Consider the following 123,896-nt stretch of genomic DNA (forward strand, 5'->3'; position numbering starts at 1 on the left):
GCATTTTTTTTTATATACTGCACACTTATAACTGAGTCAAATGAACAAGTCATGTGTCCATTGACTCTGATATGGCACACATTTGGAATATATTTGGCTACCATTCATTCCTGTAGTATCTTGTCATAACATCCAGATTTGGTGACAGATTAGAAAAAAAAAAGTATCTCTCTTTAGCGTCAGTCAACTGCCAAAAGCTGTAGAGTTGGCAAGTATGCGTTGTGCAGCATGACAATATAAATTGTATGTTCTGCAGAATATAAACACCAAAGAGAATGCATCAGATATGGTTCAAATGTGATGCATTTACTTGACGGTGTATGTAATATTTATAAAACACCTAAATAGATCCTTGTCATTTGATTGGTTGTTTGGTGTTGATCATTTGTCTTTACTATAATGTCATCAGTCATTAAATTGTGGCTCCATTAACCATACAATCTTCAATCTATGGAATTTGCTCCATTGCATGTGTGCCGAGAGCACGGCACACCTTGGTACATAAAACGCTTGCCTTAGCAGTGTGCATGCATTCAAGCGTAATTAACGGACAGAGCTCCAGCATATACATGTAGTGCTAAGTACTCTCTCGATCTGAAAGCTCACACATTTCTCTCATTGTTTCTAAATTCATCAAACATTGACAAGGATCTATTTGTAGGTGTTTTATGAAACAAATAATAAACATTCATACAATGAAAGAATATTTCATTCAGTGAAAGATGAAATAATAATTATTGATCCATTCCATTTTCCTCTTTCACCTCATTAGATATTCTGTCCATTGCACTCATAGACATTCATTTAAATTTGTATGATATATTCATATTTATATAAAAAACATGGAAAAAATTGAATGATAATTTTACATAATGTTATGCTATAATACTAATTTGAAAGACTGTAAAAGCCATAACATAGCACTAGAAAGGGCTCAAAATGCCATCTGTCGGTGATTGGAATTTGCTAGCATTATATCAGAAAGCTGTACCGAGAAACTTGACTGTGTGGCTGATGATGCGATCTGCCATGATGATTTGTTGTGTAGTCTTTTTTTGTCCCCGCCGGACGAGTTCGAGCAGGGGACTATGAAACGGGCTCCGTACGTGTGTGTGTCCGTGTGTGTGTCCGTGTGTCCGTGTGTGCGTCCGTGTGTGATCAAAATCTTCAATTTGCTACTTCTCTGTCATTTATGAGCCGATTTTGATTCTGTTTGCTTTATATGATAGCACTACGTGGGAGCTTTGAAATTTCTACACAGAATTTCAGTTGTGACCTTTGACCTTGACCTTTGACCTATATTGTACATTTTGCTACAAAATGCTACTCCTTCGCCATTTCTAACCCGATTTCGATTCCGTTTGCTTTATGTGATGGCACTAGTTGAGGGCTTCAAAATTTCTACACAGAATTTTGACCTTTGACTTCTTTGACCTTTGACCTTGATTTTTTTACCTGTATTGTACATTTTGCTACAAAATGCTACTCCTTCGCCATTTCTAACCCGATTTCGATTCCGTTTGCTTTATGTGATGGCACTGGGTGAGGGCTTCAAAACTTCTACACAGAATTTTGACCTTTGACTTCTTTGACTGTTGACCTTGATTTTTGACCTATATTGTAAATTGGCTACAAAATGCTACTCCTTCGCCATTTCTAACCCGATTTCGATTCCGTTTGCTTTATGTGATGGCACTAGGTGAGGGCTTCAAAACTTCTACACAGAATTTGACCTTTGACTTCTTTGACCTTGATTTTTTACCTATATTGTACATTTTGCTACTAAATGCTACTTCCAGCGGGGACATATATTACGCAACGCGTAATTTCTACTTTTCCTTGTTTTTCATGCTAAGAGTTTGTTTTTTATTGTTACTCAATTAAAATTGCATTTGTGTTAATTCACATATTTCTTATTGATATGTGTATATTTAAAGGTATTAGCCCACATTTGCAAACCCACGAAAATCAAAACTGCATAAAACAGGTCCAATATGACTTCAGTTATAACAGTAACATACCTCACCTGTTGCTCTTTGTCTATACCATTCGATAAAAGAGAGAAAATCATCGTTTTAAAATCAATTTTCAAACCGGGTCATCCCGACCCAAAATCGATTTACGAGCGCGGGCTAGCTACGTCCATGTAACGTACACATGTATCGCATGCATGTAGTAAGTACGTGGACCGGAGCTAGCGAGCGTTATACGCGTGCATACGGTGCATTTTCATTATGAAATTTTTATGAAAGTAATGGACTAATTGGAACGAAATTTTGCACAGGTGTTACTGCAATCATACCCAAACTCCATGCTAACTATGAGACCAATTGCTGTAGGTTTACAAATGTGGGCTAATACCTTTAAGAGCAAAACTTGAAACTTCTGCTGCCATTAAAGAACCATGCTTTTCATTTTAAGGGCAGTTGAACATGAGGAATTAGGGTGATTCACATGTTAGAGAGTGTTTTGAACTCTGTCATTACTGTTAGCAACCCGTTTTACAACATGCCAGTTGTATCTGTGTTGATTGTCCTGAATGGGTTTTTAAATATAAAATAGAGGCATTGTACAGCCCAGTTTAACAGGATGTCAGGATATCAGTTAATTGGTGTGCAACAGTTATTTATGTAGAGCAATTCAATTCATTAATTGATGCTTTGAGCTCTTATTAGAACTTTTATTGCTTTGAAAAGCTTAACATCAGTTAGAGTGCTTATTACTCTGTATGCCATTGGTCTTGCCATATGTTTTAGTTCTTGTTTATTTCATGTTTGTTTGTTTTTTCACTGAGCAGCATATTATAAGTTTGATACCAAGTTCATCATTTGATGGCCAGCACTAAATTGATGATCTTCATGACAAAATAAAACAAAACAAAACAAAACAAAAACACACAAATGAAAAGAAAGAAACAAATGTTGTGGCTAATATTGTATTCAGTAATGCAAACCCCAGTATTCATTTATACCCTTATTCCACAGAGATTTTTTTTCCATCGGTCACTCGCTGGAAGCAAAGTAATTTGAATCTGACTTCATGTTGATTGACTATTACGTTCAGTGTCAGACATGTAGTGTGTGATCCTCATCGGACTATCTTGCCTCATAGGATCACAACTCGACATGTCTAGCGCTTACCTGGTTGTCGACCGAAACAAGTCTGATTCATCAAACTGCGATCCAGCACACATTCTGATACAGAAAACTTCGCTTCTGACGAGTGATCTCTGTGGAATAGGGGTATTAGCTAGCCTTGAACCATTGTGTAAAGAGTGACAAAACAAAACTTTTATTTTTTTTTTTGTTGCAAATGCTTCATCTTCATTTTTGGATATGATGCAGAGGAGAAAGAGAAATTGCATCATTTCCATCTACATGTAGTGTGTTGGGGATTTTTTGTATTCTTTAACATTTGTACATTATCTATTTTTTTCCCCAAAGTGTGAGGGGATAAGCAGATGGCTCAGGCTGCTGGGCACAGTGTCCGCCAGTCTAAATCCACTCTCACGCACTTGATAGACAGACACTTTGGCATTCCATCATTATAAGTTAAATTGGCAATTTGTATATGTAGTCACTTCATGTCACATTAAAAGGTATCCTAAGCATATATGTGTACACTTCATTCAGTACTTTTCCTGTCGAGCTATAGGTGTCCATGTGTCTGCTCCATATAGCAGAACAGATTGGACACACTGGGGGCCGAAAAAAAAAAGGAATTATAGAAAGAGTGAAAAATAGAGCCCCCTTTTTGTGTACTGAAACAGATTGACACTGGCCTTGATTTTTAGTGAATTGAGGAGCGGTGGTGTAGATAGGTTTGGAGGTGCAACTACAAGTCCCAGGTATGGAATGTGAGATGGCATAGGCTAAAGCCAATGCATGCCCTCAAATTAGTAGTTTAGTAGTGACTTTTCAGTTCTGTAACCCACAACTCATGTGTTTGATTTACGATTGCTTGTATACTCACATTAATAGTCACTTTAATTTGAGTACAAGTGTGTTTTAGTGTCGATGTACATTATACTTGATGATGATAGTGACAATAGCTCGTGAATAATGGCAGTATATGCCTTATGAGGGTGCTCATTGTGCTTGATCAAGAATGTCTGAATTTCAATTGTTCAGGCAAAATATGATATTGAGAAAATTAATTTCCATTGTCACATGTCACATATTAGGTACTATTGCTGTGAAAGCATATCTGGGAAGAAGTCAGTCTTCCGGTAATTACGTCTTGTATAATAGTACAATGTATGACTTGTATATATACAGCTCTTTAAAAAGATTGTTTTATTCTTTGTGAAGATATTTAAGAATATGTGTGGTTACTGTAACTGTATATCAATGAAATATTCAAAATAATAAATATTTTGAAATGAATGATATGATACGCAGTGTAGGTTGTCCCAATCATGAACGCAGCTGATTTTTATGCCTCCGCAACGAAGTGGCCGGAGGCATTATGTTTTCGGGTCGTCCGTCCGTCCGTCCGTCCGTCCGTCCGTACGTCCGTACGTCCGTCCGTCCGTCCCGTTTTGTTTTTGTCGATATCTCAAGAACCGTGTGGTTTTACATCAAACTTGGTATTATGAGGGTATATCCTTGGGGGATAATACTTTGTGTGGATTTTAGGGTCACAGAGTCAAAGGTCAAAGGTCACAGGTTATTTTGTGAAAAAAAATTGAAATTTCATGTTTTTCTCCATATCTCGCAAATGGTTCAAGGTATCTTCATGGAACTTAGTATATATGCTTGTACTGATGGGCAGTGATTATCTAGGGAAGTTGGGGTCGTGGGTCAAAGGTCAGGGGGTCAAAGGTCAAGGTCAACTCCTCAAAATATCACTACTTTCCTTAGAATGCAATATGCCTGAAGGTTTTTTTTTTTTAAACTTGATGTATGGCATGTATTACCCAATATATATTTTTGGGGAAGTTTCTTGCCAAAAGGTCAAAGGTCAAAAGGTCAAAGGTCAAGTGAAAGTGCTAAATTGCACTTTTTCCTCCATATCTCGAAAGTAACTCCAGGTATCATCATGAAACTTACATATTTATGCATGTTCAACCTAACAGTGATTCTCTTTGGAACTGTGAGGTCAAAGGTCAAAGGCCAGGTTTAGATAATGCTATTTTCCCATTTGATACTGAAATTATACTTTTCCTCAATACCTTGAAAATTACTCAATGCATAAACTTATAAAAGGGTCAAAAGTCAAGTAAAAATCATCAGTTCCCCAAATACCTGCACTCTGACATTTTAATCATTCATCCAATTGAACCTAGTTCTAGGAAAGTGAACATTCAGCACATTTGTGTCAAACCTGTCCTTTTAATATTTTGCCAATTGTGTGAAACTGTCATCACACATTGTCAAGACATTGTACTATAGACCTATTAGGAGAACCATGCATTATGGCGGAGGCATATCAGTAGCCGTAGCGATATGTCTAGTTTTTTTTTAAGACACACATGTTTTGTAATCGACAATTGAATGTGAGAATGCTAGTTTGTCAATGAAATAATATTCGATGTGCCAGTAATAGTTTCTATTGCTGGCTCATATTTCTTTTGCATTTGTAAAATAAACTATTACATCTTAACCATGCACGGGCCTGGATTACATTTATTCATGAGTTTGATACGAGTAATGTAGTTCTAGTCACAGTTATCGTACATTGGATCCACAGTACTGTTGTATGCGTGTGTTCGTAATATAAATATATATAAATAATATATATAAAACTCCATGAGAGACGTAATTTTCATATTGAACTACTGTTGTAAATCAATACATTCTTGGACTCTGAGCAGAAACCTACTGCTGTTATTCATTACTAGTATGCGGTATATAGAAAAGATGATGAAGTAGGGAAGTAATGCATTTCAGTCAAACTGCTCTTTATTCAGACCAAATTTTCGACGCATACATTCCTCAGGGTCGACATGAACCCTCATGTCAACCCTGAGGAAGACGTATGTGTGCGTCAAGAATTTTGGTCTGAATAAATAGCACTGTCTAAAATGTATTACTACCCTACTTCATCTTTTCTGTACTGGTACCGACATGCGAACTACAAACATATATACACTGTATATACATACACATGTACATATATATATATATATATATATATATATATATATATATATATATATATATATACATATATATATATATATTATACACTGTATACATACATATATGTATATGTATATATATATTATACACTGTATACATACATATATGTATATGTATATATATATTATACACTGTATACATGTACATACATGTATGTATATATATATATATATATATATATATATATATATATATATATATATAATATGTATGTAGATAAATGCAACTTGTCATTGTTGTCTTTAAAATTCATGTGAAAAGAAAATGGAAAGAAGAAAAGTTTCCCTTTACTACCAACCAGCAATGCACTCTTCATCACTATCAATTATGAAATAGTAACCCTCCAAAGTTTGATTACCTTGTTTTTCTTTAGTTTTTTGTTTGGGGGGGGGGGGGGGGGGTAAACACTGTATACATATTTGAGTGTACACACTGTTTGCACGTGTATCCAGAAATGGGGCCAATAACTCCTGCTCAATGCTTGATAACGGCATGGATTTCAGCCGCGAAAAGTGTTACCAGATTTGCCACTATTCTTCACAGCCAAACTTGGTCTTTACTTAAGGGCCATGCAAAGTTGGACGAACAATTTCTCTCTCATTCCAAATTCTTTCTTTTTTTTGAGCATGATTAAATCCATCCCAAAATACAAGTACAGTTTAGATACCCCTATGTTAGATATAGTATTTTCATGAATATGTGGTGGTGTGGAAATTAAAATCATATTTATGCCTGAATTGAACATTCATCGTAACTGATGTAGTGTATCAATACATGTTTCAGTTTCTCATTTTGGACAAAACTGCTGTAAAGACTTGTGCAAAAAATTATAGTGAAATAATTCTTCCCAATCAGTATAAACATCTTGTATGATTGCCTGACTTTAAGACCCCATTGTGGTGTTTCTTTTTCTCTTGTCATTGTAGATGTGTTTGACTGTATCTAATTACTTTTGAAATCCAGGACCCTGCTGCATAAACACTCTGAACATTGAAAAAAAAAAAATCGAACATAAGTCGGGTAGGTTCCTCTGCAAAAGTGGATATTTCTGCGCAAGTAATTTCTTTTATGCTCAGCCAGGTAAGATGAATTTATGGGTGTTTTGAACTCCATGGAATCAGGACATCAACTACCAAAACATATGTCATGCAAAAATATTCACATGCTTTTATTTTTCCGCTAGTATCTTATTGTGCGAAATGCATGAAAATATTCACATTTACAGCATCAGTCAGTTACCACTGAGTTTTTAGACTTTTTAGATTTTATTTACTGATTTTATTCAATCTCAACTTTATGCAACAGGGACCAGTTTGAATGTATTGACTATGACTATATATTTGGCAAGCCTTAGGCAAGCTTCAAGTCAACTTTCAAAATTTTAAAATCATAAATCACTCAAAATTTGCGCAAACATATGTTACAGATTGATATATGCTCACATTTAAATACTGAAGTACACCAGTTATATTCCAGTTCGATAGTTTGTAAGAACTCAAGAGGGCTTTAAAAACCCCGAGTATTGGGATTCATGGGTGGTCCAATTCATTTGCTGCCTTTTGGGGTACTATACAAGCCCACAAGTGGCAGCAGTCAGTGAATACAAATTGTACATGCATCAGAGTGTACACTCGTCGCTCCTGGTCAACTCCAGTCAGGATTCTGTGGCTATGTGTGTGCTTACATTGAGATCAGTGATAAAGCTGTACACAGTTTATTACGGGGATTCTCGGATATATCCAAGCAGGGCCAGCCTTCCTGCTCCATGGATCCCCACGCCACAGGGTTTCAAACATTACACCACATTACACACTGATGACAAACCAAAGTAAAAGAGCAATAAGAGTTACAAAGTAACATGGTTTTATTTCACATCAGCCACATAAGTCACACAGTGCATTAAAAACAAATGTGTACATATTCAGAAACAAAAAACCCTAAACCCCAAACCCAAAATTTAAAAAAAAAAAATACCCCCACCAAATTAAGTAAGCTACTCTATTGAAAGATGAGTGCTATCAACCAAATGTGCACATCCACTTGATTCTAAGAAAACAAAAGAAAGGTCTGGAAAAACTTGAATCTGCTTTTCTGATCTGTTTCTCCTTCAGCTTGAGAGATCAACATTGTGTAAATTATCAACCTATGAGATATCTACACTTATGAAACTTCCTGAAATATTTCTTGGTATTGTAGTACAATATATTCAAAGTCCCAGAGTTTAGAGATTTGTTTAAGGTCTTATTCTGTCCTTGTTAAATCCAATTTTACTGTTACAGTTAGGTTGGTTGCCTCTAAATATCAAGAATACAAAGATACTCAATTAAAAGTGACACATTAACATATAAAACACATTGATGAACAAAATAGTTGTTAAAATAGCGACAGTCATAACCTAAGAATTCAGTTATCCATTCAATTTTCCCTTGATATGGAATGTTTGTTAGTTTGTTGTTTTTTAAGTCTGTTTCCTTTTTCCACTGTTTTTATAGTGATATTTGACTCACACCAACAAGCTTCATCTATAACTATGTGCTCACATTTTAGACTCCGTTCTTTTCAGGACAAAATAATTTTCCTCTGAAGAGAGGCAGAAAATATTTCAGCTTATAACTTTGAAACAAAATGCAAACATTACAATAAAAATGAATGAAAACAATACAATCAAATTGTGCAACATCATAATTTGTCAAGATGTTTGACTCACACCTGATACTGTACATAAAATCACAAAATCTGTACTATGATCATATTATAATGTCATTGCTTGTACAAATTTTGACTGTGAATAGAAATACTTACATTTGAGAAATATTGAATAATGTGTCTTTTGAGACTAGAAACATGACATGAAATGACTGAAATATCTCTGATCAGAGTGACAAAAAAAAAAGTAGAATCATAGGGGATTAAAAGAAGTGCCAAGAATGTTGAACAATTCAAATCTCAAACGACTGAATTAAAAAGAAAAGATTATTTTCCCTGTGATAATCTCAATTACAGTTTGCTAAGAAAATTCATATAAATGTTTTCTTTCTACAAAATTAAATACTGTATGCATCAATATCATTATACAATTTTCAATGAAAAAAAAAAGATTAAAAGAAAGTTATTTGTCTTCCTAGGTAATACTCAAACAAAAAGTTATGGTTGAAGATGACAATATCATTGTGACAAATGGGAGTCCCATTGTAGTGAAAAGGATTACACAAAATTTCATTAGAAAAAGAAGATTCTTCCAGGCTTGACTATCTTGCAATGATGAGGTTCCCGAGTAGTCTATGATACCTGAACTCCACATGATCACATTCTCAATACCTTGTCAAAAAATGTAAACCTGGTAGATTGTAAATTTCACGAGGTTGTTTTTGTTTTAATTCAATCAAATTTGACTAAATTTATGCATGTATTCGAGGAGCTGACAAACTATAAACGCATAAGACAGTAAAATTTTCCATTACAGAATGGCCTCCTCACTACAACTTCGTTTAAAGACCAGAAACATGTTATCGCACCAGGGCCCTGCTTTATCAAAAGATAAAATTGATTGTAAACTCCCTTACCACACAGGCTACCATACACTTATGATAAAAATCAGCTATATAATCAATTATAACTCTTCACAAAACTAGGCCTAGGAACAGCTGTAGCATTGATGGCCTTACAGACTGCTCACACACATGTTGAAATGCACTCTGTCATTTGTCATTTGCACACACACTCACAGAAAATAAAAGCCACACATCAACTTTTAAGTAAAACTGACATGTGTATCAGAGTTTGTGACCATATCTGTGAATACTCTCTGGGCTGGTAACACTAAAATATGGCTAATCTAAAATTTTTATCTGTTTTTTTTTTTTTGTACTTCATTCACTGATGAAAGAAGTCTTTTTCAAGTTTCTTCATTCAAGACGCAAAGGAAGGCAAGAGGGATCTGTTACAAATTCTTTTCATCCGACTACACAAAGAGATACTACAAAGAGTGAGAGAGAAAATGCAACACATCCTCATATTTGAGCTCTGGACAAATGACCATCCACAGACATTTCAAATATCATGTAATGGTAGAAATAAATATAGCCGTAGATATACAATGAAGATTTGGGCATACAGTGATGAACTAAAATTACTGCCATACGAATAATAACAATAAATAATGACAAGTGATTTTAAGTATGAGTGAATTTCATTGTTACCCATACTTTACAAATTACCAGTTTGAAATGCCCGTGTATTTCCGTAGTGTCCAGATATACAGTGTGTTGCTGATCTCTTGGGATGAAAAGTGAATGATATGCTTAACAAGGCATGGTTAGGGATTGCACATTACCACTTTGGAGGACAGTTTCCCTCCTTGTCATGCACACTAGACACAAATTTACACCGCCGCTGTATAGAAAAATACTGTTTCAGGCAAGGATTGTTGGTGGCCAGATAATGTACTGCTGAATTCCTCCCTTCTGTTTTTATTAACTGACATCTTTATCAAATTGGTTTACTTTGTCTTTTATGTCAATATCATATGTATGTGTAAATGATACTCAATTTTACTTTATTATTTTATAATAATTTAATCCTGTTTATATTATGGACAACTAGAGTATGTGGATAAAGTGTAAGCACAGAAAATGTTCAATCTCTGTAATAATTTGTAATCTTTGTAATAATTCACATTATTCTCCAACTTCAGAGCAATCATCTCCTAAAGAGGATAAATCATACACAACTTATCATGAAGTCAAAATCTAAAGTCTGCTTCTGCCCATTTTCAGCCAGCTTACATATTTAAATTACCTCCATCAGTAGCAGTGCTTTTATCTTTCAACTCTTTTTTTTTTTGCTTTTGATTTGCAGTGTTACAGATAGATTCCTAATTATATAATTTGTCATGTAAATCATCTCATAACATTTACCCATACACATATGTTAAAGCAGACCCTGTTTCCCGCAATAATTAGTCACTCATAAGCACACCTAAGAAACTTAGAAACAGAAAGCATACAAGCATATAGGGAGAAAATAAACAAAGGGAAGTCACACTCACGTCAAACAAGCTTTTACTGTTCTGCAACAGGAGTTGCGACCACTCATTCAATCAAGTGAAAGGAAAAAAAAGATTCTACATTCTCATACTCCAGGATGGCCGCTTGAATCACATTGTGGAATTGCATCGTAGTGAATTACCATAGTACAATGTCTAATATGCTTTTCCGTTATGCTGTACAATGTACATCACATCTCTAAATATTTCTCTCATTTACCTTTCAAGTTTAAAGTGGATTTCAACACCTTTCTTCAGCTGACTGTGGTGAGGAGATAATATCAGATTAGATAGAATGGCTCAAGTTTCATCAAAATTGGAAACTGTCACACTTTCACCTAACACAGAAACATTAGACAAAGTGATTATGTCTTTATCTCACAAGCCTACCATTGTCATACATATCAAACATAGAAAAAAAAATATATATATGTAATCAAAAATGTGTTTTTGCTTGATAATACAGACACACTAACTTCAATACATCCTCTAAGAATTATTGTAGCAAAGTCATAAGATTAAGACTGTTCCATTCCAGGATACATCCTACTCTCTGTGATTTATGGCTGGAAAAAAAAATACTCTTAGTAGCAACGATCAATTTATAATTCAATGAAAAAATTTGCAGCACAATTACAAATGTATATCATCATTTCAAGCAATTTAAGTATACAAGTATGTTTGCGACTGATATCAGGGATTTCTAAAGTCTTTGGGGAAACTTTAACATTTCATAACTGTCTTAATTCAGATCCAATTTTGATGAAACTTCACCATTCTGTTCAGTGTCTGAGTACACTCCACCTACAAAAGCTGACTTACATGTGCGTGTACATCTTTTAGCTGTCTTTAATGCGAGGGAACACTTGTGAATACAGTTTGCTGTGTCTTTACAAGGCATCAAACATTTCATCAGAAACCAACTGTGCACGTGCAAGAGCTGATCAGTTTCTATTACTAAATATCAGCCATCACTGTGAAAAATAAGCTGCTTTATCGACTGGAGGAAAGATGGACATTTGCCCCGTTCTGTTTGCCTGAAAAAAAAACTTCCTAAAATAACATGGATGTACAGGTGGTTACCCCATTATCATATTTCCATTCATTACATGTATCACAATGCTTATCACTTTTTTCAAAGAGATTCCTGATCTTTCATTTTATTCATTCTATCATCAGACTTTCATCTCATGCAAGAAGCACCTGAAAGGAAGAACCTCCGAGAAAAGAAAATGAATATTTTGATAAAATCAAAGTTAACATTGGAGACATGGCAGCAAAGTTTACTTCACTTAAACTTTGTGTTTCTTTAAAGATTAAAAAAAGCCAAAAAGTACACCATTGACGTACACGTAAGGACTGAGCAATAAAATAGGTTAGCAACCAACAGTTTGACCTCCAATATTTACATCTTATAACTGCTATAAAAATACATTGTTATAACCACACACACATGCATACACACCCACCGACACACACACATAAAGACCATTCATGTAACAGCCTCCACAGTGATCTTTTCTTTTTTTCAGTCTCACATACCAATACCAATTTTGGCGATGTTATTATGATACTCAGGAACATATATTGTTTGGTTGTTTTGGGGCTTGCTTTTTTTTTTTATTTAATTTTTTTTTTTTTTTTTTTGGGGGGGGGGGGAGGTTGGAAGGGAGGGGGTTCCAGTCAAGAAGAAACTAGAATTGTATAATTTCAGACATCAGTCTTTGGTGACCAAATTCAGCCTTTTTTTCTTCATTATCTTCTTTTTCAAAGATGAAATTTGTTATACTTAAAAGCTATCTTAAAGCTCTCATAAAGGCAAGGAACACTTGACAAAAAGAGACGACTCTGCATAGATTCCTGACACCATTGTTCTCCGTCCAGTCCATTTCTAGCACCTCTAGTCCCAAACCTTCTCACTCTGAACTACAAATCCACATCTATGTACTCAGCCTCAACCCCCATCAATCCTTTATAAGAAACCATATGGGAGATACGTACACACTTTGTAGACCGATATCAGATCACTCCTCTTAGATAAACCCTGCATGATGCTATTTCAGAACAAATACAGTGAGAAGAATGACACATTATAATTAATGTGATAATTCACATCAGCCATTTCATCAACTTGTCGCCTTAAAGTCCCATTATAGAATGAAGCATTAATACACAAACATTTCACCATGACCATGGATACCAGAATACCCTAGGCCATGCATGGAAGGCATTGCACACATTCTCCAAGAAGTCACATGATCAGGTAGACATATATCACCTGACAATTGCAGGTTGTCTTCCTCAAGACTACACAGAATAATGCACACTGAATACCTGCCTACCATTTTGCAGAGAATACCATACACATGCAGGGTATTGATAAATCATTTTGTTTTCTCAGTATGAGTTTGAATACAGCCAGCTTTTTTGTGCAACCTTGTAAAATAATGTAGGATACATTCAAGACTGATTTTATCTAACATAAATATGGTACAGTGTATGAGCAAACTATAAAATGAATGAAATCTACAAGCACAAAATGGCAGGTTCGGCATCTCTGCACACGGCATTCAGTGACTCAGTTGCAGCATCTTGGAAATCACTGTTGCGTAATTCCTTGTATGGTTTGCGAAACTTTCACTGAATATTTGTGATTTCAGTGCGTAGACTTTTACTGAATCGTGGTGTGAAAACTATCAAGCATTTATAGTAATTCCTAACCGTTTTGTAAAATCAAGGTGTCACATACTTATAGAAAAACTCCAGAAACATACATGGAATATACCATTTCTCACTCGAAATATTTCATTGTACTATTTAAGAATACAGTCAAACAATGCTGGTACATGAGGTGTGAACACAGCCCATTGTTAAACCTATGGGGCATTCACATAGAAAGTTTAATGGTGTGCTTCAGCGGCAGAAGGGCGGGTGTAGTGGAAAAGCGAAGTGGCGTCAAGACTTCCGACATGATCCAAGGCTTCTGCAAAGAGCTTGACAACCTGTAACGTTGAAAGAGAATGAAGATACTCAGGTATAAATTTTGCCCTACTCTCTTGTGCGCATGCAAACTATGTTGAAGTCAATGTTGGTAAACTCAGGGCAGTTACTAATCAATTTCAGTACAAGGTGAATGTGGGTATTACCTATTTTTCCCTGCATGTGTACTGCTTTATGTACAAGACAAGCTCAGCACTAGCAGGGGTCTGGTGGCCCAGGGCTACCAAAAACTGACGTCAGGCCATCAAAAGAAAAATCTGATGGCTAAATCAGGCAGTTAAATACAAAATGAATTTCGTTCTCCTCTAAATTATGCCAGGTGTTGATTTTAAATAATTTTGTATTTCAATTAAAATGTGACAAATCAAAACCACCTGGATGCTATTTTACTTGACATTTGAAACAATGCTTACAACTCTACCCACTTTTGATTAAAGTAGCTTTTTTTGTGTGAAAAATGATTGTTTGTTTTTATTTATGCTATTAATAAATCTTAGAATGCGATAGTGCCCTTCTGGTTCTCAGCTGATGATTTCATACCCTCTAGAGAAATGCTAATAATGAAGAGTTAAAATTAATCAAGAAAGAACAAAAAGAAATAAAATACAGCAGCAAAACAAGATATCAAGTTTATAGGACTTTAAAGGGGAATAAAACCCAAGAGTCTGTGCTTAAATATGTAATTTGAGGTTAATGCAGCAATATTAGTAGAACATATCGGGGAAATTCAGGGAAAATTGGAGAATTAATTCAAGTTTTATGAATTTTTACATTCTGGTGCAGCTATCACTGGACTACACCACCTTGTGATGTCAGGTACATATACAATGTACAGAGTATAATAATGTAAAGGAAAAATTAAGTACAAAAGGAAATTAAACATATTTCTACTTTGCTAGCATAATGAATGAGCGCTTGACTTTGCTCTTTCAAAGAGCAGGGGGAATGCTATTACCCAAAGCATATGTAAGTAAAAAGGAAAGGAAGTGTGCACTTTTCATTTTACAAAAAAGGAAATTTTGAGGAATTTTCCTCATATTCTTTTTATACCTTCTCTTTCAATGATGACTGCACAGAAACTTTAAAACTTCATAACTTTTTACAGATGGTTCAATCTTCCTCAAACTTTACTGATGTGTTCTACTAATATTGCTACATTCACGCAATCCATTCACTCAATCCTTATGTATATTTGGGTTTCATTCCCTTTTTAAAGGTTAAAATGAGTCATTTCTCTTTCAATGTACTACCTAATGTCTTGATCGAGTTTCCCCACCACCACCATCATCAACATTATGCCTTTGCCATGTAGTTACAATTTGGAAAGCAAACACCGTTGAAAAATAGCATACCCCATGAATTAGAAATGGCGCCCTCTACTGCCATACTTCACAGATGAGAAAAGCAGAATGCTATGCTTGTTAAACTTAAGATGGCCTAGCTCTCAATCAGAAACCATACCTCAAAGTTTGTCATGAGGGGCACGGCGGAGTCGATGGCAGCTCTGCGGATCAGGTAGTTATCCTTCACATACTTTGTGTTGTGATTTGGCAGGTTGATCACTAGATCAATATCGCCCTCGTAGATCAGTCTGGGAAAGGAAAGTGTTTTGAGAGGGATAGATACAAGCAAAGACATGAAATATATGTGTACAACTGTATATACAGCAAGAAAGAAGAAGATGGGATACTTCCAAGTCTAATAAGAATTTGAATTGAAGCCTCAGTCTTTTCGATCCATGGCTTTAATTAATTTCAAATTGTTTCTCTCACAGTTAACAATATGGTTTGCCAAAACCAATATAGTTTTATGGGTCCCCCCCCCCCCCTGCATAAAAACACACAAATGAACAAAGAAATAGACACACATTGACTTACAATGTACACGCACAAACACAAAAGACTGCTATGTGAGGCATAATTTCCCAGGCAGGAAAAAATAATAAGTAACAAGCAGGCACAGAGATACAACTTTGTTATCTGGAGTCTGCAGCCTGCTAGATGCAGTGAATCACTATTGCTGATGGATGACAAATTAGGAGGCCACTGACCACAATAGACAGGTGACCATTATGTGCAAGATCTCTGACATATACATGTACTTTCTCTCTTACTAAAGTTGTAGAGCCAATGTGAAGTCCCTATTAAAGACAGGATAAACTTTATTTGCGAACCTGAAATACATACATCAATTTGCACTAACACAATGAAAATCAAATTTTCAGTGCAGTTTCCAACCCCAAGCATATTCAATGGGAGATTCTCCCGCTATGTTCCCCTGGCAACTAAACTAGAGACTCTGATCGCCGAATTATGTGCAGAACATCATGGGTTCACAGCACACAATATCATGAGTTTGAAGCATAACATGCTTTGCAGTTAGGGCCCAGGGCCACTTCCGAGAGACCTGGAAGCTCTAGAGTTATAGACGGACTCTGGTGCTTTCTCAGCCTTCAGTTTGAACACTGTATGTGACAAAACTACAGCTGGGAAGGAGAGTTAAGCTAGATTTTATGCAGAAGAAGACAAATCCATGGAAGATATTGAAGTTTCTTGAAAAAATTGGACATCAACATTTTCAGGTGATTTTCATACATGAAAACAGCAAAATGTGTACAGACTTGTGAAAAAAAATCTGAAATCAGATTTAAATCTACAGAATATCATGCCTGCGACATCTTGAGCAGAGGGCACACAGCTCTAGCTGGAGAAATTTAACCTCGTGAGGGAGAGTGGAAAATTTGTAAAAATGGCATCAAAACAGAAGAGCTCCCACCAAAAGTGAAGAGTTGGGGCCTCTGCCACTGTACAGTTGTACTTGCTGCTGTTTGTGAGGCACCAAGACAAAAAATAGAAATAAAAAAATAAATAAATAAATAGGTGGGGGTACTCCAATGTCTATGCCTGTCTGTGCCTAGGTCATTTGTTCACAGTCCCACACCAGACTTACTTGGTGGCCATTGGAGCATCGCTCTCCTCATGCAAATCCACCAGGGGCCAGCCGACAGTTGTTGCCGGGATGTTGTGAGCATTGAGGTACTCGGCAGTTGCTTCTGTTGCATACAACTGGATGATGAAAGATGGCGTACATGTGGAATAAGACAGGACATTTATAGATTAATAACATACAATAGTGGATGACATTTGCTAAAATAACAGAATACAACTGTTTAAATTTGGCAGCCATTTTTAACCACCTAATTCTTTTTGCAAACTTTGGGAATGGTTTAACCCTAATCAGGCTGAGCTCTTTGGCTATGCTATAAGGCAAGGAGGAGGCAGATTCCGCCAAACTCACAAGGTCTTCTCGCGTTGCAGAATCATTGCATGAAAGGTTAAAGGGGAGCAGATTCCCCCCCCCCCCTTGTAATCATGAAAAATACGCCCATGCATACAACTGTACTATGTCTTACAGCATGAGCTCTTAAAAATATGAAACGGTGATACACATCATATGTCTAGCCATATTGAGCCAGGTATCCTGTGCAAAAATATACCTAAAGAAGTTTACAGACACATGCTAAAGCTCAGATTCACCACAATAATTTAACTTTGAGAAATTACTGATGCATGAGTCGGTTTTACTAATCGCATGATGGGGCAAGCAAGAATGTCAACAAATGTTATTACTAGGGAGATCACTGAAAAATACTCTGACAATTCTGGTAACCAGCCGATCAGACTGCCAAGATTCCGAAGGAAAAAAAAAATGAAAACAAACAAGCAAACAAAATATGACTGCCCAGTTCAAAACCACAAAAAGGAAACCAATATTAGTTTACACTTTTCTATGCAGTTTGAAAGAGCAAGCTCTACGCTTTGAAATGATATAAAAATTGTTAAAATTGGACCATCCTGGCATTTAAAAAAACAAAAAATAATTGAAATAATAAAGAGAGAGGAGGTGCAGTTTCAGAGAAAAGGGAGAAAAGGGAATTTAACGATTATGGTCACTCAGAAGTGCTGTGCAGTCAGTTTTCCACCACTGAAACGAGGAATGTTCGCGTGCTTTCTAATTTTGCAAATTTCGCGAGCGCCAAGATTCGCGAAATTAAAATGCATGCGAAATTTTTTGTCTGCACTTTATGCATTGAACGCCAGTGGCAATTTGCAAAAATTTCATGCCACGAAAAAGGCCGTCGGCTCCAATTCGCTAAAATTTCGTGACGCGAATATATCATGTTTTACAGTAGATGTCCCAAAATATATAGTCCAGAAAAACTGCTGGAAAAACATACCTCATTCCAGTCAGTTTCCTTCTGTTTGCATTTCAAAAATACACTAGTTACAATTTTGTTTTAAGATGCCAAATTTTGACAGTAGGTAGAGAAAAATTACTCTGCCAAGTAAGACAAAATTAATAGATTTGGGTCAGACAAACTTAAGAAATTTGAGTCAGTCAACTCAAATGACACAGTTTGGTCAATTAAAAAGAATCCTAATCTGTGGCTTTTTGTGAATTTTGAGCTGGGTGGTCACACATGACCACAGAGGTCTCATCCAGGACTTGCTGACTCACATCGTATCCCATCTGGTGAAAGCGCATGGCGGTCGGGAGGAACTCTGCCTGGAAGGTCTTTTGGATGCCAATCATAACACCCTTCTTTGGGATCTTGAACCCAGTGGAGAGGAGGGCCTTGAGGAAAGCCGTCTGGACGTTGGGTCCGAAGCACGCCACCTGTTGACAAAAAAAAGGCATTTTATTCAGGCACTAAGCCAGAATGTTTTCCCCATGGCAATGATTGAAATGCTAACACAGATTGATATTGTGTGTTGTTTCTCGCGTCTTCACCAGTGTACCTTCAACCTCCAGCTCACTGCCGCCCCTATACTGTCACTATATGCATTCCTTATACTGTCCTTACATTGTATGTTGCTTCTCTCCTTTTGCTCTTCTCTTTCTAAAGTCTTCTTTACAACAAACAACAGGCCTTTTAAGGACTGCATACACTGGGTGCTACTGCAAACCTCTTTCCCTCTAGTCTCATATTGTGGAAAATTATGGTTGAAAAATAGATGCTACAAGTATGTGCTTGTAAAAGGGGGGCAATCTGTGACCTGATTTACCTTTAAAGTCAGTTGATACCATACACAGCAGTATTAGAATAAATCACGATTCAGTAAATACTGCATTGCTACATTGAAACTTATCCTAAGATTTCTCTGATTGTGACAGTATGATTCTAAAAACTATTGTACGCTGGAGTGTTTCATTACTCATTTGAACATTATCACACAGCTAAGACAGCAAAGTTCAACAATTTCTGAAACTGTGCCACCACATCATTCAAGGATTTCCTTTCAAGTGTCGGCATGTCTTCCTAATCCAGAATATCAATGAGACCCCTACCCCTCTTTCTATGAGAAGATAATGAACATAGAGATTTAATGAAAAACTGAAAGCCAGAAATTACTTTCCTGATCAATTCATGACAATGCATCCAGTAATAAAAACTTCTTATCTATTCATAGCAGTCACTGAGAGACTTTTGAATAACAGCATCATTATTGATTGATATCATATTGCATCAAACATAATTGAATGATTTCCAATAAATATCGAATTATCGGGGGAAAATAGAAATATAAAATGTCTGACTCACTTCTCCGGTTGAGGCCATTTCACACCTGAGCAAAGGGTCTGCATCCCTCAACCTTGGCCAGGAGAACATGGGCGCCTGGAAAAGTAATCAACATGTATGGAGAAAATGAAAATATCATCACACTGATATCTCCCTTCAGCATGATAAATAGATGTATATTTGTACCTGGTATCAAACGTCTCCCCTATCTAAATACTTTTACACATTAAAGCCCTTCTTGTTGGCAAACACTCAACAAAATAACGTGAAAGTACAACTACTTACAAATGTACAGTAATGCCAGAAACCTTGAGAAACACTTTGTATATAAATTGCTCCCTCTGAGTACGTAAAGCACAATTTTGCACCATGTTTTTTACTCTAATAAATTGAGTAAAAGCAGATGAACAGAAAGACTGAAGTTTCATCAAAATCAGATGCAAAACAAGACATATACAGAATTTTACATGGTACATTTTTACCAAACAGTGTACTATATCCTCCCCGAGGTGACAAGACCTCATATCACAGAATAATTACTTTTCAGAGCAAGAAACAAACAAAAAAAAATTACAATAATAATTTTTGCACCATTAAAAAAAAAAAATCATAAGCTAATATTACAGGTGCATAAACACACACAAGCACACGCATACACACAATCAAAGCCACCCATTTGCACACATAAATAACTTGCATTGACACCATATGTATATACACACACAAAAAAAAAAACACACACACACACACAAATCACGTACAAGCTGCATGGACACATTTGAACAATGACTGCGATCATGTTCAAACTTATATCACTTTCTATTCCCCTATCTCCTTAGATGTCTGGATACTTGTGGTTAGACGCCCATATCATACACCGTATAATATATATTAAATATCATTTCCCCTGATGAGGTCTCCTTCAAGTTTAAATAGCTGATCAACCATTAAAATATAAAAGTCTCCTGCATATTTCTTTCTCGTTAGTTGTAACTCTATCACTCCCCTGCTTTTGTTTTCCTTTAAAGATTATATGACATGAAGTGTTTCACTAATGATTTGATTTACATGATGCTGTGGGATAATGCTTTGTAATATTCCTTCTTCATTTACATATCAAACACTGTACATTGTATCTTTCCATGTTTGCTTGTTGGAAAGGATGCAAAAATCACATCAAATCAAATCAAATCTTGTCCACTACTTTGTACACATACAAATATGCAAAAAAAAAAATGAAAGTCATGATTGAGGTCTTTAATCTAGCAACTACAACCCTTTCACTCAAGAAAATAATTTTTGCTGCGTTTTGGCAACACAACCAAAATTTGATGCAAGGAATGAACCCCAGAAAAGTGTTTGTCAACTGAAGTCATGTGAGGTCATGACATCAAGCTATATTCATTTGTTTTTTTAGATGCCATAACTACATATAAGGATTTCCTGTCAGATATACAACTTTACAATCTCATTACTTTTTATTTCAAATTTACAAGTTGTAGGTCCAGTTTTTAAGAAATTCTATTATTTCAATTGTTTGATTTTCACTTGATCTATTGATGCACAGTTGGATAGGTGGTGTTACACTTCAAACCAGAAAAATCTTCCCTTCATCATGTGATTATACTTGCATACTTGAAAAAGGAGTTTGAAAGTAATAAGTGTATGCAAATCTGTACGACTGATCTATTAAAGACTGAAAGAAGATTACTTTAACTATAAGTCTGCGAGTCATACCTTGATTCCCACATAACCCTTGGGAACGAAGGGGTTCTCCAGGGTCGGTAGGAGACTGGGGTCGATGTGCTCCCCAATCATGATCTTGGTCGCCACGTTGATGAAGTCGCAGTTGATCGTCTTGGAGACGAAGGGGAACGACCGCGAGGCGCGCAGATTGCACTCGATGACCTAAGATTGGTTTAATGGTAAAGTGAATGATTCACCATTGCTTTAAAGGTCCTGTTTACCTTTGGGAACATTGACTTAAAAGATTTTCAAGATATGACATTCAATGCATATGTGTAGGTCTGTCGTACCACAAAACATCCTAGATCCTATCATATAAGATTTTTGCAATCAAGCTTAAAATATATGGAGATATAGGTATCTGTATTCTTCTCAATAGACCATAACTGTAAACAGTTTAGTCTGGAAACATTTTTAAGATAACTAATGCTAACATTTTGTATATTCAACAGTACTTAAAATCAATTTTACCAGTTCAAAATTTTACGATGGTTGTTTCTTATCCCTAACTCACATTTTCAAAATATTTTGAAGCACTAATGCTGGGATTTTGTTCCATCTACAAATGGTAAATAATGCCTTAAAAAAGATGACTGGCGAGGGAGAAAACACATTCTGGGACCTGAACACTAGTGTTAGTCCTGGCATCGAACTTGAAATTACCCAATATCATGTTTTGAAAGGGATGGTATAGTTTTGGTCAAGATGGGGCTTCAATATTTTTGTGTGAGAAACGTATAAAATATGAAAAAGCATTCTAGTTCTAAAAGGAAATCAAAGTTTATTTGATGAAAATCGGTTTTGAAATGGCTGAGATGATATCCCAAGACAAAGTGGTCCTCATAAAAGATAGGACCTAAGGTTATTGGGACCACTTTATTTTCGGATATCTTGGCCATGTCAAAATGGATTTTCATCAAATAAACTTCGAATCTCTCTTAGAACCATATGCTCTACCAAATTTCATACGTGGTTTCTCATTATCTTACAAAAAAAAAAAAAAGTTAAAAAGCTGGAGTCCCATCTCAACTGAAACTATACCATTGAGGGAAGTCATAAACAGTCATAAATGGATACCACAGTCATTTCAAAATGGATTTTCATCAAATAAACTTTGAATTTCTCTTAGAACTGTACGCTCTACCATATTTCATAAGAGGTTTCTCATTATCTTACAAAAAAGCTGGAGTCCCATCTCAACTGAAACTTTACCATCGAGGGAAGTCATAAATTCTAAGATGTAGTGAAGCTACTTACAATCTCTCACAAATCGTACAAGTACTTCAAACCTCAAGGTCACAATATTCTGTATACCCTGTATCTAAGACATTCTCGATGGCCAAAGTCACCATATGTAACATTTCACGAGTTTATAGTTAACATTACTTTGAGACTCTATACCTAGACTTCATATTTCCATGAAAACCATTCTCATACATTCGCTCTGTTACCACCAAGCCCAAAGTATGCACATCACAGCTGTTGTGCCGCATAATACACAATGGGTATCTCATATTCTATCATGCCATGTTTCCCACATCAAATCACACTTCCTTTAATAGTTACCTGTTGTAAATATCCTGTTACAGTTTCATTTTCATCATTTTTAAACAATGTGTAGCAATCAGCAACCCTGAAAACAACATTGGCCGATCAGTTAGTATCATTTTCCATTTGTTTCCATGAATAGGCTTAAGTTCCGTAATAGGAGAATAGCACCCTGGATGCCCAGCCCACAGGGACATAAAACAAATGTTCAACTCATACCTGCTACAAAGCAAATGCTTGTTTTGTGATGTTTTTTGTTGTTACTGTTTTTGTATCACACAATTGTGACAGAAAGCAGCACTGCCGCTAAACTGCTCACAATTTCACATCAATAAATTGGAACACACATCTCAAAGTACCCTGTCAATACACTTTCTAAGTCATACAAGCACAAAATCATAACTTACCAGACCGGTCAAACACAGATAAACTTTCGGAAATTTAAGATCTTCTCACATGAATGTGATAAAGCGGGTATTGCGCTGTTGAGATGCATACAGCCTATCCATGTTCTCATGACTATCTGTTAATTTGGGGAGTGACTGTAAATATGAATTAACCCTAATTAGGCCAGGCTTTTTTGGCCTTCATGCTAAAAATGGAAGGAGCAGATTCAAATTTAGTGAGCACTTATGAAAGAAAACCAGGAGAGCACAAATACTGAGTAGACCAAAGTTTCTGAAATATGAATTGAAAATGTTTACATCAAAAATGTTCCAATAAGAGTACACTACAGAATTCATCTAGACCTATATCTCCACACTAAAAGGAAAAATCATTACCTCCCACTTGTATTTACAGAATAGTGAAATATCTACATTCTGGTGTCATATTCCATGTGGCCCCTAGTCTCAAGGAATATACATGACTATAATTGACAACATCAACCCATTTTAATATGTAGACAAACTGTATATACATTTATCTTTTAGTGATCGTGAATTCTGTAATCTCATTGGTCAATCAACCACTTAATATATCCTGTATTACGTGGATATGACGTCATGATACTGTATTACACAGCCAGCTGCGCGTGTACCAAAGACGCTTATAGGAAAGTGCGCGCTAATCCTGTACATAACAAATGGACAGCGCGCGGTCCTCAAGCGTATTGCGCACATAACCTGAGACCACTAGACGCTTGCTAAACAACAGCAACTTATACATCTATCTGGCTACTGCACTGCAGTATCTTATGGCGTGTACTTGTATACAAATGATGCACAGGATAGAGTGTGTTAGTGTAGGCGTGGTGCACTCGAGGGTATTTACAATTGTGAAACATGCACGAGGCGAAGCCGAGTGCATGTTGCACTACATTGTAAATACCCGAGAGTGAGCTAAGCCTCCACTAACGCCACGAAATAATCCTGTGCATCATTTGTTTTATAAAATGGGTCGAAAATTCGAAAACTAACATCATTTTTCAGCGTTTTTCACGTACCTTTGTGGGTCAAGACGTCCGAAGATGTTCGTCCCAAACATTTACGCACGTCGCACTCGCGGAAGTCCCGCACATACAGTATAAGTATAATGGGGGGGTTGGGTTTCCGGACACTTAAGTTCCCGCAAGAAAACTTACTTATTTTACATAGAATATGCACCCTTAACCTTAAAGACTTGATATACTTAGTAGACTCCTCATATAGGCCTACTAGACAACATACTCTGAAAACGGCGTGAGAATTAACCTGCTAAATCGTTGGATTTGCTCTTCAAAGTGACTCCATGTACGCGTCCGGTCCCATAACGCTTGGTCTACTGTACTGTACAAAGTGTACGTATAGTAGAGTATACGTACGTACGCCACACATGTTATGCACAAGGGAAGACAGGCCGGCCGGCCGGCCGGCACCCGAACTAGAAGTTGTTTACAGGATTGACAGCGCGTATGCATGCAATTCATCAAAGGAGCCGCCGCGCGCACAGACGATCGGCAATCTACCATAGGATTACAGGCAGTGCAATTGTACTGAAGTAAAGGAAGGAGGTGTGTCTCATTTCAGCGCTTCCTATTGGCTACATTCTTGAACCCATTTTATAATACGTATTTGTATGCGCGCATCCCATGCAGTAATCAGCTCGCGAGACGTAGGCCTAAGTCAACATGGTCATGGCTGACAGCCGGCGATTTCAACATCATTCACAAGGGGAGATCAGCGAGAAGAAGGTTAGCACTTACACTAAAAGATAAAATCATTCATTACCCCCTGCTTGTTCTTACGAAATACGGGAAATATCTACGGTCTGGTGCCATATTCCATTCGGCCTTCGGCCTCATGGAATATGGCACCAGACCGTAGATATTTGCCCATATTTCGTGAACAAGCAGGGGATAACTAATAGTATCTAGGTAATTACAGTACACCACTGTAAAAGTATCACGCATTTCATGTAACCCGAAGCTATCACAAAAATAAAAGCATGTGAATATTTCTGCTTGAAAAATGTACCACTTTAAAATGTTACGATTCCATGGAATTAAAAACTCACAAAATACATCTTACAATGCCCTGTGCAAAAAAATACTCGCAAGAATATATCCACTTTTACAGTAAGTTAATAGGTAACCAATAGTCTGTTAGTCAGTCCCACCTTGATGTCATTGTGCCGGGCCAAGAACTGGATGTTGAAAGGTCCTGAAATCTGGAATCGCTGAGCAATCTTGGCTGTCATCTCTCTCACCTGAATGAAAATGAAAATTAAAAAAAACGATGTACCACCTGTATGATTAGAAAAACACTCAAGAGAGTGCAGACCTCCACCAAGCAGCTCATTTCACACTCATGTATGCATGCTGAAAATCGCCCAATTTTCCAATGATAGAGAAGCCTAGTCTTTACATCAGCTTCCTGCTGCGCAGTGCCTTGAGCGGAGAACGCGCTTTTGTGCGCGTACACAAATCTTAAATACTAGTACGCCAAACTTGAACTCCCAAGTTCACTGACCCTATTTGCCAAAAGACAAACAATCCTCAAAAATTCTTTAAAAGCCCTGGGTCACAAACAAATATTATAATCATCTGTTCCTGGTGTCATTATCAACTTTCCCTGTATAAAATTTCATCAAAATCCGTTTATGACTTTTTGAGTTATTTTGCCAACAGAAAAAGACATACAAACAAACACCACCAAAAGCTAAACCTCTCAAGAAAGAAGATATATATAGAGAGGGTAAGGCTACATTTATCTAACTCAAGAGAGAATCACATTTCAAAACATGGTTTGAATGGCGTTCACGTACATGGGTGATTCTAGGGGTACCGCATTCATATAACAATCATATAATCGCAATTTGAGTGTTGTCACGGTACAGCTGCTTTGCACCATTCGACCTGGGAAGTAGAGGTCAACTGCGCATTACCAAACATGCCTTCATCATGCATGCACAAACAATGGGTAGAAGACACAGATAGGGCATACTTTTTCTCAGTAACAGGAAACAGCTGGAAGTTGACCTTGGCGGCTTGGAGACATAATCACGTTTCAAAACAGCATTTTGTTTATCTACTTGCACACGGTGATCATGGTCTAAAAACTGTTCTAAATCGTCCTTTGAATGGCTTTAAAAGTGTGTTTATCTATCGCCTGAAAATACCTCAAATCCCTTTCGGATCATGTTTCTGCCTCAGAATATTTTTAGATAAACTCACAAGTAGACACATAGAAAGATGATAGCAGTGAGAGACTCATAAGACAGAGAGATAGAGACAGAGAATGAGAGATAGAGAAAGAAAAAGAGAGATAGAGAGAGAGAGAGAGAGACAGACAGAGATAGAGATAGAGAAAGAGAGGGAGAAGGAGAGAGAGGGAGAGAAAGACTCTGACTCCACCCACCTTCTGTTGCTGCTGATCGGTGAGTGTCTGTGGGGGCAGGATGAGGGTGGCATCTCCAGAGTGAACACCGGCATTCTCCACGTGCTCTGTCACTGCATGGCAAACCACCTGTCAAAAGAGTTCATCCCAGGAATGTAGTGTTTTTCAATGTAAGGTCATTGACATTTTGACCTTTGCCCTTGTCTGATTTACCTAATATTCGAACTTAACTGGCATCTTTAGGTGTTGCACCTGTGGTGTGAGTTTTATGGTCATAGCTCAAAGCTGTGGAAAGCTATTTAGTACATCACAATATATGGCGGTTAAATCAGGAAAGGTTCATTGACATTTGACCTTTGACCTTGTCAGAATTCACCAATATTTGACCTTGACTGGAATCTTCACATGATGTACCTGTGGTGTGACTTTGGTAGTCATAGCTCAAAGCTGTGGAAAGCTATTGAGAGTACACCACAATACTATGTGCAAAGCGCTTATAACTTATGGAAAGTTCATCGACCACTTGACCATAGACCTCGTCAGAATTCACCAATATTCACCCTTGACCGGCATCTTTAGATTACGTACCTGTGGTGTGAGTTTGGTGGTCACAGCTCAAATCTGTGGAAAGTTATTGTCAGTAAATCACAATACTTTGAGTACCGTGCTTACTAGAAAAAGTTCATCAACCCTTTAACCTTTGACCTTATAGAACATTACCCATAGTTGAACTTGACCAGTATTTTTAGGTTAGTACATGTGGTGTAAGTTACATAAGTTGTTATAGCTCAAAGCTGTGGAAAGTTAGCGAGAGTACACAAAATTGCCAACTGCCGTGAAGTGACGCCTATATATATTGTATGTATCACTTCCACTACTCCACCGAGAAAAAATGGCAAGAAATTACATTGTAAATCTGAAACATACCAACACACATACACATACACACACATCTCTGTAAATTGCAATGCTGACGCATGAATTGATGCGTTCCGGAAATTTCGTAAAAGAGAATCTGGTGGACATGTCATCACCACTGACCTTGCCATTTCTGGCCACGGCGTCCATCTCAACCTCCCTGGCCCCCTGGATGAACTTTGTGATGACCACCGGGTGCTCCCTGGACACGAGGGTTGCCTCCTCCAGGAATCGGCGCAACTCCTCTGGACCGTATGCCACATTCATCGCGGAACCACTGCATATGGGCAGATAATGGTTTGAATAACGAGTAATTATTCTGTTTGAAGTAAGTTGACTATGTGGATATCAAGGAGAAACTGATTACTAGTATTGCAAACAAAATGAAGAACATATGATCTACTTCTTGCAACTGATTGACAGATGCCTCATTTTTCAGTGATTTTGTAGCTGTGATTTAAAAACAAAAATATTGGGCATACATTCTCGGGTTGGACATGCATACTTTGGACCAGCTGGAGTAGGACTGCCCATGTGTTTTTTTGTTTTTTTTTCGAATCATGGCTGCTAAGTACTACAACAATGAATAATCGGTGCTTATCTATGTTGATGATGGGCAATGTCAATCAGTTACAATAAAAAACAACTCCACAAAAGAAATATGAATAAGGTACACTACATTGTACATTTTTGCAAATATCATATGCAAATGACATGTATATGGATGAAATTCAGTCCCTTTTTTATATCTGAGGCTAAGGAGTCATAAGGGCAATGTTTGTCTTGACATAGCTTTGATTGACTCCTTAAAGGGATAATTCAGTATTGGTGGATATGAGAATTGGGCTTTTAACTTTTTGCGAGATACCAAGAAAAAACTTATGATATAGTACAGAACATACCATTTTAAGAAGAATTCAAAGTTTATTTGATGAAAATCAGGTTTGGAATGACTGAAACATCAAGAAACAAAGTAAAACAAAGCGATCGTAATAAAGTGTGGGTTCGACTCTTTATTAGAATAACTTTTTTTTTTGATATCGCAGCCATTTCAAAACCAATTGTTATCAAATAAATGTTGCATTCCTCATAGAATTACTTGCTCTTTCACATTTCATAAGAGGTTTCTCATTATCTCACCCCCCAAAAAAATGTTTGAAACCTGAAATTAGGTCTCAACCAAAACTATACTATCCCTTTAAATAGGAAGTCATGGTAAAGCCGGAATCCATCTGCCTTTCCTGAATACCTAAAAAAAAAAAAAAAAAAAAAAAAAGCGGTTCCCACCACAATACCGCTCTTTCCTGCACATTTGTAGCCACTGCATATACTGTTACTAAAAGTGAATAAAGTTTTGCAAAGCATGCAAAGGAAAGTGAAAGGAGCAAGTGAAGGAAATTGCCTGCCTTTACTTAATCCTTTGAGGACAAATTGATTTAGCTTCAGACACCATAGACACCAACCCATCAACGGGTTAAGAACCGACCCAGAATACTGAAAAAAAAAAAAAATGACAGTAACATGAGTACATGCCATCTTGCGAATTCAGATTGAATCATTTTGCTGCTGCAAACCACAATGGCTGGAGGTAATGTTTTCATGCTTTTGAGTGCACTGATGACTTTATCATGCTGTGTGGGCCACTGGGAACAATCGCCACCTCCATCTCCTCTCACATGTACTACCTCTGGCTTGGATCCTTCACCACAAGCAGACTGCTCTCACCTCAACCTCTCTTCTGTCCCACAGAATCTTCCACACAACCTCAACAAGCTTGACTTATCTTACAACGATATTATGACCATCACAAATGCTTCATTTGTTGTGTATCCCAAGGTCCAAACCCTGCTCTTGCAGTGGAATGCCCTGAATTGGATCGAAGAGAAATCATTTGAGAAGCTCCAAGACTTGAGGGTGCTTGATTTGAGTTCCAACAACATCAGTCGACTTCCAGATGCTCTTTTTCTTCAGAATATCCATCTCTCACTCCTTGATGTCTCCCATAACAGACTGACTGAGATCCCAAACAACGCTCTTGGGTCCATTAGAGCCTTGAAGTACATCTTCCTCAGCCACAACCTGATCACAAACATCAGTTTTGCTCAGTTCTCTTCCTGCCAGCACCTAGAAGAAATTGATCTCACCAACAACAAAATTTCACACCTTTGGCAAGAAAGTTTTGCTCCTCTGGGAAACTGTTCCATCTTTTACCTTACTCTGGGCTACAACAAGCTCTCAGCACTTCCCCAAGAACTTTTCACCCAGTTTCGCCACCTGCAAAACCTCAATCTGAACAACACAAACCTCCTCACATTTGACATGAGAGCATTCATGGGAAACTATACCATCAAGCAAATGTGGCTAACAAGTGCAAACATTCACACTATTTCTCCCCTCACGCAAAAGGGCCAACATCTGGACTTTCCTCGTGTGACGGCCATTAATCTGAGGCTGAACAGACTCTCTCAAATCCAGAGCAATGCATTTTGGGGGTTTAGCAACCTTCGTTATTTGGACCTTGAGAGCAACAGGTTAATCTCGATCACTAATGAATCCTTCTGTGGACTGAATTCGCTCATTTACTTGAATATGGCACAAAATCAACTTTCGCAATTGCCTCCTCATGCATTCACTTGTACCAAGAACCTTACAGAACTCCTGCTGTCCAAAAATCGAATTGCAGTTTTAGACAACCTAGTATTTCATGGCATTCCCTTGCTACAATCATTGGATCTTTTCTCAAACAACATTGACAAGGCAGCGGGACCATGGGATCTGAGTTCCTTGCACACACTGAACATGGAAAGCAACAGGTTACTGTCTTTGAATGAAAACACATTTGCTGGGATGTCCCGCTTGCGTAAAGTTATCTTGACAGGAAACAAGATCAATAGCATTGCAAAAGATACATTTACCAGGCTCACTTCTCTGGAATTTATTGATCTGTCTTATCAATCATACCTCACTCTAAATGGTGCCTTTGCAAGACTGAGAAACCTTCACTACCTTAACCTGGAGAAAACACGGACTCTCCTCCCATCACTGAGTCAATTTACAAATGCAAGCTCTATGAGAACATTAATCATGTCAAATGCAAAATTAAATATCAGGAACCTGGTAAGAGTGCATCAAAATTCAACAGTCTTCAATGGGTTGGTATCACTGAGATCCCTCAATCTATGGGGAAATAATTTGGCTAATCTGCACAATTTCCCTTGGGTGTTCCAACCCTTGAAAAAACTTGAAAAACTTGACTTAAGCCAATGCCAAATAGCCATTTTGACACCAGGGATATTCTCTAATCTATCATCCCTAACACGACTAATGCTATATTCAAACCAGATCCAAAAAATCCATCCACATTCTTTTGAACACCTGGGATACTTAGAGGAATTGCTTCTGCAGGTGAATATGCTCACTCTGTTTGACAAAAATCTACTCACCGACACGCCAAATCTCACCCGATTGTACCTTCACACAAATCATCTCACTACAATTTTTGCGAACACCTACATGCCAGACACTCTTGTGCGCCTCGACATCTCCGGCAATCCTTTGACTTGCGACTGCAGCTTGGCGTGGTTCCGAAACTGGCTACAAGTGACCAATGTTGATACCTCACCCGGTAATGAAACCTTATGTTCACAGACTTCATTCAAACAACTTGTGAATCTCCCACTTGAGGCATTCCATCCAGGTGACTTTTGCAGAATTAATGCACCACTCATCTCCGGACTAATTCTTGGCAGTGTCATAGTTTTCCTGCTGGGAGTTTTGATTTACAGGAAACGCTGGTGGCTGAACTACAAGATCTTCCTGCTAAAACTTTTTGTGGTGGGTTACAAGCAACAAGAAGAAGACCCACAGGCAGATGACTATGAGTATCAGCTCAACATCATGTGTCATGATGATGATGATGACTGGGTTCATGATGTCCTCAGACCCGCACTGGAAGAGAGGATGCCTCATCTCCAACGGGTTGCCTATGGCGATGAAGCTTTCAGGGCTACAATGTATTACATTGACGCTGTCTACCACATCATCGACAACAGCTACAAGACTATCCTGCTGCTTAGCAACCACTGTGCTGATGATGCCTGGTTCATCACCAAGGTCAGAGTGGCTCTGGAGCATGTGAATGAAACAGGACTTGACAAAGTCATCCTGGTATTTTTGGAGGACATACCAGATGACCGGCTGCCATACCTGGTAAGACTCTTTCTGAGCAGAGACAGGCCTAACCTGCTCTGGACTGAGGACCACGATGGCCAGGACTTGTTCTGGGCTTATTTTGAGAAGTGCATGCGGTCAAATCAACAGATTAATCATGCTCTGCCAATCTAACTGGGACCAAAGAATCAAAATGTGTTGGTCGATCTCTTGCAATTGCATAGTTTCAACAATTATTTAATTTGGAGTTAGAAGGTTGGCCTAGTTCAGGTGTATATGAGAATCCCCATAACAAATTGCGTGAAGCTTTATCACAGATCTCAACGGAGGTATACACACAGCACAAGAATATCCACTGTAGTCAATTGTCACTGAGGAGTGTACCCTCGAACGCACGTATGAACATTGACACATGGCTAACGGGCACTATTCATGCTTTTCAAATGCAGTAAATTCAATTGGACTATGCATGTTTCCCTACACTATCGAGGCTTTGACACAGGTTCATTGTACATTATATGTATATAATATGTACAATATATATTTCAAACACAGCAACATTAAACAAGATCACAATTTACCAAACTTGTGCTAAAGGAAGAATATATCCATTCTCTTGGGGGAAAAAAAGAGAAGAAATATATAATTTCAAGTATTGAAAACTAAGCCTGGACTTCATTACCCTCAGGAAACATTAATTACCCACATTATGAAAAAAAAAGTTAATCAAATTACTTATATGTGTTTTCTTAGACATTTACATTTACTGTTTTGTTTGATATGATGCTTCCATACTTAAATGTTTACTTTTACAATTCTACAGACTTTGATACCATCTATTTTCTTTAAGACTTTCTTTGATCTTGTAAATATTCTCATATTGTACAACTTGATTGTTTACAGTTGTTTGTTCATTTCAGGCTATCTTCCTTGTTGTATGTTCATATTACCATGTTTAAATGTCTTAGATATACAATGCAGTCAAATGCATCATGTCCTTTTTCTCCATTTCTTGAAAGTTAATTGACTTCACTTCAAAAAAAAAATGGTTGAGGCATCATCATGGGATGGTAGTTAAGATAAAATTACCTTTAAAGGTTTAAAGGTTCTGGCTACTGTATATGCCGAATATTTCGCGAGGTTTTTATTTTCGTGCATTTTGCGGGTCAGGTGCTATTGGCAAAATTAAAGACATGTGAAAATACTGACTCTGATCCAGATGTGAATGTGACTTACGCGTGTACACTTCTACGTTCAGTACAGGACTCAACGATCGCAAATTTAACCACTCGCGAATTCGTCGGGTATTCCCGATTCGCGAAAATTTAGACTTGCGAAATATATGGTGTATACAGTACGTTATGTAACAAGAAGGTCCACTCCTCTCTTGTACACCACTTACCAGTAAGGTCTATGAAAGAGATAAACTAAAGCAAATAGTGATTGTAAAATTCTTTACACCATTTCCTCTTGGCCATACAGGACATGAAATAACTGTAGGATCACTGGCAGAAAAAAAAATGCTAAACTAGATAGGGAAAAGACAATTCTCTAATTTAAAAAAAAAAAACAACTTTATTCTATGAAAAAAAAGCCAGTTTGCAAGCAAACTGAAAAAAAAAATCATCAAAATCAGATTTTGAAAAATGAGGAAATTTTGACTATAAGAGATTTGCTACTCTTTGAAAATAGAGTCAATATTGATATGCAAATGCACAAGCTGATGATACCATCACTTCATAATTTTTCTCTGATTATGCTGAAAAAAAAAAAAACTTTACAAAAATTAAAAAAAAAAAATGAGGAAGATTTCAATTCTCATCACTTCTCTAATTTTGGTGTAATTTTGATTTCAAAAAATTCCCCCATTATACCTACAAAATTGAATTCCTTCTTTTTCAGACTAATATCTAACTGGCCGGGAATTGTCCTTTACAGAAAATTCCCAAATCAAACCATATGTATACCACTTTAACAGCAATGGTGTATGAAAATGAGACATATAACATGTAGTACTGAAGAAATAAGTTTCTATTTATGATAGATCCTCTAAGAATATTGCTTTAGGGCCAAAAGCTTAATGGCACTGTGGCCGATTCCTGCTTGAAGATTGAATGCATTTATCAGCAAATGTTTTTACAGGTTATGAGCACACAGTACACATTTAGCTCAAATAGGTTATTGAAACTGGAACGCACTTCTTTATAATTGTTGACAACGTAAAGGCTAGGTAGTACATGTGGAAATTTGTCAGTGTGAAAGGAATTAGACATTCTGTTGGTGAGCTATGACCAAAAAAAAAAAGCTATTTTGTAATTAAAATTTCATTTCATAATACCTTTCACCCACAACAAGAACGGTCAAGCACTTAACTTCTGGGTGTTCTTTTTTCTTTTTCTTTTTCTTTTTTAGGGCCAAAAGTTAAATGGCATTGTCGCTGACTCCTGCTTAAAGACTGAATGTGTATTGTTTCAGCCAATGCTTTTATAGTTGATTTTATAATGACCACATAGTACTCTCTCCCATAGCATATTGAAATTGGTACACACTTTATTAGTTGACATGTAGATAGTACGCAAGTAAAAATTTGTCAGTGTGAAAGGAATTACACATTCTGATGGTGTGCTATGACAAAAAAGAAGCTATCTTTGATTGTATTTAATATATTTCAAAATGTTATCTTTCACATAGAACATGAACTGTCAAGCACTTAATAACTTCAGTCAATGTTTCACTTAAAGTATAAAATGAATAAACTTGAAGTATTAACAAAAAATTATGCTTAATTTGATTTTAATCTTTATGCTTCCTTGCTGTAAATCTCAAAGGTATCATTGGTCATTCGTTTAACATGTTACACTATATTGGTAACAGGATATTACTCCGCATAATACTTTCCATTCCCTATAACCCAGGCTTTACTGCATTGTCCTGAATGATCATGTTTGTGGCCCTTTCAGAAACTAGAATAATCCATACCTAAAAATATTAAGATCAGCATCACTGGCAATATTATCAAATGATAAAATGGGTATGAAATACTAGGCTAGTAAACACTATGTCATGTGCCATCTAAATACATCATGAGGATTGAGTGTAGCTCGTAGAAAGGACCAATGTTTGCAGTCATATTACATCACCTGCTGCTGCAGGCCTATGTTTTTGTGCTGTGAAGCATGTTTCCATTCAAATAATAAAAAAGTCTGGAACATCACAGATTTTTCCATTTTTTCTTCATTTTTGAAATGAACAAATGCTGGCAAGGGACAGACAAGATGCACTGTGACACTATTGTATTACTACTTTGATGGTAATTAAAAATTTTCATAATTATACAAAATTATACTGTATATATTATATACACAAATTCAACTTGAATTTGAGCAATTTAGATTCGGTCCTGCTCCTTTACATGGATAAAGCCACTTCGAAAAGGAGGAACTTGGTTTGCCAAAAAAACAGAAAGGTCTGGTGATACTGGATGTGTTTGCTGCACACTGTGCAGAGATAGTGAAGAATGTGATGTTGGAGAACAACATGTACATTTGTAATTTGTCAACGTTCCAGGTGGGTGCAAGGGGGTGTACACATGAGCTACAATCGTTACACATCAGAATCAATGCTCAATTCTACGCAAAGCTGAGAGACTGTTTTACGCAGTGGTAAGCTGATGAAGTGGCAGATGTCATGAAGAATATTGACGGTAATGACATTCCACCAGGGCTTACAACAGAAAAGGTTGATCTATGTCTCAGCTACCTCAAACCTATCCATGCTTGCTGGATGGTGGAAACGATCGATCACATTCAAGATCATGATGAGATCCTGTGTGGTTTTGTAAAGTCTGGGATTATCAACGCAATAGAAAACTTCACCCCAGCCTTCAAAGTCGACACAGCTCAGTGACATTCATGAACAATAAATCTGACAAACTGAATATCAAGAAATCAAATTTCTTTCTCTGTTTGGTCTGAATTGCTTGAGCTTGCTTTAATGTAGACATCGGTAAGAGCAGGTACAAGTGTACACATTAGGTAATAAATACTAAGTACATTGTATGTGGTACAAAATTTTGATTATTAGTACAGTGCACTAGTACTAGTTCCTTTAGATCATTTTGAAGTTTTTAGTATTTCGGTAGGCTTTTGAAAGGAATCTTGAGTGACAGTAACAGATGGTGCCAGCACAAGTAGTACTGTTTACTTTACAAATTCATCGCACACAAGGTCTACTACTGATTTACAAATTATGTAGTAACTGAACATAAAATACAAGTCAGCGTACTGTGCACTCCATCGTATTTGGCTTTCAGTACATGCATTGTGATGTGTATGCAGACAAAAACTTTCACGAGCATTTTAATTTCGCGAATCTTGGCTCTGGTAAAATTCACAAACTTAAAATGCATGTGAACATTCCCCATTATCCAGTAGTGCAATTAGTGTATCCGTCACGCGAGCAAAATGCATTGTGTATTTTGGTTCCATACACTGAGTTCCGAGGAAGGTGCCTGGGAAATTTGACTCTCTCAGTGAGCCAATCAGAAGGTGCCGTGGTTGCTAGAGGCAGAGTTTAATCTCGATTGGCATGGGTGATTCCAACTTCGCATTGCCGCTTGGATATTGTCTTCGAGCAAGAGGTGAATCTTTAAAACCAATTTTCTTGCAGTTTTGTCAGGTTAACAAATTAAAAAGTGCATTATATTTCTCTTCATATGACCACTTATGGTGCCAGAGAATACAAGTGTTTAATATCAATGCAAAGCCTAGGAAATGGGCAAATGTGATTCGATGAAAAATAAATATTAAAAATTCCTGACTTTTGCTTGAAACCATTGCCATCGGTCACATAAGGATACCTTACATGTACACTGACTGGACATTATGAAATCAGGAAGAACAAAGTTCATCTTACAGATGGAGAAACTTCCAAAGACAGTGTTTGTCTTGAGCACACAAACTCAGTCCTGAATGAAGCGGAAGGATGTTCTGACTCTGTCCTGAAATGGGAAGTCAGGTAGTTTATATTTTGATCCATCTTTCCTGAAGAAAATGACCTAAATGATAAATTCCTTGGGAGACTAAAGGCCTTAACAAACAGAGATTAATTCCTGTCTCCCAGCCATTGGCTAAATGACAACATTGGACAAGAAAATTCAATGGCACTTGCTATTAAAACTTCCCTCATTTCACCTATTGATATACATTATGTAGCCCCACTATTTTGAATATAGAGTTTCAGACTACAAGCCAGACAAATATCACCAACCTCTTCAAAGAGAGCACTACAAGAAAAGAAATCAACCCGTGACTGAGCAATCAATAATTAACGAAGGCTGCAATAACAAAAGCCGGTGATCAGGACATGCATTAAACATATTTGCGGTCATCTTCCTTTCAAGCAGTCATTTAAGTGTAATAGCAATTCTTGGATGTAGCTATTGGCAATTAGAACTAGATAAAGTTCATTAAACTATTTAGAAACAATGGAGTGAAAAAATGAAAGGAATGAACACAGGAAACTGCCTGCTCTTGCCCACTCAGGGGCACAAATCGTGGATTGCTCCAGCAGACACAAAATGAGCACACACAGTACTGCAATTATATAGAGTGAATTACTTTGCAGCAAGCCACAATGGCTGGAGGTACTGTTGTCATGTTTTTGAGCATGCTGCTGACTTTGTCATGTTGTGCAGACATCTTGGAACAAACTCCATCTCCATCGCCTCTCACATGCTCCACCTCTGGACTGGATGGCTCACTACAAGCACACTGCTCTCACCTCAACCTCTCTGCTGTCCCTCAGAGACTTCCAGACAACCTCAACAAGCTAGACTTATCATACAACAGCATCGCAACCATCACCAATGTTTCATTTGCTTCATATGGAAAGATTAAAATCCTGCTCTTGCAGTGGAATACCCTGGAAGTGATTGAGGGGAGATCTTTTGATCCACTTCGAGACTTGAGAGTGCTTGATTTAAGTTCCAACAACATCAGTCGACTCCCAGACGCTCTCTTTCAGAAGAACTTTCGTCTCTCAATCCTCGATCTGTCTCAAAACAGACTGACCGAGATCCCAAATAATGCTCTTGGTTCCATTAGAACATTGAAGAACGTCTCCCTCAGTCACAACCTGATCACAAACATCAGCTTCACTCAGTTCTCTTCCTGCAAACAGCTTTCACAGATTGATCTCACCCACAACAAGATCACGCAACTTCACCAAGCGAGTTTTAATGATCTTGGAGACTGTTCCATCGAACACTTCAAACTGAACAACAACAATCTCTCCCAACTTCCCGAAGAACTCTTCTCCAATTTTTGCCATCTGGAATATCTCAATCTGGACTATACCAATCTCCTCGCATTTGACATGAGAGCTTTCATGGGGAACTATACCATCAAGCAGATATGGATCAACAATGCAAACATTCGCATGTTACACCCTCTCACACATAATGGCCAAAATCTTGACTTTCCTCATTTGAATGCAATCAGTCTAAGGCTAAACAAACTCTCGCAAATCCAAAGCAATGCATTTTTTGGGTTCAATAACCTGCGCTACTTGGACCTTGAGCGCAACAGGTTAAAGTCAATCACTAATACCTCATTTTGTGGACTGAATTCACTCATCTACTTGGATCTGGCAAGGAATAAACTATCCCACTTGCCTCTCCATGCATTTGCCTGTACAAAGAAGCTACAAACTCTCTTGCTGTCCAAAAATGGAATTGCAGTATTGGACTCCCTTGTATTTCATGGCATTCCTTCCCTCCAAGTCCTGGACCTTTTCTCAAACAATATAGACAACATTGAAGGACCATGGGATTTGAGTTCCTTGCATACGCTGAACATGGAAAGCAACAGGCTACTGTCTTTGAGTGAACACACATTTGCAGGAATGCCCAGCTTGAATAAACTTGTCTTGAAAGGAAACCAGATCAATACCATTGCTGAAGATACATTTCTCAGGTTCACTTCTCTAAAATATATCGACCTGTCTTATCAAGTGTACCTTACACTACATGGTGCTTTTACAAGACTAAGAAACCTCACCTACCTGAATTTCGAGAAAACACGGATTTTCCTTCCATCACTGCATCAGTTCACAAATGCAAGCTCTGTGAAAACACTAGTCATGTCAAATGCCAAGTTGAGTATCAAGGACTTGGTAAGAGTGCATCAAAATTTAACTGTCTTCTCTGGGTTGGCATCACTAAAATCCCTCAATTTATGGGGAAATAACTTTGCAAATCTGCACAAGTTCCCTTGGGTGTTCAAACCACTAAACGTGCTTGAAATACTGGACTTAAGCCAATGTCATCTCTCCATTATAACACCAGGCATTTTCTCTCACGTATCATCCCTAAGACATCTAAAGCTATATTCAAATGAGATCCAAACAATCTATCCACACTCATTTGAAAGACTGGAATTCCTACAGGAACTGCTTCTGCAAGTGAACATGATAACTCTGTTTGACAAAAATCTACTCACTGACACTCCAAATCTCACAAGGTTGTACCTTCATGTAAATCAGCTCACTACAATTTCTGCAAACACATTTATGCCACAGACTCTTGTGCGCCTTGATATCTCCCACAATCCTTTCACTTGTGACTGCAGCTTGGCATGGTTCCGAAACTGGCTTTACACAACCAATGTTAACACCTCCCCCAGTAATCAAACCATGTGTTCACAGACTTCTTTCAAACAACTTGTGAATCTTCCACTTGAAGCATTCCATCCAGGCGACTTTTGTGGAATCAACACACCACTTATATCTGGTCTCATGTTTGCTGGTGTCTTAGTTATCTTCCTGGGACTATTGATTTACAGGAAACGCTGGTGGCTGAACTACAAGATCTTCCTGCTAAAACTTTTTGTGGTGGGTTACAAGCAACAAGAAGAAGACCCACAGGCAGATGACTATGAGTATCAGCTCAACATCATGTGCCATGATAATGATGATGACTGGGTTCATGGTGTCCTCCAACCTGCACTGGAAGAGAGGATGCCGCATCTTCAACGGGTTGCCTATGGTGATGAAGCTTTTAGAGCTACAATGTATTACATCGATGCTGTCCACCACATCATCGAGAACAGCTACAAGACTGTCCTCTTGCTTAGCAACCACTGTGCTGATAATGCCTGGTTCATCACCAAGGTCAGAGTGGCTCTGGAGCATGTGAATGAAACAGGACTTGACAAAGTCATACTGGTATTTTTGGAGGACATACCAGATGAGCGGCTGCCATACCTGGTAAGACTCTTTCTGAGCAGAGACAGGCCTAACCTGCTCTGGACTGAGGACCACGATGGTCAAGACTTATTCTGGGCCTATTTTGAGAAGTGCATGCGGTCAAATCCACAGATTAATCATGCTCTTCCAATCTAACTTGGATGAAAGAATCAGAATGTTGAGGTCCCTTGCTACTGCATAGTTGCAACAATTATTGTAATTTGGTATCGACAATGAGAGCGTGGATTTCAAAATCCTTAGAAACTATATTGTATCAATCAGCAACTATTTAAAAAACACACAGAATACTGTAAAAGTGGTTTCCTTCGCGGTGAATTTATTTTCGTGCTTTTCGTGCTTTGAGGTTGAACCGCGAATTCAACATCACACGAAAAATGTTTTGAATTCGCCACTTGTTACAACACTATTGCACACATGCACACACAAAGATTCCGCGCATTGAGTGTATTGATGGTCAACACACACACAGCAATACCGGGCAATGTAGGTACAAGCATGTTATAAAGTACTGGAGAGATGGGATTTTAGGTAAACCTGCATTTAATTTGAATTTCTACATAAGTAGTAAAAGAGTAATTGGATTATAGTTTGGGTGTTCATGTGCAAAATAAAACAGTTTTTGCCAACTGTGAATTCACAGATTTTGCAGACCGCGAATTTAAACACACACGAAAAAGTTGGCACCGATGGAAACCGCGAAAGTATCTGTATGCGAAAGAAACCACTTTTACAGTACCTATTTTAGTTTCAAAATCTAAATCCAATAATTATTCATCACACTCATTATTCTACAAATCAAGAGACTTTGCTATCATTATTTTTACTTCAGACTTATATTTTTATAACAAAATTGCTTTCATATACATATATCTTGATTGTTCAGTCAATCATGTATTTCTTGATACAGTAAGAAGTGGATACTTTTGTGTAAAGAATTTGTTGCACCCAGCTAATAGTAAAGATGAAGTTTGCTTGTTTTAATTATAAGGAATTGGGACACTACTTACTGGAATATAAGGTGTGCAAAAAAATTGCATGCTTTTACATTTGTGCTAGCTTCTGGTTGTGTGAAATAAACAAAAATTTCTACACCATGAAAAATTCTACTTTTACACATAAAGTATATTGGTTAATTTCAACATGTATGCTTTTTTCTACATACTAATTTCAACATGTACATTCACATGTTTTAATGTTTGTATAAAATACTTTGTAGTCACAGCCACCTTGTACATATCCTCCACTTCTTGGAAATGAGTACATTAACTTTAATTTCCTAGAAAATCAGGCCTCATGGCAGGTGGAAAGTATATTTTTATGTTATGGCTGTGATATGAAATGTAAAGAGCAACTCCACTCCACTCCACTCTGCCACACCAATATTGTTTGTAAAAAATATGCTTTATTTTGGTGATGCTAAAACTGTGATTGTATAATTAGCATGCTTTAGACTGCTTTAGACCTATGACGCGATTGCTACGACAACGCTAGTTACCAGGCATAAAATTGTGTTCTGCAAATGCGCGAAACAGCTGTTTCTGTTGTCCTACCCTGGAGGTTGCGTCGTCTTTTAGCATTCGCGTCTCAGATCTAAAGCTCGCTATTCTTTACATTATTGTCACTTGTCCACAGAGGAATGAAATGATGGGCATTCTAATCAGTGATTTAATGGGCAGAAATCTTTCTAAAACTGAATTAAAGGATAATTATGAATAAGTGAAAAAAAATGATTATTTTCATTGAAAGACAATTGCTGGCAGAATAATAGCAATTTTACTCACATTTGATCAAAAGAAGGAATTAATGAACTTTGTACAGATAAACTATTTTAGTATTACAGTTGACATGAATAAAATGAATGAGCTGATTATGTCATCACTTCACAAATTTTTCACTGATCATGTCCAAAAACCTCTGCAAGGAAAATTTTATTGCCAAAACTTCCAATTATTTTCTTAAACTTTGATAAGAATGTTAATTGTTGTACTTGTGACATGTTAAATTCTTTCTTTTCAGCCTAAAAATTTACAGATCAGGAATTGTCCCATCAAAAGAGAAATCCCTTTCAGGAACAAAGCAAATGTGTGCTTTTAAAGAAGTGGAATATGTAAGGCAATCAATATAACTTGTAATTCTGAAGAATTTAGTTCCTATAAAATGATTCAGATACTCTCAAAAATAATTCCTTTGACTCTCGGATGTTTTTAAGGCCAGCCGAAGCCTGATAGCACTGTGGTTGATTATTGGTTGAAGACAAAAATGTGTATCTTCAAATGTTTTACAAGAGAACATACATGTAATAGCCCTGTTTCATGGTTAGGTTCCTCTTTTTGTCAACCTAGGTGTCAAAATGTCAAATTCTGTTTTAAAAAATGGAATGTCATGATTTTTTGTTCCTTAAAAATAGAATGTGGATTTGATTGGAAATGCAATGCCTGGGCTTATTAATAATATCTGACACTATAAATGGTTCTGCAAGAGATGAAGGTAATTTTGCTGAAAGAGAACACCATAATAGGACAGAGCCGAAGCACCATTTGTCCAGCACATAATCTGATTAACTGTGACATGATTAAGTGACATTTCAGCTATTGAAACTCTGTGCCAGATTTTCTGTTCTTATTTGAATTTATTGGAAACCTGTACCACTTTAAAAGAAAAATCAAATACATTGTACATGACTTCAAAAAGTTCCCCTTGTTTTACACTTCCTCGTTTTTCCATTTCATGGAGACAAATGTTTGGGGACACACACAAACTTATTACTAACCTTGCTGCAAAGATTTAATCTCTGTACACTGTTAAACTTGTGTTTGCTGTATGATGTCAGAGAATGAGTCATTACCAAGTATTTCAGTATATTTTCAGCACTGAAATGTATCATATCATTTCACTAATTTACTTCTGTAAGAAAATTTTGTTAAGTATGCAGTGCCACACTTTTCAAGCTATCATAGGGAACAAGTCTGGTGGTTTTTTTTTTCCATAGAATAGATCTCATTGGAATGATCTATCATAGATTTGGTAATAGCGCAATGCGATTGTGTAGATTCAATATTGATATGGAATAATTGGGTTACATTCCTCATGTTCATAGTCAACACCTGTATGCACCACTTAGTAAAATGAGTATAGCGATACACCTTGTACCATGACTAGATCATTAAGCTCTTTGAAGAGTGTTACTGGCTACTCTATGTGATGAAATGAGTTGAGTATCAGCAATCATTACTAGTTCAATCACCTAGGCTTGATAATGAGCAACCTTACATTAGGAGACACAAAAACCAAAAGAAAAGTGGTTTCAAAAAAGCAAAAGGGAGTCTAATTGACCTACAAAAGTACTTGATACTCAAACGACAAGTTCACCTACATACATGTAAAGTGAAAGAATGCAGCAATATAATACTATAATTGTATTTGAGGGCATGCTTTATGCCAGTTCACATTCTTGTACAAGTCGTCAAGTTACTTTGCAATAATCTTGTATCATTTGGATAGGGAAATATAACATGAAATGAAATAGAATGAATTTTATGTATACTTGCTTCTATTCCTTCAAAAAAAAATGAAAGCTTTTTGGAAAAAAAAATACTACATCATCTCTATGAAACATTAAGAATATGATGTTCTAACATTTCAGTGCTAAAAATATCTCTATTACAATACATGTAGTCTCTAAAAAAAAAATCGAGTTAAAATATTCACTCTTAAAAGAGTGAATACAAAAAAGAGTGAATTTAGAGTGAAATTGGAGTGAATTTTGAGTGAAAATGTTCATTTTCACTCATTTTGGAGTGACCTCAGGGATCACTCCAAAATCTTTCACTCTAAAACGAGTGAAAATGAACATTTTCAACTAAGGCAAAGCTTAGAAAATGGGCAAATGTGAATCATGAAAAATGAATCTGACAATTTTCCAGACTTTTGCCTGGAACCACTGTCGTCCGTCACATATGAATACTGTATATGTACACTGATTTGAGAGACTATTAAATCAGGAAGAACAATGTTCATCTTACAGATGGAGAACCCAACAACTTCCAAAGATAGTGTTTGTCTCGAGCACACAAAACTGAGTCCTGAATGAAGCGGAAGGATGTTATGACTCTCTCCTGAAATGGGAAGTCAGGCAGTTTATATTTTGATCCATCTTTCGTGAAGAACATGACCCTAATGATAAATTCCTTGGGAGGCAAAAGGCCTTGAATGACAAACAGAGAGAGATTACTTCCTGTTTCCCAGCCATTAGATAAATGACACAATGGGACAAGGAAATTTAATGGCACACGGTATTAAAACTTCCCTCATTTCACCTATTGATAAATACTTTATGTAGTCCCAGTATTTTAAATATAGTGTTTCAGACTACAAACTGGACAAATATCACCAACCTCTTCAAAGAGAGCTCTACATGAAATGAAATCAACCCATGACTGAGCAATCAATGATTAATAACGGCTGCAATAACAAAAGTATTAGACATATTTGCGCTCATCTTCCTTTCAAGCAGTCATTTAAGTGAAACTAAATAGCAATTCTTGGATGTAGCTATTGGCAATAAGAACTAGATATTAAAAGTTCATTACACTATTTAGAAACAATGCAGTGAAAAAAAAAAAAATGAAAGGAATGAACACAGCAAACTGCTCACTCTTGCCCACTCAGGGGCACACATTGTGGATTGCTCCAGCAGACACAAAATGAGTGCACACAGTACAGCAAAGATAGAGTCAATTACTTTACTGCAAGCCATAATGGCTGGAGGTACTGTTGTCTTTTTTTTGAGCATGCTGCTGACTTTGTCATGTTGTGCAGACATCTTGGAACAAACTCCATCTCCGTCCCCTCTCACATGCTCCACCTCTGGACTGGATGGCTCACTGCAAGCACACTGCTCTCACCTAAATCTCTCCGCTGTCCCTCAGAGACTTCCAGACAACCTCAACAAGCTAGACTTATCATACAACAGCATTGTAACCATCACCAATGTTTCATTTGCTTCATATGGAAAGATCCAAATCCTTCTTTTGCAGTGGAATACCTTGAAAGTGATCGAGGAGAGATCTTTTGACCAACTTCAAGACTTGAGAGTGCTTGATTTGAATTCTAACGACGTCAATCGACTCCCAGACGCTCTCTTTCAGAAGAACTTTCGTCTCTCAATTCCTCAATCTGTCTCAAAACAGACTAACTGAGATCCGAAATAATGCTCTTGGTTCAATTAGAGCATTAGAGAACATCTCCCTCAGCCACAACCTGATCACAAACATCAGTTTCACTCAGTTCTCTTCCTGCAAACAGCTTTTAAAAATTGATCTCTCCCACAACAAGATCACGCAACTTCACCAAGCGAGTTTTGCTGCTCTTGGAGACTGTTCCATCAAGCACTTCAAACTGAACAACAACAATCTCTCCCAACTTCCCAAAGAACTCTTCTCCAATTTTCGCCATCTGGAAGATCTCAATCTGGACTATACCAATCTCCTTGCATTTGACATGAGAGCTTTCATGGGGAACTATACCATCAAGCAAATATGGATCACCAATGCAAACCTTCACATGTTACTCCCTCTCACACACAATTGCCAAAATCTAGACTTTCCTCATTTGAATGCAATTAGTCTGAGGTTAAACAAACTCTCGCAAATTCAAAGCAATGCATTTTTTGGGTTCAATAACCTGCGCTACTTGGACCTTGAGCGCAACAGGTTAAAGTCAATCACTAATACCTCATTTTGTGGACTGAATTCCCTCATCTACTTGGATCTGGCAAGGAATAAACTATCACACTTGCCTCTTCATGCATTTGCCTGTACAAAGAGGCTACAAACTCTCTTGCTGTCCAAAAATGGAATTGCAGTATTGGACTCCCTTGTATTTCATGGCATGCCTTCCCTGCAAGTCTTGGACCTTTTCTCAAACAATATAGACAACATTGAAGGACCATGGGATTTGAGTTCCTTGCATACGCTGAACATGGAAAGCAACAGGCTACTGTCTTTGAGTGAACACACATTTGCAGGAATGCCCAGCTTGCATAAACTTGTCTTGAAAGGAAACCAGATCAATACCATTGCTGAAGATACATTTCTCAGGTTCACTTCTCTAAAATATATCGACCTGTCTTATCAAGTGTACCTTACACTACATGGTGCTTTTACAAGACTAAGAAACCTCACCTACCTGAATTTAGAGAAAACACGGATTCTCCTTCCATCACTGCATCAGTTCACAAATGCAAGCTCTGTGAAAACACTAGTCATGTCAAATGCCAAGTTGAGTATCAAGGACTTGGTAAGAGTGCATCAAAATTTAACTGTCTTCTCTGGGTTGGCATCACTAAAATCCCTCAATTTATGGGGAAATAACTTTGCAAATCTGCACAAGTTCCCTTGGGTGTTCAAACCACTAAAAGTGCTTGAAATACTGGACTTAAGCCAATGTCATCTCTCCATTATAACACCAGGCATTTTCTCTCACGTATCATCCCTAAGACATCTAAAGCTATATTCAAATGAGATCCAAACAATCTATCCACACTCATTTGAAAGACTGGAATTCCTACAGGAACTGCTTCTGCAAGTGAACATGATAACTCTGTTTGACAAGAATCTATTCACTGACACGCCAAATCTCACCCGATTGTACCTTCACACAAATCATCTCACTGCAATTTCTGCAAACACATTTATGCCACAGACTCTTGTGCGCCTTGATATCTCCCACAATCCTTTCACTTGTGACTGCAGCTTGGCATGGTTCCGAAACTGGCTTTACACAACCAACGTTAACACCTCCCCCAGTAATCAAACCATGTGTTCACAGACTTCTTTCAAACAACTTGTGAATCTTCCACTTGAAGCATTCCATCCAGGCGACTTTTGTGGAATCAACACACCACTTATATCTGGTCTCATGTTTGCTGGTGTCTTAGTTATCTTCCTGGGACTATTGATTTACAGGAAACGCTGGTGGCTGAACTACAAGATCTTCCTGCTAAAGCTTTTTGTCTTGGGTTATGAGCAACAAGAGGAAGAAGACCTACAGGCAGATGATTATGAGTATCAGCTCAACATCATGTGCCATGATGATGATGATGACTGGGTTCATGGTGTCCTCCAACCTGCACTGGAAGAGAGGATGCCGCATCTCCAACGGGTTGCCTATGGTGATGAAGCTTTTAGAGCTACAATGTATTACATCGATGCTGTCCACCACATAATCGAGAACAGCTACAAGACTGTCCTCTTCGTTAATAGCAACCACTGTGCTGATAATGCCTGGTTCATCACCAAGGTCAGAGTGGCTCTGGAGCATGTGAATGAAACAGGACTTGACAAAGTCATACTGGTATTTTTGGAGGACATACCAGATGAGCGGTTGCCTTACCTGGTAAGACTCTTTCTGAGCAGAGACAGGCCTAACCTGCTCTGGACTGAGAACCCCGATGGTCAGGATTTGTTCTGGGCCTACTTTGAGAAGTGCATGCGGTCAAATCCACAGATTAATCATGCTCTTCCAATCTAACTGGGATGAAAGAATCAGAATGTTGAGGTCCCTTGCTACTGCATAGTTGTAACAATTATTGTAATTTGATATCGACAATGTGAGCGTGGATTTCAAAATCCTTAGAAACTACATTGTATCAATCAGCCACTATTAAAAAAAGCACACAGAATACCTATTTTAGTTTCAAAATCTAAATTTAACAATTATTCATCACACTCATAATTCTACAAATCAAGAGATTTTGCTATCATTATTTTTACTTCAGACTTATCTTTTTACAACAAAATTGCTTTCATGTACGTATATCTTGATTATTCAGTCAATCATGTATTTCTTGGTACAGTAAAGAGTGGATATTTTTGTGTAAAGAATTTGTTGCACCCAGCTAATAGTAAAGATGAAGTTTGCTTGTTTTAATTATACGGAATTGGGATACTACTTACTGGAATATAAGGTGTGCAAAAAAAATGCATGCTTTTATTTTTGTGCTAGCTTCTGGTTGTGTGAAATGAACAAAAATTTCTACACCATAAAAAATTCTACAAAACCAGTATATTGATTAGTTTCTACATGTATGCTCATTTCTATATAACAATTTCAACATTGGATATACATTCACATGTTTTAATGTTTGTATATATCATACTATTTAGTCACAGCCACCTTGTACATATCCTCCACTTCTTGGAAATGAGTATATTAACTTTACTTTCCTAGAAAATCAGGCATCATGGCAGGTGAAAAGTATATTTTTATGTTATGGCTGTGATATGAAATGTAAAGAGCAACTCCACTCCACTCCACTCCACTCTGCCACACCAATATTGTTTGTAAAAGATATGCTTTATTTTGGTGATGCTAGAACTGTGATTGTATAATTAGCACGCTTTAGACCGCTTCAGACCTATGACGCGAATGCTACGACAACGCTAGGTACCAGGCATTAAATTGTGTTCTGCACATGCATGAGACAGCAGTTTCTGTTTTCCTACCCGGTAGGTTGCATCGTCTGTAAGCATTCGCATTTCAGATCTAAAGCTCGCTATTCTTTACATCATTGTCACTTGTCCACAGGGGAATGAAATGATCTAGGCATTATAATCAGTCATTTAATCGGCAGAAATCTTTCTAAAACTGAATAATACGATAATTTTGAATGAGTGAAAAAAATGATTATTTTTACTGAAAGATGATTGCCAGCAGAATAATAGCAATTTTATTCACATTTGATCAAAAGAAGGAATTTATGAACTTTGTACAGATATACTAGATTAGTAAAACAGTTGATATGAATAAAATGAATGAGCCGATTATGTCATCACTTCACAAATTTTCCACTGATCATGTCCAAAAACCTCTGCAAGGGAAATTATTTGTCAAAACTTCCAATTTATTTTTTTGGACTTTGATAAAATGTTCATTGTTGTATTTGTGAAATGTTAAATTCTTTCTATTCAGGATAAAAATTTACTATCAGGAATTGTCCCATCAAAAGAAAAATCCCTTTCAGAAACAAATCAAATATGCATTTTTACAGTCGTGGAATATGAAAGGCAATCAATATAACTTGTAATTCTGAAGAATTTAGTTCCTGTAAAATGATTCAGATATTCTCAAAATAATTCCTCTGACTCTTGGATGTTTTTAAGGCCAGCCAAAGCTTGATAGCACTGTGGTTGACTATTGGTTAAAGACAAAATGTGTATCTGCAAATGTTTTACATGAGAACACACATGTAGTAGCCCTGTTTCATGGTTAGGTGCCACTTTTTGTCAACCTAGATGTCAGAATTTCAAATTCTCTTTTAAAAAATGGAATGTAATGATTTTTTGTTCCTTAGAAATAGAATGTGAATTTGATTGGAAATGCAATACCTGGGCTTAATTAATAATATCTGATACTATGAATGGTTCTGCTGCAGGAGATGAAGGTAATTTTGCTGAAAGAGAACACGATAATAGCACAGAGCTGAAGCACCATATGTCCAGCACATAATTTGATTAACTGTGACATGATTAAGTGACATTTCAGCTAACTCTCTGCCAGATTTTCTGTTCTTATTTGAATTTATCGGAAACTTGTACCACTTTGAAAGAAAAATCAAATACATTGTACGTGACTTCTAAAAGTTTCCCTTGTTTTACACTTCCTCGTTCTTCCATTTCATGGACACAAATGTTTGGGGACACACACAAACTTATTACTAACCTTGCAGCAATATTTAATCTCTGCACACTGTAAAACTTGTGTTTGCTGTATAAGTTGTCAGAGAATGAGTCATTACCAAGTATTTCAGTATATTTTCAGCACTGAAATGTATCATATCATTTCACTAATTTACTTCTGAAGGAAAATTTTGTTAAGTATGCAGTGCCACGCTTTTTCAAGTTATCATAGGGAACAAGTCTGGTGGTTTATTTCCTTAGAAAAGATCTCATTGGAATATCTATCATAGATTTGGTAATGGTGTAATGCAATTGTGGAGATTTAAAATTGATATGGAATAATTGGGTTACATTCCTCATGTTCATAGTCAACACCTGTATGCACCACTTAGTAAAATGAGTATAGCGATACACCTTGTACCATGACTAGATCATTAAGCTCTTTGAAGAGTGTTACTGGCTGCTCTACGTGATGAAATGAGTTGAGTATCAGCAATCATCACTAGTTCAATTACCTAGGCTTGATAATGAGCAACCTTACAGTGGGTGACACAAAAATTGAAAGAAAAGTGGTTTTATTGAGCAAAAGGGAGTCTAATTGACCTACAAAATTACTTGATACTCAAAGGAAAAGTTCACCTTCATACATGCGAAGTGAAAGAATGCAGCAATCACAATTGTATTTGAGTGCATGCTTTATGCCAATTCACATTCTTGTACAAGTCATCAAGTTACTTTGCAATACAGTGCACTCCCGGTATAACGAAATGCTCGGGACCGGCAGTTTTCTTTCGTTATAACGAAATTTCGTTATAACCGAACAAAGACAATATATAACGAAAAACAAGGAAACCACGCATCTGTTTGCTGAATACTCATCATTCACTATAAAGCTATGTGAAATGGGATGGGATTATTGTATTACAATATTTAATGCAAGTTCCCCTCAGAAACTGTACGTGACACAAGGAGCGAACACACAGTGATGTGAAGCATTCGCCATGTAGAGACACTGTAAATGCTTTTTCTGCTATGTATTTTCGAAAGCAATTCGCATTTCGTTATAACGGAGCACATTCTTTTGTTTTTCTTTGTCAGTGGCACTCGGAAAAGACTTCGTTATAACGAAAATTTCGTTATAACCGTGTTCGTTATAAGCGAATTTTGTACCATAGGCTTTAATGGTGTTAATTTTGGGACCAGAAGTTTTACTTCGTTATAACGAAATTTCGTTATAACCGTGTTCGTTGTAACGGGAGTGCACTGTAATCTTGTACCTCATTTGGATAGGGAAATATAACATGCAATGAAATAGAATGAATTTTACGCATACCTGCTTCTATTTCTTCAAAAAAAAAAAAGCTTTTTGGAAAAAAAAAAAAGACTATAAAACATCATCTCTATGATGAAACATTAAGAATATGACATTCTAACATTTCAGTGCTAGAAACATCTCTATTACCGTACATGTATGCTGATATATATTTGAGACTTAAATCACAAATATATCAAAGTCCTCTTTTACACAAAAAGCCAACAACTCCCAAAACAGTGTTTGTCTTGGCTGCTCAAAACTGAAAGCTGAATGAAGAGGAAGGATGTCGTGACTGCAAATTCGGTCCTGCATTGGGGAAGTCAGGCAGTTTATCATTTTGATCCATACATTGTATTTCCAGAATAAAATGTCCTTGATGAAAATTCCCAAGGAGTTGTGGGGGGGGGGGGGGGGGGGGTGTATAACCAACTAGCAGTTCCTCATTCACAGTCATGAGCAAAATGGCTAGATGGTACAAGAAAAATTCATGAGAAATGCTACGTATTTTCAAGTCATTATAGTGACACTTTCCACTTTATAGTGCTTAATGCTACAAAGTGGGCGACATATTCACAACACAATCATGCTATATTTCAAGTCCTTGTAGTGACACTTTCTTTAATATAGTGCTTAATGAGCTTAAACTGGGCAACATATCACCAACCTCTTTTAGACAACAGCAGGGTGGTCAGGTTGTGGCCTTGCGGGTCATCCCGGGGGAGGCCCAAATAATTTGCTGAAATTACTGCGATACCTCATAGTTGATACCTGTGAGTCAGTACATATTGTCACGCATTTTGGTTAAGATGTTTGATGTAATATCATAACATTACTTGTTTTTCATTGTTTCCATGATTATTGTACAAGTCTATGTAAAGGATGTCTCGCTAGCGCTATTGCAAATTACTAGTTTAGCAAGCCCAATCCCAATTGCTTTTCATACAGCGGAGTACTCTCTTTGCCCATCTTCTTTGTTCTTCTGACCTTCACATGTCATTCTGTGCCTCCCTTGCTCTGACTTTGCTTTCACCTTCAGTACTTTCGCTTTGTCCCTTCTCACTTGACTTTGCCTCGTCTTTAAGAACTCTTGCCTTGCTATCCGCAGTTCAACGTTGCCCTGACTTTCAGAGTCCTCGCCCTTGCCCTTGTCCCTCACTGCTTTTCAGTTTGCTCCCTGTCCCCCTGATTTTCACTGTCCTTCAGCCCTTTGTGCTTGCTTCCTATCTTGACTTTCTCCTGTCTTTTCATCCTCTCCTTGCCTATGACTTTCAGCTCTTCATCTATGCGCTCAAAGACGTCCTTCTCCTATATTCTTCGCAGCGCGATAAACATCTTTCTCGTGACTTTCATGACTGGTCCTCTCTATCTCTCTCGAACAAGAGGAGCTTGTTAATAGACTGCGGTATATAAGACAGACTTTGTGCTTATCTCAGAAGAATTTGACCTAGAGGAGATGGAGTGGAGAATGTGTCCGCTAAGAGTGAAACCTGTGTTTGAACAGTGAGAGAGTAGTCAACCAGTTCCAGAAACGGTCTTCAGTCATGTTAGCTTTTTGTATTAATTAGTCTAAGTCTTTCATCGCACCGCACCTCTCATGCCTGGCGAGACATCCTCACAATCCATCCTTGTAAATGTGTTCGAGTGATTCTCCATAATAAACTTCTTAGACCGTGATCTCTGCCTGACACCAGTAATTTCTATGTGTCCCTCGGCATCCTTCGACAATGAACTTTAACATACAATTGTATAGCGGGACTTTATTTTGGGACATTTACAGAATTGGAATTATATTCTGCCCATCTTTGACAAATATAGGTCGCCGTTACAATATTTTCACAGGTTTGAGTGACCGCACTTTATTATTTTTATTTTCTTTAAATGTCAGTTTTTGCTCTGTTTTGCCTGATGTTTCAAGTATATTCATGACCATTAGGAACATATGTTATTCCATCCTTCAATAAACACATTTCAACAATATCTTTCAGATGGCAGTAAATTGATAAATGTCAACATATGATTGAGAAATTACAGATCCATTACTGCAGAAAAATGACAAGTAGATATATGGGAAGTGCACAACACATGACTGCACCTTTCTTTCCATCCATCAGTCACCAACGGAAACAAAATTTGATATGGGCAGTACCTTTGTTTGAAAAGGAGCAGTACAAAAGAATAGAATCGAAAGGTTTGCACAAAGGAATGCTCATGAATGCAGTCATATAGAATGTTCCAATAGACATTAAAAGAGTGTACACAGCATTGCAAATATACAGTGGATCAGTTCGCTGCAAACCAAAATGGCTGGAAGTACTGTTCTCCCGCTCTTGAATGTGCTGATGACTTTATCATGTTGTGCGGGCCACTGGCAGCAATCACCAACTCCATCTCCTCTCATGTGTTCTATCTCCGGACTGGATGGCTCACTGCAAGCAGACTGCTCTCACCTCAATCTCTCCGCTGTCCCTCAGAATCTTCCAGACAACCTCAACAAGCTTGACTTATCATACAACAACATTGCAACCATCATCGATGGTTCATTCGCTTCATACGGAAAGATTGAAATCCTGCTCTTGCAGTGGAATATCCTAAAAGTGATCGAGGGGAGATCTTTTGATCCACTTCAAGACTTGAGAGTGCTTGATTTGAGTTCCAACAACATCAGTCGACTCCCAGATGCTCTCTTTCATCAGAATCGCCATCTCTCCCTCCTTGATCTATCCCATAATGGATTGACAGAAATCCCGAACAATGCTCTTGGGTCCATTAGAGCCTTGAAGTACATCTTCCTCAGACACAACCTGATCACAAACATCAGTTTTGCTCAGTTCTCTTCCTGCCGGCGCCTAGAGCAAATTAATCTCACCAACAACACAATTTCACATCTTTGGCAAGAAAGTTTTGCTCCTCTGGGAAACTGTTCCATCTTTGCCCTCACTCTTGGCTACAACAATCTGTCAGCACTTCCCAAAGAACTCTTCACCCAGTTTCGCCACCTGCAAAACCTCAATCTGAACAACACAAACCTCCTCACATTTGACATGAGAGCATTCATGGGAAACTATACCATCAAGCAAATGTGGCTAACAAGTGCAAACATTCAAACTATTTCTCCCCTCACACAAAAGGGCCAACATCTGGACTTTCCTCGTGTGACAGGCATTAATCTGAGGCTAAACAGACTCTCTCAGATACAAAGCAATGCATTTTGGGGCTTTTGCAACCTTCGTTATTTGGACCTTGAGAGCAACAGGTTAATCTCAATCACTAATGAATCCTTCTGTGGACTAAATTCGCTCATCTACTTGAATTTGGATAGGAATAAACTTTCACAATTGCCTCTTCGTGCGTTCGCCTGTACAAAGAAGCTACAGAAACTCTTGCTGGCCAAAAATGGGATTACCAGTTTGGACCCACTTGTGTTTCATGGCATTCCCTCTCTACAAGTCTTGAACCTTTTCTCAAACAGTATAGAAAACATTGCGGGACCATGGGATCTTGGTCCATTGCACTCATTGAGCATGGAAAGCAACCAATTACCGTCTTTGAATGCACATGCATTTGCAGGAATGCCCCGCTTGCGTGAAGTTATCTTGCGAGGAAACAAAATCAACCATATTGCTGAAGATACATTTACCAGGCTCACTGCTTTGAAATCTATCAATCTGTCTTATCAAAGGTACCTTACACTAAATGGTGCCTTTGCAAAATTGAGAAACCTCAATTATCTAAACTTCGATAAAACAACCATTCTCCTTCCCTCATTGGGTCAGTTCACAAATGCAAGCTCTGTGAAAAAACTAATCATGTCAGATGCCAAGTTCAGCATCACAGACTTGGTAAGTGTGCATCAAAATTCAACTTCTCTGGGTTGGTATCACTAAAATCCCTCATTCTATGGAGCAATAACTTGGCAAATCTACACAAGTTCCCTTGGGTGTTCAAACCATTACAAGAACTTGAATGTCTTGACTTAAGCAAATGCCAAATCGCCATTTTAACTCCAGGCATTTTCACTCATTTATCATCCCTAAGACGACTACAGCTATATTCAAACCAGATCCAGACAATCTATCCAAAGTCTTTTGAAGGACTGGGAATCCTACAGGAACTTCTTCTGCAGGTGAATATGCTGACTGTGCTTGACAAAAATCTACTCACTGACACGCCGAATCTCACACATTTGTACCTTCACTCAAATCATCTCTCTACAATTTCTGCAAACACATATATCCCTGAGACCCTTGTGCGTCTTGATATCTCCCAGAATCCTTTAACTTGTGACTGCAGCTTGGCATGGTTCCGAAACTGGCTCCAAATGACCAATGTTGATACCTCTCCAGGAAATGAAACCCAATGTTTACAGACTTCCTTCAAACAACTTGTGAATCTTCCACTTGAAGCATTCCATCCAGGCGACTTTTGTGGAATCAACACACCACTTATATCTGGTCTCATGTTTGCTGGTGTCACAGTTACTGTCCTGGGACTTGTGATTTACAGGAAACGCTGGTGGCTGAACTACAAGATCTTCCTGCTTAAGCTTTTTGTCTTGGGTTATCATCAACAAGAAGAAGACCTACAGGCAGATGACTATGAGTATCAGCTCAACATCATGTGCCATGATAATGATGATGAATGGGTTCATGGTGTCCTGAAACCCGCATTGGAACAGAGGATACCGCATCTCCAACGGGTTGCCTATGGCGATGAAGCTTTCAGGGCTACAATGTATTACATTGACGCTGTCTACCACATCATCGACAACAGCTACAAGACTGTCCTGCTGCTAAGCAACCACTGTGCTGATGATGCCTGGTTCATCACCAAGGTCAGAGTGGCTCTGGAGCATGTGAATGAAACAGGACTTGACAAAGTCATCCTGGTATTTTTGGAGGACATACCAGATGAGCGGTTGCCATACCTGGTAAGACTCTTTCTGAGTAGAGACAGGCCTAACCTGCTCTGGACTGAGGACCATGACGGTCAGGATTTGTTCTGGGCCTACTTTGAGAAGTGCATGCGGTCAAATCCACAGATCAATCATGCTCTTCCAATCTAACTCAGATAAGAAAATCAAAAAAATTTTGGCCTCTTGCTACTATTATTATATTGATCATTTTGATTTGACCACTACAACAAAGGAACCTTTTCTGGTAATTGAATGTAAAGCTTCAGTAACAAAAGACAAAATACTATTAATCAGACAAGATACATTATTTAGAGAAGAAAATAATAAGCATTCAACCAATCAGTCAAATCATTTTTACATCTGACTTCTTAATAAGTACATTCAGATGTTTAAACAATGATGATTGTGTAATCAGGCATGGTCACTGAAAAAAACAACAACACACAATTCCTTATGGTTGAGGTGACTTCTCAAACTCATCTGCCCTTGAATATACACCACTAATGGGGAGCAGCAAACTCCAAAACATGAAAAATTTTGTGTCACAAAAATAACAGTTGCTGAAGTGGACACTTGTGGACACACATGTAACATTGCTTAATGGTAAGACATACACGTACATGTTGTCTATTATTACTGTCCATGATAACTCTGAAACAATGTGCAAAAACTTAGAAAAAAAATAGAAGGACAGTTCACCTGCCAAAACATTTGTAAAGTACTGCATTTTGCAAATAAAATTGCTTGAGCAATGATTCCCCATCATATACTACAATTGTACTTGCATGTTTCTGGATTTAAAAGTACATAATATGTTCTGGGGAAGTAGTTATTAGATTTTTCAAAGCACCTTCCTGTTTTATTTGTTTTGTTGTTTGTTTGCTTTTAAATCCAGGCTGGTTGTCGGCAGTAATAGTGACAGCAAAGCTGTAAAGAATGTTTGAAATGTGACTGTGATACTTTTGATAGAAACAGGAGCATAGTTAATGAATTAACCCATTGAAGACTACTCGTGCAAGTGTCCATGGGAAAGGCGTGTTGTAGCAAAATCAGAGCATTCTCAACAGGTAAATGAACGATGAATGCCTATGTGTAGTCGACCCATGGAAATATTAATTACCAACCATTGCAAGGCACACAAAATGATGAATATATTCATGCACTTCTAGACATGTGTTTGTACTTTATTTTGTAAGATATAATGCATCAATTCATTTGCAATTGTATATATTTAGAACCATGCAGTTTGCTATCATAATTTTTACATAAGACTTTCTGGTATCGTCAGAATTCCATTTCAGATTCAGTTCATAATCAATTTTCTCACTTATTTTGAGTGCATTGGTATGCACAGTTGAGTATAATCCTGTAAAACTGAGCAATATAAATCTACAATTGCAATAATAATGATAATTATCATCCATCATTATCATCATGGCTTCACACCGACCCATTTTTTTTTTCTGCTGATCCAACTTGTCCTTGTTGGCCCAGTACGTACCCACGAATGGATTTTGATTGCCAAATCCTGTGATTCGTATTCTGAGCAACCTCATAGTTCAAAGTTTTAGTTTCTTCAAATTTTGACAAGAAACATGCAGTTTTGCTGAAGACGGCAAGAAGCTTCTGAGATTGTTGTTAATCATGCCACTGTCTGGCAGCTCTCAATCTCATCAACTCCATGAGGACATTTCTTTAAGTGCTTCATTAATTGTTTTTACCGACATCCATTTTTTAAAAAAATACCGGTATGGCTGGTGATATTAACTGTTCAGTGTTCACCAAAATGTATGCAAGTTGTTTTATAGCAGTATTTACTGATCCTGTCAGTTATGTATTGTGTTTTTGGGATATGGAGATTACATTGTACATGTAATACGGTATGCTGAAGGATACTTCTGACACATAGTGAATATATTTTGAAGTGTAATGCAATGTGTGGAAAAGAAATAGCCATACTGTGTACTACCATATTTGTATTTCATTGTCCATACTTTCAAATGAAATTGATGAAAATTGATGAAATCTTAAAGCAATGCAACAAAGAAAAGAGATGAAAGCAATTAAATTGATTATATTTTAATCAGCAATATATTTCATTTTCTTTTAAATGCCTGCATGGCACAGAATCACCACATATCAGAACTATAAATTTGTGTACTTATTTGGAATAATATCACACAAAGTAGATTTCTTCTGTATGCAATTAAAGTGCATGTTACTCTAGGCTTACATGTATAGTGTTTAAAAAAAAACTTTTAGTAGAGTACAATACAATCTTAACCCATTTCCATCAATACATTTACTTAACGAACTTGCAAAAATACATGTGTATGTACAGTATATGAAGGATTAAACAAAACATGTGTATTCAAAACAATCTAAAGAAAATATATCAATCTGTGTAAAATCCTCCTTAGTATCACAAAAAGTGTACATGAGTTGATGCACAAGTGAACATAAATATGATACAAAATATAATCCCACATAATCTTTAAAAAAAGCATATAAATATGAAAAATACACCATTCACTGATGCAGGAAAAGAAAATAGTTGTGGATTGGTACAAAATATATTTACTGCATATATGCTAAAGGAAAAGAGGCTGAGAAACCTTTCACTGAAGAAAAATTGGAATGGGATATTCACAGCTACGAGCAACAAAGGACAATGGGACAAGGAAATATTTTGGAAACATTCTATGATTTGCTTCATACGCTGGCATCAGAGCAGTGGTCCTTCCGGCATGTGGCCTGTGGTACAAGTGTAATTACAAACTAGAGAAAATTCATTCATTCAGCTAAAGAAAAGGAGTGGTAGAGAAAACCGAAAGTGTAAGAATTGAACATGGGAAATTGCTTCTTTAAATAGGCTGTTGTCGAGTGGGTTGATCACAAACAAACTGTATACTTTATAACACTAGAGGGTGCACTCCTTCGAATTGCTGTGTCAAAATGGAGGAGCTGTCTGCCAACCTAATCTGAGCAACGAGTACTCATTCACAATCGATCACATGACCCACAGCATGAATATGCATGTCTGTGTGTGTGTATCTACTATAAAGACTTTGAAAATGTGTATGCTGGGACTCTGCATGTGTGTGTGTGTGTGTGTGAAAGAGAGAGAGAGAGAGAGAAAGAGAGAGAGAGAAAGAGAGAGAGAGAGTGAAAGATGGTGGGCGAGTGTGAAGTTATTATATTAGAGGTAATATTATAGAGGTAAAAATGTCTGTAAGATTTACCTACTTAGTCCGCTTTAATAGTCAAGTGCTCTTTCATAATTTGCTAGGAAAGTTAATTTTGTGGAATTCTCATCAACTGGACTAGCAGCTACTTTATTAAAAATATGAAGTTTCTATCATTCTCTTTGATCCCACTGTTTCAGTTTCCCATCACAATGTCAAGAGACTTCATTTTTGTCCCACTCTGCTACATACTGTACACGCTGAATATTTTGCGAGGTTTTTATTTTTCGCAAATTTCGGGAGTCACACGCTATTCATGAAATTAAAGACACACAAAAATATTGACTCTGATCAAGCTACAAATGTGACATAAGTGTATGCATTTCTCCATTCGGTACAGGACTCCAGGATCACGAATTTAACCACTGGTGAAATCATCGGGAAGTTCTGATTCGCGAAACTTTAGACTTGCTAAATATATATGGCATAAAAGGTATACAGTATTCAGCACACCAAATCTGGGCAATGAGAAACTTTTGGCACACGGCACACAGCCTCTTCATTTTGCACATCAGAACGACATGATTGGCGAACGCTGTCCACGCTTCTCCATTTTATCACATCTCTGCGACATTACTTGAAAATGTACAATTTTTTTTTCTTTCAATTTCATATCACGTATTAATGACTAACATGTGCATTCAACATTTCTTCATAAAACCATGAAGCTACTGACAGTCATGACATAACAGACTGAATATTTATACTGACTGATATGTATAAATTTGTAAACAATGCATCAACCTGGCAAGGTCTTTCACCGATATAGCGCCAGCTTGTGTCCATCCCACCACAGAGCTGAGTTTTGTACTACTCCGACGATGAGATTGTCTTGAGGTCAAAATCAGTTTATTTCAAGAGGATACTGGAGATCTCATCCTTGGTTTTAGCACTTTGAGGGACGAGTCAGAGGTTAGTTTCATGCATGAATTATTTCATAATGTCGTTGCACACTAGGCTAAAGAAATAAAACTTTCATACTAATAATCATGTGTTGCCCAAAATTTGCGTACTTCAGAGACTAGAACTTACTGGAAGTTATCACATATGATACAGTGGTGTATAAGAGATTCTCTTATGAGAGCTGGCATTCAAATAACTGGTTTTAATGAAAATTGTAGATTTTTGAGACATTATTTATTCTGGAGCTTAAATGTCAAGTCGCTGTGAATGACAAGGTCAGACAACAGAGATCACAAAAAGGTAAGTACTATAATTCAGGTAAAGCTCATTATCCCTAAAATGCAATGCTGGGGAATTGAGATGCATTGACTTTTCAAACAAATATATTTATCTTTCCAAATACCTATTACAAGAATTGTTGAATACGTGTTTGGGAGGATAGCTACAACATATAACCAATGCTACCTTTCTGGATGTACGCAATTGTATGTAGTGTGTGAACTAATTAATGTAGACTACTATTCATCCAGTCAAAGTGTAACCTTCAAATTCTTATAACTCAGAAACTGGACTTGAAACTTATGTCACACAACGTTTTGCCGATTAACAATCAGCTGCTGCTTGCATCCTTCCACTGGCAGAATAGTCCTTTTATGTAAAGTTGTGCAGGAATTTCATGCACTGATGTGCTTTCAATGCATGATAGATGACTCTGAATTTCTCGGATTGCCCGGTCCCACGCATGTTGATAGATTGTCATTGACCCCCCCCCCCCCCCCCCAACCCTTTCCAGCAACTTTATACATTAAGGACATGCCTTCATCGGAAGGATGCCATAGGAAGCCAATTGTTAATTGATGGAACATCTACTGACATAAGTTTCAGGTCCAGTTTCTGACTTATAAGAATTTGGAAGTTATGTCTACAGTGCGTACTTATGATGTTTTTGTTTTTGTTCCCTCGCCACACTTTTCAGAGAGCTCATGGAACCAGCAGAGAAAATGGAGGACAAATGAATCAAGCTTACAAGAAGATCTCATGGAAACTTTTGTCTATTACAGTGTTTTGTTGACCCTAATGCAGTTAATTTTGTGTGTGGCCCAGACTACAGCATCAGAATCAAAATCAGTGTGTGCTGATTCAGCTGGAAATCATGATGGCTGGAGGTACTCTTGCCATGTTTTTTAGTGTGCTGATGACTTTGTCACGTATTGCTGGCCACTGGGTACAATCTCCTTCCACGTGTACCTTCTCAGAGTCAGGAGGCTCAATTCAAACGCATTGCTCTCACCTCAACCTCTCCGATGTCCCTCAGAATCTTCCAGACAACCTCATCAAGCTTGACTTATCATACAACAAAATTGTGATCATCACAAACGCTTCATTTGTTGCATATGAGAAGATCCAAAGCCTGCTCTTGCAAAGGAATGCTCTGAATCAGATCAAGGAAAATTCGTTTGAGCTGCTCCTAGACTTACGAGTGCTTGATCTGAGTTACAACAACATCAGTCGACTTCCAGATGCCCTTTTTCATAACAATGTCCATCTCTCAATCCTCGATCTGTCCTACAACAGACTGATCGAGATTCCAAACAATGCTCTTGGGTCCATTAAAGCTTTGAGGAACATCTCCCTCAGCCACAACCTAATCACAAACATCAGCTTCACTCAGTTCTCTTCCTGTCGCCACCTATCACTTCTTGATCTCACCCACAACAAGATCGTGCATCTTCACAATGAGAGTTTTGCCACACTCCGAGACTGTTCCATCAACGAGCTTAACCTGACCGACAACAAACTCTCTGCACTTCCCCAAGAACTCTTCTCCCATTTTCACCACCTAAAACACATCAATCTGAACAATACTAATCTCCTCAAGTTTGACATGAAAGCTTTCATGGGGAATTATAACATCACTCAAATATGGATTAAAAATGCAAACATTTATACTTTACAACCCCTCACAAACACAGGCCAGCATGCAGACTTCCCCAGTTTAGAAGCAATCAGTCTCCAGTTAAACAAACTCTCTCAAATCCAGAGCAATGCATTTTGGGGGTTTAAGAACCTGCATTTCTTGGACCTTGAGAGCAACAGGTTAGTCTCAATCACAAATGCTTCATTCTGTGGATTGAGTTCACTTATGTACTTAAGTCTGGAAAAGAACCACCTTTCACACTTGCCTCTTGGTGCATTTGCCTGTACCAAGAATTTGAAAACTCTCCTGTTGTCCAAAAATGGCATTACAGCTTTAAACCCCCTTGTATTTCATGGCACTCCCTCTCTTAAATCTTTGGACCTTTTTTCAAATGGCATAAACAACATCACAGGACCATGGGATCTTGATTCCTTACGCAAACTGGACATGAAAACCAATATGTTACCGTCATTAAATAATAACACGTTTGCAGGATTGCTTAGTTTGCGTGTTATAATATTGGCAGGAAACCACATCCATACCATAGAGAAAGACACATTTATCAGGCTTACTTCTTTAGAAGTTATCGATCTTTCTTTTCAAGTGTACCTTACTCTGAACGGTGCCTTTGCAAGTTTGAGAAACCTTCACTATCTAAACTTGAGGATGACACGGATTTATATCCTCCCATCACTGCGTCAGTTCACAAATGCAAGATCTATGAGAACACTAATTATGTCAAAAGCAAAGTTGAGTATCACAGACCTGGTGAGTGTGCATCAACATTTGACTGTCTTCTCTGGGTTGGAATCACTAACATTCCTCAGTCTTTGGGGAAATAACTTAGCAAACTTGCATGAGTTCCCTTGGGTGTTCAAACCATTGCATAAACTTGCAAAGCTTGACCTAAGCAAGTGCAAAATCTCAGTTTTGACACAAGGAATATTCTCTAGTTTATTACTCTTAAAAGAACTAAGGCTATATTCAAACCAAATCAAGAAAATCCATCCACATTCTTTTGAACAACTGAGAAGCTTACAGCGATTGCTTCTGCAGGTGAATATGCTAACTCTGTTTGAGAAAAATCTCCTTACTGACACACCAAATCTCACAAAGTTATTCCTTCATGTAAATCAGATCACTACGATTTCTGCAAACACATATTTCCCAGAGACCCTTATCCGCCTTGATATATCCACCAACCCATTAATTTGTGACTGCAGCTTGGCGTGGTTCCAAAACTGGCTCCAAACAACCAACATTGATACCTCCCCCAGTAATGAAACCCTATGCTCGGAATCTTCCTTCAAACAACTTGCGAACCTTCCACTTGAAGCATTTCATCCAAGTGACTTTTGTGGAATCGACACGCCACTCATATCTGGTCTCATCTTTGCTGGTGTCATAGTTACCATCCTGGGACTTGTGATTTACAGGAAACGCTGGTGGCTGAACTACAAGATCTTCCTCCTGAAGCTTTTTGTCTTGGGTTATGAGCAACAAGAAGAAGACCTACAAACAGATGACTATGAGTATCAGCTCAACATTATGTACCAGGGTGATGATGACGACTGGGTTCACAGTGTCCTGAAACCTGCACTGGAAGAGAGGATGCCCCATCTCCAACAGGTTGCCTTTGGCGACGAAGCTTTCAGGGCTACAATGTATTACATTGATGCTGTCCACCACATCATCGAGAACAGCTACAAGACTGTCCTGTTGCTTAGCAACCACTGTGCTGATAATGCCTGGTTCATCACCAAGGTCAGAGTGGCTCTGGAGCATGTGAATGAAACAGGACTTGACAAAGTCATCTTGGTATTTTTGGACGACATACCAGACGAGCGGCTGCCATACCTGGTAAGACTCTTTCTGAGCAGAGACAGGCCTAACCTGCTCTGGACTGAGGACCCTGATGGCCAAGACTTGTTCTGGGCCTATTTTGAGAAGTGCATGCGGTCAAATCCACAAATCAATCATGCCTTACCAGTCTAGCTGGAACCGAAGAATCAAAATGCTGTGGTCTCTTGCTTTCACAAAGCTGTATCAGTTATTTTAGTTTGAATCACACAACAAAAGGATATCTAAATATGCTTTAAACTGAACAATAAACATTGATAAACTTACAAACACATTACCCTAAAGACAAAAAAAAAAAAATCATGTCAGTTTTACTTCCAACATTTGCATAACTTTGAAATCATTTCTTTGTTTTTCTTTCTTTTTTATACTACAAAAGAAGAAATACTACTGGATGCCTGCTCTACAGTCCATTACTTATCCATGTACTTTGTTCCGTATAAGTTGATTCTTCTATGCTCTCACAATTCTACAAATCCAGAGACTTTCTTGACATTTTCAACAATTTAAGCTAATTTTTCTTGGGGGTGGGGTGGGGAGGATGGAGGTGGGACTTATTTCCTGATTACATAGTTTTGCTCTTACTTGTTGTTCAGTCATCTAATTTTTGTCATCTTCATTTGCTTTAACAGTGTAAAGTTGTACATACAAAATCTGAAGGGGGGTCAAATTGATCCCCCCTCAGTAAAAACTTGGTTTCAAATAGCCCAATTAGAATAGGGTTGATGGCAGTATGGTGATATTGTCTTTATGTAATTTCCCTCACATTTATATCTTATTGTGTAAAAATCTTGAAATGTTTGTATAACATGTCATTTTATGAGCCATCTTGTGATCACACTTAGATCATTTTTTGAGAAATGATTCTTTGTACACATAATTCTACATAATCCTCTAACTCACCCTGTTACCTCTTGAGTAATTGTTCTTTCATAGTGTACTTATAATTCTACATAATCCTGTAATTCACTCTGTTCACTTTTGAGTAACTTTTCTACAAGGAACTTGTAATTCTATATAATCTTGTGCTTGTAAATTGTACGTACTTGTAAATGTAACTAATCTTGGAATTGACTTTGTTCACTTTTGAGTAAATGTTCTTTGATGTATTTGCAAATGTATATAATCATGTAATTCAATTTGTTCATTTTTGAGTAATTCTTCTTCCATATACTTGCATATGTATATAATCTTGTAAATTCACTTTGTTCACTTGTAGATAATCATAATTTGATGTACTAGTAATTCTACAAAGTCCTTTAATTCACTTTGCTCACTTTTGAGTAAATGTTCTTTGATGTACTTGTAAATGAATATAATCCTGTGATTCACTTTGTTCACTGTTTAAAGATACACTATACATATACCAGTAAGTTTTTGATTATTTGTAATTCTATATTATTATTTTGAAATTCAATTGCTCACTTTTGAGAGTTTAATTTTACTTGCATTTGCATTAATTAATGTAAATTTCTGATGTTCATAAGCTTAAATTGTGAAAAGAAGGTTGTATGAATGAATTTTTAGTGTAGCATGCAAATACATGCACTAAGTGCATTTTCTTCATTTGAAAGGAATACAATAATGGATTTTTCTAGAATGCAACATTTTTATGTCATAGCAAGAAACATTAGGGAGCTTTAGATTTTGACGCGCGGACGGTTTGAGATGACGAGTGCGCTGGACGTTCTCCTCTCCCTGCGTCGTGTGGAAAAGTAGCTTTAGATTACCCTGGGACGCAACGTATAAAAAATAAAATCGCGCCCCCATATGAACAGTGCATGAAGTAGCTCTCTACGTCGCAAACTGTGCGGACATGAAAATAGCCCAGTACGCGTAGTAAACAACTCAGGCGACGCAAGCTAAAAATAGATTGACTTTACGCATGCTACTGCGCAAGCTCAGAACATGTTTTTTTCCTTTGAACGTCCGCGCGTCTAAAATCTAAAGCTCCCTATTGATAAGAACTCTGTGAGATAAGTCTCCAATTTTCTAGAGGGTTGGAGGTTAGAGACTCCATTGTCTACTTATGTTAAACAAAGAAGTTCATGGACTACAGGCCACACTTAGTGAACTTTTATATATCCAAGCAGCCAAGGTTGATCTGTATGGAATCAAATCTTAAATTGTAATCTAATATCATGCTAATTTCATGAACATTACACATGTACCTTGTTCTATAAATACCAGATTAATGACAATGAGATTATTCTAAATCCTGTTTCTTTATCGTCGTAAGAAATGAATCAGCGAGTCTTGTATCTTCATTCCTGTTCGCCTCGGCCTGGTCACAGTCACTTTTATGTCATGCAATTTGAGGCTAACAGCCTGCGAAACTTGCCATGATACAAGGTGACAAGCAATAGAAGGCAGTGATCGGTACAATTAGTGTACTTCCTCCATTAACTTGATCGAGAGTTGGAGCTGGATGTCAGTAGCAGTTTCCCTCTTCTCAGGAAGGGCGATGATTTAGCTTTAATAGTCTGTAGTGCATCTGCCTCCCAATCTAAACTAGAAATACCACTAAAGGTGATTAATAACCCCCACTCTCACAACCCAGACTACTATGAAAAAAACATTGAACCAGGGTTTGATTGAGTGTATGTGTGTGTGTGTGTGTGTGTGTGTGTGTGTGTGTGTGTGTGTGTGTGTGTGTGTGTAGTACCTTGTGAGTACCTTGTGAGTACCTTGCGAGTTTGATGGCTTCACAATTGTGGAAGTAGTTCACACCACACGATTTTCAAAAAAATATAGTATACTGTTACCATGGCAATGCCTTGTCCGGTACAAACACAAAGTGTGTCTTGCATAACTACACCTGTAGATCATTATACATTGTAAATACCAAATTTGAAATAAATTGCTTAAACACTGTGGAAGCAGTTCACTTCACAAGGCTTGGGGAAAACTGTGGTTACCATGGCAACATTTTCTCCGACAAACACACAAAAAAATATATACGTCTTGCACATCTACACTTAAATGTCACTATGTTCACCGAATTTGAGTTCCATTGCTTCAAAATTGTGGAAGTAATTCACTCCACAAGATTTTCAAGAAATTATGTCGTTACCATGGCAATGCTTTGTCAGGTACAAACACTAAGTGTGTCTTGCATAACTACATCTGTAGATCATTATACATACCAAATTTGAAATAAATTGCTCAAATACTGTGGTAGTTCACTCAATGAGTTTTTGAGAAAATTGTGGTTACCATGGCAACACTTTCTTCGACAATCACAAAAAAAAAACATGTCTTGCACATCTACACCTCAATGTCATCATGTATCCTAAGTTTCATCAAAATTGCTTCAAAACTGTAAGAGGAGTTTGCATACCGCATACCGCATGCTTAAACACTGTGAAAGTAGTTCACTTAAAGGGGAAGGCTAGTAACTGATCAGTGGGAATCAGTGGAAATGCTGGGAGATGATTGTTCCAATCCTTATGGGATTCATTCATGAGTTCATTGTATATCTATTGTTGTGTGAAAATGATTTGCTTCAGAACGGTCTCATATTCAAGTAATGTGCAGATTAATGTCCCGTCACTGACCAGGGACGCTAACCTGGAAGCATTAAACTGCACATTACTTGAATATGAGACCATTCTGAAGCAAATCATTTTCACACAATAGATACAATGAACTCTTGAATGAATCCCATAAGGATTGGAACAATCATCTCCCAGCATTTTCACTGATTCCCACTGATCAGTTACTAGCCTTCCCCTTTAACAAGGTTTGGGGAATATTGTGGTTACCATGGCAACACTTTCTCACATACACTTTGTGTATGCGGGGATATAATGACTCAGTCTGGCTGAGCAGTATTGTATGTAATCACACTGTTGCCGCTAGAAGCAAAACACTCCATCCCTCCAATAGGACATTAAAGAAGGTCAAGTGTGTGAGTTACAAATAAAACATCCCACTTCAGTCATACTTGAAATGGTCCACCAACCTACTCGCACAAGAAAACGGGTGAAAGATGCCGACCCCTCGTGGTTTGTGCCAGGTAGCTAGCAATAGTCAGCAAGCGGTAAATATACATAATATATACGCATGTATATTCTTTTTTTCAGGAAACGAAGGTGGGAAAAATGGTGGGGAGATAACATCAACACCAACAGCAGCACCAGCACCAGCACCTGCATCAAACTCACAATCAACAAACACACCATCAGTGGTGCTTTCTCACCTGAGGACAAATGAAGGCCGAAGGAGGCATGGGTAACCCACACTGGCAGCAAACTCCAGTGCCTCATCCTGGGGGAGAAAAAAAAAATGAGAGAAGTGAATGTACAGTCAAACCTGCCTTTAGTGGTCACCTGTCCATAGCAGCCATCAGCTGCATACGGCCACTAAATAGTGTTGCTGGGCGAGCAAAAAAAAATGGGGTAGAAATACTTTATTGAAATCACAACCTGATATTTCTTTATGCCTAACTACGAGCAGATGGGGAGTGGTCTCCAACATGAGCTCACAGTAACAAAATATTTGCATGTAGGTCATATCATACCATGCAACCCTGAGAAAGTGGAAGACATTGAAGTAAACGTGACTGCGCTGTTAAAATTGACTTTAGTGTATACTGAATGGAAGAAGTCCCATTACAATCAGATATATGATAGAACCCAAGAAACCCCTAAAAGTTCACCCTTGTCACCTTTTAAAAGCATTACTCTTTTTGGGGGGGACAAGACTCTGCAGAAAAGTGAAAAAAAAAGAATAGCATGAAAGATTGATGACATATAAAAGACACATCTCCTTGGGGACTTGGTGTACACCATAGCTGTAATATGACATAAAAAGCTCAAAATTTGTACTGAACACCACCAACACAGTGTGGCTTACATAACTACCAAAAAAATGACCTCACATTCCCAAATATCATTAACCCACTAATCATATCATATTGTGGTTTTAAATAACATTAATGTGTCTTAATGAAGAAGTGCCTACAGCATGCAATGATTAACATGTCTCACCCACATGGTACACAAACAGATTTCATATGATTCAGTCTTTCACACTGTTAAAAATAGACGCAAACATTCCACAACTGCTACAGTGCAATCCCGTTATAACCAACACAGTCAAAAATATAAAAATTCTGGTTACAACGAAGTAAAAATTCAGGCAGCAACATTATCCGCTCTTTGTTCTTTATTGTTTATTTGTTTGGTTACAGTGAAATTTCGATGTAACGAAAGAAAATTGCCAGTCCCGAGGACTTCATTATAACGAGAATCCACTGTATTTTGCTAGTGGTTTGATACAAAAGCAATCATTTGCCTTGAATGTGTGGTTGGTTTGTAAAGAGCTACTCACAAGTGAGGCCAAAGCTCTCCACGGGGCTTGGTCGACATTCAAGTCATCGAGGATGGCTGAGAAGATAGACCTTGGAAAAGAGAAAAAGAGACAGAGTGACCAAGGGAGAAAGACAAATAAAGCAAAAGACAAAGATAATGTTTAGAGAGGGAAGTGTAGAGACAACAGGGGTAGAACAGAAATAGTCATAGTGATAAAGTCATAGTTAAAGAAGAGGAGAAAGATACAAGTAGATGATGATGACAATGATGATTCAGAGCTTTTATACCTCATCATTATCATATCTGTTTTGTTTTGTTTATTATCTTAAAAAAAAATAGAGACTTAGGCCCTGTTTTAACAGACTTTACCCTGACAGCGTCGTAACAACGTCCGGGGAACAAAATTTCTTGCTTCGGGAAATAAAACTGCAGGAGAGAGCGAGGGCTATCGTATCAACACACACACACTGAAAACCTTCTCTGGGTAGGTATCCGTAACAACCTACACCGTTCATGAGCAAAGGGGGTGTGGTTACAATCCATGCATGTGATCGGCGAGTGGTGTGTCATTCTGTTTCGACTGTTGCACACGTGTATTGAGTATATCAAAGGAATGTTTTACCGCACGAGCATTCTAAAAGAAGGGTTGTCGGTGTAATTTAATTACCCGAGCTGGTTAGGGTAGAATTTGGCAAAAGTAATTGTGACGATGTCAGAGCAACATTTTGCAGGGACCATTTTAGCACATTACCCGAGCTGGTTAGGGTAAAATTTGGCAAAAGTAACTGTGACAATGTCCAAGCAACATTCTGCAGGACCGTTTAACAGGCAGGGTAAAAAAGATTACCCGGACACCACTTGGGCATTGTCCCAGTAACTCTAGTTTGAAAGGCTCTGCTAAAATGGGGCTTTTAAAAGCAATGAAATGTCTGGCAAAAAAATGTGAGTCTTGAATGAAGCTTTGACATGCTCAAGATTGTCCATTTCACAGAGGATTGATGGGAGAAAGCTCCATAGGTGAGGAGCAATAAAAGAAAATCGCCTGATCTCCATATCATAATGGGCAGATGTACATGTAGAGGAGGAATGAGGAGAGACAAGGAAGAACTGAAAGTGAAAGTATGAAGGATAAGTGACAGATAAGTAGACATATCGTTGGGCAAGAATAATAAGGGCGTCAAGTTGCCACTAAGCCATAATGCCCTACTTTGGCAAAAGGAAGCAAGAGACAAAAGTGACGTTTCTCATAAAAGAGCAAAATGTGTCTGTCATTTACACTGACGTCAATGGACTATCATGATGTCTTATCTAACATATCTCTTAGTAGGATGAGTGTTTCTGCATGAAATTTGGCCTGGAAGAAGAGCTCATTATGTGAATTATGAAAACATCAATAACTCAAATTCGGATGGTATGTCACTTGCTTCCTTTTGCCAAAGTAGGGCAGCATAGTGTTCAAGGAAACTACATTCTCATCCTACAAAATGCAGACACACAAAGACACACAAATACATCGATTGGAAGATACACGCAGACATACACCAGAGAAAATGACAAAGACTTACACGAAATGAGAAATACAAAATGTAACACCACAAGGGAGAGAAAAGAACTGCAGCATAGACGGAGGGAGCAGTGAATGCATTAGAAGAACACATCAACAAAGTCTACACCTTGAACTGGAAACACATTGGTTCAACACACTGGCGGAATTAAAGATTATTTCCACATGTACAATATACATACAATATATAATCTGCAAAAAGTCTATTCCTGTCAGGGTATTACAAAAGATGTACTGTATATGCCAAATATTTCACAAGGTTTTAATTTTTCACAAATTTCGCTAGTACCATGTTATTCACGAAATTAAAAACATGCGAAAATATTTATTCTTATCACGGCATGAATGTGACATGTAAGCATACATTTCTACATTCAGACTAAACTCCACAAACGCAAATTTAACCACTCGCGAAACTGTCTGGAAATCCCAACTTGCTTAATATATGTCATATACATTTATCGTTTCATCAGTAACTTTTTCAAATATATGTTGCCATTTTTTATAGGAAGGGTGCCCTAAACAAGGTCATTACTGCTGTTCTGCTTGGCAAGATTTCTTTTTTTTTCATTTTTATAGATTTAACCCAAGCTCAGCTCAGAATAAGGACGGATGTTTCAACACAATGATTTTTGTGGATATGTAGATACTTGATTCATCACAGCCGAGCTCACAGAAAGAAAAACAATGATCGTCTTGGAATAGGACAATTCTTTTCCCCTTTTGCTATTATATCTAATCATTATGTCTCCTGTGTATTTATATCTAAAGAAACTGCCATTATCATCCACTATCATTATGTTATCATCCACAGTGGTGGACGATAACATATTTTTGTTTCCATTCACTATCTGCACAACAACCATCACCACTCCACAAAAAGCGTGAAATTGTCAGCAAGCCTGATGACTGCCTCTATATATTCCAATCCTCCAATTAACGCTTGAAAAAATGAGTATGAGTGAATAAACCATATTTTATCTGCAATAAAGAGCTACACCGTCATACTGTCATTGGTATCATTGCCATAAAAACATAATCATTAATAAAATCATTTTAACAAAGGCCAATATAATCAAAACCACCATCATCATAACAACCAAACTCAGTATCATAGAATTCATATTCATTGACATTAAGTCATTATCATCTCATCGACTTTCATCAATAGCTCTAAGTAAATTGACCATCCTCATTATCAAAGTTATCACAAAATTACATTTTGAAGAGGAAGCAATATCATCTCAATACAACATTATCAACACACCTATCATTAACATTTTGAGCACATACATGTTCTCATCATTTTAATCCTCACTGATGGTACCCCATTATCAATTACCACAACAATTACAACCATCACCGTCATAACTGTCGTTAATAATGACTGCTGAATAACAATGGCATCACAAATTACACCCTTATCATTGACTTCACATTCATTCCATTGGTACAAGCATGATTAACACCATTGAAAGACATTCATAACATCTAATCCTTAGACATTAGAATCGTCATCATTGTTATTACCAGTACTGCCAACACTGATTGACATCACCGCCATCATCATCATAATCACCATAATCAGTGCTTCCCAAAACTGAAGACATTTTCACAGTTGCCTCCACCAAACTCATCACCATTACAATCACCGTCACAGTCATCACTACCATTCAAACCCTCTGCCAATACCACCACCATCACCACCATCTGCATCATCATCATTGCTATGGCAACCCATCTTACCTCTCCTCAGCAGCATGGATCTGCAGGGGGCTGGTCCCGAGGATGTTCACACCGTCGTTGTAGAGCGGCAGGGCAAGATTGTTGGGGATCTGTCCGCCGACGGAGATGATCATACCGGTGCAGCCCTACAGAGTGTACAAGTGAATATCAAAGGCACTTGGACCCAGTGGTTCAGTCGAATGCGTACGCAGGCGCACAGCGAAGTTCCCTATAGAGACCTTTGCTATTGACTCCTCTTCAGCCCTTACGCTGTGACCCATTTCCATGAGTCCGAAGAAGTCCGATCCACTGTAGTCAGTGGTCCGATCACAGTTCAGCTCATAATTCGGCTGAGGGGAATGACAGCTTTAGCAAACTTCTTTTGTGATGTCATACTAAGAAGCACATATGCATGCACCCTGGCACTACCACAGACCATGTGATGCGCAGAGAAGACAACGAAGGCAATGTTACCCAACAACACCCCAGCGCTTTACTCTTGATGGCAGCTCAACTTTGGCAATCTTCGTATCAATGCTAACGGTGATGGGCAGAATCATCAACAGCGCCCCCGCACCCACTGGGTCTATGCGCCTTTAAGAGGCATCATGTAAAGAGCAAATGCAATGCTTCATGATGGTATTGTGGTCTAGTGGTTTGCATTTCATGTTATAAATTTGGAAGTGCTAGGTTCAAGTCCCTACCACAGCACCTGCGTAAAAAGAGAAGGACACTCCGTGTGCAATGACTCCTCACAAGCAAGGCGTGTTAATGGGTACCAAGTAGGACCCAAGATGATATTGTTGTAGGGCTTAGCATTTGTGCCCCAGGAAAAAGCAACATCATTGGAATGATCCAAGAGAGTAGAAAAAGCATGCCACTGGTGAAACGTGATTAAAGAAAAGAGCAGATATAAGTTATAACGCATTTTGAGTATGTGGTAGAGATATGCTACCAAGAACTAATAAATGGATAAATGAAATTACTGTAACCATTATTACTTCATGCAGTAGTGCATATCAAAAAAGCCCTTAAATAAAGACTTCACTGTCAGGCTGCAGTTGTTTTACCTCGTGCTGATAGATGTCCAGTACTCTTTCTCGGGACAGCTCATCGAAGTAGAGCCGGTCACACTCGTCAAAGTCTGTGCTGACCGTCTCTGGGTTATGGTTGACCATCACCGTCTTGCGTCCCATCTCGCGCAGTGACCGTATGCTGGACACAGCACACCAGTCAAACTCAACACTGCTCCCTAGATACAGTGGGGCAGGGAAGGTGGAATGAGATTGGGTACCTATATCCTCTTTTTTCCCCCTGCATATCACTACAGCACTGATTATACATCTTCATTCACCGTGACTACTGCCCTCATAGTCAATTTGCATGTATACTTTTTACCAACAGATTTCCTATATTTGGGACCGTCTTTCTTACTTTAACTTAGCTATCAAACTACAATTCCATTCATGCTGTAGCTAGCTTTAGGTTACAAACCCTTGTGGAGCCTCTAATTATCAAATTCATCAAGTTTCTGTGCAACCATCGTTGATGTGAAGACTATTATAGTCCATGACATTATGTAATGTATGTACAACGCTAAAAGAACATTGAAACTTTGAAAATGTATAACTTTTGAATGCACTGTCCGATTGTTCTCAAAATTTTACTGAAAAGGGAAAAGGGGTTTCATTCTCCTTTTACCCTACTTCTGAAGTCCACTGAAGATAGGTCTGAAATTAAATCCTCACCGATGTGATACGGTCCACAACCAAGAACCATTGTCCCTCTGTCATCAAAAGACAGGTCATGCTCCTGCAGTTGTCATGGACAACAAAATGAACAGAAAACATACAATGTATATTCTGTCTCAAAATGTTGCTTTAAAAAAGAAAGCAATAATACATTACTTTGAACAGCTGAATATTACTTCCCTACACAGCTTAGCGATTCAATGTCCTTTTTGTGTGATCTTAGGACTATACAATATTTGGTTGCTAATAGTCACAATTGTTCACATTCCTGTAAATAAAAGCAACTATCTCTGACAAGGGTCAGACTATACTTATTTCTTGCCATAGGAAACATTTTAGTGTACATTTATATGATCTTATCCATGGATCTCAGAAGTTCTGTCCGATTTGATTAATTTACATGGCGTATACAGTATTCAAAGTAGCGAGTTCTACACTTTACACAAATGATATTAGGTGAATCCTTGTTGTAATGGGCTTGACATCTCCTCCATGTCACAAATATCTTGTTATATCAGGGTTTAATACAAAAGAACATTAAAGGAATGGACCTGCAAATTTTATCTGGTATCTCACAATATGTGACCTTGTTGTATTGATGTCCTATTGTACTTCCTGGAAAGAAGTATTTATGCCATATACAGGAACAAATGAGGTATTTTTCATGATGCTAACACCATGATTACACTTAAAAAAAGAAAGACTAATTATGCCATTTTGTCCCATTTTTGTATAATTATACTCACCATGCCATTGTACGTGCAGTAAAGATAGTTGGTCTTGGCTGGATATTCTGCTGCCATGGTATCAATCTAACAAGATGGAATCAGTTAAAAACATCTTAGATTACTGACATAATATCAGCAGACACATACAGGACTGTGGGCAAAGAAATGGAAACTTAATCAAAGGTTTGCCATTCTCATTAAAGTTCTCGATAAAATTTGCAGGATGATACTATGCAATGGAAAGGTTGACCAAACTTGCATATATTTTGGAATCCCAGCAATGAATTGTACACATTTTTTTCACTACATTCCATGATAGTAGACATCAAGCTAAAGAATTTCAATTGAAATTGCATGTTATTGACAAGTGTATGCTTGAATGCACTTGTACAATATTGTAATACTCTGCTGATGGATATTCTATTCTACTTGTAGCACGACTGCACTATTCGTGGTTTTTTAAGTACCCCTGGTGGGGAGCGATTGAAGATTGATTTCCATTACGACCTTCTCCTGTCCCTCCATTATTGGGTCTTTAAACTCCTTATGATAAGCATGCAATTAAAGGCAGTCTTCTCATTCATAAAGCCACTGAGTAGTGTGTTCAAGTACAGTATGAACACAATGCATCCTCAAACATTACTTCGTGTCATGACTTCACTGACATTTGGTTCATGTACCCACTAGCATGCATCGTGGGCTGTGTAATTGTTACATTGGGGTTGGTTTATCTGTCAATTTCCAGACAGGTCTGGGACAGGGGAAATCATTGCATTTGAGTGCCACGAAAGGAGCTTGGCAACTTTAAAGCGACATTAACTGTACATGTACATCGGCACACACAATTCGTCTTCAGACACAACAGACTGAGGTTAAAGATTTTTAATGATTGATTGTTGCAAAAATATTAATTTCTGTGAACGAACAGAAAAAATTGTCAACTTCCATGATACACATCACAATGCAAAAATCAATCCAGCACTTTTCTTCTTTTTTTTTCTTTTCATTTTATAAATTCAAATGAAATTGGTTTTCTCATTGTGATCCAAAAACAAATTAACTCCTGTGTATGAACGAGGCTTAATAAGGTGTTTTCACTCCCCCACCTGCTTCACCCAGGGGAAGATGTCGTGAGACAGCCGCAGCTTGCGTGCCTCCGTCTCGCTGACCCCGATGTTCCTGCCGATCTGGAGGTCGGAGAATCCCGCCTCCTTGGCCTCCACAAGGTTTTCACGCGGCACTGTCTCCCTGGAGACCAAAACAAAAAGGAGGAGGGAAGGGAGAGGCAAACGTTAGGTTTGGATCTATGTTACAACTATGGCACAAATATCAACCGTACATATAAACATATCAGAATCAACTTGGCTATTAAAAGCTACAGATTTCTGTGAAGAGAGATTTTGGGGAAGATCATAAAGGAATGGTAGCTGACTCAGCCTTGAAAGAAGACTAGGCTGATGATAATCTACACAGTACTCACACAGAGAAATTCTGGAGGTTGGAGCTGATGTGCATGATTCTGTCCAGCTTGTGGAGGAACCACTTGTCTATGGCCGTCAGGTCGTGGATCTTGTCTACAGAAAACCCAGCTTTCATGGCCTGGAAAGGAACAAAGACAGTTTGAAAACATAGGAAGTCATGATTTGGTCACATGGCCTGGGTTTATCTTCTAGTTTGGATTGGTTTAGTTCGGTTTATTTCTGCATTTTCTTTCTCCAGATACAATAGTCTTCTCATCTAGCTACGGCTGCATCAAAACTTTAAAAATTCATAACTTTTGAGCAGATTGTCTGATTTTCCTCAAACTTTGCTGGTGTGTTCTACTTATGTTGCCGCATTCACTCAATGGACGGAGATATTTAGGTTTCACTCTCCTTCAAATTCTACCAGTCCCCTGCCCCAGCCCAATGATTGAGAACTCAGTAACATCCCCAGAAATCATCTACACTGACTAGGTACTGAGTAATGGCTCTATTCGTGGGTTTGAAAGTGGTCAGAACAGTAGCATTTCTTCTATTTTCTGTAACAAAAAATACAACTAAACATGTGAACAAAATGTTATAATATACATAAGTTCTGGACTCTTCCATAAGGCTTTACTGTGATTATCTTCAATGTTTTCATTTACCTGGGCAACAGCGTAGATGCGGTTGCTTGAGGGCACCCTAAGCTCATCCTCAAGGGAGCCCTTCAGCGATTTGCCATTGGGGAGGTTAGGACTGAAGCCCTCGATGGACGGGTGGATCATCCGCAGGGCTTTCTGGAGACTCTCCTCAAAGGTTCGTCCAATCGCCATTACCTGGTCAGATAAGCATTCTCAAATATTAGAACTACTTCTTTTTCCCGCTGATAGGACATAGTTTGTAAAGTTATGCTGTTTTGAAACTTTGCAATCTTGTAAAACTACGCCAGCTGCAGTAGATGACAGTAATTGTACTCAACAATGCATTGACGCTTAAGAGAAAAAGGGTATCAAGACTTATTTGCTATGCCCATGCTGGAATAAGTTGTTCAGTTCTGATCTGCTTTATTCTATTCTCAGCAGAAAGTCAAGAAAGAAAGAAAAGATATATTTAATCTGAAAACATTTCAAATTATGAAAGTAAATATCAGGAAAAGAGCAGTAGTATCAGCTAGAATCTAAAGCACCTATTCCTCATATCCCATCAGCATCACATGCTACTAGATAGTATTGACAGCTAGCGGCAATGTCTGTACTGGATTATCTTTTATACAACACCTCAGAATGATGTCGAATTCTGATTGGCCAAGAACATGTCACATGACATTTAATAGAAAATACCTATCAAACTCATTGAGAGTGACAGCCATACAATAGGCCCCTGGCATGGGCCTATTGCACGGCTCGAAGGTACTATAGCACGGCTTCGCGGGGGGCTACTAATGCATGGCCGCTCAGAGTTCTGTGGCTCACACCCGTAGCAAAGCGCCAGCAAACTACATTGTACAGTGTACGTGCTGCCTCTGGCCGGCTGCGCTGCGCTGCCGGTAAGTCTCACAGACCAGGCGCGGCGGAGTACTGCAACGTTAACGTGTACGCGCAGTTACTTTACCTAGCTTGTTGCATGTATCGCGGCCTTTGCACCTACTGCTGTGTTTTTACTTTTGACTCTGATCTGCTACGTGGACCACAGTGATCCCAAAATCAAGACTTCATTTCAAGTTGAGAAACCATAATTTGATTATTTTTCTGTGTTTTTATACAAAATCATTTTCGGAAATAGACAAAGTCTAGACCTACTACTAGATCTACCGACATCTCAGATCGGCCTAACAGTCAGGCCTAACTCGATCTAACGTTAGCGTAGAATGGGTATAGACCCTGCGGAGTTTGTGATTCCTGTGACTGTGTGGTCGAATCATGACGAGTGTTTGAAAGCAGTACACAGGGTGGTTTACAATTCTCTGCCTAATTGTTACATTTATTTTTGGGCCTTCCTGAGTTGGCGGTCGCTAATTTTGTATTGTGAGTGTGGACAAGGTGTTGTATAAAACGAATAATTTATGATTTTGTTCGTGCATTGGAGCACGTAAAACTGCACTCGGCGCGAGATTCGCCACTGGTCTATTCAATGCGGCGCTACGCGCCTTGTTGAATAGACCAGTGGCTCATCTCGCGCCTCGTGCGATATTCGTGCCCTATGCACTCACAACTCATAAATTATTCGTATACTATGTCACACAAACATATGCAATATTTTGAAGCCTTGTCACAGTTCTCCCATATGGGGGTATTTAGTTGAGAGGGAAAAAAGAGAGAAACATTTAAAGTCATATTGTCTCAACTTTCTGGATATTACAGAGGGCACTTGTTTGTGAGGATATGGATGTTACAAAGATATGGCCACCATCAAAGTCGAGCTTTCAGTTATTAAGATTGTGGTATCCTGCATTTCTATGTAATAATTTTATTTAATAATACATGATTTCATTGTTTATTTTAAGCATGACAATTTATGCATATTGTATTAGTTTGTATGCATAATATTTTTCAATGTACAATCATCCGCTTAAGGTTTCTTTGTAATATGCATATTGTATGAATTTGTATGCATATCATTTTTCAATGTATAATTATACTTTGAAGGTTTCTTTGTAATGTTATTTTTTTTTTTGAAAAATGGAAAAATAAAATGAAATCAAACTCAAAATCAAACGAAGGCTCGCACCTCCCCAACACTTTTCATGGCACTGCCAATCTGGTTTGAGGTGCCGTGGAAGCGGTCCAGGTCCCAGCGGGGGATCTTGGTCACAATGTAGTCCATGCTGGGCTCGAAGCAGGCCGTGGTGGACTGGGTGGTGGCATTCTTGATGTCTGGCAACGATACACCCAGTGCCAACTTGGCTGCTATGAAAGCCAAGGGGTATCTGGAAAAGATGGCAGCACATTCAAGCAATTAAAAGAGATGCAGAGCTTCCAACATAAAACTCAATGTATGGGACTGTGGACAGCATTGCCCACAATTCACGAAAAGAGCTGTGCAGGTGCAGTAAAAATAAAAAATTCAAATTGATTTTCAAATCATAATAGGTAAGATGATGTTTTAAATGTGTTTTTTAAAGTATTTTTATGTTTTCCTACTCCTCAATCTTTGCTCTTCTTTTTTTTCTCACTATTTTCAATCAGAACAAAATTACGCTGGAGGTTCTGTATACACCAAATATTTTGCAAGGTTTTTATTCTTGCAAATCTCATGAGTCAGGCGCTATTCGCAGATTTAAAGTGAAAACTAAGTTTCGGTAAGTGCTTGAGAACCCGTCTAGCACCATTTCATTTTTTCTTGCAATATATCAAAAGACTCCACTAAGAAACTTACCTGGCTGACGCGGTTTGCCAGAATGATGAGTCGGTTTGGAGAATTTTGAGAAAAATAATAATAGTAGGAAAACCGACTTTTATTCCAGAAGGCTCCAGACTAACTCGGTCTCGGGAAAAATTCGACCCTACTTCAGACAATTCACACGCTGTTCGTGATCGCCACATTCTACTGGCCAGCTGCATAATACCAAATGAGGCCTAACTGAATGGACAGGAAAGTGCGTGCTAACGTAATCCTGTACAAACAAAACAAAAATGACAGCGCGCGGTCCTCAGTTGCTGAGACGCGCTGTCTTTGGAGTTTTTGTTGTTGTTTATCAAGCGCCTTTGATTGTTTTAGAGGTGCTTGATAGGCGCACACTAATTTTGCATGCGCGCAAAAGAGGTTTTTGATGCGCGCGTTGTAACAACTCGGACCATTACTGCGAGTAGCCAGAACACGAAGCGCTAGTTTATACAGGCCGCTCCCATAGGACAACACTGTACAATCAGACAGACAACCGTTACAACTCATCCCGCCGTCAAAGCGAAGCCGAGTTATCCCCGAGTCCGAGTTTAGCCTGACCCCGTTCAGGTAAGTTCTGAGACTGAACCTTTTTGGTTAATATTTCGCATTTTCGTTGTTACCCATCGAATATCTTGTTATAACATCGTTATCCTGCACATTTCCTAACCATACGTTCACATTTGGGAGCGAAATTTGACAACTTTTGCAGGCGCACCAGAACTTTGTTTGGGCTTTAAAGGCACACAAAAATACTGACTCTGATCCTGACATTAATGTGACATGCACGCATGCATTTTTCCATTCATTACTGTACTCCACGATCGCAAATTTAACCACTTGCAAAATCGTTGGGAAGTCCCGATTCATGAAAAATACACTCACTATATATATGTCTTTTACTGTAACTCTTCCCCTAAGAGAACTCACCCCGTTGCCTTGGAAGCCAGGGCAGAGCTCCGAGAGAGGCGGGCATTGACCTCGATGATGCAGTACTCCAGGGAGGACGGGTGGAGGGCGTACTGGATGTTGCACTCCCCGACGATGCCCAGATGGCGCACACACTTGATGGCGGTGGTGCGCAGAAGGTGATACTCCTGGTTGGAGAGAGTCTGACTGGGGGCCACAACGATGGAATCACCTGGTATTGGGGAGAGGAGGAAGCGGGGAGGGGCGTGGTCAAAGGTATGACTACACTCAGACACTACAACTATCCCACTTTTGGTAGGAAATCTCACACTTTGAGATCTTTTTCTCAAAATCTCCCGCTCTCCCAAACGAGTTTGAATTTCTCCCGCTCTAGCTTTGTGTTTCCAGATCAAGACATATTTTCTCTCGCTTAAAATTTGGCTTTCTCTCGCATAAATTCAGTTTTGTCAATGATGTTCAAAATATGGCTAAGATAATACCAGAGAGTATCTTAACCCTAGAGCTTCCACACCCAATGATTTACAATGTCAGGAAAAGAAAGTTGACTTTACTAATGCTTGGTTGTTGTTTTTTTTCATATCTTGACATAACCCCTTTATTTTACCTGTGTGGACTCCAAGGGGGTCAAAGTTCTCCATGTTGCAAACCGTCACACAGTTGTCAGCCGCGTCTCGGACCACCTCATATTCCACCTCTTTCCATCCCAGCAGCGACTTCTCGATCAGCAGCTGATTGGACAGCGCCAGACCCTGCATAGGAAAGGATAACATCCATTGTAGCATCACATCGTCACCATGAAGAAAAGACACCAAATCTGTGAACTATCACCACCGCTTCCCATCGCCCCCCCCCCCCCATTGAAAAAAAAAAAAAAAAAAAAATATATATATATATATATATAATCAGCCTGCATTTTCTGCAGAAATCAGAGCCAAAGATCCTTTTGACTCCATGTACTCTTAGCTTCACAGCAGTTTTGACACCATCTGTGCCATCTTGTCTTCAGGTCATCTTGGTCATCATCAAATTGACTTGAATTGATTTGTTTTACATGGTTGTTCAGGAAGCAATGGACACTTGTAAGCAGCTAGGCAAGAGGATAAAGTGCTTTGCCCTGGGGCACAACCATCACAGCCTGGGGACTTGAACAGGGACCTCCTGATTGAGAGCCCATGGTCTCTAACCACTAAGCCACAACAGCTCCATGAAAATCCCTCTCTCCCCAACTGTGAACAATTACTGGAATGATGCACTCCTAATCCAACCAGACAGGTCTCCCAGGTCCAAGTTGCTGAAAGCAGTGTCCTTGTCCTCTCTTGTCTCATCTCATCACGTCCCATCTAACAACATACTGTCCATATCGTGCTGGTCATTTGAAGAGTTCTATTGCAAAATGAGCTAAGCGCCATTTTTAAACATTGCAAAGTAAGTCCATCATCAGATAGAGCAAAATCGAACCTTTCCAGTAATACATGTACCTCACTTGTGACATAACTAGGAATATTCTGGAAGTTATGATTAAAAATGTCCTGTATTTTCTTATTATTTTCATTGTTTTTTAGCAGTTTTTAATCACAAATGTCTGAACTTAACATGAATGGAGTTACCTCATTTATTGAATTAAAAGCAATTTCCAGAATTACTTCAAATTCCTCTTCTACAAAAGAAGCACACATCATAGTTAGCCAGACTGCCTACCCTGCAGTAAACTGAGTGTTTCTCACCTGCCGTGCTATGTCCAGCAGTTTTGCCTCATTCTCTGCAACCCCTGACCCCAGGCCTCCGAGTGCGTATGCTGCCCTCACCATCACAGGGTAGCCAATCTTTTCCGCTGCAGCAACTGCATCAGGCACCTGCATCACATGTGTTGGCACAGCACAGGACAAAAAGAGCCCATACTTTAGAATATGCATCATTTACCCACACAAAACACTGAAGATGACTAATGCACATCTTATTTATTTCTTCTGTTAAGAAAATTAGGATAGTAGATTGATATGTCTTGTGGATTTGATATTCATTCAATATTCATCAATGTAAATTATTTAGGACAGTGCAGCAAGACAACATTACAAAGTTCTCGCAGCGCAGAAGAATATATATGCATAGTTTCTGCACTCAATAATGATTCATTATCAATACTGTCCTATCTTTAATTCATCAATCTCAATGGGCAATATAATAACTGAATCAGAGAAATTTTTATAAGAAGAACAAAACGGCAATATTGAGTGTAAAGTCAAGTGGTATAGAACATGAAACATGATTAAAACAGCATTACAAGTGACACTTGAATGAATACTTTGGATGTTGTCGTGTAGTAGTGGGAGTGGAAATTGATTAACTCTTTAGCACTACATTTGACCTTTCTGGATACTGTGCAGAAAAGCATCTACCCTACAGAGTAGCATGTGAAAAGTGGCTCTCTTCTAATATGGAGCTCGTTAATGTCATTGTGTACATACATTCATATTGTCTGAAAAGGAGACTATGGCATCAAGACATAATTACAACATGTAAAACATAATTTACCAAATATTTGCTGGTATGCTGAAATCAATATAAACTAAAAGCATGCAATCATCAATGGCACAGAATAAAGAAATTAGAAAAGGTAGAAAAAAAACCTGATTTGGCATGACCTCCTTTCAGAATCATTACAAAGATTGATGAAAGCTCTGTTCACACTCACCGTTTCCACAGCAACGCTGGGAGCAATCTTTTCATTGATTTCCATGAGTTTGTCATTGAATGTCTGCCTGTCCTCTGTGGCCATAATGGATTCTATGGGAGTACCGAGTACCTGATGGAGGGATTTCAAATGAGGCATTCCTTTGACTTAATGTAAACATTGTTATTTTCACATTGAATGGATCACAAACATTTTCATAGGTTCTTAAATTTGCACCACACAACTGCCTACCTGTACGTTTCTAATGGTGAAAACTGATGTACTTCTTCACTGAACAACATGCATACAGATACATGTATGCCTGCATCATGTCTCACACTAAATAATTATTGCCATACTGTGTACATTACGCATTACACAAGCGCACACATTTGAATAGCTGGCACTAGTCACAGTGCACACCACAGCACTGAAGACTGGCCTTGTTTGACCAATCATGACCCTAGTTTAAACCCCAGCCTAACGCCATTTTGCCACTCATGAGCAAGGATTTTAGGAAACAATAAGTGTAGTGATACTGGCGCAGCACGATTTGATCACCGTCCAGGGGACGATGATATCACACAACAGACAGAATGTGACAATAAACAGAAATGTCTTGATGGTATTGCAGGGAAAACAGTTTCAGATCATTTTAAACTAGATAAGCACTCTGAGAGTGCAGACCTCTGCCAAGCAGCTCATTTCCACCACAGATTTTGATCTCCAAATGAGATCAGTAATTTCCACTCATACATATGCACGCTGAAAACTGCCCAATTTCCCCAGTGCACATGTAGAAGCCTTTTGTTAGTCATCTGCTTCCAGCGGCGTGGCGCCTCGCAGGAGCAAAGCGCGCAATTTAGTGCACATATTCAAACCTCATACATGTGCAGCTTGATCTCTCACGTTGATTGACCTTACCTGCCAAAACATCAAAAATCATTCATAAAATCCACAAAAATTTCCAAATCACTACAAAAATTTCATCATCCATTTCTAGTGTCATTCTCAACCTTTCACATAAGTTTCATCCAAATCCATTTGCAACTTTTGGAGTTATTTTTCACACAAACAAGCAAACAAACAAACGCTGATGAAAACATAACCTCCTTCCTTGGCTGAGGTAACAATTACCTGGACCCCATATTCCTGCAGCACACCCCTCTTGTAGAGCTCCACCCCACAATTGAGGGCCGTTTGGCCTCCCATGGAGAGGAGGATTCCATCTGGCTTTTCACGCTTGATGACGTCGGTGACAAACTCAGGTGTGATCGGGACAAAGTACACATTGTCTGCCTGCTTCTCGCCATATTCGTTGGTCTGGACTGAGGCAATGTTCGGGTTCATCAGCACAGTCTGAATGTTCTCTTCCTGTGGGCAAAGAATGTTGAATTGAATTGAGTTGAGTTGAGTTGAGTTGAGTTGAGTTGAGTCGAGTTGAGTTGAATCAAATTGAATTGAGTTGAGCCACGATAAGCATGTAAGGTTAAGTTTGTTTGTTCATTTTCCATCTGAGGAGGTTCAGTGAGTTCACTCGAGTTGAGTCGAGTGTTGGGTTCAATTGAGTTGATATGAATGGAGATGCGAGTGTCGAGTTGAGCACATTAAGCTGCATTGAGTTTAGTGAGCTGACCCGAGATGAGTCAAGAGTGTTGGGTTAAGTTAAATGAGTTGAGTATAAAGTTGAGTGAGTTTAGTGTGTCACATTGTAAGTTGACTGGATTCATAGGCAAACATAAGTAGGACCAGCTAATCAAGACTCCATCTGAAAGACTTGAGCTTGACTCAAACTTCACTGATGTGATCTACTAATTTTGCTGCATTTACTCGATGCACATGAACCTTTTTAATTCAATTCCATTTCCCTTGAAGCACAAAATGCAGTTTCCCTTGGTTTTAATGACTGGTTCTGCCCCTCAGATTACCAAATTTCTTCTCTCCTCATCCCACAAAACTCACCTTCAGGGCCTTGATGGCTTGAGAGCCCGAGTAATCAAACTCTCCGGCCTGTCCAATGGACAGTCCACCCGACCCCAGGACAAGCACTTTGGAGACGTCCACTCTCTCGACCTTCTTTACCGCTGGACTCATCACTTCTTTGATGTTCTTCATTTTCTTTCCACTACGCACCATGTCCATGAAGGTGTCAAACAAAAACTGTGGATAGAGTTAAATGAGGGGCATGAACAAGTGTTAATTATGACCCAACGTATATGTTAAAGACATGGGACTGACCACTGTAGAATTGCTTAGTATATGAAACCAAAGTACATTATACAACAACTAAAAAGAATGCAGCTATTTGATTGGTCGATTACCTACCACGTGATATTCAGTTAAAAGTCTTTACTCTTGCAATGGAACAAGATTTCAGACTCGGTGAAAAGAGAGTTGCACTATTCAACTCGGCTTTGCCTTGTTGAATAGAGCTCCTCCATCTTCATCTCAAACGAAATCTTGTACCATCACACTCATGACCATTTATTATTTGCATAATATTTGTCAGTATGATGCAGGCTATCCTTCAAAGATGCCTGCAGGATGGGGCTGAAAATGTGATTACTAATGTATTCCAAACAGCCTGCCTTTAACACTGCCTCTTGGTCATGCATTCAACATTAACCTTAACTCACTTTATAGGAAGGGCCGATTTGGCTATAACACGCATTTCCAATACACCCCTGGCCAAGTATACTCGGGACTGGTCTTCAACGGGTTAAAAAGTCCCTGCAATCCAAATGTACATGTATATTGACCTTTTACACAGGCTAGCACATGGTATACAATTGTGTCTATATTACTTCTATTGTGTCAATGCAAACATATTAAAATGAAGGGAAAATGACAAGACCGTCAGATATTTAGTACATGAAAATTTTGCAGTTGTGAATACCATTATTGGTCATATTCTTTCCATTAGGTTGTGGAAACTTAAAATTCCTTCTAAAAGCTAAAAAGCAATAAGGTGTTCTTCAAGTGAGGACATCAAACAGAAATTTAGTGGAGACAGAGCTGACAGATTCTTACCTCAGTGTCTGTCGGACCTCCGCGATGCTCTGGGTGAAACTGGGCTGTGAAGAACGGTTTTGATGCATGCATGATGCCCTTTAAGTACAGAAAGAAGATAACAAGTGGTTGATGTCGGTAGACAGAGAAAAGATGTAGACTTCACTAGTTTGGTTCATCAATAAATAAATGAATGAACGAACGAACGAACGAACGAACGAACGAACGAACGGACTGACGAATGAAGGAACGAACCAATCAGTAAATCAATAAATCAATACATTTTTAAACAAAAAAGTGTGCCTTTTACAAGAGACATTGTTGTAAATGACATGATGCATTTCAATATTATCAAAGCGCTAAGCCTCTACTGAACGAGTAGGCCTATGAACAGCCTCTTAGTCTCACCTCATTTGTTTTGTCGTTGGCGTTGATGAAAACTGGTGACCACTCTGGAGGCAGCTGGTCACTGTTGATGGCAAACCCATGGTTCTGAGATGTGATGAAGGCCTGTCCATTCAGCATATTGATGACCGGCTGATTGTGTCCACTGCAGAGTACCAAGAACACAAGTATTTAAAGGAGATACACACCACTGAAATGAACGGCACTCTTAGCGGAATATTGCAAGTGCAGTATGCAAATAGCACTTCAGAAATGAAATTTGTCTCAAGATATCAACATCATGAATACATTATGTGTCAGAAATTATCATTTCAAGAAGTGACACATTTACCTCACAGAAAATTTAGTTTAAAACAGTGATATATGCAGATATTACAATTGATAATCAATTCCTGCACAACAGAAGTCAGAATTTTCATGTAGAATCTCCCATGATACCCATAAACCCCAACTATCATTACGAAATTTACAATAATATTTTGTGAAAAAGTAGAACTACTGCTTATACTCTTTTAAAACATACAACTAATAAAATATACTCAAACTAGAAAAGTACTGTAAGAGTGCAGACCTTCGCCAAGCAGATCATTTCAACCGCTTATCTTGTTCTTCCATAGAGATCAGTGATTTCAACCCACACATACAATGTATGCATGCTGAAAAATTGCCTGATTTCCCAATATAGAAGAAGCCTTCTGTTACATCATCAGCTTCCAGCTGTGCTGTGCGCCTCGCCCTGGCAGAAACTAGAGAACGCACTTTAGGGCGCATATGTGCAAACCTTAAAAGATGTGCAGATTGTAGTCCCAAGTTCATTGACCCCACCTGCCAAAATATCAAAAATCCTTAATGAAATCCACAAAATTTCATGGATCACTACCAAAATCTGAATGAATGAATGAATGAATGAATGAATGAATGAATGAATGAATGAATGACATCTGTTCCTTGTGTCATTCTCAACTTTTCCTGTAAGTTTCATCAAAATCCGTTGACAACTTTTTGAGTTATTTTGCACACGGACAAACCAACAAACTAACACTGATGAATACATAACCTCCTCCCTTGGTACAGGTAATAATACTACTTTATCAAAGTCAGCAAACCAGGAGTGGCACTCTGCTTCCAAAAACACTCACCGATTGCCCAGCGGGAGTTTGTAGGATGAGGCACCAGCAGCCAAACCAGTGAGCTGGTTCCCCATGCAGATACCAAACAGGGGATTGGGGTTGTCTTGAGCCAGAACCTGCCAGTAAAGATGACAAAGGATTTAGTATGTGACATAAAGCAGCAGGTGTCAGCATCTCCGTACAAACAATGTTGTGGAGGGCATCGACTACGAGATACGAGAGCTGACCATGGGTGCAGCAAACACCTATTCTCGGACTGACCATCTGATGTCCACAGAAAATCCCTCGCAGGAGTACCAAAGAGTATAGGCATGTACAATGCATTGAATTGCAGAAGTTATTAAATACTCCGTAACAAAAATTTATAGTGTTCTGTGCCAGCAAATTGTGAGTGATTTTGCTGACCAAAATGCTTACTGTGCTTCGACTATCGATTGGCATGCATGCTGGAGTGACTCTGTAGAAGACGAACACGTGTCTGGAAACTGATCATCAATGAACAGAGATTACCTAACCCTACTGTGCCACCATGGCCTTCCTGTTGGACTGAGGTATATCACTACACCGGAGTTACTACTTTGTAGCTGGCTAACTTTACAACTAGGTTGTGTTCGGAGGTTATGTTTGGAGAGATTTTAAACCGAGTGCTGACCAAAAAAAAAAAAAAAAAAGGTTTGGCAAACTAAGCTATGCTCCATCTATGGCACACAAGGGTTAAAGGAGACCTCCAGATAATTTCCAGATTTTCACATTTGAACAAGGATAAATTACTTATACCCAAGTAGAGAGTTTCAGAATTTATAGTGATTGGGATGAGGAATAAGAATGCATGAATTGGGGCTCAAGGAAACAGAACAAAAGAAGAAGGTATGCATACATTCTACACAGGTGATCTTGTCAATCAACAGTAAGGTAATGGAATTACACTGGTACATTTGTGAAGTATGTGAGGATCTTATGCCATCAACACTGTTCAGAGTAATTGTTTAAGATTTTTTAGAGTATTGGTTTCTCTGCTTAAAGACCAAAAAAAATTCCGCAAATCTGTGCATGGAGCTGTCGATTTATGCACTACATGATGTGAAATTATGAAAATCATCTGCAATACCCCTCTAATGTATCCTCAGCACAAAAAGCTAGACCAATGACACATAATCCCTCCGTCATGTTATACAGTTTTATTCATATCACAGCACAGTCTACTCACCTTCTGCAGGTTTTCTATGGTGGTCTTAGCCAGAGCAGGGTCTCCTGGTCCATTGGAGATAAAGAGGCCATCATATTCCATCTGATTGAAGTCATGATCCCATGGAACCAGGTGAACTTCTGCTCCCCTCTAACAAAGAAAAAAACAAAACAATTGCACATTTACTTACTTAAGTCACATACTGTAAAGCAAGAAATATTTGCAGCATGAAATTTTCATGAACTGGAGCCAACTGTCTTTTTCCACAGCATGATATTTTCGCAATTTGGCACCCTGACATTTATTAGATTGTAGACAATAACCTTTGTGTGCATTTTAATTTCCTGAATTTTGGCTCTCGCGAAATCTATGAACTTAAAATGGATGCAAACATTTTTGATTTTACAATCATCTGGTATGACATCCCACTTGTTTTGTTTACCAAAATATACCAGTAGTTGGTGGTAGTGTGTGTAATCTTGGGGAAATGTATGTGATTATACCTAATACACTGCCTCCAGCTGCTCCGGACCTCCGCTGCTAGATTAGTAATTCTCACAAAAAACTGTAAGTTGTTTTAACATCTCTCTGGGTCATATTCTAATTTGAATGTTGCAACAAGGCAACTTTCACCCATTGAGGACGAGTCCCGAGTATACTCGGGCAGGTGTCTACGGGTAATGCGTGTTGTAGCAAAATCAGTCTGTCTTCAACGGTTTAACAGAAACAGGGCAGCCACCATCAAATGTCTTGGACCTGCCTTTTCAAGCGAGTCATTAAGAGGTGAACAGTTTCACTGCACACATTGTATTCTCTCTTCGATGCGAGCGCAGTCCTTTTTTCTTTTTCTGGACCACACTCAAACTCATACTCTTGAGGACAAGAAGAACATGCTTACAGAAACAATGAGATTGAGTAGGTCCTTTTTGGGGCCACACTCCACTTCTACGAAATACTCAAAGATACTCAACACTCAAAGATTAACTTGGAATAGCAGGTCATTCTACCATGACCTGGAAATCTTCAAAAAGCAAGTGAATCTTGTTATAAACAGCAACAGTGATGATTAATTTACACTTTGATGTGTGGGTAAAACAATGTGTTGTTTTTTTTTGTAATGTACCCACCTGAATGAGACTGCGAATGATGTTATGCTTGATGCCACAGTCCACCGTCACCACTTTGTATGGGTTCCCCTTGCCATAGATCTTCACCTCTTTGGTCGACACCTCCGCCATCAGATTCCTCTGGTTGGGGTCGTCGAACTCTACGGGGTCGCCCTCAAACTCAATCTTACACAAGATTGTACCCTAAGAAATCAAAACAAGCCAAGAGGTTTGTCGGGAGGGGTGTAGGAATCACCTCTTGAGATGTGCATGCTTTCCCTACAACAGTTTTAATCAATATTTATGAAAAAAAGTACACAAACAAAATATATCTATTATAAACTTAACAGTTACTCAGCAATATTGTGGGTGAGTGCAATCACACACACAGACAAACAAAATTATGTACAATAGACGCAATTTTGCATCAAATCTGCAGATAATCTCTCTGCATAGTCTGTTGGGAATTACAAGTAGGGCATAACATTTCACAACCAGCTACTAACCAATTCTTCCAATCTGACCAAAAATGTATACAATGTATATTGTGTTCTGTCTATTAGTACTCACTTCATTTGTACATACTAAGACGTCAAAGTTTCCCACATTTTTATCTTATTGCAAATAAATCCTTTGGAACTAGTACGAAGTTTAGGGTTAGTTGTATGGATGTGCATGTACCTACATATGCACCTCATTCCACTGTCTCTTGCATGTAGCATTAATGTTTAACTTTCACCCTGACATTTGTTGTTTTCTTCACCCTTTATGGAATGTAGTTGATATACAGTTAATTTCCCCCACCGCTTGGATGTGATTTACACTAGATGGACTAACTCATGTGCAACATTGTGGCAATCTCCCACAAAGGTTTGCTACAATACAAAGCAAATCATGAGGGTCATGTGACCTCCACTAACTGGCATCCATCTACAAAAGTCAGCCCCAGATTACTGAAGAAAGCACATCAGAGTGCATAGTGCATGCCAAACAATAACATAGCACAGTGAAGGGCTTGAGATGCTGGCTCAGTATTCCACCAGCCGCGTTGGGAAGAGAATTTCACCTGTAGTGAAAGGTTTGAGATGTTAGCTGGGTGTTCCACCAGCCACGGTGGAAAAAGAAAATCTCACCTAGTGAAGGGTTTGAGATAATTTAGCTGGGTGTTCCACCAGCTGCGGTGGGAAAGAGAATCTCACCTTGTCCCTAACTCTCTTGGTCAGCATGCGGGTGTCAATGCCAAAGAGGGCGGGCACCTCCTCTTCCTGCAGCCACTCGGACAGGGACTTGACCGAGTTCCAGTGGCTGTAGTTGTAGGAATAGTCCTGGACCAAGAGTCCTGATACCTATCACCAAAAAGGAAATTGGAGAATATTGCTTCTTTATTCAATTATGGCTACTGTTTATGGCATATATATATATATTTTTTTTTGTTGTTGTTGTTGCAAATTTCACCAGTCCAGGGCTATTCGTGAATTTAACAACACATTAAAAAGCATTAACTCTGATCCCAACACGAATGCAAAGTGCACACATACATTTCTCATTTCAAATTTAAGCTCTCGTGAAACTGTCAGGAAGTCCCAATTCAAAAAAAATAAATAAATAAATAAATAAATAAATAAACCTGCTGAATACTTGGTGCATACAGTAGCACTCTAAAAACACTGAATAATCTGTGTTCATTTCCATCAATAAAGGCAATGTGTCAAGAATCGGTAATGAATCTGTTTCTTGTCTTGCATCTGTACCACAAATTCAGTCCTATACAGCTGCCAAATTTCACATTACGTCTAAATCAGAGAGATTCCTGGGAACTTTCAAGGACAAATATGGATGTATCTGTGTATTACATTACATGTACCTCTAAAGGAAACACAATCCTAAAGCAAAGAGGTTTTGAATAATAACAATCATGTGTCAGGACATGAAGGTACTGAACTTTTTTTTTTTTTTTTAAGAGAGTATCTTGCAGAATCAGGGAGGATTGGAATCTCTGATTTCTATCCCGACCATCTTCACGTAAGGAAAATATTCTGAGCATTCAATCAATTTACTCCAATAAACCATGCAATAAAGTATAGTTCACAATTTCAATTGCACACCATGAACCATATTTCTCCTATTGCACGGACATGGAGAGCTTGCCACTAACAACATAGGGCTGCTCTATTCCAAAAATATTTGGCTGTTCTTCTGGTCTAAGGGCACACAACATTTGCAAATAATTGACAAATTGCCCTTCACTGGCAAAATTAACACCGATTATTCAGTGGTATTCACACATAGATCTATCTCTACTATTGGCTCTATAAACAAACCTGTATCTTTTCAGACTCAACAAACTTCATCAGGCCGTGTTCGTCGATAGCATGGGTGTCGGGGACACCATAGTTGCCAACAATCGGAAAGGTCAAAGTCAAGATCTGACCTCTGTAGCTTGGGTCAGTCAAAGACTCTGGGTAACTGAGTAGAAATGGGGAACAAATGGAGAATAATCTCATAGGTGAAGATGTTGTCAGGAGCATCGTCATATTCTTAGAATAAACAAAATAGATTTTGACTTAAAAGCACAAGACACCAAATTGAGTTACCTCTGCATTAATCCTTGGCAAAGATGTTTTACTCAATTCGTACCTCTTGACCAGAAACAAATAAAAAAAGAAATAAATAAACAATCACATGATAAATCTTGTACATCTTCTTGATAATGGCAAATATGTTATACAGCAAGAGTAACTTAATAAGCAAAGTTTTGGTAATTTTGTCTCTTTGGGGAGTAGGCTGTAAGGCTGGCTGATCATGACATCAGGCTTTCCTTTACAACTCTTTTTTTATCGTACTTTCCAATACGATTACATCTTTTATAAATACAACTATTCAAATATCTATTATGCAACCGGTACAATTATATCTTATACTTACATGTATATAAGAAGGAATAGCAGCTGCAGCACTATGCAGCTAATGTGGGCTGGTTTTTTCTTTGTGTGTGTGTGTGTGTGTCTTCACATGATATACAACTGACAAAATTTTAGGCCCTTACCCGACGAGACCTGTGTTGAAGACCAGTTCACCAGCAGTAGACTTCTGGTGTCCAAAGGAGTAACCAGTGAATTTTGTTCCATCCTGAAGAATCAAGTGTGCTGTAGTGGGCTGCGGAAAAAGAGAAACCATGCATAATTTCATTGGTAATCAAATGTTGACAATTTGAGGAGTTCTTACCCAGCAAAATGCTATCAGTATTCTGTTTAGTCAGAAGGCCCCATCTTATAAAGATGTTTGCAGTTATTGTAAGTAACTGTAAGTAGTTACCATGGCAACTACTCATATACAACTGATAGGTTGTTTTTTGTTTTGTTTCCTGTTCATCATAAGGAAACACGCATATTATATAGCACGCAATAATTGTAGAGATACAGTGTTTAGCAAAGATAGATCACTTAAATAGTGACAAAAGTATTAACTTATTATTGATTAAAAATAATCTTTCTCATTCATTTGACCAGACACAAAGAATTCCCCTCCAGCATATAAATGTACCTTCTTTTTCTCTGCTTGCAAGTTGGAACTTGTAGACAGAAATCTGGACTTATGAGCCAGGTACCGAGGGAGGGACCAGGTCTTCTTCAGGAGACCCGATACTGCTGTGAGATGAGCCATACCAAGAACTTTTACAGATCAACAGCGGCTCATAGATAGTCCCAAGTTCCTGTCAAATGTGAAAAGAAAATGGGTTCATTCCAGCGCTCTGATCTACTTTGTAAAGACATTGAAGCTATTACGATGAAATAATTGCCTCCTGCCAACTGTTGATTATGGCTGGGCTTCCTAATCCATATGATGTGAGAAGTATCTAATGACATTCACGCCCTTCATTGCTGTTTGTTTTTATCATCATTAGAAATGAATACGAAGATCAATGGCATTTTTTTTTAATGTTAACAACTACTCGTGACAAAGGTTTTGCTGTGAAATATGAACACAAAAGTTATACATGATATGGTACCTGCTGGATTGCTTTCATGTAGGACAACCCCCCTCCCCTCCCCCCCACCCCCCCCCCCCCCCACACACACACACCCTTCATTACCAGCACACACACAAGAGTAACCTGCAAAGTCTATATGGGCAGAGATGTCTCTGCTTTTACATGTATGCAGAAGGTGGAAAGTTGCAGCTCTAGTGCTTGGCACTACAACTTTGTCTCAACAGGTAACGGCAGAAATTACTTTAACTTACAGGTAAAGCTGATTTTGACATCAAAGGATGCACCTGGTTCATTCATAACTGTGCACGAATTGTACTGATGCCTTTACCCAATCCACACTGATATTATAGGATTTGCTGTCCTTTTAAAGTTTATACAGTACAACTGACTAAAGTCTACTGGTAGGACATCAATCATTCTTTTTAGTGTGCATGGTGCATTGTGGTGGTATAGAAGCCATCTATCCATGGATGGGTGAAGCACACACACACACACACACACACACACACACACACACACACACACACACACACACACACACACACACACACACACACACACACACACACACACCACTTTGTGCTGCTACTCATGTAGCTAGGCAATACACTCAGACTCCTCCGCAGTCACAAAAGGGTCTAACTTGTACTGACAGTAATTACATCTCCTTAGGGAAGGAGGTATTGTTAAAGTGAACCCATGTACCTAGGCACTTTGATACCTGCAGCTTAACTTGCCAAGGTTTTTCATCAGCATTCAATAATCCGGCCAAACTTGACCTAGAATAGATACCATGTACAAGACTAGCAAGCACACTAGGCTGTAACAATCTGCCTCAGTCCATAGCGACACAATAGGGATTAGGGGGATAAGGTAATCTCTATTCAACAACAAGACCTCTGTGCTACTAAGTAATTGGCACAGACAGCAAGTGGAAAACAAAACAAAGCACAGTAACAGTTACAGCTCCAAAACATTTTTTTTTTTTTTTAATGAGGTAGCTGTCACAGTGAGAAACTGATTAGATTCTCTACTAAATAGTAGCCAATCCAAGTTCTAATATTCTCTTGATAATTGCAGGGGGAAAAAATGGCTTTACAAAACAAAGGCCACTTGGCTGCCCACCTACATGATGGAAGGACCATACTCAAGTTGGCCTTAGATTATCACTACAGGAGGCTGAATGCCAGTTCTATGGGAGGAAAAAATGGAGGAGGGTAACTCAGAGGGACACCCCATCCTATGCAAGTAAGTCTTGCTTTGCACATGCATAATAGTATAATCAACATGCAAACATAATAAATGCTAACACTAGTTGGCCAAAGACTTGAAATAATAAAAAATACATACACATTGCATGGGCGGGTATAAGTCTTGCATTTTTTTCCGTTCATTAGGAGAAGAAATTTCCTGCAATAACCAGTAAGTTATTTTTGCTTAATGCAAACAATATTACCATGTAGATTAGGAAAAAGAAAAAAAAACACAAATAACAACTCAAGTTTTGTTATTACAAATGCTTAATACATATATCCAGGAGGCTACATATTATGAAAGTGGGTGCTTATTGAAACACAAAATATATTTTGTCGAGATGGTAAAGATTTCTTTGTAATAGCTGGTAGTACCCATTACAAATCCTACCATTTCTGATCTTGATGGAATCCCATTTTCTTTGCTCAATTTTCCACTAATAAATTTCTGATCTCCTTAGAACTCACATTTCCTTGGAAACCTGCAATTCATACAAACTTCAGCTTTTTGAAGATTTTCTTCCATTTTCTATTTCTCTCTGCACTCTTGTAACATATATAAATATTAGCAAATTACTAAATAAACATTTTTTTTAATGTGTATTTCTTTGTTGCTCTTTCACAACCAAGGAACCATGTCCTCATGTTAGGAATTCATTTTAATTGCACAATTAAAATGACTCCCTCATACCTGGAAATGGTTCATTGGTTGTAAATGAGTAACACAGAAATATACAGTAAAAAATTGTTTAATGAGGGATTCACTTTAATTACGATTAAAATGAATCCCTCATATACAATTTGTACCTAGACATGGTTCATAGGCTGTGAAAGAGTAACAAAGAAATACACAGTAAAAATTTTTATTTAGTCATTTGCTAATGTTCTTCTTTAATGGGCTCATTTTTCAGCATTGTTCAAGGCAAACTCATAACTGGGCAAGAGTTCCGTTATTGCTGCTGAATTTATGCAACTGCAGGTCAAATTTAGTGGAAGGTATGTAATGGAAAGTCTCTTTTCCAAAACTGTACACTAAGGGCATAACAGCATCACTGTAAAAACTGGATTTCTATTCCACTATCTTGACTTATTTAGTTACACAGGAAGGTGTGTCCCTTTGCTCTCCAATGAGTGATCTTTTTCGAGTTTGGTCTTCCCTGGGCTTGATGTTTAGCCTCCTTCAGGGGAATGCACAAGTCACTTTCAATTTGGTCTCGTCAGTGGGCTGGAGGACGTCCAGGCATTTTTTTTTTCTTTCTTTAAAGAAAGTCACTCTTCAAGGCTTGGAATGGGATCCTCTATGTGAGAGCATACGGAACGGTCTACATGGCCAAACCACTTCAGTCACCTTATGGATTCTTCATCGCAGATGGTGTTGGTAAGATGAAGCCTCTGCCTAATTTCCTCATTTCTTACATTTTGTATGTTGTCGATGAGTCTTACACCAAGGATTTCTCGTAGGCAGCTCATTTTGAAGGCGTCTAATTGATGTTGCTGAGCTTGGCGTAGTGTCTAAGACTCAGCACCATAGATGGCAATACGGAGGATGAGTGCTTTGTAGATTCTCACTCTGAGTGATCTGGGGATTATCTGGCTGGTCCATACCGTACTTTTCAGCTTGCCAAATGCCCAGGCAGCTTATCTGCCATGACGTTTCACATCATTTATCACTGAAGGGACGTTACTGCCCTAGAAGTCACTACTTTGTCGACAACTACCCCATTCAGGGATCTATGACATTTGTCTTGCAACACAACTTTGCATTTGCTGAGCTTGATTTTCACTCCCCATCTGCTGCATGCCTCATCCAGTTTGTTTGTTGACACTTGCAGCATTTAATAGACAAGGTCCATCAGTGTGGTGTCATCTGGTATTAGATTATTACACATATTACCTATAGATGCGGATTCCACTGTCTTAATTTGGGAGTCTCTCATAGCATATTTAAGAAACAAGTTGAAGAGGCTGGGGAAAAGGAGACATCCTTGTCTAACTCCCATCGTAACTTTAAACCAGAACTTCTTGTTGACAATGACGGAGCATTCTGTTTGTTTATTATGTTTGCAATTCTACAAGGTCTATCATTACCTTTTCTGCACCAGTGGAGCGCAGACATTTCTAAAAGGCTTCTCTCATGAAGGTGTTAAATGCAGCCTTGAAATCTACAAAGTTCCAGTGAAGTGCAACGTTTCTTTCTTTTGCCTTTTCGACGATGTGCCGCACAGTAAATACTGCATTTGTTGTGCCATGTGACTGCTGAAAAACACATTGTTCTTCAGTCAAGTATTTTATTAGATCACTTTGTTTTACTTTGTTTTGGACGTCTCAGCCTTTCCAAAGCCAATTTTCATCAAATAAACTCTGAATTCCTCTTAGTACCAGTGCAGTACCGGTATGCTCTGTACTATTTCATAAGCGGTTTCTCGGTATCTCGGATAAAGTTCAAAGCACAATCTTCATCTCCACCAATACTATACCTTCCCTTTAAGATACAATGTGTGAAAGTATTCTTCCCAACATAGGGGCCATCTTAACTATGTCCTCTTTGTTCTTAGCTGACAGAAGTGTTTTATCTCACTATAAGAGAGTTTTTATTTATCAGTATCTTGTTCATAGGAATTGAAACTATTTCAGCAAGAATTCCTTATGTACAAGCCCCCACTAATTTTGCCATACCACTCTACATACCCTACCCTTGTTAGCTTTCACACAGATGCATGCTGTTCCTGTCACTTGTCAAATGTGCATACATACATGTACATGTGTGCATGTATCTGTGCGTAAGCTAACAAAGGTAGGGTAGTGTAGAGTACCGTGGCATGGCAAAATTACTAGTAGGGGATACGTATTAAGGAACTCTTTCCATAATTCATATGAAGTGAACCCTTTAAGAGTAATTTAAAATCTGGAATCACATGGTTATGACAATGAGAAATGCATGTTCTTAAAAAACAAACAAGGTAACAAACAAATAAATTAATAATGATGACAATAATAAATTTGTCCATTCCAAATGAGGCAGGGAATAATAAACTCAAATTTGATTAGTAATTTCAGCTGATGAAAAATATCTTCAGTGATATCCTGTACACTTCTATGTAAGAAAACTGCTGTACACAAAAGTTAGTTTGTGTAGCAGTGGTGTAAAAATGCATAGCAAATTGCGATGCGATACCAAGAAAATTATTCCCTGTGAGGAAATGCTTATTGCTCCCTTCATGGGAATGACTGAAATCAACTTGAAAAGGGTTTACTGTATATTCAATATTGTACGACAGTTTCTGATTTGGACTTGGTTTAAACAATCAAAAACCTTATCTACCTGAACACATAAAGTACTATCATGATTAAATGTGACCCGCTACAACAAAAGGATCCTAAAGTCGCTGACGGGTGAGCCGAGAAAATCGACTTTGAAGTCAGATCGCCAAAATCTGTCAAAACGTTCAGATTTCTGTTTTACACAATTTTGTAGTCTAATGTATCTTCTATCATCTGCCGAAATTTCAAAGCTAAATGATCAAAGGAAAGGCCTGAAAATAGCATTTTTCTGGGCCATGCTCGGCTTACCCGTCAGCGACTTTAGGATCCTTTTGTTGCAGCGGGTCACAAATGTTTGTTGACAAGTGAGTCATATATTGGTTTACGATGTCTCTACCCAGCAGATGTCATGTTTGGCAGGTCAGATCTTATCAACAACCCAAATCTAATCACAGTTAGTAGAAACAACAAGATTATGTTAAATCTCATACAGTGATAACGAGGCTGTTGGTGTTAACTAAAGTTACACTCAGGTCTTAAGGAGTTCATGACTTGTTTAGTGTCTACAAGATCTCAAAATCCATCAGTCTTGTTTAAATGGCTTCTGTAGGTGTACCTCCCTGGTCTGACTTGGGGTGCATTCGAGCGCTCTCCTAAAGCGAACTGTACCGTACCGTATCCACGCCAGAGGAGTGCTCGAACGGTCCTAAAGCCATCCACTTCAAGATGTGCTCCAAAAGCGTACCAAAGCGTACCAAAAGTTCGCTGTAAAGCATGCGCGTATCATGTGCACACGTCACAATGCAAAAACATCATTCCTTTTGTTCGGGACAGGTGCAAGTAGTTCAAGCGCCAGGTGGATGACATTCTTCCAAAAAATGCGTGACCTTTTCTAAAAATAACTTGTGAGGTACACTTTCTCCACAGAGCGCTCGAACGCTCCAAAACTGGCACAGTTCGGTACGGTACGCTTTAGTTCAGTTCGCTTTGGTTCGCTAGAGCGTTCAAACGCACCCTTGGAGCCATGGACTAACACATTGTATATCATCGACTCTTAAATAAATAAGGCTGTGACAAGACTAGAAAAACAAGGAAAAACAACAACAATCAGAATAGAGAAGAAACCATTTTGAGAAAATAATGTTGTCTCTAGAATGTGAGATAAACCAAGTCAAGTGTATTCATGATTGTAAAATGTGATATAAAATACATTGTCATCGCTTGTTGACGTGGCTGTATCCAGCAAATTGTCGGGCCATGCATCTAGCATATCAAATGATTGTGATGGTAAACGGCACAACACTCGTGGTTACAACGTGGGCTGTATACACCACCTAAAAAATTGATAGATACAGGTTGTACTGTAGATGTGGTAGATTTCTACATACTTATACTAAGCCTTATTACTTTATGGTATTACTAGTGGTACTGCAAAGTGAAAAGGAAAAAAACAAACAGAAGTGCACCAAGTTCTTCAAGAAGATGTATGTCTATCAATCGGCATCCGCACCAAGGTTTGACCGTGTGCAAAAGCATTTGATCTAGGTTTCTCATAGTATAATATACAAGTAGCAGGTGGTGGAATTTTTGATGGTGTTGTGGTCAATGGCAGCTTGCATTGATAAGAAATACCAGTTATACGGGGGGGGGGGGGGGGGGGGGGGGATCTAACAATGTAATATGTTACAGTAAATCTAATGTTAAATCTACGACCCCACTGGTGTGTCTCAGACTACATATCCCCTAGGCCTATGTACAATATGTATGATGATGACTATTTGCAGTATTATGACTTCAGTGGAGAGGAGAGGACACCTACATCATAATTTCAAACTTCTTTGGCCCCTAAACCCTTCCTGGATTGTCAGGAATAATGAACTGATGTCCAACACCCTGTAGCAGCACAATGAGTCATACTCTCATTTTCTCACTTTACTAAGAATTGTTTTCGTCCACTCTCCGACCATATCCGCTCATGGTCACACTACAATGTAATATTTAGATTTATAAGCACAATTTTACGACCACTCAGGCCCACTGTATAGCAAGCACTCATACACACCTAGATCTATATCTATCCAAAATTTCTCGCAAATGTAACTTCACCTCAAGTCACCATGGCAACGCAAGATGGACACCCTTTCCAACCAATCCCCTTCTTCCTTCGCTCCACATCTTGTAGAAGTTTCACACGCCTGTAACACTACTCATTCAAAAAATTCCACTTTTCACGCTCACTAACGTTACACCTCTTGACCAGCTTTTGATGTGATAGCACAGAAATGTCAAGTTGTAAATTAGTATTGTTAACTTGCCAAACCTCATCATCAAACATTGGACTCGCGAACTTCCCTCTCTCCTTCTCAATCTATCTATCTCTCTTTCCATCTCTAATTTCGCAGTCCAGTAGAGCATTCACCATTGTGCTAATTCACCTTTAATATTTACTGGAATCATATTTTGTGTCGCGTTTTTTAATCTTGTGTAGACCCTATTTGCTAAACGGGAGAAATGCAATAAACTGAACTTCCAATTGGAGGACCAATTCCTGCAACATCATCGACTCCAGAGTCCAGGCTCAGCTCCGAAGTGCAGAGTATCTTCTTGTGTTTAATATGGAAAAAACAAATGGTGAGTAGAAGGATTTATTATCTACGATTTATTAACATCCTACTACAAAACCCTGTTTTGGCTTAACCGGTCAGTGCAGTCGGCTCCTGAAAAGACTCTTTAGTCTTGACGAAACATCATACAGACAAGTGTACATAGCCCGACCAGGCAGACGCCGTGCAGAGCTTTTTTACAGCAACTGACTGGGCTGTGTAACAGCGTTTTAGTATAGACGACACACAGCATTGCAATTCCTTGGTGTTACCGTTATCTTTAAAAAAAGGAACAAACAAACAAACAAACAAACAAACAAAAACATAGCTCAAGGGAGTCTCAGGCCCCGGCCAAGCATGTCGATTGAGTCAGGTTCTCGCAACGAGGGTGTCACGCATCAAGCACGACCACGACGCACGGCCACGGGTCATCGGAGCATGACAGCTGCTCTGTGTGCTCGGGCACTAGGCACCTATTGCATCGCCTACCCCGACACACGGGGCCGGGTCAAATGCTGCTGCCCGGCACGGGGCCGCGAAGCGAGTCTGTGTCCGTGTGAAGTCTAAAACTAGACCTATGAAAATGCATCAAGCGTTCTCGGTATCCCTCATTATCTAATACTTACGGTCAGAAAGGGCAGGAAAGCATCACAGGTGTATACACAAATTAGATTGAAGGGGTGCTTCTTGATCTTTTCAGCATGAAGCTCACTGCATCCACATCCCTTGGTTAGCCGGTTGATATTTGGATGCAGGGATGTCTGTGTATGTGATGTACGTAGCAGCTAGCAGCAGCACAGACGTCTAGATACCAAGGAGGTACAGCGCACGGAGTACGGGATCCCGGGAACGGAAGCGCTCACAAAACACGTCTTGCTGTGCCTAGCCGTGTTTACACGCTGGAAGAGAGTGTACTCAGCAACGAGCTTTACTACGATAAAGGCCACTGGACATTTCCCGTCACACCTTGTAGCACGTGAAGTGTGAACACACTAGATAGCAGCCGACACTAAACGCAGATTGAGAGATTTCCGAGCGCGAGGCACTCGTGTAAATTCGTATCTGTAGTATTTCGGGAAAATTGGCTAAAACCAAAACAAATTTCTATCCTGCATAACTGCACGATCAATGACCCGATAGATAATCGATTGAACCGAAAATAAACGAAGGAAAAAGTTACAATTTAAATAGGGTCTACACTAAATTTCAGCTCACTCCTGAAACTCTTGCGTTTTTCCGAAAACAGCTGACGAGAGCTACATAATCGAAGCATATCGAATATTGCTCGTGCAGAATCAATTTCCTTCTCTACCGAAAAGAGTCAGTAGATTCAACAGACATTGAAATGTTCATGTCTACAATGTGATGAATTACTACCACGTGTTTGCACGTTTGTGGTTCGATTTTTTTTTCTTTCTTTATCTATTTTTTCCTCCTTTTTCTTTCTCCATCCAGGGGCGTGATCTTGCATCATGCATTGAATACGGCAATCGAGGATCGGATGTATTGCATCATGCGATTGGCTTTATTGGGTGTTCTGTGGCGTGGCCGGGGGGGGGGGGGGGGGGGGGGGGGGGGCTGAGAGCAAATTTCTTCGTCGGACAAATTTGCTCTAAGCCAATCAGATGCAAGGATTTCAGTAGCTTTTAACAATTTGTCAGACAAAATATCTGACAAAAAGCTTCATGAAATGCCCCCTGATCCCCACACTCCGCTTTCACGGTGACCTACGAGATGATTTTCAGACTTAAACAATTCATTGTTACATTTCCATAGGCCTATTCTTTGAACAACTATTATAGGCCCATATAACTTGCTAATTGTATACTGGGTAAGCCTACAAAGTTTAAGAGGAAGACCGGAATAGAACGTTTTTCAAAATGTTTAAATCACAATGAACAAGGTCGGTGACATGGCAGCTTAATTCACCATAAGATTGCATGAGTGCTATGTGGGCTGAAGGAAGCAGAACAAAAGAAGAAAGCTCGAAAGGAGAGGTGAACTTGTTGAGCAGGCGGGAAAGGAATTACATTGCTGCATTAATCTGTAATAGGCCTATGTGAGCCTCAATGTCATTATCCGTATAATTGTTTTGGGGTTTTCAGGGTACATTGTGTATTGGGTTTCTCTTCCCCGAGGCTACAATAAATTCAACAAACCTAATATGGAGCTGTCGATATCATACCCCCATCATAATGTGAAATTATGAATATCGTCTGGGCTTCCCGTTGTTCTCGGCTTGATTTATTTCTCTCTTCTGATTCTTCTCCCTTTCTCCCATACTCCCTAACGTGTCTTGTTCATCAACGTTTGTCAGCGCTAAAAGTTGTCAGCGCCGACAATCACCATAGTAACAATCAGTGACCAGAGCATCTCATCCTATCAAAACCAAGAATTTTGCTGAAACTGTCAGCGCTGACAAACATTGATGAAACACCCCCCTGAAGTTCTCTGACAATCGTTATGAATGACTCTTTCCTCCGCAGTGGCGGATTCCCTCTTTATTTTTAAAGAACTATTAAAAGGGGGAGGTGCATCCTCTCTAATTTTGTAAAGGCGCCCCCTCTAAACGAAATTCCTGGATCCGCCCCTGCTCCGTGATCTATCCTTACTTCTGTCTGTTTCTGTCATTTCTGTCTTCCCCAGCAGGACTCTTGATAACCCGGGCATCTATAATCATAATGTATATGATGTAATTTCTAATGGGCATTAACAACATTTTGTCATCGTAATGAGTCCTATTTTGCCTGTCCGCCCCCCCCCCCCCGGCTCTCTTAAAGAGGAAATCCACCCCCAAATTAGGCATAAATGAACTTCAAAAGGTAGAAAAAAATATTCCTTACAGAATGATAAAAAACGACAAATATCGGATAAGAAATAAGGAAGATGTGACACATTGAAATTTCACATTTTTTCGGAAAACATTTCTTGACCAGAATATTCATATCAACAAGTTGGCAAATTCATTCTCTCACGATTTCTTTTTGCACTTTATATACAGAAATGACAAAAATCTCATATTTCAGCTGTATAGATATAAAAATTGCCTAAAAAGCCATCACCCAAAATAAAAACGAATAAATGTTAACACTGACATTCTGTATTTGTATGGAAACATGCTTTACTTGCTAGAAATAACACTTTTCCGAATTTCATGTACAATCATAACATAGGGGGCCTACATGATAAATTGAGAGGGTATGACATCATCGACTCGCTTATTTGAATATTCATAAGGACTGGTCAGCAAGTGTTTTTAAAAAAAATGTCATAACCTTCCTTATCTCTTATCTGATTTTTGTCATTTTGTATTGTTCCGTACATTAAAATTAGGGAATATTTTTCTCTTTCTTTTGAAGTTGATTAATTTTAACGGTAGATTTTCTCTTTAAGGACTTAAACCTCGGAGCGGCATCCCGTGTTGTTCTTTTTTTATTACAGTTTTTTTTTTCTCCAACTTCGTTGTTTTTCAATAGGGCCTATTAGAGAGCCCAATGTGTGGGGGGGACGGGGGTGCCCCCTCCCCCCTCCCCTCACCGCATGTTATGTTCTGTGCGGAAATGCAAGACTGCCTTTCCTTTATTTATTTTCATTTCAACAAAGAATAATAAGCATACAACAAGAAACATATTCTACAGAACTATATCGAGTTTTAACTCACAACGAATTGTGGAGCCTATATAGATGCATGATATTTTCTGAAAAATGTTGGAAATGTTAATTGAAAATGGAGGGGAAGCTAAAAAGGAGAGCTTGTAATATGCATTCCCCTAAAAATATGATAATAAGGTAACCTCCCTGGATGCACGGGCAGAGAAACGTATACAGGGACATGCAACAAATTGTGAACAAAACTTATAAACACCAAAGCCGTTATCAAGGTCGCCTTCTTACAGCAAGGAAAGGGTAAGGGTGCTATTGTATGAGAAGGAGTCACGTTGAGTTTGAAGAGGTCCATTTTGGGCTGGGAAAGGAAATTGTACGAAAAGTAACATATCCTCTCACAAAACTATAAATTCAAGCTCTGGATTGCATCAAGACTTGCGTTGGACGACGTGTGTGAATCAAAGTAATAAAGTAAAAAGGTTTGGATGACTGCAAATTTTAAGGCTGATACAGTTGTTTCCTGAAGACCCGCGGTATACAGGAATTTAAAGAGGAAATGCACTCCAAAAATAAATACATTTCCAAAGAAAGTGAAAAAAAAAATATTCCCTACAGAACGATACAAAAATGACAAAAAGAAATGGAGAAGAAATAAAGAAAAATATGACATTTTAAAATTTCATATTTTTTCGGAAAACTTTTCTTGACCAGTTCTTATTAGTATGCAAATCAGCAAGTTGACGATGTCATGCTCTCACAATTTCTTATTTATTTCTTATACAGAAATGACAAAAATCTCATATTTCAGTTGTATTGTATAAAACTTGTCTTAGAACAACCCAAAATAAAAAGACCAAATGTTAACTCTGATACATCTCCGTATATGGTAAAATGGTTTTACTTGTATTAGTTAAATTTTTTTTTTCAGAATTTCATATAATTTATATCACAGGCCCTACATGGAAAATTGTGAGGGTTTGACATTATCAACTCGCTCATTTGAAAGGACTGATGGTCAAGAAATGTTTTCCGGAAAAATTTGAAATTTCAAAATGTCATATCTTCCTTATTTCTTTTTCGATTTTTGTCATTTTTGTATCAGTCTATAGGGAATATCTGTCTCTTTCTTTTTAAGTCCATTTATTCTTGGGGCAGATTTTTATTTTTCCTTAATTTTTTCACAGAAACGATTTCCGCTTAGACTTAAATGACGTAATACTTGAAGAGTTTGTTCGCAAAAACCGATAAGTCCATATTTGCCAAATGGAGATATTTGCGATGAAAGGTCAAGAAAAATAAAGAGAATGATAAGAATTTTTTTTTCTTTTGACCATAACTTGAAAAATGTATCTTTATATGTAGTGACCAATATATCATTTAAAGGTATTATTTTGTACTTTATGACAGAGACTGTACTTCGAAATCTTCAAAAATGGACTTATCGGTTTTTGCGAACAAAGTCTTCACTTGGTGCAAGCCTTTATATCCGGGACTGTCATCAAAGGCAATTCAATAATAATTAGGACCGTCAGCATGATCAGCATAATGAAAAGAATTAGAGGTATAGGAATGTTTAAAGTTAACGGCACGTAAAATTCGTTCGAATGATCGGTTGGACACGAAATGAATACATTATTTATTTTTTTAAACACTGATCTATGAGCAAACAGTCCACCATGATTTTCACATGATTTCTCTTTTAGCAGGGCCCATATCCATTCATTGATCCTTCTCATCATTGTTATTTATTGCTTTTATAACTAATTTGGTGTACATGACACCACTGCTGGTCGCGTGAATTTGCAGGTGTGCAATATGTCGATCGGTATCTTCCTGACTGTGTGTGCCATCATAGAGATATCTCTATACGGTGTGAGTAAAACTCTCATTTCGATATCAGCAAGTTCGTAATTCGTTCATTTTGACAAACCTTCCTAAGACCTTCTCTCCCTCCCTTCTTTCTCTCTCAGATGGGGCACGCACTTCACTCGTTTTCAAAGTGACAAGACTGCAAGATGCTCAAGTTAAATTGCAAGTGTTTGTAAGACTGCCCTCTTCTGTCTCACAATGGTACATTCTTCCGTGTGCTCCACGTAAATTTATGATGTCTCGTCCTCTCTCTGTTCGTGTCATTCTTGAGCGACAGTGACATTTTTTGTTTTGTTTTGTTTAAGCAAAAACCGATCAACACATTATTATCAACTTGAGATATCTGAAGCTACTGAAAAAAAGAGAAAAAAGTCAAAAGTGTAATAAAATATTAATATCTCCAAAAATATTTGTGTCACAGTTGCAGTATCATTAAAAAAGATGTGATTTTTTCTGTTTGATGATGGCCTTCTTTAAAAAAAAAACACACACTTTGGCATTCATCTTCTTTTTTTTTTTGGGGGGGGGGGCATTCAAACTTTTCATATATTATAACAGTAATTACAACTGTACACATATCATTGTTGAAATTGGCTTTTAAATGATTAATATTCTGAATAATGCTATATACTGTATATGACAACTAACATTCTAAAACTGAAAATATTTTTATTCCATTAATGTAGTAGTGATAGTGCGGTGGTCAATCCAGCATCATTATAATCTGAGTCTGTGAAAGTTACTTCTATGTCCCGATTTTCCCTGGTACACTATTGTTTCCAGGTTACATTTTAAACTTCTGGCACCATAGCCCTTAACATCATCATCACTTTTATTATGATTTTAATATAACACTGAAACATCAGCAGCAGCACACCATAACCATTTTATCTTGAAAACCATTTGACATTGAAATGGCTGAGATATCCAAAATAAAGCAATCCTCATTAGGAACACTTTTTTTTTGACATCTCAGGCATTTCAAATCTGATTTTCATCAAACAAAATTTGAATTTCTCTCAGAATTGTATGACTCTATAACATTTCATAAAGTTGTTTCAAGGTATGTCTCGCCAAAAGATAAAAGCTGAATCCTCACCTGAACCAATACTATACCATCCCTTTAGGGTGTAAACATTCAATCTTGAATGGCATTCCTCTAAATTACTACAGTGGACAACATCATCAACAATTCTAGGACTCATTGTTTATCCTCAAGCTCTTCAACTGAGATGGATCAACACAGAAAAATAGACCTCAAGTGAAAAATCATTGATCTCTATGTGTTTTATTGATACACGAATTTAGTGGTGTATTATGTGTATCTCTGAATTTGAAGCTCATACCCAATAAATAAAATCAAGCAAATGAATGAATATATTACATCACTATCCATGTGACTTCACTACTCCTGGTAAAGGACATTCCTGTCTCTCCAGAGCATTGCTTCATTAACTCAAAGTGACATCTGATCATTTTGAAGACAGCCAACAATTTAAAGAAGATTCTACCTGAAGGAAAATTACTCTTTTATGATCAAATTCAAACAATAGCCTCATATCTGTATGAATGCTCTATATCACATGAGCAACAAAAAACCTTTGTCACTTTAATATCTAAGGTATAGTAAGAAAACTTCTAAGAATTTTCTACTCAAAAGAACCGGTGTGCAAAAACAACAACAAACAATACAAACAAACAAAAGATTGCCTATCACCAGATTTGTTCACTTGTTTTGCATTATTTTTCAGAAAAACAAATAATGCTATGTCAGAGATCTAACACATTCAGTGAGGTTTAATGACATGTTTCTAAAGAACAAAATGTAATTGTTTGGTTTCTAATTCCAACTGCTCGTTCATTGATAAAGTGTTGTCAAAATACTCTAAGACCATGAACGCTTTTCTTTTTCTTTTCTTTTAATTAACAATTCAAGAAATAAGTGCTGTACAAACAAGAAAAGGACAGCCACACAACAAATATCCCAGTTATATGGTCAGGGCCATGTTTTATCAAAAGATAAATGGATTTTAAATTTCCTTACCACACAGACTGCCATAGACTTACAGTTGAAATCAACATTATAATCAATTTTAACTCTTCATAAAACAGGGCCCAGAACAACTACTGCAAGATTTTGTTCAGCTGTCACATAGCAAGACTTACTGACAATATGTCTACTCTATGCTCTCTGTGAAGTTTCACTCAAACACTTGATAATAAAGTAGCTTTGACTTTATTTGTTTCATGAACATAAGAAGAAAAAAAAATGAACCTCCCCCCGCCCCCCCCCCCCCCCAAAAAAAAAAAAACAACAACAACCAACAGAATTATCAATGAAGGTGATTAATACCCTTGCTCCAGCAGCTCAGACTCCTATGAAAAAGAATTGAACCAGGGTTTGATACACACCATCAGTTTGATACAAAGATGTGTAGTTGCTATAGTCTTGCTTATTTATGACACCAAGACAATGGTGTCTCGCACATCTACACCTATAGATTGTACATACAAATGAACTAAATTTGACCTTGATTGTCTGGATGCTGTGGAAGTAATACATTTCACAAGGGTTTGGTAAAATTGTGGTTACCATGGCAAATACAAAAGTCAGGTCTCCACATCTACACCTCAATGCCATAATGTCCATCAAATTCGACTTCAACTGCTTCACAATTCCTATACCACCTCATACACTCCGTGTATGTGGAAGTATTTTGAAAAAAATAATGCTGGGGATGCCGTCAATTTCAAGTAAAATTAAATTCAAATACAGTACTACGTGTAGCAAGTTTGTACTATTTCATTTAAATAAAGCACTATTTTATTCAAATACTACCAAGGTATCACACGTCAATGGAAACTGTCCCTTTAAACCAAATTCCTCTGAGCAAAGTGAACAAGGCACGCATGCAACAACTATTCTGCCCATCTAGAACCAGCATTAATTAAATGCAGTACAAACCTTTTGAAAAAAAAAAGACCAAACATGATTGCTCTGCTATTAACTTTTAATGAGCAGCGAGTTCCTGGTCAATATCCCTGTTTTTAAACCCACCGCATGAAGGGGGGGGGGGGGAGAGAAGAAATTGGGAGATATGATGGTACAAGAATACTTGGCATATGAATAGAATTTGTATGTTTTTTTATGATGTGATGTTAAAGCATTTAATAATACATTCATATCAAGCCATGTAGGTATTACAATTCATACATCCAATTTGTTCATTCCATCTACAAAATGACAACCAGTGATGTCAAAATACCCAAAGATACATGGCTGTAGTTCTCTTTAATCTTTTTTTTTTTCACTTCAGTACATGCATAAGACAATGGTGAGTCTGATATAAAAGAGAAAGAGAAACAAACAAAAGAAATGCACACCACTCCCATCAAGTATCAGTTAATCAAAGAAGATGTGCATGCTTCTGATGTGTTGATACAAAAAGGACAGCATTGATAATGAATGAGCACTGAGCACTGCAGACTAAGTACTGTAAAAGTGGAAATTGTCATGGTATTGAAATTTCTGTGCATTGAGCACAACCAGAAGCTACCGCACAAATAAAAGCATGCAAATATTTTTGCTTGTAATATGTACCACTATAAAATGACTTGATTTCTGGGAATTAAAATCATGCAAAATTCCTCCTACTCAGTCAAATGCAAAAAAAAAAAAAAAAAAAAAAAAAAAAAAAAATCATGCACATAAATCAAATTTTTCAGTATGGATCATGTTTACATCCACAAAAAAAAAAAGAATCACATCAAAACCACTAAAAAAAATATCAAATGGAGTTTCAGGTTGCACTCATGTTGTTAATGTGCGGGCCAGCCAACTCAAATTTGCTCCAACAAAAAAAAGGGGGGAGGGGGAACATACACTGAGAGTTCACAAGACCATTGGGTGGTCTGGGATATATCATATTATATTTGAATTAAATTTCCCCATTTTCCTAAAGTGCATGTGTTATAGGCCTATTTGAACCACACAAACTTCTTCAAAGAAGCAAAAGCCATCGGAAGAATTTATATACAATGTACCTGCAAGTGAAGAATGAATTGAAAAATGAGGGCTATACGACTACCATTATATTTCATTTAATGTATTTCATTGGGCGGGAAGATAATTTGTAACTCCTGCATCATAGACTGTCTGTACTGAGATGGGCACAATGCCCCCAGGGGCTGTTTGGTAGACTTGCTCAATGACCTGGTATTCTGGTATCTGTGTTGCCTGTCCTGACGACTGTTCCTGCCCCTCTTGACCGCTGGACATTTGGACAATACGGACAACCTGAGTGATCGGAAGTATGTCACTGGGGTCTTGGAGGGCTGTCGTTGTCACCAAGGTCTCTTTCCTTTCATCCTGGTGCGTCCTCTCGTGCCGCTGGAGTGCGCTGTTGTCCGTGTACGAGCGATCGCATATCTGGCAGCGGTATGGCTTCTCCTCGAAGTGTGTGCGCTCGTGCCGCTTCATGGCATGGCTGACCGTAAAGCCACGGCCACAATACTGGCAAACAAACGGCTTGTTCCCGGTGTGAGTTCTCTCGTGCCGACGGAGAGTGCCACTTTCAGAGAAGGCCCGTCCACAGTATTGACAGACAAACGGTTTCTCACCCGAGTGGACACGGGCATGCCGCTTGAAGTTACTGATGCATGAGAAAACCTTGTTACAGAACTTGCACTTGAATTCAGGGTCATCCATATGTGTCTGTTCGTGCTTGCGCAGATACCAGTTTTCGCTGAAAACTTTGCCACAGAATGAGCACATATGTTTCACCTTGTCCTTGTCGTCAATGTGCGTTTTGAAGTGCTGCTTGAGATAGTGCATCAGTGTGAACGACTTATTACACCGCGTGCAAGTATATGGTTTCTCCTCTGAATGAGTGCTCTGGTGTCGCTTAAAGTTGCTAAGTGTGGCAAACTCCTTCGAGCACACCTTGCACTTGTACGTGTTACTCTCCGTCTGTCCCTTATGAACTCTCTCATGGCGCCTGACATTTCGGATTCGCTCAAATGTGCGGTCACAAAAGTTGCACTTGTATACACCCGGTTCATCTTGAGTTGAGTCAGCATGCGACTGCTCGTGCTTCCGCAGCATCCATCGATCGCTGTAGCACTTTCCACACTGGTAACAGATGAAGGGCTTGTCCTTGTTTGTCTGATGCACACGCTCATGTTGTACCAAGTATGACTGCAGCGCAAATGCTTTTCCGCAATGCATGCAGACATACGGCTTTTCATTTGAGTGAGTCTTTTCGTGCCGCACCAGGTTGCTCTTGTAGCCAAAGGCTTTCTTGCAGAACTTACAGCGATATGGCATATCCTCGTCAAAATCATCTGTGAGGTCACTTTCACTGAGGGATGCCAGATCCTCTTCCTCGTCTGTTCCTCCGCCTAACTCGTGGAACTCGATGTGGTCCTTTTGCACCAGGTCATCGCCACTAAACTCAAAGATCTGAATGGTTTTCAAGACAGACTCTACTTCCTCATTAAGGACCTCAGGCACCTCTCCATCTACGTTGATATTCTCACCATCTCCAAGCTCTTCAATCTCCGAGACTCTCACAGACGCTGTTAGATCTGCTGCATCACCATTTGAGGTTCCAGCCTCTGTTTCTCCGGCCTGGTTTTCCACTGGCTGCACTGCTGCAGGCATTGGAGTGGCCTCTTCATTGGCCTCACTCAAAACTTTGGTCTCTACTGGCTGTGGTTTGGCCGAACTGTCCAGTTGCATAATTGCCGCCACAACTTGGCTGCCTTCATCATCTGCCATCCTGAAATAGACTGAAATTGAAAGACAACATGCAATATAATTGCCTAGACTTGGTATATCCAAGATTAAGAGATTGAATCTAATTAGGTGATACGCTATCAGCGTATCACCTATTGTGATTGTCAAAATCTCTCTTTATTTTTTTTTATTCTTCTTTCTTTCTGGACAATTTTGTGTCGTCAATATCTCAAGAATGACATAACGAAATAACATGACATTTTCAGTCAACATGTCTCATGACAAAATCTAGCCACAATAAGGTTTTCATGACAGTAACATATCTATGACGTCATCTAGGCGCCATTTTGTGATTTTCGGACCTTGTCACATGATCGATCATAACTTCATAACTAGATGTCATTTCTGTATCATTTTCGGTGGACATGAAGTTCAGGTCACGCTCTATCTTACTTTTTAACGCTAGTTACACAGGTCATCATTACGCGCGCGTAAGCGCGCGTCAAAATTTTAAAAGGCTCAAAACGACTTCCCAATGGGAAATCTCGAAGTTTCAGACAATTTTAAGCGTTTCAAACATTTTCTCGCGTGCGCGTCCGTCCGCGCAATTCCGCGCGCAGAGCCCGTAAGCAACATGAAAATGCAATTTTTTTGACTGATTTGGATTCCTGATACTTTGAGTAACAATATCCATTGATTTCCGATCGATTTCGACCTATAACAAAGGAATGCACTGGCGTCAAAGTTGAAATTCCACGTGCGCGTCTTTCTGCAAATATAGTGAAAAAACATGTCTTTGTTTATTTCGCCATGGCTCTTTAAATCGTCCGTTGACCCTATATTTCTATTGCATATTACAAAAGTATATGAATTGTAAATAACATTCCTGGTATCAATATTGCCAGGAAAACGCGATGACGTCATCATATCGTCATTTTAGATGAAAAAAGTGGAATTGATTTTTTTGAGGTACTGTTTCTGACATTCATTTGCTCGTATCTCTGTTGTTTAAGCTCAATATTATCCCAAATTCAGATATGTTGCAGTTTGAACATTTGCCTTTCAAGTCCATGTGATGGTTTTGAAATATGATGACGTCATCACACTAGAAATTGTGATTAAAGGTAAAGACTCAAAATCAGACAAGTTTACGTGTTATGTCTATGGGAGGTGATTTTTTTTTTTAAACCATGCATTGACTTGACAACGTTTAAGCACCTTTACCTCATCTGATTTTGCTCCATTTCCTCTGAAACATAAATATGTTGTAGTTTAGACAATAAGCTTTAGTAATCATGCATTTTATGTTTTCAAATCTCCTCATCAGGTTGACAATTTTGCAATTTAAAACTGAAAATGAGAATGCAATCTGTACGGAACGATTCCCAATTTTTCTTTGCAACTGTATATTGATCGAATCCACGCTGCCACTTGTGAGAAATTGAATAGCGCCATCACAAGTCGACACTGTCACAATAGTATTTACATTTAAGTTTTGCACTCGATCTTCAGGACAGCAATGTGGCATAATCTGTTAGCGCGCTGGTTCTTCATAACGCCATACCGGAAGGCGAGAGGTTCGACCCCCGCAGGACTTTTATCCGTTCTTTCTTCTTTTTTTTTCTCTCTTTTTTTTTCGGCAGTTCAGCTTTACTCCGATGTCATTTATCGTATTATTTTATCAAGTGTACGTAACCCGTGAACACGGCTGCTCTATTTCGCTTGCTTTGTATTGGAGTTTGGAGATTGGGTTTGCTTCAATAATTTTGTCACACTTAATGTTGTAAATTTCCCCTTGTTACAGTGTCCCGCTTGCCACGATTCGTTTTCTCTTTCCTTTTCTCTTCATTTGTTCTTGTTATACTGTAGCAGGATATTTAGGAACGTGTTCGTTTACATAACTAACATGAATGGGAACTGAATTAATTAACTCTAGTCCAGGTGCATGGCGTCTCGCTTATCTCTTTGGAATTCCAGGTTATTGTTTGACCAAATAACGGAGTTAAAGACAGGCAGGGAAGGAAGTGACTTGATATTGCTTCATAATGAGGAATTTCGGGCAACACCTTTCCAAGTGTAGTGATTATGACGGGGTTCTCTGTCGTTTATTTTCGTCATGGCTGTTTCACTAGTTAGCCATAGGTGATATTATGTTGCTGGCATCTGGGAGAATAGAACAGATCAGTACCAAACTGGAATAGCCCTATAAGCAATGTGGTAAGCGTTCAATTTTTTGCATCATCTTTCTTCTTTAAAGTCAATCACTACTGATCGAAATACGCAATATAATATGACACGTTCCACTGGTAGTTTAGGCAAAGGGAGTTAATGCATGATGCAATGATAAATGTGCTACCATTGATTTTAGAGACGTCATTGTGGTGTGGTACTGGTGATGGTAAGGGAACCATAGATTGCTTTTAAAGTAATGAGACAATCATTGGACCTTTGCATCAAGACCGTATTCCCATCTAGAATATAATGCATGTTCGTGCGGCGTTTTTTTTTTAATCCTGACGTGGACATTTTTTTTTCTTGTTTTTAATTTAAGAATGTTATATCTAAATTTGTTTCTTTCCCCTAACATTTGTTTTTTGTTGAATATAGAGTTAGACGTTCCGTGATCGAGTAGAAGAGCAGCGATTTAGTTACAGTTTCAATGCATCTTGTTTACCATCTTCTCTGACATTAAATTGATGGTTTTTATATTTGACATTGTCTGTCTATTTGCCAGTTTATGCTCATAAACCACTGCTATAACAACTAATACATTTGCTTCACCTGTCACACGCAATGACATGGATTGCAGTTGTGCATGCAGTTTTCCTTTTGCCACCTCTCGTTTTTCTCTCCCCTTTTCCCTCACTTTGGTTTTGTTATACTGCAGATGGGAATGATTACAATAGCATAACCCAACTTAAAGTAGGAATGAGAACTGAATAAATTAACTCTGGGCCAGGTGTATATAGCGTCTCGCTCATCTCTTTGAAATTTCAGGTTGCCATTGTTCGACCAACGGAGTTGAAGACAGGCTTTATGTTGCTATAGAGGTATCTCGCGCCACATGAATGGAATGCATACGCTGTTTAGTATTAGTAATACACTTTTTCATGCCCATCCCTGCCAATAAAAGTGTGTTTGACGGGGTTCTGTGTCATTCTGCCTACGAGAAAGCAAAGTTTTATTTTCGCCATGGCTGTTTCTCTATGCGTAGCCGTGGGTGATGGGTGTTGTTGGCATCTGGGCAGTAAAGAACCGAGTATCATGCTATAATACCCCCCCCCCCCCCCCCCCCCGTTAGGTTCTAAGCGTTCAATACGGTGATATATCTTTCTTCTTTATTATATCGATCACTGCTGATGGAATTACAGAATTATGTTATGACACGTTTCACTCAAAGCTTAAAAAACAAAGTTTATGCACGATACAAGTAATGGTGCATGAGTCCTATAGGCCATTGATTTTAGATGAGAAATTATGATATGCCTAAAGTAGTGGTGTCATTGATTAGGAATTAATGACACGATTAAGCACTCCTTCCACTTCTAACTGTCCCCTTTGAATGTGTGTCGATCACGTGAGATCGTCATAAATTATCATTCACGTATAAGCTTACGTTCAAAGTGTACTCTTAGTTGGAGGAGACCTATAGTTACATGGTTAAAGGTGATGTTTTGCCCTTTTCTCTTTAATTGAGGTATCACTTTCGTCCAGGATAAATCACATTCTCATGTAAACAGACTCACTTGCTCTATATCCCCTGTTTTGTATCGGAGGCTTCATTGGTTTTACTGCTGGTAAATCTCACAGGCTTGTATATAGTTGTAAGAGCTCTCTGAACTGATCATTGTGATAGCAAGATTAGAGGGAGTCATATTGGTTATGTAAATAATGGTCAAAGGTCATGTTTTAAAAGGCCACTGTTAAAGCCAGGATGGTTATAAACACTTAATTGTCATGTTTTATTTGTACGTGCCGAGGATCACTTGGACCCCGTTTACAGTGCGAGGCTCGGCCGCGTTCGGTGTAAACGCGCAAAAGGCCAAATGCGGGGCCAAAATTGGCCTCGCATTAGGCCACGCTCTGGAGGTGGTCTCGGCCGCGGCCGAGCCGCGGTCGCGCCCGGCCTTTTTCTCAGTGTAAGCGCAAACTGGGCTAAATGCGCGGCCAATTTTAGTCTGGCTTCCAAACCCTCGCCTGTACTATTTCGCTATTCAGGATATTAACTACTTCAACGTCGAAAACTAGTATAGTTTAAGGTGGTTTTGTCCTGCAAAGGATTTTCTCCTTCGACAAAGGCCTTTGCCCGAACGGCGACTTCGTCGCCACGGAATTCAGTTGGCAAAGGATCTGAAAACCAGACAATACCAAATTGCGTTTGTTTAAAAGGGTAGAGCGCCACTACGACAAAATATTGAAAGGTTCGAATCAAAAGCGCGGCCGAGCCCGGCAGTGTAAACGGACTAAATTGCGGGGCTCGGCCTCGCAATTGAGGTTGTCCTTGATTGCAGCTCGGCCGCGGCTCGGCCCAGCCCCGCACCGTAAACGGGGTCTAAGTTTATGCACTGTAAGTACTCAAAAAGTCCGTAAATCGACTTAGTCGCACACGCACAGAATTTCCACTTAGTTTGTGTGACAGAAAAACAAATGTGATCTGAATAATGTAGGCCCAAAAAAGTTCAACTAAGTATCTCATTAGAACTTCAAGGTTCTGTATTACATTCTTTTCTTTGTCGATCACGGATGACCGACATCTGATGACCCCAAGCGTATCACCTAACTCGTCTTCAGTGTGACGAGTTTCATATCTCGTATCAGTTTGGTTGTGACACAGTTCATATTCATTATGGTATCTTCTCAGGCCAGGGCTGAAAGTATAATTAATACATTCATATTTTAATCATTTGATTCTTTATTGTGTAATTTGGAGTCATCAGGTCAGGGTTCATGACAGCACCGTCAAGGTTGCAAATATGACAATAGAGGGTCCAGTGTAAAAAATAAAAATAAATAAATAAAAACAATAATACTAATTATATTGAATAATAAAAGACAGTCTAACAGTCAATTAAAAAATTCTACATTCTTTTATATCTACTGCTAATTAAGCTGTTTCTTGATCCCTTTCGAATGATACAATAATGGTGGTGAATTAAAAAAAAATATATATATATTTGATGTAGGGGAAGTGTGGGAGAGTTGAGCCACTGGGAGAGTTGATCCAGGCCACCTCACATCTTCATAGTGACTGATAGCAGTCAGCTGCTGCCATTTCTTGTTCATGCCTATGATTAATTATATACCAGTGTATGAGGCAGCGACATTGGACGAAGCATGACAAAATAGTCAAAGAAAAACCATTTTTGGTCACCAAAAGTGAATGTCCACTTGTCAGATATGTGGTTTTCTCTCACACCTATGGTAGAGGATAAGTGCAAATCAGTTTGATTAGCAGATAGTCTGTATATCATTTGTTTCTTAGGGCAAATTTCAACATGTTTAGTGTGGTCACTTTCATAGGTTTTGAGGGTTAGTTTAAAAGGCGACTGTGGGGAGAGTTGTGCCAACGTGTCGAGGGAGAGTTGTGCCATGGCTAAACCCTGTATTCCAATGGCTCAGCCCTCAAGTGGCTCAACCCTCCCTTCAAGTGGCTCAATGAGTGTCATTTTTTGGTCAAAGAAACTGGTCTGCAATTGGATGAGGTGAGGAATATTGGAAAGGTATGTGGTGTTCTCGCCAGGGGTGACGCCCTACAGGCGGTTTCTTCTTCCTAACACCAACAGTTGACTTATTACGCAAATCCAATCAGAATGCATCTAGAAATCCTGATCATGTGATCGTAGGTGGACCCCAACAACATCCACATTATCCATCCGATGACCCGTAAGTCAAACAGATGCCCCGCCCCCTCTGTTACCATTACACCATCTTTCCTTAGATAGGTTTCCATAGTCATTTCTTTTATAAGCCTGAACTTCTTAATATGATATGTAGGGCCTATAGCATAGTGGCTCAACTCTCCCAACCCCGTGGCTCAACTCTCACCACATCAAGGGAGACTTGAGCCATTTTGCAAAATATTTTTGTTGAAGTATCACCCCCAAGTTGTTTGTGCTAGGTGTCTTATTGGGCTATCATATTATGCCTGAATAGTTGTAGTATATACTAGCGAACGAATAATCCATAAATTGTGTATAGTTATTGAACAATATCACTAAATGTAAAAAGTGGCTCAACTCTCCCACACTTCCCCTACTGGTATTGATGATCAATGACTAAGTAGGAAAAAGTCTTAGTCATTGATGATCAATGACTAAGTAGGAAAAAGTCTGTCTATTGCCTAACCGCGGTAGATTTAGACTCTAAAGTCCTAAATAATATATACTGGTACAAGTTGTATCTAGGCAATGCATGCATAGAGGGTCTATATGTTCATTTGATATACGGGTACTAAATTAATCTGCATCAAGTTGTTAGATCCACATATCGTCGCTGGGCGACAAGACCTCGTATCTACAAAATGTCAAATGTTCAGGAGAGCAAAAAACATGGCGGCCAAAGCACTGTGGGGAATGGGATAGCCTTTCCTTAGACATGCTGTGGTGGCTTCATTTTTGGAGTAAGACAGTTTGGATTTGGACAGGACATCACTTAACCCATTATTATTTGATCATTAATCCAAAAACGTCATTTTAACCAAAAGTGCAGATACAAGGTCTTGTCACCCCAGCAACGATATACAGTTGTATAGTCAGCAACCTTAATTCAAAGTTTTGTTTTGTTTCCTTTTCTTTTCTTGCACCCCGATTCAATGCAATGGAGGATCTAATGTTCATAATGAGCCATAACTTGGCATATTTAAAGCGGACTCAAAGGGGGGGGGGGGGCACCCCAGCCCGGGCGCCACCCCACCCTCCCCTTGCCCTTTTTTAAATTAAAAAACAAAAGAAATACAAAGAAAAGAAAAGAAAAGGGGGTGCGACCGGGCGACCCCCTCCCCCTTTAATTTTTGAAGAATTCATATTGTCAGTCGATTGTATTTATGAATTATGCCCGTTATGGCAACAGAAAATTGCGCTCAAGTGTTTTTCTTTCTTTCTTTTTTGGAGCACTGGGGTGACCAGGTGACTGACCTCTGAAATGGTGTCAGAGACTCCAACTCTCCCTTTTTCGACGGGAGATCTCCCGCCGAAAGCCCATTTTTGCAAAATCTCCCGTTCTCCCGTTTGAGATTTGATTTCCCCCACCCTGGCTCTGTGTCTCCCGGTGGAAAGGATTTCTTACTTATTGCTATCATATGTTGACAAAATAACCCTTAGATAGCACCAGAGAACATCTAAAACCCTAGGAACTTCGCGCTTTGCACACATGAACTTGCAGTCTCCCGTTTGCTAGGGGTTTCGGGCGGGAGAATCTCCAGATCAGAAGGTGCTTGTTGGCCTTGGGGTTGGAGTCTCTACTCTGTGCCTGTGGTGTGAAGCATTTTTCCCCGCTTGTCAGCCGATAAAACCCAGAACTGGCACCAGAAATGTTTTTGACGCCCCCCCCCCCCCCCCCCCCCATTTTTTTCGGAATTCCTGGATCCGCCCCTGATAATCAGCAAATCATTAAATCGTTCTGGGCCGAGTGTTTGACCAACACTGCAACACAGCACGGTCACGCGTACGCGCATCAGCACTACGTCAATATCGACGAGCGGGACTACAATAATAAGGGGCACTTATATTTATTTCAAAATATATGCTTATTTCATCAGAGAGATGCGATTATTTCGCTGCATGTCGCTGAGATCCATCTATCACAATAACAATATAACCAAATGATGAACCAATTGCAATATTTATAACGAATCTGTGCAATTTCTTGAGTAAAATCTAACCGGCAACGAACGGCAACTTCTAATCTTGCGTTGCCGCTCATGCAGTATCATTTTGATGTCAATGTACAACTCTTAGCATACACGGATTATTTGTGAATATCATTGGGATCTAATAAATAACAATATAGTAGATTAAAAATGACACAGTACCTGGAAGGAGCTTGTTTCGTCAATTGGTGAAGCAGTTTTTCCACATCAGTCCTTCCTTACAACTAACGTATCGTGCAACATAAGCAGCCAAGATGGCTGCAAAACTGGCAACGCGTGCGCATCTCATTCTGCGCTTGCGCAAGCATGCACATCTGGGGGTGGGGTTCATCTAAGGCGGGAATCTGAAAAAAAAAGAAAAAAAAAAACACTATCTGAGCCAGGGATCATATTGAGGTTTTTTGAAAAAAATCGAAAATGAAAATTTTGAGGTGATTTTGATACATGACAAGAGCAAATTGTGTACACACTTGAGAAAAAAAAAATTAAATCTGAAATCAGATTCAAATTCACAGAATATCATGCCTGCTGGTGAACGCAACATGTATGATATATAATATGCGACGAATGGTGTAATGATAAAAATTATGTTGGCTGTCATCTACCAAAACGTGTGCAATCGTATAAATTTCTATAACAATATCATCTGCATACCTCCTCTCTATATCCTACTTATCCATGCAATCTATGTTTGGGAACTACATGTACATGTATTTTCTACTGTACATTCTCTATGTGTATAATCATTAAAATGTTTTTGTACAACACTCAAAAAAAAAAAAAAAATAGATTCATAAATCATAGTCTATGAATGTGATATCCAAAATGTAAATCTCAAATCTTTTACCAAAAAAAAAAATCCTTTAAAAAAGATTTTTTTTTTCCTGTGATTACTGTGACAGATTTACTTAGTAGATTTCATCTTATTCTATACAGCAGGCCTACCATTGATCAAATGTGATTGATTCAGTTAGTTTTATATTATTAAATGTTATGAGTTTCCAATTGTGAATAAAGGAAATCCAGATTAATGTAGTAGTATATTACACACACGTTTCTTTTAAATCAACACAGAAACACAGGAGAATGAAATCAATATGTGTTCAGAACATGAGCCATCATATGTTACACATATTATTCTGTGGATTTTGACACATGATTTCTTTTGAAATTATCAGAAATGTGAAGTTTAGAACACTGACAGCAAGAAAGTAGCACAAGAGACAAAGGGATTCATCTATTTTCATCACTCGATAAAATGTTTATTTTGTGTACATGGTTCAATAAAAGTAAAAACTTCAATACAAACACCACAATATTGGCTTGTTAGTTTTCCTTTTGATCTACAACTGACAAATAATAAAATAACTTTATAAAATGTAATTTCTCCAATGTTGCTACTAATTACAGTGTACATGACGATAAAACAAGCTTTTTTCGTATATATCTTTACACTCAGACATACATTGGATGGAAACATTTACATGATAGAGAAACAATATACACAAAGCAGGGACTAATGTCAGGTTCAACCAGGTTATGAGACAGAAAATCACGTTATGTCTTGAATTGCTATATGCAACTGTGTAGCAATAGCACACCTTATTGAAGAGCAACATGACTTTTCAATGACTCCAACTCGTAGAAGTCCTAATATGTATAATACTCATAAATCAAGACAGCAAAAAAGAAATATCAATAATAATAATATATATTTCTACACCTACAGCTGTTGCATTCACTTAGAAATCATGAATGGCTTTAATGCAGGATTCACAAAAAACATCCCAAATGATGAGATACTTGTTGGATGTTGTTCAAAGAAGGAGAAATGATGAACAAACAGAAAGTTGTGAGTTTATGAAAAGTAATAAAAGGTCGTTAAGGCATATCCAAAATCTGGAACTGATAAAGCTATTGAGTCATGCAAAAGTTATCAAAATGTGTCTGTGACCATGTTACCTTGTTCTTTCACCATCTGACGTTGGGATATAGATTTGCTCTGTTCTTTTTCTTGGAATCTATGAACTATGCTTATTAAATAAAAACTAACAATATACATACAAAGACATGCAAACATGAAATGCAAATCATAGATTTATATGTACTTACTTCAACTGCATTTGTTACATTCTACTGGTGTATTTGTTTTTTATTTCTATTTTTTTTTTCATATGCAAAAGGCGAAGTGTTACCCAAAAAATACACTAAAATGATAATGGGCAGTTTCCGCATTAGTAGTAATTGATGAATCAGATGTCACTCTTCAGTGAGACTAAACCGAGTTACAGGTACCGGTAACTAAAACCTGCAACTGTTTTTTTTTTAGAAAAAAAAAATCCCAGAGAAGATAAGCTTTGTTTTATAACAAAGCACGCAGTGAACACGGAAAAAGTTGCAATGTTTGGCTTCATATTGTTACAACCTTTGATGGTAGGTAGCCCTCAATTATTGTATGATGATATCAGTAAAGAAGTAAGACATTGACTTTGAAAAGGGGATCTTGACGAAAAGAAAAGAAGAAAAAAAAAAGAGACTGGAAACAAAATCAGTGGAGTGCAATATTTCAGAAAGCTGTGGATGGTGCTTGTTTTGAATTTAAAAAAGAGTTTGAAAATGACTTGCAGTATGAAAATACAATGTACTTCATTCTACTCTCTTTTTTTTTCTTCCTGTGAGTGTCATATAAAGCAAGTGGTGAGAATTTCAGTCTGTTCAATTGGAAAAAAAAAAGTCACACACCAATACTATTCAAACACACTATACTGTCATATGTATTTATGTTGTGGTTATTTTTTCATTTCATTTTTGTTGTTGTTTTCCAGCAGATTTGATATACTAGCAGGTGATGTACACAACAACAAAACTGTTCAAAATCATTTTTGGGGTTGCTGTTGTTGTTGCTCCCGCTGCTGTTGTTACTGTTTGGTTTTTTTCTTCTCCCAAAAACGACATACAGCAAAATGACATACCGTACATTGTACAGTGATTACTATAACTTCCAACAGTAAAACTGAGGGGGAGGGGGCCCCGGCCATCACATTCATTTTCAGTTAAAACCATCAAACTTTCAAAAACATTGTAAGGCTCCCAATTTCTGACCACATGAGGGTGCACAACTATCAGCAGTGGTGATATAATGTAAAACGAGAAATGTTCGCATGCATTTTGATTTCACGAATTTCGCGAGAGCCAAGATTCGCTAAATTAAAATGCACGTGAAAGTTCTTGTCTACACTATACGCATTGAATGTTAGAGAGAACTCGCGAAACTTTCATGCCGCG

General features: G+C 38.4%; 5 protein-coding genes across 5 annotated transcripts; 3 read left to right on the forward strand and 2 right to left on the reverse strand.

Moving 5' to 3' along the window:
* Nucleotides 1-14,032: 14,032 nt before the first annotated feature.
* LOC139722991 (carbamoyl-phosphate synthase [ammonia], mitochondrial-like) lies at nt 14,033-102,335 on the reverse strand. Its single transcript, XM_071634269.1, has 35 exons — nt 102,159-102,335; nt 93,968-94,136; nt 93,471-93,580; nt 92,746-92,890; nt 91,624-91,770; nt 90,446-90,628; nt 89,340-89,468; nt 88,142-88,248; nt 87,006-87,147; nt 86,619-86,696; nt 85,551-85,748; nt 84,726-84,962; nt 83,610-83,720; nt 82,642-82,770; nt 81,522-81,666; nt 80,918-81,128; nt 79,334-79,532; nt 77,272-77,442; nt 76,624-76,742; nt 76,250-76,391; nt 75,162-75,227; nt 74,413-74,476; nt 73,735-73,916; nt 72,686-72,810; nt 69,395-69,464; nt 68,262-68,329; nt 27,919-28,072; nt 26,899-27,006; nt 25,658-25,747; nt 21,506-21,676; nt 19,790-19,864; nt 18,706-18,864; nt 17,137-17,252; nt 15,649-15,778; nt 14,033-14,189 (listed from the first exon to the last, which is right to left on the reverse strand). Exons 2-35 carry the CDS (start codon nt 94,085-94,087, stop codon nt 14,088-14,090), a joined length of 4,503 nt encoding a protein of 1,500 aa, XP_071490370.1. The 5' UTR covers nt 94,088-94,136; nt 102,159-102,335; the 3' UTR covers nt 14,033-14,087.
* On the forward strand, nt 31,309-32,288 carry LOC139722984 (toll-like receptor 3). Its single transcript, XM_071634262.1, has one exon. It carries the CDS (start codon nt 31,309-31,311, stop codon nt 32,137-32,139), a length of 831 nt encoding a protein of 276 aa, XP_071490363.1. The 3' UTR covers nt 32,140-32,288.
* On the forward strand, nt 37,600-40,365 carry LOC139722985 (uncharacterized). Its single transcript, XM_071634263.1, has one exon. It carries the CDS (start codon nt 37,600-37,602, stop codon nt 40,363-40,365), a length of 2,766 nt encoding a protein of 921 aa, XP_071490364.1.
* Nucleotides 45,990-47,760, forward strand: LOC139722986 (toll-like receptor 4). Its single transcript, XM_071634265.1, has one exon. It carries the CDS (start codon nt 46,120-46,122, stop codon nt 47,758-47,760), a length of 1,641 nt encoding a protein of 546 aa, XP_071490366.1. The 5' UTR covers nt 45,990-46,119.
* An 8,625-nt stretch (nt 102,336-110,960) lies between the features above and the next one.
* LOC139722981 (uncharacterized) lies at nt 110,961-120,840 on the reverse strand. The gene is made up of 2 exons (XM_071634260.1): nt 120,774-120,840; nt 110,961-112,797 (listed from the first exon to the last, which is right to left on the reverse strand). Exon 2 carries the CDS (start codon nt 112,784-112,786, stop codon nt 111,119-111,121), a length of 1,668 nt encoding a protein of 555 aa, XP_071490361.1. The 5' UTR covers nt 112,787-112,797; nt 120,774-120,840; the 3' UTR covers nt 110,961-111,118.
* Between the last annotated feature and the right edge of the window lie 3,056 nt (nt 120,841-123,896).

This window comes from Diadema antillarum, unplaced genomic scaffold (assembly GCF_040938485.1).
Source record: "Diadema antillarum isolate AM-2024a unplaced genomic scaffold, OU_Dant_1.0 scf00000179, whole genome shotgun sequence".
Classification (NCBI taxonomy): Eukaryota; Metazoa; Echinodermata; class Echinoidea; order Diadematoida; family Diadematidae; genus Diadema; species Diadema antillarum.

Excerpts from the sequence above, each read along its gene's own strand:
- LOC139722984 (XM_071634262.1), top strand. The coding sequence starts at position 31,309 with ATGCCAGACACTCTTGTGCGCCTCGACATCTCCGGCAATCCTTTGACT.
- LOC139722981 (XM_071634260.1), bottom strand. The coding sequence starts at position 112,786 with ATGGCAGATGATGAAGGCAGCCAAGTTGTGGCGGCAATTATGCAACTG.
- LOC139722991 (XM_071634269.1), bottom strand. The coding sequence starts at position 94,087 with ATGGCTCATCTCACAGCAGTATCGGGTCTCCTGAAGAAGACCTGGTCC. Across the intron at positions 28,073-68,261 it reads CGGCCTTCATTTGTCCTCAG|TGGTTCCGCGATGAATGTGG; the intron begins GTGAGAAAGCAC and ends GCCCATATGCAG. Across the intron at positions 25,748-26,898 it reads CCGATCAGCAGCAACAGAAG|GTGAGAGAGATGACAGCCAA; the intron begins GTGGGTGGAGTC and ends ATTTTCATTCAG.
- LOC139722985 (XM_071634263.1), top strand. The coding sequence starts at position 37,600 with ATGGCTGGAGGTACTGTTGTCATGTTTTTGAGCATGCTGCTGACTTTG.
- LOC139722986 (XM_071634265.1), top strand. The coding sequence starts at position 46,120 with ATGCCTTCCCTGCAAGTCTTGGACCTTTTCTCAAACAATATAGACAAC.